The sequence below is a fragment of the Ruditapes philippinarum genome, unplaced genomic scaffold (assembly GCF_026571515.1).
Source record: "Ruditapes philippinarum isolate M1 unplaced genomic scaffold, ASM2657151v2 ctg1258_1_1_1_1, whole genome shotgun sequence".
Lineage (NCBI taxonomy): Eukaryota > Metazoa > Mollusca > Bivalvia > Venerida > Veneridae > Ruditapes > Ruditapes philippinarum.
The window spans coordinates 3,228-133,901 of NW_026851695.1; the positions used below are offsets into that span (position 1 = coordinate 3,228).

A 130,674-nucleotide genomic window follows, 5' to 3' on the forward strand; every position below is an offset into this window, starting at 1 on the left:
CAAAATTTCATTATGTTTTAGAAATATTTAACAATCCTTTCAATTTAAATTATGATAGATAAGAAAGATGATTCTTGTTAGATTGAGATGTGTGAGAGTAAAAGATGTGGGTCTTATAATCCCACAAGAGCTATCCTGCTCGATTTCAGCAAAGCATTCGACAAGGTCTCACACACACGACTGCTGATGAAACTAGACAATTATGGGGTCAGAGGCAACACGTTAAAATGGGTCCAAGGATTCCTCTTTGGCAGAACGCAGCGCGTGGTACTGGAAGGCTCACACTCCCACACATCCCCTGTCACATCCGGAGTGCCCCAGGGCAGCGTCTTAGGTCCTCTGCTCTTCCTCGCTTTCATCAACGACCTACCCTCTAGGGTTAAGTCGAGGGCTGGCATGTTTTCTGATGACTGTCTCCTCGACAGGACGATCAAGAGCCAGGAGGATGCCCGTGCCCTACAAGACGACCTTGACAGTCTCCAAGTCTGGGAGAAGGAATGGCAAATGGAGTTCAATGCTGCCAAATGTGAGGTCATCCAAATTACCACCAAGAGGAACCCCATTATCTTCCCATACACAATACACCAGACAACCCTCAACGTAACCAACCAGGCCAAGTATCTTGGAGTCACCATCACACCAGACCTTTCTTGGAAATGCCACATCGACAATATAACGAAAAAAGCCAACTCAACCCTAGCTTTCCTGCGCCGAAACATCCGGTCAAGCCCACCAGACGCCAAAGCCAAAGCCTACAACACCTACGTACGGCCAAGCGTTGAGTATGCCTCCTCTGTATGGTCACCTGCTGCTGACAGCCACATCAACCAACTAGAGATGGTACAAAGAAGAGCAGCACGGTTTGTCAAGAACGACTACTCACGCCAGAGCAGTGTCACAGAGATGGTAAATTCACTACACTGGACCACTCTACAGAAGAGAAGAGACATGGCAAGAGTCACCATGCTCTACAAGATCAAACATGACCTTGTAGATGTCACACCAGATCCCCCACTACGTAATGCAAGAACATCAAGAGGCAACCAACAACAACTCAGCCAGCTCACTTGTAAGAAATCTGTGTACCAGAACAGCTTCTTTCCGGCCACCATCATCCTCTGGAATCGCCTACCCATACAGGTTGTTGAGAAACCAACCTTGGAGGGGTTCAAGTCGGCGCTGACAAAACACACAACCACCAACTAACACATTGCCAGTTTTTACTAGATTTTAAAAAGATGTAAATTTTTAACTGTAAAGAGGAAACCAATTGCTGCGCATGTACATAGTTATAATTTCATCGCGATTATGCTCTATGAAGAGTGAGGCGATGGTGATAAAACATGTACTGCAAAATCCTGTATGTTGTAATTATACCCCGGTCATATATTCACGGAATACGACCACGGAAGAGCCACGGATTAATTCAGGCATCGTCCGTAGCTGCCCGTACTGGTCAGTAGCTCTCCGTAGTGTAGCCGTAATCAATCGTAGTAGTCCTTGTATATCCGTAGCGATCCTTGAGAATTTTTGAACATGCACAAAAATTTGCTACGGAAAAATCAATCGTAACGTATCACTACTAGTCCGTATTAAACCGTACTGATACGTACTGGTCCGTACGAAAACCGAACTAGTCCGTACTGATTCGTAGGCCCCAACTTGTCAAGGATTTCTACGGTTTAATACGGAGAACTACGTATTTGTACGGTTAACCTACGTATAAGCTACGGTTTTAATACGGATTAATACGGCATTGTCACGGAATGGCACGATTGTAATACGTTGTACTACGGAGAGGCAGGTATTAGCACGGTCTTATACGGTTTATTGCGTTGCAACACGAAACGGCACGTAATGGTACGGTCCACCACTGTTTAGTACGGATAAATAAAGTATCATGTACTTTTTCAAGGGTATAGATACTATCTTCTTGTTGAAAACAGACATTTTTGCGTTTTCATGTTGCGAACATAATCATGAACATTCAAAAGAAGATATTTGCCATTAACTGGCTGTAACTGTATATTGATATGGCGCAGAATGCGCAGGCAGTAATCGAGCTGCTTGATGTATAAAATATATTAATATTGTACTACAATGCATTAGTAATAGAATAACATTTAAGGTTTCATATTGTACAAAACATTTGATCGTGAAATTGGAGTATATATGTACATGAAACGTAGTGACTCCTGAGCCTCGGACGCTGGCCCTTAAAGCAGCACGCCTCCAGATTAATGCTAATTTTCATGATAATTTTGAAAATGTATTTGAATGTGAAATATTGTGAAGTAACCAAAAGGAAGCAATTTACACATCATCAATGGCATTTACAAACCGAGTAAATTACCAGAAAGTGGTCAAAATATGCATAGCTTTTACTGCGTTAGTAACGCAGTAGAAATATAGTTGTAAATACTGAAAAATCAGTCAGTTATCTCACATAATATGTAAAATATTACTTGAATCTTAAAACGTTTTACGTTTCCTTACATTTTAGTACATTTTTTTAAAGTTTGATTTTATTGAAATATTTTGACTCATCTGGAGGCATGTAGCTTTAAGTGATAATAAGATTACATATTCTTAAAACACAAACATTCATGATAATTAATGTAATTAATCAACATTTTTCAATACTGTAATGATTATTATATTTAACCAGGTACGAGAAGACAGAGGAGATGGTGGACTAGAGATTGGCTTTTACGAAGACACCTTCATGGCCAATATGAGACTCTCATGGCCGAACTTGTTGTCGAGGATCCGGCGTCCTACAAGAAATTCACTAGAATCGGACCTGATATGTCTCGGGGGTCTGACGCGATGAAGCCGAATCCTCTCCGCCAGAATCATTGAACTCTGCTATTCGTTTTCTAGATGCTATTTTCTTGTGAGGCATTTTGAAAATGAGCATGCAAGTGTGGACGAATATTATTGGTCCGTATAGATCCGTGGCGATTCGTTCTTCTCCGTATCAAACCGTGCTTATTCGTACTAACCCGTGCTTATACCGTAGCAGACCGTAGTGTATCTGAGTGCATCGGTCCTGATTCGTGTCGCTCCGTATCAAACCGTGTCGGTCCGTAACAATCCGTGTCTCTCCCGGGGCTTTTACCTACATTTTGGCGGTATATCCGTCGAACTCCGTACTCATACCGTTGTGTTTCCGTACCGGAACCGTAGCGGACAACGGAATTTTAAATTTCCGTAGTAATCCGTGAACGATTAGACCGTAGCTCTTCCGTGGCGTTATCCGTGAATATGTGACCGGGGCATTAAGGATGTAATTTATATATGTATATATAATTATACTTTTAAAATAATTTTCAAATATCGAAGAATATGTAAAATATGTACTGCAAATATTTGTGCACATGATATGTAATCATTGAAATATATGCATTCATTTCTTATTGAATATTTTTGACCCTGACTTTATATGAAAATGTAAATTCGGTAATATCTTTACAAATAATGCTTTTTGCAACTTACAATATTGATAAATCTTCATTTGAACACTATACCTGGGACGTACCTTGGCTTATTTTGAGTATACGCCGAGTTCAGGTCTTTGGTCGAGACTTATATCAAAGATAGCTCTTTGCTATTACCAGGGATTGTACTACTTAAAATTGTCTTTATCTATATTTATGAAAGTAACATCAAGTACATGTATTGAATGTAATAGAAATTGCACAGTCTAGCTTTTACACTGGCTTAAATGAGTCATAAAAAAAGATATTTAATACCGTGTATCAGAAAAAAAATAAACATAGCCAGGTGTCTCTATTGTTATGGAGATGGGTCTAAGAAGTCTTTTTCCTTTTTAATTTTACTTTAGTTTCACCATATCGTAACATGAGATATAATCAAGGGAACTATTATTTAAAATGATCTGTATAACGATAATACAAACACAATAGCTTAAATGTTTTTGTGTAAAATAATTTTTATCTTTAACAATGTTTTTTTTTCAATTTTCATCCGAAATGTTTAAATTAGTTCAGTACATTGTTAAATGACTAACGCACATAAAAGCATGTTGGTATATAATCAGAAGTCGGTGAAAATAAAAGAATCTGGACTTGACGTGTCTTATTATCTCTTATATTGGTATACGTTGTTCTCATTGTATATTTATCTATGTTTTATATGTATAGATGAGACTCTGTACGGGGTGTTATCCAATAATTCGTGGACTTTCATTGTTGCGTAAAATGCATTTGTACGGAAGCGTATCAGTGCCTACAGTTGGTGAGACGTTTTGCGCTAAGTCGACTTATTTTTATTCGCATTGATAAGATGTTTTTGCATTTCTCGATAAAATTTAATGACAAAGATCAGAAGCTTTTAGGCATTGCAACTGAATTTTTCTCGATATGCTTGAAGCTTTTGTCTCTTCGACAAAAATCCTGTCGAAACTTCTTGATTTCACAACTTTTATGAAATATTTAGTAAGACGCAAAGACGTTACTCGCATTGATAAATAGCTCACATAATTCAACAAAGTCTTTTTGCAATGATTAAAAACTTCTACGTATTACGTATTAATCATAACGAGAAAAACAAGTTGACATGACATGAAACTTTAAGATAAGTGGAGGCCCTGATAAGCTTCCGTACATTTGAGATTCTTACATTGCTTAGAAGAATAAATAACAAATAAACACAGAAAAACTCATGTTAGTAGCTTCTTATGTGACAACAATATTTAACTCTACATCAACAGCGGCGGACTCCAAAACGTCATAATAACTCTGTAGAAAGGCCGAACATTTTTGTTTTCGGAGTCCTTAATAGAATCCGCATACAGTAGGATGTTATAAATTAAAATCTTAAGATAATTTAAGCGATACCTCCATAAAAACTTTTATTACAGGGATTCCAGACTGAAACAACGATAGTTCAATTCTTACTAAAATTGTGTATACACATTATCAAAATAGGAAACACATATTTGAATTAGGAAACATCCTCAGCATACCTGAAGAATCAATTAGGAGCTACAAATATGTTGATCGATCTATGCCCGATTTGAAATTTTCTTCTTTTTTTTTCTTTTCATACGCCCGTGCGTATTTGGCGTATCGGTAGGTACGCCACTGTTATAATAATAATAATAATACTATTATGCGCTGATTTAAGGTAGATTGAATCACAAGACAATGTTCCGTTTTATCATTGACACAAACCCTTTAGTCAGATGGGGAGTTATTAAAAGTACAATACGAAATGAAACTATAAGATTTTCAAAATATAAAAAGAAAACAGAAACAAAACAAATTCAAAAACTTACGACAGAAATCGAAAAAATTGAAACTGAGATAGCCTGCAATTTTGACGAAAATTTAAATAAAAATTTAGAATTGAAGAAATCAGAATAAGAACAGTTTCATAATGAAAATATCAATGGAATTATAACAAGAATAAAAAGTTTTAAATTAGACAACATTGAAAAAAACATTAAATTGCTAAAAAACTTAGAGACTAGAAATGCTGAAAGAAAACTTATTAATAATCTAAATGTCAATGACAATGGTAATCATACGTCAAACCAAAATGAAATTTTGAATGAGCAAAAAAATATTATGAAAGGCTGTACAGTGAAAAGATACAAAGAGACTCAACATATGACTTTTATGGTGAAAATAAAATCCCTAAACTAAACGACAACGAGCAAATATTATGTGAAGGAATTATTACAGAAGGAGAGTGTATCAAAGCAATTAAAACCATGAAAAATGGGAAAAGTCCTGGATCAGATGATATTAACGTTGAATTTTATAAAATGTTTTGGAATGAAATTAAAAATGATCTAATAAATTCTCTTAATTATTCATTCGAAACTGAATCTTTAAGTCAGTTGCAGGCACAGAGTTTAATTACCTTAATCCCAAAACCAAAAAAAAGATTAATCACTTCTTTCAAACTGGCGGCCAATAAGTTTATTAAACGTTGACTATAAAATACTGAGTAAAGTTATTGCTTATAGAATTAAACGTGTACTAAATAACTTGATCGACAATAGCCAAACTGGATTTATTAAAGGCAGATACATTGGTGAAAATATAAGATTGATATATGATGTAATCGAGTACGCAGAACAAAACGAAAAACCTGGAATATTATTTTTTGCTGATTTTGAAAAAGGTTTTGATAGTTTCAATCATAATTTTATTTCAAAAACACTCGATCTATTTAACTTTGGACCAAATTTAAAAATGTGAGTAAAATTGTTATACAAAAATCCAACAAGTTGTATTCGTTACAATGGTTTCTTGTCGGACTCATTTAATATCAGACAAGGAGTCCGACAAGGCTGTCCATTATCTCCTTACATTTTAATGTTAGCAATTGAACTCCTCTCCATAGCAATAAGAGAGAATACAAATATTAAAGGATTTAAAATATTTGATATAGAAGTGAAAAACAGCATGTTTGCTGATGATGCAACAATATTATTAGATGGTACAAATAACAGTTTCAAAGAAATGTTAAATATATTTGAACAATTTTCATTCATCTCAGGTCTAAATCTTAATTATAGTAAATGTACAGCTCTAAGAATAGGCCACTGCGAAACAATTTTATTTTAAAATGTCTACAACAACATATACATGTATATTAGTTTGTAACGTATGTTATGTAAAATAATTAATTGAAAAATGTAAAATGAATGTATTATGTAAAAAGGTAAATGTAAATAAACGGGCCTTAAACGTGGTTCCAAAAAAAAAAAAAAAAAAAAAAAAAAAAGTCATTTATTTTCTTAAATTCTATTATGAGTTTGTCCATTTTTTTCTAGTTTTGACGATGACATATTTCTGATTTCTTGAGGGAAATCTCATTCTGCAGGTTTTCGTTAAAGTCCTTGAGTCTTTGATTTTTTCAAATTGAGAGCCACATTTTCTGATTTCAAACCGTTAATTGTGTTATTCATTGAATGAGTTAAAGATTTCAACTTTTGAAATTCTGCTATTGAAACATGACTTTCAGAGTTGTTTGTTTGGTTGTTCTGAAAGAAAGCATCGTTTTCATTGTAGAATGATAATGTGCATTCTGCTGTCTTGCGTCTAATAAAAGTTGTCATTCGTTCTTGATCCCGTTGATTAGATAGACTTGACGTAACTGCTTGATGTCGGCAAACTCGTGCAAAGTGTCCAATTCTCTTGCATTTGTTGCATCTTGCTATTTTCGCACACCACTTCTCCTGTCTGTGATAATGATAAAGTCCAAGTTACAGTTATTATGTTCGGTTATAATATTATGCTGTTTGGTGCTCTTCTCATCACGTTCAATCATGAAAATAAACAGTTGAGTGGTACTATCATTTTGTTTGGCTGAGGCAGTGTATTATTAAGTGATACTTTTATTATTTTCTGTTGCAATGACATGCTGTTGGGTACTTAATTCCTTCTGTTCAGTCGTGAAATAGAACTGTTGAATAGTACTATCATTATGTTCAGTTAAGATGATATACTGTTCGGTGCAGAGGTCATTCTGTTCAGTAGTGAACACAAACTGTTGTGTGATACCGTCATTATGTTCAGTTCAGATGATAGATTGTTCGGTGCAGAAGTCATTATGTTCAGTAGTGAACACAAACTGTTGTGTGATGCCGTCATTATGTTCAGTTCAGATGATATCCTGTTTGGTGCAGAGGTCATTATGTTCAGTTCAGATGATATACTGTTCGGTGCAGAGGTCATTATATTCAGTTCAGATGATATCCTGTTTGGTGCAGAGGTCATTATGTTCAGTTCAGATGATGTACTGTTCGGTGCAGAGGTCATTATGTTCAGTAGTGAACACAAACTGTTGTGTGATGCCGTCATTATGTTCAGTTCAGATGATATCCTGTTTGGTGCAGAGGTCATAATGTTCAGTTCAGATGATGTACTGTTCGGTGCAGAAGCCATTATGTTCAGTAGTGAACACAAACTGTTTGTGTGATGCCGTCATTATGTTCAGTTCAGATGATATCCTGTTTGGTGCAGAGGTCATTATGTTCAGTTCAGATGATGTACTGTTCGGTGCAGAGGTCATTATGTTCAGTAGTGAACACAAACTGTTGTGTGATACCGTCATTATGTTCAGTTCAGATGATAGATTGCTCGGTGCAGAAGTCATTATGTTCAGTAGTGAACACAAACTGTTGTGTGATGCCGTCATTATGTTCAGTTCAGATGATATCCTGTTTGGTGCAGAGGTCATTATGTTCAGTTCAGATGATATACTGTTCGGTGCAGAGGTCATTATATTCAGTAGTGAACACAAACTGTTGTGTGATGCCGTCATTATGTTCAGTTCAGATGATATCCTGTTTGGTGCAGAAGTCATTATGTTCAGTTCAGATGATGTACTGTTCGGTGCAGAAGTCAATATGTTCAGTAGTGAACACAAACTGTTGTGTGATGCCGTCATTATGTTCAGTTCAGATGATATCCTGTTTGGTGCAGAGGTCATTATGTTCAGTTCAGATGATGTACTGTTCGGTGCAGAAGTCATTATGTTCAGTAGTGAACACAAACTGTTGTATGATGCCGTCATTATGTTCAGTTCAGATGATATCCTGTTTGGTGCAGAGGTCATTATGTTCAGTTCAGATGATATACTGTTCGGTGCAGAGGTCATTCTGTTCAGTAGTGAACACAAACTGTTGTGTGATACCGTCATTATGTTCAGTTCAGATGATATACTGTTCGGTGCAGAGGTCATTATGTTCAGTTCAGATGATATACTGTTCGGTGCAGAAGTCATTATGTTCAGTAGTGAACATAAACTGTTGTGTGATACCGTCATTATGTTCAGTTCAGATGATATATTGTTCGGTGCAGAAGTCATAATGTTCAGTAGTGAACACAAACTGTTGTGTGATACCGTCATTATGTTCAGTTCAGATGATATACTGTTCGGTGCAGAAGTCATTATGTTCAGTAGTGAACATAAACTGTTGTGTGATACCGTCATTATGTTCAGTTCAGATGATATATTGTTCGGTGCAGAAGTCATTATGTTCAGTAGTGAACACAAATTGTTGTGTGATACCGTCATATTGTTCAGTTCAGATGATATCCTGTTTGGTGCAGAGGTCATTATGTTCAGTAGTGAACACAAACTGTGGTGTGATACAAAAAATGTACTATCATTATGTTCAGTTCAGATGATATCCTGTTTGGTGCAGAGGTCATTATGTTCAGTAGTGAAGACAAACTGTGGTGTGATACAGTCATTATGTTCAGTTCAGATGATATCCTGTTTGGTGCAGAGGTTATTATGTTCAGTAGTGAACACAAACTGTGGTGTGATACAGTCATTATGTTCAGTTCAGATGATGTACTGTTCGGTGCAGAGGTCATTATGTTCAGTAGTGAACACAAACTGTTGTGTGATACTATCATTATGTTCAGTTCAGATGATATCCTGTTTGGTGCAGAGGTTATTATGTTCAGTAGTGAAGACAAACTGGTGGTATACAGTCATTATGTTCAGTTCAGATGATTGGTGAGTGGTCATACAATTATGTTGGGTTCATTCGGATATCTTCGCGTCAAACAATATGGCGGGCGGGAGCAACTAATTTCCATAGGTCACGTCGAGGCTAATGACCACTAAATTGCCAAAACAATTTTCTTCCCCGTAAATACCATCGGGAGCTTAAAAACGTCATTTGCATAAATTGGACTTTTAAATACCAAATGGGTATTTTATTTAGTTAATTCATGACTATACTATACTGTTACAGTCATAATGGGTACAGTATATAAAACTTAAAGTATGGGTAAGGGTAGCCTGTTAAAGTCACACATGACCACCGTAAATAAAACTTAAAATTGATCTGTTTGGTAACCTATAAGAGTCACAAATGGACACAGCAAACAGAATTTAAAATATAAAACATCATATACAAGTAAGGGAACCCTTTTTGAGTCACACATGGCCACAGTATATGGAGCATATAAGTAAGGGTAGCCTATTAAAGTCACATATGGCCACAGCATATGCAACTTAAAATATATGTGTTGGTAACCCATTTGAGTCACACATAACCACAATAAATGGAACATAATATCTTAGTAAGGGAAACCTATTTGAGTCACACATGGTCACAGTATATGGAACATTAAATATAAGTAAGGGTAGCGCAATAAAGTCACACATACCCACATTATGAAGAACATTCTATATAAGTAAGGGTAATCTAATTGAGTCACACTAGGCCAAAATATATGGAACATTATGTTTAAGTAAGGGAAATCTATATGAGTCACACATGACTAAAGTATATGGAACATTATATATAAATAAGGGTAGCCTAATAAAATTAGACTCAAATACATTTCCCTGACTTAAACATTATGTCTAAAATATTAAGGCCATGTGTGACTCAATAAGGTTTCACTTACTTATATAGAATTTTCTTTATAGTTGGCCATGTTTGACTTTATTAGAATACCCTTACTTATATATAATGTTCCATTTACTGTGGTCATGTATGTCTCAAATGGGGTTTCCATACTTATATTTAACGTTCCATATACTGTGGCCATGTGTGACTCAAATAGGTTTGCCTTACTTGTATATTATGTTTCATATTTTAAATTTCGTTTGCTGTGTCCACTTGTGAGTCTAAAAAGTTACCAACACATATATTTTAAGTTTTATTTACGGTGGTCATGTGTGACTTGAACAGGCTACCCTTACCCATATTTTGAGTTTTATATACTGTGCCCATTATGATTGTAACAGTATAGAATAGTCATAAATTAACTTGATAAAATACCCATTGGGTATTAAATATGCCATACGATCTGTCCAATTTTCCGGCTCGAATAGTCACGTGATTAGTTATTTAGTTTAGCATCCGTTGTGTAAAGTTATAGTTAAATTACAGGCAGACTTCAAACATTACGGTTTTATCACTCATGAAATACTGAAGTCCGTCGGGATTAAAATAAAACAGAAATATGAGGGCGGTCATTGTGTATTTTATTTTTCTGACCACAATTTGTGCTGCAAGGGAAACACTACGAGATGAAATAAATCAGAATAAATCAGTCGAAGAGAAATGTAAGTAACAAGTGTTAATACTGTATCACACCGTATAACCGGCGCTAGTGATGACAGATTGTTAAAGTGATGGCAGAAATCTAAGATTTACTGATTAATTAAGGTAGGTTATAAACTTGGTTGGTATATTTATATTTACGCAAAGAAAGACAATTTCATTGTTATATACTTACTGACCATTGACGGTAATTTTTGGACTCTTTTCCCCATTTTATAAAAATGCTTTGATTGGGTCAAAAATGAAAACTTCGGAAAAATCATTTCTGAAAATGATTGTTTTATGTTCAAAATATCTCAAGTTTTAAACAAATAAATGTATTTCTGGTTATATACATAAACATTAATCACTAAGAGTCACGCATGCCAAATTATAACCCAGTGCGTCTTTTCTTGAGAATGTTGCAGGAGTCCAAGTTAGCTCGATCAGAAAGAAAATGCTGCCGTCGATGGCAGAAATGTATATATATATATTGCATAATGTAGATATACCAACCAAGTTTATAACCATCCTGTAGTAATCTGTATATTTTAGATTCATGTCATCAATGCAGCAGTCTGTTTTTACTGACACCGGTTATACGGTGTGGGTATAAGAATAAGAAAATGTACGAACATCGTAATTATAATGCCTGTACATGTATATAAAGTAAATGTTTTCTCTGATTGAAATTTTCAATGAATGTTTGATCAAATAAGTAAAATATGAATTTCGTTCTGGATAAATTGGAAACAAATCTAAAGAAAAAATTGGGAAGACATTGTCAGACGATTTATGAGGTAAAATTTTGTCACATTTTCTGCTGTCTTTTGTAGTCATGGAAACAGTGAGCGTTGAAGAAGGTTTGGATTTCGCACCAGGAATGGTATCTCAAAAATGCCTCCTCTGTATGTGTAAGGTTAGTTCTTGTAAACAAAGTAGTTTTTCGACTTCCATACTAAATACTCATTCAATATAAATATAAGCATTGTCAACAGAGTAAAATATAAAATATTGTTCTTCTATATGACAAATGAGTATTTTTGGAAATTGTGAAAATGAGACCAAATATTGAAAGTTTTTGACAAATAAAATTATAGCATTTTGAAGGCATAATGGGCCTTTAATAAGAATTAACATATCCTAATCATATAAATATTTATGAAAAAATTAAAATCAAATCATATTTAGTGTATCACCTCAGTTTTATATACAGTTATTGTTATTCAATGTAAACAACAGTAGATAAAATCACAAAATGTTTGTTTACGTAGCAGTTTGAAGAAGTTTACAGGGCGTTTAACTTATTCATATAACCCTCTATCCTATCGATCTATTGTTTACATAGGGTTTACAATTACATAAATATTTTTGATCAATTTTGTGAAATGTATCGTAAAATCAACAATATACAAAATTTTATCGTAGGATCGGGTTTTAAGTCGCACAAACAAGTTAAAGGTCATATGGCGACTTTCCAGCTTTTATTGGTGGAGCAAGACCTCAGGTGTCCCTCCATCTATTATTTCATGCACCAACGGGTACCTTAGAAGAACCACCGACGTTCCGTAAGCTAGCTGGATAACTTCCTCACATGAAATAATACAAGGTCCCCGGCGGGATTCGTGGCGCAAATGATTTGAAAGCAGCAACCTTAAGCTTATCCATTCGGCCATGGACGCCCCTACAATACACACATGTGTATGATTGATTATCAATCTTCAATGAATGTCTTCTATTATAATTTAGAACTTGTTTTATTTTTGTTATAGTTGGAGTCCGGAGGATGTAAGCCAATAGGTTGTCAAATGGATGTAAGATCTCTGGCGTGTGGTTACTTCCAGATTAAGCAACGCTATTGGATAGACTGCGGTAAACCAGGTATAGGTATGTAAAACCTTCACACAATCTTATTTATTTATTTGTTTATCTATTTATGTATTTGGTTGGTTGCTTAATTGATTGATTAATTGATTGAATGAATGAATGAAGAAATGATTGATTGATTGATTGATTGAATGAATAAATGATTGATTGATTGATTGATTGATTGATTGAAGGCTGGGGGAATCTCGGATAGTCAGCAAAGTTTTCAGACAGTCCTCCTCGAAAATTTACATACTTACAAAGATACTGATGTTTTAGACGTTAAAAATGGTCAATACGTTAGTGTATATATAGGACTGGCTTATAAATATGGGTTGTTTTTACAATGCCAGTTGTTTAAGGATGCCCTTGTTCTGAAGCTTATAGAAACGAGAAATATAGAAATTGTTCTTGTAAAATAAATCGTTTCTACTGGATAAATTGTAAAATACATATTCTTAAATGTGACCCAGAGAGGCTGGTTTTTAATAGGACATTTTCTTATCTTGAGGTGCTACTAAGTATACATTAAAATGAATATAAATAATGTAAATCTTTCAATTTTTAAGTTATTATGTTTCAGACTGGAAATCCTGCTCGAACGACATAAACTGCTCATCCAAGTGTGTCCAGCAATACATGAAAAGATACGCCACCCACTACCGTTGCCCCCTTAATTGTGAGGGCTTCGCTCGAGAACACAATGGTGGACCTAATGGCTGTCATAGCAGTAGTACCTTGAATTACTGGCAACAACTACAGACAATCCCCGGATGTAAAGGGGTGAATTAATCGTAATTGCTTACAACTATAATGAGTTGATAGAGATCATCTATTTGGACACTAAAAGCCTTTATAAGCTGTACTAAATAAAGTTTTATGCATTTATATATCTATTTCTTTCAAATGTCCGTCCATGTGCATTCGATGTTTATAGAAAATAAAATGTCATATTTCAGACGTTGTTCAGTTTTAAATAGTACGAACTTCTCTTCATGACGTGGCGATATTCTCTTGTTTAAATACAAATTTGCCCATGTTACACTTTAATTCATCTGTTTTCTTCCGAAAACCTGAAAACTTGGGGCTAATGCATCACAGCAATAGGGATTGATATGTCTTGTTTATTTGATATAGCGTCCTTTCAGTTACCGGTCGGACTGAGTTAGTCACTTATTGACATCTAATAAGATAATGCCCTCCTGAAATAATTTACTACATGAGATTGCGTTGATACTTTTTGAAGTAATTTGGAAAGTACGTTGTTACTTCATGCTCATTTTTACTTAAGGTTTTTGCCATTATAGTTTGTTCACCAGTTGGTGATATTATCTAATATTTCAGTTTAATGTTACCGATATGTTACCACCAGGTGTTCAACGATATCAAAATGTTCTAAAAAATTAACTTTATTCAAAATAATCATCGGACCTTGACATATTAGCAAAAATAACTTACAAATAACTTGCTACAAATTATGCAACTTTACAGAAGCACATTAAGACTTAACGCTCTTTATTTTTCGTAGTTTTCCTAAATGCATTTACGTAAGCTGATGGTCATGAAACCGTGGAAATGAGCCGCGTCATGACAAAACAAACATAATGGGTTTGCGACCAGCATGTATCCAGACCAGCCTGCGCATCCGCGCAGTCTGATCAGGATCCATGCTGTTCGCTATCAGTTTCTTTACTTGTTATAGGGTATTTAAGCGAACAGCATGGATCCTGATCAGACTGCGCGAATGCACAGGCTGGTCTGGATCCATGCTTGTCGCAAACCCATTATGTTTGTTTGACTGCGCGGATGATCAGTCTGATCAGGATCCATGATGTTCGCCATCAGTTTCTCTACTTGTTATAGGGTTTGTAAGCGAACAGCATGGATCCTGATCTGGAACCATGCTGGTCGCAAACCCATTATGTTGGTTTTGTCGTGATGCGGTAGCCTCGGTTCCAGTCTGTCGATTTTTTTATGTGCTTCTGTTCGGCAAATCGACATTTTGATACTATCAAAACCAGAAATGTTGTGTTATCTATGACGATCGAGTATGAAATAGCGCGTAAGTTATGAATAAGCAAAAAAAATATCAACGCCTGAGTCCCAGGCTAGTGATGCGGCTCAAATATGTTTAAACCAAAGCCGGTCAGTATCCGAGTAGTTGCTGCAAGATTGCTTTGTTTCGATTTCTTCCGAAGGACGTTTTCTATATTTGGATACTACTTTGTATTATCAAACGAAACTCATCATTGTTTATTATTATATACCGGATACATTTAAGTGAAACTTCCTGTAAACAACTTTGAGAAAATTTCAAATGTTAACAAAGGCCGCAGACATGTTATCATGTAATACAATGTATTTATTTCATTATACCATTTTCAGACAACATATGCCCCTGAAACCAACCAAGTCAAGTACTTTGAAAATTAACAGTATTGTTTATAACGTGTGACATGACATTAACCATGCAGAGATCGACCGATGAAGGTCAAATTTTAGCCTGTATATTTTATAAAGAAAAATTGCAAACCATGTACTTTTAATTGCAAAATAGTTCAGTCTGATTTAATATATATTTGATGATTAAGATATTTACATTCTCGGTCTTTGAGACGACTTGACCAAAGTTGAATAGATCTAGTGATCTTAAACCTCATTTTAAAGTCTATATCTAGTGAAATAATTGCATAACTTCACATTTTTACTTTTCCAGACTAAATGATGGGTCAAATATATTTAATGTTGGATCTGCTAACACGCACGTGACATTTGGAAAAAAAAAACAACTATGAACAACTTTTTGAGGTGCTTGTCCATTTTATTTTCACGGTAGCTTATCAGATATTTGTAATACATGAATTAACTACAACTTTAACATTTAAAGGGTATGCAAAATCGTGAAAAACTTTAAAAAGCCATAATAAAAAAGTGGTTATAAGAAATTTCAACTATTAAATAGACGAATGGGAGATATATCCATTAAACAAATTACAATTCTGTTACAAGGATGGTTTACAAACGGTGTCAAAATTTACCATAATAACTGGAAATTAATGAAAATTTAATACATTAACCTAAAGCACTCATTTTAAAGTCTAAGATAAGGAAGAATTTTCTATATAATATATTTCCTTAACAATACGACGTCATTTCCGCAGCTTCTATTGATTATTCCCATCATTATATAATAAATAAATATGAGCCGCGTCACGACAAAACCACCATAGTGCGTTTGCGACCAGGATGGATTCAGACCAGCCTGCGCATCCACGCTGTGTGATCAGGATCCATGTTGTTCGCTATCAGTTTCTCTACTTGTTTTAGGGTTTGTAAGCCCTGATCACACTGCGCGGATGCGAAGGCTGGTCTGGATCCATGCTGGTCGCAAACGCATTACGTTGGTTTTGTCATGACGTGGCTCAATTATAATTGAATGTATTTAGCTGTATCTCCTTCACCGGGTTGTAACCAACACAGAGATGTTCAGGGTATCGGCAGAATATTTCAATATCTGGAAAAACTAATCCCTCGAAAACATCAAATCCGCAAAATTACATGAAAATTGCAGACTTGGTTTGATTGAGTCTGTACATAAGGGATAATGAAATAGTGCAACATCCCTCAAGCTCCTAGCACCGGTTTGAGCCGTACTCAATTCTCAACACTTAAAAGTTCCCGAATGACCAGAAAAGCATAACAATACTGACAACATTCGACTTTGCCCTGTTCTAGCAAAATCCAACCGAATCAACTTCCAGATCATAAAGTTTATGATATGATATGCAGAACAAGATCAACAAGGAAGGGCGGCGTTCAATGAACGCAATGACTATATTTTAAAAGTGATATTTACAAACTATTCGGCTTAAAATAAAAAAAATAAACATTGTTGTTTTAACTTAAGTAAGCTTGCAAACGTAGGATTATTCTTTATACGACAAGAATATATTTTTTTGTTATTTGTAAACTTACGAAATGCCGTTGTTAGAATCTCAACATCTACTTGACATTGCCAAATAAAATAAGCTGGTCAGATTGCTTCAGATACTTTTTCTTACTAAATAATTAACAATAAAGCATTAGAAATGTACTATATTTGCTTTCAAACATGTCATGACATCAAAAACAATATGAGCCGCGTGACGACAAAACCAACATAATGGGTTTGCGACCAGCATGGATCCAGACCAGCCTGCGCATCCGCGCAGTCTGATCAGGATCCATGCTGTTCGCTTACCAACCCTATTACAAGTAGAGAAACTGATAGCAAACAGCATGGATCCTGATCAGACTGCGCGGATGCGCAGGCTGGTCTGGATCCATGCTGGTCGCAAACCCATTACGTTGGTTTTGTCGTGACGTGGCTCATATGGTTTCATATGGATAGTTATAGTCGCCGGTTGAGGCAGACGTGTTAATTTCGCTCTGTGTTTAAATTGTGATATTCGATTATTAAAGCTTGGATTTTGATAAGAAGTGATATCTGGAATAATGAATATATTGTGCATCTTTCTGTGTTTTTATTTCTTTACAATATCAGTTGTGGAATGGGTAAAATCAAGAGAAAATTTTGGAAATATTCAAAACTTTTATCATAAAAATCAAACAGAAAGTCAAAAATTGGATTACTCCTATTCAAATCGGATATACCCTCGAGAAAAATTATTGGATATCGGTAAATATGTATCAAACAATAGAAGCAGTTTTAAAATTGATCCCTCCGTTGCACATACAATAAACGAACTTAACATCGCTCAACATCGAAAACGTCGTGGTAAAAGGGGTGGTCAAAAAAAGGTCATCGATCATCCCAGAGGCGTCGATTATTCAAATCTAATCCATCCAAAGATCACCAATACACTAAAGCGGCACGATGAAAAGATCAAGTGCATGACTTTAAATTGCCATTCCGTTGTTACGAAAGATGTCATTGTTGGACAATATCTTCGAGAGGAGAAAATTGACTTTGCAATATTGACTGAAACATGGTATTCCGACGATAAGCAACATCATATCGATACTTCTGACTTGAATCAAAGTGGTTATACTTTAAGTCTAGTAAATCGTCCAAAACGAATCGGTGGCGGGGTCGGTCTCGTATCTCGGACTGGGGTTAACGTTCGTAAAATCAATAGCCGCACCAGAAATTCGTTCGAACATGGCATATGGAAGGTAGTTTTACGAAACATTTCAATGACTATTGTGGGTGTTTACCGACCACCAAACCTATGTACAGTCACTAACTTTGTGTCAGAATTTTGTGAATTTTTGGAAGATGTAATACCGCAAAACTCTAACCTGATGTTAATGGGCGATTTCAACTTACATTTAAACGACGGTACACACGCAACATCAGAATTCAAAAACTGTTTATTTTCGCTTGGGCTTCATCAGCATGTCGACTTCAGTACACACATTGGGGGCAACGTACTAGACCTTGTAATAACTGAACAAGAAAATGGGGTTAAAATAAAATCATGTGAACAGGGTCCATTTTTATCAGATCATTGTGTTGTCAAAATTGTGACTGAAATAAAAAAGGAAAATATCAAAAGTGAAACAGTCTCGTTTAGGAACTATAAAAATATTGATAAAGACGCTTTCTCAGAAGATCTGAAAAGTCTAGAAATTGAACAAATAGACATAAACGAATATGTATGTGATTTTGAGAATAAAATTCAAGTTATTTTGGACAAACATGCCCCAGTCACAGAGAAAACTCGTATTACTCGTGCTCCCAAAGCCATGGTTCAGTGATTCAATTCTTGAAAAGAAACAATCATTTCGGAAAGCAGAAAAAACATGGAAACGATACAAAAAACCCGAGGACTATCATTCATTTCAAAATGCCCGGAATAAATACTTTATGGAAATTAAAAAAGTGAAAAAGCAAACATTCAGCGAAAAAGTTTCGGAGTTTAAAGGCGATTCAAAGAAATTATATAAATTTGTGACAGAAATTACCGGAAGTAAAGTACAAAATCCTATGCCGAGCGGCGAGAGTGACAATGCTATTGCGGATTCGTTTGCGGACCATTTTATGAACAAAATTTCTAAAATCAGAGAATCTTTGAAAACTTACCCGAACTACGAACCTTCGGTCAAAAATGTGGAAAATCTACCAAAATTTGACGAACTTTCCGAAGTTGATGTGAAGAAAATCATAAACAATATGCAATCGAAATCGTGTGAACTCGACGTACTACCAACTGTCGTCTTGAAAATGTTTTTGACTGAATTACTTCCGTTGATAACTAAATTAGTGAACCTATCGCTCAGTCAAGGCATCTTTCCTGAGAAATGGAAACAGGCTGTAGTTCGACCATTGCTTAAAAAAGTTGGACTTGATCTGATCTATTCGAATTATCGCCCAGTCAGTAATCTTCCGTTTCTTTCAAAAGTTATTGAAAAAAGCAGCCCTATTAGTGTTAAATTCACATGCTGAAAAACATAAACTTCTACCCACAAATCAAAGTGCTTATAGAAAAAATCATTCCTGTGAGTCTGCGCTTCTGCGTCTTGTGAATGACCTTCTCGGCGCAATGGAAAAACAGGAAGTGACTGCTTTAATCGCCATTGACCTGAGCGCCGCGTTTGACACGGTCGACCACAGCATTTTGATCGACGTGCTCAACAAGCAATACGGACTTACCTCTACCGCATTAAGCTGGGTTGACTCCTACCTTCACCCACGCAGTTGTCGGGTTAATGTAAACTCGGCATATTCGACGTCACGTGCACTGGAGTGTTCTGTTCCTCAAGGATCCTGTCTCGGGCCCTGGTTGTATCTCGCCTATGCAGGCACACTTTTCGATGACATTCCGCCGACGGTCACACTTCGTGGCTTCGCAGACGACCATACTATGGACAAATCGTTTTCTCCAAATATACAAAACAGTGAAAAGAATACAATAAGTGATTTAGAAAACGCTGGCGAAACAACGAACAACTGGATGAATTCTAATAAGTTGAAAATGAACACCTCAAAAACCGAATTCATTATGTTTGGGAGTAAGCAACAACTTACCAAATGTGAAACTAAATCTATCAAAATTGTAAACGATACCATCAACAAAGAAAACTGCATTCGATATCTTGGTGCTTTCCTCGACGAAAATTTGAACCTCAAAGAACACGTAAAGCGGAAATGTAGAACTGCCATGATAAATTTTATGCGGATCAAAAACATAAGACAATACCTCACAAAGGAAGCGACAGAGACTCTTGTGTTATCTTTAGTAATGTCTCACTTAGACTACTGTAACTCCATCTTATACGGTATCGCAAACTGTGATTTACAAAAGATGCAAAGGATTCAAAATATGTGCGCAAAGTTAGTTCTTTCAAGAAGTAAATATGATAGCTCTAAGCAAGCTTTGTTCGATCTTCACTGGCTGCCAGTAAAGGCAAGAATAAGTTTTAAAATCTTAACTTACATGTTCAATTGTTCGAAGGGAAACGCACCAGATTATCTTACTGAACTTTTAGAAAGCAAATCTGCAAAACGAGTTCTCAGATCATCAGAATGTGTTGACAATTGTTACAATGTTCCTTTCAATAAGAGAAAATCTTTCGCAGACCGTAGCTTTAGTTACATTGGACCTAAACTGTATAATCAATTACCGACAGAAATCAGAAACAGTAACACTATAGAAGCATTCAAGAGAAATCTTAAGACCCACATGTTCAGGGACTATTTCAACTTGTTTTAATTCAAAAGTGAAAAAGCGCAAATGACGTTTGAAATTTTAAAATTCATAGCTGTGATATGTAGTATATTCTAAAAGTGATTTTTCAATGTGATATTAGTAATCTTTTATCAATTTTTTATTATTCTTGATGCATGATATGTTCTTAACTTGAATTGATACCATTTTACTCATTTTCATTTAAAATCATTCAATAATTTCTTAATATCTGCTCATAACACTGTAACCATTTCTTAATAGTATTTTATTAGAAGTATTTTATTATCATTATTATTGCTGTACAACGCCATTGAATATGAATGTTTTGTAAAAATAGGCGTTTAAGTAAATAAAAAGTTTCAAGTTTCAAGTTTCAAACTTCATTAAAAGGATCTCGAAAACTGTTCTGTAAAGGGCAACTCTTTTGCAAATTACTTTATATGATTAACTGATAGGCTGAAATGTTTGTGTGAAGTTCATAATATTGCCATCGGTATAAAACCTTTGGTATATGGCGATTTAAAAATGTTAGCATATTCCTCAGTGAAAAAAATTAGGAGGCAATCATCTCAAAATTAGTGTAAAATTCGATGAACTAGACAGAAATTGATACCAAAACGTATTGTTTTGCACTGAATATTATATACCTCGATGTCCCAAAACGTAGAAAGTATAGGTTAGAGTGCATATTGGGTGTTCTTCGTAAATAAGAAAGCTAAAAAGGAGCGGAGCTTGCGAAGCGACTGTAGCTTTCTTATTTACGAAGAACATCCAATATGCACTCTAACCGGCCTAGTGCTCCGCCCACTTGCGTTTTATAATATAAAACGTCCAGTTTATATAAAATCTGTTCTATTAAGATTTGTAACCTGAAAATTTGAAAAATCCTCGTCGGAGATTGGCTTAAAAAAATTCCCCCCCCCCCCGTGAAAATTCTTTGATATTTCAAAACAAAGGTGATGAATAATTCTTGGTTGAAGCAGACTGTGAACTTTTGTTATATAATCACTATAATGAAATTAGTGCTAGCCAATTTTTTTAAGCCAATCACCGACGAGGATTTTTCAAATTATACTTGATTAGTAGGCCCCAACTTGTCAAGGATTTCTACGGTTTAATACGAAGAACTACGTATTTGTACGGTTAACCTACGTATAAGCTACGGTTTTAATACGGATTAATACGGCATTGTCACGGAATGGCACGATTGTAATACGTTGTACTATGGAGAGGCAGGGATTAGCACGGTCTTATACGGTTTATTGCGTTGCAACACGAGACGGTACGTAATGGTACGGTCCACCACTGTTTAGTACGGATAAATAAAGTATCATGTACTTTTTCAAGGGTACTATCTTCTTGTTGAAAACAGACTTTTTTGCGTTTTCATGTTGCGAACATAATCATGAACATTCAAAAAAAGATATTTGCCATTAACTGGCTGTAACTGTATATTGATATGGTGCTGCTGGGTGGGCGCAAAATGCGTAGGCAGTAATCGAGCTGCTTGATGACATGTATAGAGGTATAAAATATATTAATATTGTACTACAATGCATTAGTAATAGAATAACATTTAAGGTTTCATATTTTACAAAACATTGGATCGTGAAATTGGAGTATATATGTACATGAAACGTAGTGACTCCTAAGCCTCGGACGCTGGCCCTTAAAGCAGCACGCCTCCAGATTAATGCTAATTTTCATGAAAATTTTGAAAATGTATTTGAATGTGAAATATTGTTCAAGTAACCAAAAGGAAGCAATTTACACATTATCAATGGCATTTACAAACCGAGTAAATTACCAGAAAGTGGTCAAAATATGCATAGCTTTTACTGCGTTAGTAACGCAGTAGAAATATAGTTGTAAATACTGAAAAATCAGTCATTTATCACACATAATATGTAAAATATTACTTGAATCTTGAAACGTTTTACGTTTCCTTACATTTTAGTACATTTTTTTAAAGTTTGATTTTATTGAAATATTTTGACTCATCTGGAGGCATGTAGCTTTAAGCGATAATAAGATTAGTTAACAAGCTTTTTTAAAACACAAACATTCATGATAATTAATGTAATTAATCAACATTTTTCAATACTGTAATGATTATTATATTTAACCAGGTACGAGAAGACAGAGGAGATGGTGGACTAGAGATTGGCTTTTACGAAGACACCTTCATGGCCAATATGAGACTCTCATGGCCGAACTTGTTGTCGAGGATCCGGCGTCCTACAAGAAATTCACTAGAATCGGACCTGATATGTCTCGGGGGTCTGACGCGATGAAGCCGAATCCTCTCCGCCAGAATCATTGAACTCTGCTATTCGTTTTCTAGATGCTATTTTCTTGTGAGGCATTTTGAAAATGAGCATGCAAGTGTGGACGAATATTATTGGTCCGTATAGATCCGTGGCGATTCGTTCTTCTCCATATCAAACCGTGCTTATTCGTACTAACCCGTGCTTATACCGTAGCAGACCGTAGTGTATCCGTAGTGCATCCGTCCTGATTCGTGTCGCTCCGTATCAAACCGTGTCGGTCCGTAACAATCCGTGTCTCTCCCGGGGCTTTTACCTACATTTTGGCGGTATATCCGTCGAACTCCGTACTCATACCGTTGTGTTTCCGTACCGGAACCGTAGCGGACAACGGAATTTCAAATTTCCGTAGTAATCCGTGAACGATTAGACCGTAGCTCTTCCGTGGCGTTATCCGTGAATATGTGACCGGGGCATTAAGGATGTAACCACACTTAAGTGAAATTTTATATATGTATATATAATTATACTTTTAAAACAATTTTCAAATATCGAATAATAATAATAATAATAATAATAATAATAATAATAATAATAATAATACTATTATGCGCTGATTTGAGGTAGATTGAATCACAAGACAATGTTCCGTTTTATCATTGACACAAACCCTTTAGTCAGATGGGAAGTTATTAAAAGTACAATACGAAATGAAACTATAAGATTTTCAAAATATAAAAAGAAAGCAGAAACAAAACAAATTCAAAAACTTACGACAGAAATCGAAAAAATTGAAACTGAGGTAGCCTGCAATTTTGACGAAAATTTAAATAGAAATTTAGAATTGAAGAAATCAGAATTAGAACAGTTTCATAATGAAAATATCAATGTAATTATAACAAGAATAAAAAGTTTTAAATTAGACAACATTGAAAAAAACATTAAATTGCTAAAAAACTAAGAGACTAGAAATGCTGAAAGAAAACCTATTAATAATCTAAATGTCAATGGTAATCATACGTCAAACCAAAATGAAATTTTGAATGAGCAAAACAATATTATGAAAGGCTGTACAGTGAAAAGATACAAAGAAACTCAACATATGACTTTTATGGTGAAAATAAAATCCCTAAACTAAACGACAACGAGCAAATATTATGTGAAGGAATTATTACAGAAGGAGAGTGTATCGAAGCAATTAAAACCATGAAAAATGGGAAAAGTCCTGGATCAGATGGTATAAACGTTGAATTTTATAAAATGTTTTGGAATGAAATTAAAAATGATCTAATAAATTCACTTAATTATTCATTCGAAACTGAATCTTTAAGTCAGTTGCAGGCACAGAGTTTAATTACCTTAATCCCAAAACCAAAAAAAGATTTATCACTTCTTTCAAACTGGCGGCCAATAAGTTTATTAAACGTTGACTATAAAATACTGAGTAAAGTTATTGCTTATAGAATTAAACGTGTACTAAATAACTTGATCGACAATAGCCAAACTGGATTTATTAAAGGCAGATACATTGGTGAAAATATAAGATTGATATATGATGTAATCGAGTACGCAGAACAAAACGAAAAACCTGGAATATTATTTTTTGCTGATTTTGAAAAAGCTTTCGATAGTTTGAATCATAATTTTATTTCAAAAACACTCGATCTATTTAACTTTGGACCAAATTAAAAAATGTGGGTAAAATTGTTATACAAAAATCCAACAAGTTGTATTCTTTACAATGTTTTCTTGTCGGACTCATTTAATATCAGACAAGGAGTCCGACAAGGCTGACCATTATCTCCTTACATTTTTATTTTAGCAATTGAACTCCTCTCCATAGCAATAAGAGAGAATACAAATATTAAAGGATTTAAAATATTTGATATAGAAGTGTAAAACAGCATGTTTGCTGATGATGCAACAATATTATTAGATGGTACAAATAACAGTTTCAAAGAAATGTTAAATATATTTGAACAATTTTCATTCATCTCAGGTCTAAATCTTAATTGTAGTAAATGTACAGCTCTAAGAATAGGCCCACTGCGAAACCAGCACGACCTTATATATTGTAGAAAAAAATATAGTAATATTTCATGGACATCAGAAAGTGTAAAAACACTAGGAATAACATTTCATTCCAAAACTGACCATATCCTCAAATTAAATTATGATAACAGATTATCTCAATTCCAAATAGACATAAACAGATGGAAAGCTAGACATCTCACAACAATTGGTAATATCTCAGTATTGAAATCATTAATAATTCCAAAATTAACTTTCCTGTTTTCTGTTCTACCTAATCCTCCAAATAATACTGTAAATACAATTAAACAACAATGTTATGAATTTATATGGAGCTCAAAAAGGGATAAAGTCAAACGGGATGTGATAATACAGGAGTACAAAAACGGAGGTCTAAATATGATTGACATTCCTATATTTTTGAGCATTTTTCCAACTGACTCAAGGAAATTTTTAAAATTGATTTACAAAACTTTATCTTGTTTAAAATATAATATCCTTTTTCTTAACTTTTTCTAAAAAGAGATTCACGTTTAAGCTCTTTGAAATTATTTTAAAATGTCTACAACAACATATACATGTATATTAGTTTGTAACGTATGTTATGTAAAATAATTAATTGAAAAATGTAAAATGAATGTATTATGTAAAAAGGTAAATGTAAATAAACGGGCCTTAAACGTGGTTCCAAAAAAAAAAAAAAGTCATTTATTTTCTTAAATTCTAATATGAGTTTGTCCATTTTTTCTAGTTTTGACGAGTCAGCCCTAAATTTTTCTTCTAGCGAGTTTCTTTGTTGTATCAATGTTTCTTGAAGATGACATATTTCTGATTTCTTGAGGGAAATTTCATTCTGCAGGTTTTCGTTAAAGTCCTTGAGTCTTTGATTTTTCAAATTGAGAGCCACATTTTCTGATTTCAAACCGTTAATTGTGTTATTCATTGAATGAGTTAAAGATTTCAACTTTTGAAATTCTGCTATTGAAACATGACTTACAGAGTTGTTTGTTTGGTTGTTCTGAAAGAAAGCATCGTTTTCATTGTAGAATGGTAATGTGCAGTCGCTGTCTTGCGTCTAATAAAAGTTGTCATTCGTTCTTGATCCCGTTGATTAGATAGACTTGACGTAACTGCTTGATGTTGGCAAACTCGTGCAAAGTGTTCAATTCTCTTGCATTTGTTGCATCTTGCTATTTTCGCACACCACTTCTCCTGTCTGTGATAATGATTAAGTCCACATTGTCCACATGATTTTTCACTTCTAAATGGTATTCCATTTATGAAACTCATTGTTGTTTTTCTTGGGGAAGTTGAATTCGTAGTCTCGCTTGCTAAATTGAGAGGTTGGGAAAGACACTGATTCCCACCAAGTATTATGTCCTGATTTGAGGTAGATTGAATCACAAGACAATGTTCCGTTTTATCATTTATTGTTTCTTTCTCAGTGGAATACCACAAACATTTATTATATATCAAATATACACAGGTTATCCTGACGTTAACAAATATAATGTAGATATTAAGAAGCAGTAACAAATATTTCTAGTGGAAAGCCACAATGTTATTAATTGGAAATCCAAAATCTAACTGTTCGATTTTTCTACCTTTACAATATTTCAAAAAATGGTTTCGTTTTAAACTGACCAAAAAATTTTAACATCTTTGTTTCTTAAATAACAAAATAACCAATCAGGTTTCAATACAAAATAATGTAACATATCAGCATATAATTAATAACAACAATCATCACCTGGACATTTTATCAGTAATAAGGTTTAACAACTTATTAAGTACAGACGTATGGAACGCCTGGACTGTCTTATGTTAAGAATGAATGATATACCTGCTTAAATGTCTTTCTGTTGAGTCCGAGATACAAAATGCTGGGTGGAAATCCTAATGTGCTCAGTTATTGAAGTGCTATGTTGTGTGCTGACTGTATTTTATTCAGTCAAGTCAATGTATTGTCGGGTGCATAAGTCGTTATGTTCACTTCTTAAAACAAACAGGCCTGTGGTAACACAATTATGTTGAGTTAAAATGATATGTTGTAGGGTGTTACAGTTATTATGTTCGGTTATAATAATATGCTGTTTGGTGCTCTTCTCATCATGTTCAACCATGAAAATAATCAGTTGAGTGGTACTATCATTTTGTTTGGCTGAGGCAGTGTATTATTGTGCGATACTTTTATTATTTTCAGTTGCAATGACATGCTGTTTGGTGCTTTATTCCTTCTGTTCAGTCGTGAAATAGAACTGTTAAATGGTACAATCATTATCTTAAATGGTACTATCATTATCTTGTGTGCTGATAATATCTTCTTCAGTCAAGTCAATGTGGTGTTCGGTGCAAAGGTCGTTATGTTCAGTGGTTTTTTGGTACTATCATTATGTTCAGATCAGATGATATACTGTTCGGTGCAGAGGTCATTATGTTTAATAGTGAAAACAAACTGTTGTGTGATACCACAATTATGTTGTGTTCATTCGGATATTTTCGGGCAACAAGATGGCAGCCACTAATTTCCATAGGTCACGTCGAGGCTAATGACCACTAAATTGCCAAAACAATTTTCTTCCCTGTAAATATCATCGGGGGCATAAGAACGTTATTTTCATAAATTGGACTTTTAAACACCCAATGGGTATTTTATTTAGTTAATTCATGACTATACTATTGACTGTTACTGTTACAGTCATAATGGGTACAGTATATAAAACTTAAAATGTGGGTAAGGGTAGCCTGTTAAAGTCACACATGACCACCGTAAATAAAACTTAAAATTTATCTGTTTGGTAACTTATAAGAGTCACAAATTGACACAGCAAACGAAATTTAAAATATAAAACATCATATTCAAGTAAGGGAACCCTATTTGAGTCACACATGGCCACAGTATATGGAGCATATAAGTAAGGGTAGCCTATTAAAGTCACATATGGCCACAGCATATGCAACTTAAAATATATGTGTTGGTAACCCATTTGAGTCACACATAACCACAATAAATGGAACATAATATTTTAGTAAGGGAAACCTATTTGAGTCACACATGGCCACAGTATATGGAACATTAGATATAAGTAAGGGTAGCGCAATAAAGTCACACATACCCACATTATGAAGAACATTCTATATAAGTAAGGGAAACCTAATTGAGTCACACTAGGCCAAAATATATGGAACAGTATGTTTAAGTAAGGGAAATCTATTTGAGTCACACATGACTAAAGTATATGGAACATTATATATAAGTAAGGGTAGCCTAATAAAATTAGACTCAAATACATTTCCCTGACTTAAACATTATGCCATATATATTGTGGTTTCACTTACTTATATAGAATTTTCTTTGTACTTTGGCCATGTTTGACTTTATTAGGCTACCCTTGCTTATATATAATGTTCCATTTTCTGTGGTCATGTGTGTCCCAAATGAGGTTTCCATACTTATATTTAATGTTCCATATACTGTGGCCATGTGTGACTGAAATAGGTTTGCCTTACTTGTATATTATGTTTTATATTTTAAATTTCGTTTGATGTGTCCACTTGAGAGTCTAAAAAGTTACCAACACATATATTTTAAGTTTTATTTACGGTGGTCATGTGTGACTTGAACAGGCTACCCTTACCCATATTTTGAGTTTTATATACTGTACCCATTATGACTGTAACAGTATAGTATAGTCATGAATTAACTAAATAAAATACCCATTTGGTTTTTAAAAGTCCAATTTATGCAAATGACGTTTTCAAGCTCCCGATGGTAATTACGGGGAAGAAAATTGTTTTTGCAATTAAGTGGTCATTAGCCTCGACGTGACCTATGGAAATTAGTTGCTCCCGCCCGCCACATTGTTTGACGCGAAGATATCCGAATGAACCCAACATAATTGTATGACCACTCAGCGCATTGTCTAATGACTTGTGCACCGAACAGTATATCATCTGAACTGAACATAATGACTGTATCACACCAGTTTGTCTTCACTACTGAACATAATAACCTCTGCACCAAACAGGATATCATCTGAACTGAACATAATGTCTGTATCACACCACAGTTTGTGTTCACTACTGAACATAATAACCTCTGCACCAAACAGGTTATCATCTGAACTGAACATAATGACTGTATCACACCACAGTTTGTCTTCACTACTGAACATAATAACTTCTGCACTAAACAGGATATCATCTGAACTGAACATAATGACGGTATCACACAACAGTTTGTGTTCACTACTGAACATAATAACCTCTGCACCAAACAGGATATCATCTGAACTGAACATAATGATAGTATCACACAACAGTTTGTGTTCACTACTGAACATAATGACCTCTGCACCAAACAGTATATCTGTTCGGTGCAGAGGTCATTCTGTTCAGTAAGGAAAACACAAACTGTTGTATGATACCGTCATTATGTTCAGTTCAGATGATATACTGTTCGGTGCAGAGGTCATTATATTTAGTAGTGAACACAAACTGTTGTGTGATACCGTCATTATGTTCAGTTCAGATGATATCCTGTTTGGTGCAGAGGTCATTATGTTCAGTTCAGATGATGTACTGTTCGGTGCAGAGGTCATTATATTCAGAAGTGAACACAAACTGTTGTGTGATACCGTCATTATGTTCAGTTCAGATGATATACTGTTCGGTACAGAGGTCATTATATTCAGTAGTGAACACAAAGTTTCAAAGTTTCAAAGTTTTATTTCCGAAAATATCCTGAAGGCCAAAAGCCCATGAGGACAACATTTTAAACAGTGTACATGTTGAAAATTATTACTACATACTAACATATTGTTATAATCGTGTATGCTTCTAAATCTCTAAGTAAAAGTATAGTTATAAACATGATCTAATTTTTTGAATACTGATTATGACATACTCTATCTATTCGCATTACTTCATCTTACAAAGTGTGCTATTGATTGCACAAATTAATAACACCAGTGACTACAACTTCATGACCTAATAAGAATATCCATATGCTTCGCAAAGACCAAAAAAGAAAATTATACCTGACATATCACAATGTCATATATCATTTATATTTTTCATTATGCCTGATGACAAACTGTTGTGTGATACCGTCATTATGTTCAGTTTAGATGATATCCTGTTTGGTGCAGAGGTCATTATGTTCAGTTCACATGATGTACTGTTCGGTGCAGAGGTCATTATGTTCAGTAGTGAATACAAACTGTTGTGTGATGCCGTCATTATGTTCAGTTCAGATGATATCCTGTTTGGTGCAGAGGTCATTATGTTCAGTTCAGATGATGTACTGATCGGTGCAGATGTCATTATGTTCAGTAGTGAACACAAACTGTTGTGTGATACCGTCATTATGTTCAGTTCAGATGATATACTGTTCGGTGCAGAAGTCATTATGTTCAGTAGTGAACACAAACTGTTGTGTGATACCGTCATTATGTTCAATTCAGATGATATACTGTTCGGTGCAGAAGTCATTATATTCAGTACAGAGGATATACTGTTCGGTGCAGAAGTCATTATGTTAAGTAGTGAACACAAACTGTTGTGTGATACCGTCATTATGTTCAGTTCAGAGGATAAACTGTTCGGTGCAGAAGTCATTATGTTAAGTAGTGAACACAAACTGTTGTGTGATACCGTCATTATGTTCAGTTCAGATGATATACTGTTCGGTGCAGAAGTCATTATGTTCAGTAGTGAACACAAACTGTTGTGTGATACTATCATTATGTTCAGTTCAGATGATATACTGTTCGGTGCAGATGTCATTATATTCAGTAGTGAACACAAACTGTTGTGTGATAACGTCATTATGTTCAGTTCAGATGATATCCTGTTTGGTTGAGAGGTCATTATGTTCAGTTCAGATGATGTACTGTTCGGTGCAGATGTCATTATGTTCAGTAGTGAACACAAACTGTTGTGTGATAACGTCATTATGTTCAGTTCAGATGATATCCTGTTTGGTTGAGAGGTCATTATGTTCAGTTCAGATGATGTACTGTTCGGTGCAGATGTCATTATGTTCAGTAGTGACACAAACTGTTGTGTGATACCGTCATTATGTTCAGTTCAGATGATATACTGTTCGGTTCAGAGGTCATTATGTTCAGTTCAGATGATGTACTGTTCGGTGCAGAGGTCATTATATTCAGTAGTGAACACAAACTGTTGTGTGATACCATCATTCTGTTCAGTTCAGATGATATACTGTTCGGTGCAGAGGTCATTATATTCAGTAGTGAACACAAACTGTTGTGTGATACCGTCATCATGGTCAGTTCAGATGATATACTGTTCGGTGCAGATATCATTATGTTCAGTAGTGAACACAAACTGTTGTGTGATACCGTCATTATGTTCAGTTCAGATGATATCCTGTTTGGTGCAGAGGTCATTATGTTCAGTTCAGATGATGTACTGTTCGGTGCAGATGTCATTATGTTCAGTAGTGAACACAAACTGTTTTGTGATACCGTCATTATGTTCAGTTCAGATGATATACTGTTCGGTGCAGAAGTCATTATGTTCAGTAGTGAACACAAACTGTTGTGTGATACCGTCATTATGTTCAGTTCAGATGAAATCCTGTTTGGTGCAGAGGTCATTATGTTCAGTAGTGAACACAAACTGTGGTGTGATACTATCATTATGTTCAGTTCAGATGATATCTTGTTTGGTGCAGAGGTTATTATGTTCAGTAGTGAACACAAACTGTGGTGTGATACAGTCATTATGTTCTGTTCAGATGATATCCTGTCTGGTGCAGAGGTTATTATATTCAGTAGTGAAGACAAACTGGTGTGATACAGTCATTATGTCAGTTCAGATGATATACTGTTCGGTGCACAAGTCATTAGACAATGTGCTGAATGGTCAAACAATTATGTTGGGTTCATTCGGATATCTTCGCGTCAAACAATGTGGCGGGCGGGAGCAACTAATTTCCATAGGTCACGTCGAGGCTAATGACCACAAAATTGCCAAAACAATTTTCTTCCCCATAAATACCATCGGGAGCTTAAAAACGTCATTTGCATAAATTGGACTTTTAAAAACCAAATGGGTATTTTATTTAGTAAATTCATGACTATACTATACTGTTACAGTCATAATGGGTACAGTATATAAAACTTAAAGTATGGGTAAGGGTAGCCTGTTAAAGTCACACATGACCACCGTAAATAAAACTTAAAATTGATATGTTTGGTTACCTTTAAGAGTCACAAATGGACACAGCAAACGAAATTTAAAATATAAAACATCATATACAAGTAAGGGAACCCTTTTTGAGTCACACATGGCCACAGTATATGGAGCATATAAGTAAGGGTAGCCTATTAAAGTCACATATGGCCACAGCATATGCAACTTAAAATATATGTGTTGGTAACCCATTTGAGTCACACATAACCACAATAAATGGAACATAATATCTTTGTAAGGGAAACCTATTTGAGTCACACATGGTCACAGTATATGGAACATTAAATATAAGTAAGGGTAGCGCAATAAAGTCACACATACCCACATTATGAAGAACATTCTATATAAGTAAGGGTAATCTAATTGAGTCACACTAGGCCAAAATATATGGAACATTATGTTTAAGTAAGGGAAATCTATATGAGTCACACATGACTAAAGTATATGGAACATTATATATAAATAAGGGTAGCCTAATAAAATTAGACTCAAATACATTTCCCTGACTTAAACATTATGTCTAAAATATTAAGGCCATGTGTGACTCAATAAGGTTTCACTTACTTATATAGAATTTTCTTTATAGTTGGCCATGTTTGACTTTATTAGAATACCCTTACTTATATATAATGTTCCATTTACTGTGGTCATGTGTGTCTCAAATGGGGTTTCCATACTTATATTTAACGTTCCATATACTGTGGCCATGTGTGACTCAAATAGGTTTCCCTTACTAAGATATTATGTTTCATATTTTAAATTTCGTTTGATGTGTCCACTTGTGAGTCTAAAAAGTTACCAACACATATATTTTAAGTTTTATTTACGGTGGTCATGTGTGACTTGAACAGGCTACCCTTACCCATATTTTGAGTTTTATATACTGTGCCCATTATGACTGTAACAGTATAGAATAGTCATAAATTAACTTGATAAAATACCCATTGGGTATTAAATATGCCATACGATCTGTCCAATTTTCCGGCTCGAATAGTCACGTGATTAGTTATTTAGTTTAGCATCCGTTGTGTAAAGTTATAGTTAAATTACAGACAGACTTCAAACATTACGGTTGTATCACTCATGAAATACTGAAGTCCGTCGGGATTAAAATAAAACAGAAATATGAGGGCGGTCATTGTGTATTTTATTTTTCTGACCACAATTTGTGCTGCAATGGAAACACTACGAGATGAAATAAATCAGAATAAATCAGTCGAAGAGAAATGTAAGTAACAAGTGTTAATACTGTATCACACCGTATAATCGCCGCTAGTGGTGACAGGTTGTTGCAGTGATGGCAGAAATCTAAGATTTACTGATTATTTAAGGTAAGTTATAAACTTGGTTGGTATATTCATATTTACGCAAAGAAAAACAATTTCATTGTTATATACTTACTGACCATTGACGGTAATTTTTGGACTCTTTTCCCCATTTTTTATAAAATACTTTGATTGGGTCAAAAATGAAAACTACGGAAAAAAATCATTCCTGAAAATGATTGTTTTATGTTCAAAATATCTCAAGTTTGAAACAAATAAACGTATTTTTGGTTATATACATAAACATTTATCACTTAGAGTCACGCATGCTAAATTTCAACCCAGTGTGTCTTGAGAATGTTACAAGCGTCAAAGCTATATAGATCGGAAAGAAAATGCTGCCGTCGAAGACAGAAATGTATAAACCAATCAAGTTTATAACCTTCCTGTAGTAATCTGTAAATTTTAGATTCATGTCATCAATGTAGCATTCTGTCTTTACTGACACCGGTTATACGGTGTGGGTATAAGAATAAGAAAAGGTACGAAAGTCGTAATTATAATGCCTGTACATGTATATAAAGTAAATGTTTTCTCTGATTGAAATTTTCAATGAATGTTTGATCAAATAAGCAAAATATGAATTTCGTTCTGGTTAAATTGGAAACAAATCTAAAGAAGAAATTGGGAAGACATTGTCAGACGATTTATAAAGGTAACAATTCTCACATTTTCTGCTGTCTTTTGTAGTCGTGGAAACAAGGAGCGCTGAAGAAGGTTTGGTGTTCGCACTAGGATTGGTATCTCAACAATGCCTCCTCTGTATGTGTAAGGTTAGTTCTTGTAAACAAAGTAGTTTTTTCGACTTCCATACTAAATACTCATTCAATATAAATATTAGCATTGTCAACAGAGTAAAATATAAAATATTGTTCTTCTATATGACAAATGAGTATTTTTGGAAATTGTGAAAATGAGACCAAATATTGAAAGTTTTTGACAAATAAAATTATAGCATTTCTAAGGCATAATGGGCCTTTAATAAGAATGAACATATCCTAATCATAAAAATACAATCGTTATGAAAAAATTAAAGTCAAATAATATTTAGTGTATCACCTCAGTTTTATATTATTGTTATTCAATGTAAACAACAGTAGATAAAATCACAAAATGTTTGTTTACGTAGCAGTTTGAAGAAGTTTACAGGGCGTTTAACTTATTCATATAACTCTCTATCCTATCGATCTATTATTTACATATGGTTTACTATTACATAAATATTTTTTTTTGATCAATTTTGTGAAATGTATCGTAAAATCAACAATATATATACAAAATTTTAACGTAGGATCGGGTTTTAAGTCGCACAAACAAGTTAAAGGTCATATGGCGACTTTCCAGCTTTTATTGGTGGAGCAAGACCTCAGGTGTCCCTCCATCTATTATTTCATGCACCAACGGGTACCTTAGAAGAACCACCGACGTTCCGTAAGCTAGCTGGATAACTTCCTCACATGAAAATAATACAAGGTCCCCGGCGGGATTCGTGGCGCAAGTGGTTTGAAGGCAGCAACCTTAAGCTTATCCATTCGGCCATGGACGATCCTAACAATACACACATGTGTATGATTGATTATCAATCTTCAATGAATGTCTTCTATTATATTTAGAACTTGTTTTATTTTTGTTATAGTTGGAGTCGTCTGGATGTAAGCCAATAGGTTGTCAAATGGATGTAAGATCTCTGGCGTGTGGGTTACTTCCAGATTAAGCAACGCTATTGGATAGACTGCGGTAAACCAGGTAATAGGTATGTAAAACCTTCACACAATCTTATTTATTTATTTGTTTATCTATTTATGTATTTGGTTGGTTGCTTAATTGATTGATTAATTGATTGAATGAATGAATGAAGAAATGATTGATTGATTGATTGATTGAATGAATAAATGATTGATTGATTGATTGATTGATTTGATTGAAGGCTGGGGAATCTCGGATAGTCAGCAAAGTTTTCAGACAGTCCTCCTCGAAAGTTTACATACTTACAAAGATACTGATGTTTTAGACGTTAAAAATGGTCAATACGTTAGTGTATATATAGGACTGGCTTATAAATATGGGTTTTTTTTACAATGCCAGTTGTTTAAGGATGCCCTTGTTCTGAAGCTTATAGAAACGAGAAATATAGAAATTGTTCTTGTAAAATAAATCGTTTCTACTGGATAAATTGTAAAATACATATTCTTAAATGTGACCCAGAGAGGCTGGTTTTTTAATAGGACATTTTCTTATCTTGAGGTGCTACTAAGTATACATTAAAATGAATATAAATAATGTAAATCTTTCAATTTTTAAGCTGTTATGTTTCAGACTGGAAATCCTGCTCGAACGACATAAACTGCTCATCCAAGTGTGTCCAGCAATACATGAAAAGATACGCCACCCACTACCGTTGCCCCCTTAATTGTGAGGGCTTCGCTCGAGAACACAATGGTGGACCTAATGGCTGTCATAGCAGTAGTACCTTGAATTACTGGCAACAACTACAGACAATCCCCGGATGTAAAGGGGTGAATTAATCGTAATTGCTAACAACTATAATGAGTTGATAGAGATCATCTATTTGGACACCGGAAGCCTTTATAAGCTGTACTAAATAAAGTTTTATGCATTTATATATCTATTTCTTTCAAATGTCCGTCCATGTGCATTCGATGTTTATAGAAAATAAAATGTCATATTTCAGACGTTGTTCAGTTTTAAATAGTACGAAACTTCTCTTCATGACGTGGCGATATTCTCTTGTTTAAATACAAATTTGCCCATGTTACACTTTAATTCATCTGTTTTCTTCCGAAAACCTGAAAACTTGGGGCTAATGCATCACAGCAATAGGGGTTGATATGTCTTGTTTATTTGATATAGCGTCCTTTCAGTTACCGGTCGGTCTGAGTTAGTCACTTATTGACATCTAATAAGATAATGCCCTCCTGAAATAATTTACTACATGAGATTGCGTTGATACTTTTTGAAGTAATTTGGAAAGTACGTTGTTACTTCATGCTCATTTTTACTTAAGGTTTTTGCCATTATAGTTTGTTCACCAGTTGGTGATATTATCTAATATTTCAGTTTAATGTTACCGATATGTTACCACCAGGTGTTCAACGATATCAAAATGTTCTAAAAAATTAACTTTATTCAAAATAATCATCGGACCTTGACATATTAGCCAAAAAAAACTTGCAAATAACTTGCTACAAATTATGCAACTTTACAGAAGCACATTAAGACTTAACGCTCTTTATTTTTCATAGTTTTCCTAAATGCATTTACGTAAGCTGATGGTCATGAAACCGTGGAAATGAGCCGCGTCATGACAAAACAAACATAATGGGTTTGCGACCAGCATGGATCCAGACCAACCTGCGCATCCGCGCAGTCTGATCAGGATCCATGCTGTTCGTTATCAGTTTCTTTACTTGTTATAGGGTCTGTAAGCGAACAGCATGGATCCTGATCAGACTGCGCGGATGCGCAGGGTGGTCTGGATCCATGCTGGTCGCAAACCCATTATGTTGCTTTTGTCGTGACGCGGCTCAAATATTTCGTTATCGGCGAGGTCTTCTCTTTGGTTTATACAGAAATTATTTTAGTTCGATTGTGTAGGAAGCTATAAGCTTATAGACACACTTTTGAATCCGTTCCTGGAACCAACCAGTACTGAGCAATGAGTATAAAGTTCCTTGCGCAAGGAAACAACGACTTGCCCTTGACGGGGTTTGAACCCTTTTTTGTACAGTATTTTTTTTTAAAGTAAAGTCTATTTCATGGTTGAAATTTCATATGATAACTTCGTTGTTATGGATTTTAACGTTTTGATGCAGTGCCCCAGTTTCCAGGTTTTCGAAAGGGTATAATGAATGGTGCTATATATCAATTATATTTGTAAATGACATACATACAAATTAATTATATAAACAACTCATTAGTTAAATTTACTGAAAGCTGAAGGAGTCTAAAATAAAGCCGTCTTGCACATGCGCGTACTCTAAAGTCAATCTGTGATATATAAAATATACTAGAACTTTCATATCCATTCTCTGGGGAAAAAAATGTGTAGAAAGCTATAAGCTATAGTTATAGTGGTTTCAACAGTCTTTGGTTTGTTACACAAGTTGTTAGTAACATCAAAGCAGATCAGTATCAGTATTGTTTGCTGCAATGTTGCTTTATTTCGAATTTTATAGCATCAAAGCCGGCCAGAGAAGATACTCTTTGGCTTTCATAGCTTTCTGCCCAATCCCAAAATATATTGTGTAAATATTTAAGAAGGCGGTTCAGCCGAAACGTTGGTATATTAAAGGGAATTATAGAATTTGCAGTTGACTATTTTTTCTATCTAATTTAAATATATCGAATAAATATGAGCTGCGTCACGACAAAACAAACATAATGGGTTTGCGACCAGCATGGATCCAGACCAGCCTGCGCCTCCGCGCAGTCTGATCAGGATCCATGCTGTTCGCTTACCAACCCTATTACAAGTAGAGAAACTGATAGCGAACAGCATGGATCCTGATCAGACTGCGCGGATGCGCAGGCTGGTCTGGATCCATGCTGGTCGCAAAAGCACTATGTTGGTTTTGTCGTGACGCGGCTCATATTTATTTTTTATATAATGATGGGAATAATCAATAGAAGCTGCGGAAATGACGTCGTATTTGTAAGCGAACAGCATGGATCCTGATCAGACTTTGCGGATGCGCAGGCTGGTCTGGATCCATGCTGGTCGCAAACGCATTACGTTGGTTTTGTCATGACGTGGCTCAATTATAATTGTGGTCTATCTCCTCCACCTCTGCGTAATTTTGGTCTATCTCCTCCACCGGGTGTAACCGCCACAGAGAGGTTCAGGGTATCGGCAGAATATTTCAATATCTGGAAAAAGTAATCCCTCGGGTCAATCAAATCCGCAAAATTACATGAAAATTGCAGACTTGGTTTGATTGAGTCTGTACATATGGGATAATGAAATAGTGCAACATCCCTCAAGCTTCCTAGCACCAGTTTCAGCGGTACTCAATTCTCAACACTTAAAAGTTCCCGAATGACCAGAAAAGCATAACAATACTGACAACATTCGATTCTGCCCCTCATTAGATCCTGTTCTTGCAAAATCTAACCGAATCAAGTTCCAGATCATAAACTTTATGATGTATGAAAAACAAGATCAACAAGGAAGGGCGGCGTTCAATGAACGCAATTGCCATATTTTAAAAGTGATACTTACAAACTATTCGGCTTAAAATAAAAAAATAAATATTGTTGTTAGCTTGCAAACGTAGGATTATTTTTTATACGACAAGAATATATTTTTGTTATTTGTATAGTTTATGAAATTCCGTTGTTAAAATCTCAACATCTACTTGTCATTGCCAAATAAAATTAGCTGGTCAGATTGCTTCAGATACTTTTTTCTTACTAAATTATTAACAATAAAGCATTAGAAATGTACTATATTTGCTTTCAAACAAGTCATGACATCAAAATAAATATGAGCCGTGCCATGACATAACCAACATAATGGGTTTGCGACCAGCATGGATCCAGACCAGCCTGCGCATCCACGCAGTCTGATCAGGATCCATGCTGTTCGCTTACCGACCCTATTACAAGTAGAGAAACTGATAGCGAACAGCATGGATACTGATCAGACTGCGCGGATGCGCAGGCTGGTCTGGATAAACCCATTACGTTGGTTTTGTCGTGACGCGGCTCATATATTATTTCAAACTTCACTAATAGGATCTCGAAAACTGTTCTGTAAAGGGCAACTCTTTTGCAAATTACTTTATATGATTAACTGATAGGCTGAAATGTTTATGTGAAGTTCATAATATTGCCATCGGTATAAAACCTTTGATATATGGCAATTTAAAAATGTTAGCATATTCCTCAGTGAAAAAAATTAGGCGGCAATTATCTCAAAATAAGTGTAAATTTCGACGAACTAGACAGAAATTGATACCAAAACGTATTGTTTCGCACTTAATATTATATACCTCGATGTCCCAAAACGCAGCAATTGCATTATAGTGATTATATAACAAAAGTTCACAGTCTGCTTAAACTAAGAATTATTCATCACCTTTGTTTTAAAATATCAAAGAGGGCTGTCAATTATATAATTGCTAAATTTTGATGATTGAAAAATATTTGAGCGACTGCTTTGGCTGATAAATGGTGCACACTAACGCGGCCTATTTTACTTTCATGTTTCACGCAAACATCGAAAGGCTTAGACCCATATCTTTGACGCGGACTCGTTAACCGGAAGGAAAGTTTTCTTTTATTGTTGCTACTTTTTGCTACTTTAATATTTTAACAATGGATTCTACGAAGGAAAAAAGAACCCTAAAGGAGGTTTTAAAGGAACTGGCCGAATCGAGCGCCTTGCATGGCATTCCAAAAATTGCTTCGTCACGGCAACTTTCGGTGAAGATATTATGGTGCATTGTTGTACTTGCTGGGACGGGAGTGATGACATACCAACTCGTGGAATTATTTCAGTAAGTATTTAATAGTTTTGTTTATTTTCTAACTAAATATGATTAATTTTGTATGAAAAATGTTGCCGTTTCCTTCGTTAATCCATCGCCGGTTACCCATGGTTGATTTACATGTAATCAATGATAAATATTAATGGTTCGGCCGTGATTATCCAACGATGTCGTTAATCTTAACTTACAATAAATTTAAGGAAGTGTTTTGATTAACTTTCCTTCATCAAACTAATCAGGATAGGCGAAAAATCCCAGAATGATTTATAAACATTATGCGGTTTTTAAACTGACAAAATTTCCTTACAACGGGTTCGTATGTTGTTTGACTTCTTGTAAGCATTTTAGCTAGAATTATACACCATGAAAGTCCCCGAAATATCTTCTGTTCACTGAGAGAAAATAATGATATGGCCTTTCTTCAGAGAGCTATCTGTTCTTTAACATTTTTTCTATAGATAATTGATGATCATTCATCAAACAGCACTTAGATTGGGGTCCTTCGTAAATCATATGAATATATTACTTTTATTCTATGCTGATATATTACAAGACACGCCATCCTTTAAAAAATCATGACATGAATGCCAACTTTGTGGTTGTTGTTTTTTGCAGGACATTTTATTCAAACCCTATACAGACGACCGTTTCACTGGATTTCAGCACGCTTCAGTTTCCCGCCATTTCTATATGTAACATGAATCCAGTCAGAAAATCAAAGATAGGAATGTCTATCGCGTTGGTAGAGGAACTATTTCCAAAGGTACAACAAGTTTGATGTACAGTAAGGGCCGGCTCGAATCTAAATTGAACACAAGCATTGTCGCTTCATTTGAATAAAATTTTGCACCGTTCTTTCTTTAATTAAGCTACCAGTAAAATTGAAAACAACGATAAAATTGATGAAATATATAAAATTCGACTATAAATTTTTCGTAAGCGGCAATATTTCTCGTCAGTAAGAGAGAACACCATTTTCCTTAAATAAATAATACTTTATATTTTCAGAAAGAAAAGCGTACAGATTCACTAGTAGCAAAAAAGGAACGCCGTAAACGGGACACTTCAGAAAACATCGATAAAAACTCAACGTGTGTACTTTTATATAAATTAGTCATGATTGGCTTTTTATCTGACTGATTACACGGCACTTATTGTATACTATAACTATATTAAAGTTATATAAAAGAATGGGACTATAGTAAAGTTATATAAAAGAATGGGACGTTAAAGCATTGCATGCCTAATTCTAAATTAAACATCATTTAAAAAAAAATATTTTTGAGGGGACGTGCATGTGCAGAAGCTATCGTTTACCACTACTGCCCATGAACAGTCCAAATTCAACCCAGTCTTCTATATCTTTAACTTTGCCGTGTTGGGCGTTATTTAGGTTTTTCATTGATTTGATCTGTTTTATTGGTTCGATTGAACATTACAATTGAACGTTACACTTGTCCGTCCTTTTAGAAACTTGACATCATATTATATTATAATGGCATAATACATTTAATAATAATATATATCAAATATAAAAATTTACAGAATAGAGCAAAGCAAACTTTGTATTTTATTAAATAAATATGATGACAAAGGGAACAATATAAAATGAGCCGCGTCAAGACAAAACCAACATAATGGGTTTGCGACCAGCATGTATCCAGACCAGCCTGCGCATCCACGCAGTCTGATCAGGATCCATGCTGTTCGTTATAAGTTTTTCTACTTGTAACATGGTTTGTAAGCGAACAACATGGATCCTGAGCAGACTGCGCGGATGCAACTATGTTGGTTTTGTCATGACGCCGCTCAAATGTTACTTTTTCATCTCTGTTTTGCCGCATGTTTCATCATATCGGCATCTACAGGAGAAACTTATTTTCAGATTGATCTACAGTGGTATGGGTTTACCAGATGATACTAAAATAATCGATGCAACTTTAGCTTCCTGGGGTGTTGCAAGTGTGGACATACTGATATCGAGGCTGGGAGGAGATCCTTATAAAGTAGATGACACCTATATCGAAATACGTCGGGAATATAAAAACTCTTACCCAATGTATTCTTGGTCGATCAGTTATCCTCCTAAGAAGGATAATGCAAATGAAATACCTGTGACTGAGGAAACGGATTATATTGACACAACGCCAGAACATGAAAATGTCTCCGATAGTAATATAACAGTCGACCCGTTCATTAATGACACCACAACGCTAGAGCCAGATCTGTTAGATAATGCAGGTAAAAGTGCAACAGCAAGTTGGGCCGACCTTTATGAATGGGATAGTGATATTGGTTGGGATATATTTGATTCTGATGAAGTTGACGACTATTTCGAATCAGAAAACTTCACGTCGGGCAAGGAAACTTTACTGAGCAAGCCGATTGCAAAGTTCCTGAAAGATCCAAAGGACAAATGGGATCTTGTGATAACAGAATTCAGGACTGCATTCCGAGATATTCCACAGTAAGTGGGACTTTCTGTTTTTGATACTTTTTGATAAAGACGTTTCACAAAAGACACGTTAAGACATTTAAGACACACATGTACAAAGAATAAACTGACCGTCTTTTGCTGTTTGACATTTGGTCAGATCGTTTTGTTTCCGATGATTCGTGTATTGTGTCTACAAACTATTGTAAACATTATTGAAGCATCTCAGTCTTTTGTCAAGTAGTAATCTTGACTTTAAGCATGTCTCAGTTATTATCTCAGAAATTTCCTTCGTGTTGAACTTATAATCGAAAGATTTGTAAAACTAGTGTTTATTCTTCCGATCACGAGTGGTAAAATAATGAAAATAAATTGTAAAATATTTAGATAAATGCGCTGTTTTATAATAGAGTAAGCATGAACAATCATAATATTCATCAAGAACGATGATACCGTCATTTGCAGATATAATGTTACGTGTATAAAGTGAAGGTTATGTTTTCCAGGAAAAAGCGCAAGATTATGGGGCATCAGATCAAGGATTTTATCCAGTATGTGTCGTTTGCAAAAAGGGAGCAGAATATAAAGTAAACTATTTTATAATTTATCTTTTATTTATATCTTATATAAAATTATATTCCATAAAACAAGACTGAAATAATTCACGCCAATTTACTATTGAACTATTCAGGTAGAATTTTATTATAAAAATTTGATGAATTTAATGAAGTTACAAAAACAAAATCCGAAAATATAGTAATGGTGAAATAGATCTGGCCGCTAGACAAATCTAAGACGTGAAGACGCGCAGTCTGATCAGGATCCATGCTGTTCGCTATCAGTTTCTCTACTTGTAATAGGGTTTGTAAGCGAACAGTATGGATCCTGATCAGACTGCGCGGATGCGCAGGCTGGTCTGGATCCATGCTGGTCGCAAACCCATTATGTTGGTTTTGTCGTGACGCGGCTCATATATAAAAACAGGACAGATAGGAGGGAACTTGGGAAATAAAAGTCTTGTTCACAAGATGTTTAGATATGAGCACCTTCTCTCCTGTCACTAGCACTGAGGGCTCCAGAATTTACTATTTTATATTAAATGTTGAATTCTGCTTAAGTCGGTGCTAGAGGACATGGACGGTAGCTTGCAATTACCACTACTGCCAAAGAACAGGCTCAAACAAACTTAGTCGGCAACATTTTCAATTTCGCAGTGTTGATCTCCCTGCAGGGATTCTGCTTTTCTCTATTTCTTTGTTTATGAGATTATCAGAAGAAATTTTCTGATGTAGTCAATTTGCTTTAAGAATTATTCTAATTTAGATAGGCATATAGCAAATATTATTTAATAACTAATAATAAAATTATATTTGTTTAGATTTTGATGATCGATTCTTAAAAAATATTTACTGATTATCTGATTTATTACAATTTATAAAAAATACATACAGAGAATACGTCAAACAATTCACAACATCGGCGTATGGAAATTGTTACACACTGGATGACAAAAAGTTTCAGTCATGGAGGAGCGGACCTGAAAGTGGTAAAATGTTATATATCAATAAAAAATTGCGTGTAAAATTCCAGACCATTCGTTCCCTCCGTCCGTTATTTCAGAATTATCATTTCATTTGCGCAAAATGACGTAAACGCTTAACAAACGTTTTATCTAAAATCGTGCTAGATATCAATTTTCAGTTGTTTTTTTTTTTATACATTTCTCTATTTGTTTTTCATATTTCTCCATTTTACTCGTAAGTATCCCGTTTATCTATGTAAGATTTTAAAATTTTGTTTGTTTTTAGGCTTTTGCACTTTTCTTAGTGGAGACCCTGTAATGATTATATGGCATTACACAAAAAAATAAACCAGTGATCACATTATGTACAACACTAATTTATGTAATGATCATAATTTATTTACTCCTGTTTCAATATATCTAATTATAATTTTCTTCTGGTCATACACAATGTTTCTAAAATCTGATTTCAGGAATAAAACTGACATTGAACCTTGAAATCGATGAATACGTTGAAAGATTTTCCTCGGGGTATGGAGTCCGAATCGTGTTCCACGAACCAGGTACATACCCTATGCCAGTTGAAGAAGGTCTTACGATCAGTGCAGGATTTGAAACAAGCATTGGTCTGAGGGCAGTGAGTATGACTAAATGTTTTACATTTTATTATTTCAATAATTCGATTAGAAGTTGGATAGTCTGGCAAGACGCATATTTATATCAAATCTTAAGAATAAATTTGCACATTAAATAAAGAATGTTTTGTTTGCAGTAAGCAGAATTATAGTTCATTAGAGGTTAATAAGATGATCTAACGTATTCGATCTCATCAAAATATAATTTTCAGCTAATGCTATGGACGATGTTATATTTTAAGATACATGTATAATATGCTCAAATTTGGTGTTTGAAAATACTGATAAATTCTGTATACTCTTTTTTAATGTAAAATAAACATCTTTTGAATAGAGAAGATATGTTACATTTTAAACACTACACTATTTGTAAACACATTATGAATACATAGTGTCACTGGAAAAAAAACCTGACAGTCTTTCAAGAAAGGGTCCAATTATCTTGACCAGTAATAAGGAATGCAGCTTCCAAAATATAGTTTCTGCAATCTCTTATTCCCATTAGGTATATTCTGCAAGAATTTCCTAGATTTCAATAATTTTTTGCAAGATAAGCTTTGTTTGTATATCTTTTAACTCCCAACATTCCTATTTTCTGATCTAGATTAACGTAACACGTCTAGGGGAGCCTTATGGTCATTGTACAGTTCAAGGTGGTGAAATGTTCCGGAAGAAATATAATCTCACTTACAGTAAAACGGTAATCAGTTTCACAAGATACATTTAAAGTGTTAACAGAATTGGATGAGGAATCTTTTTTAGATATTCGAAGTCAGCCGCTTTCTCCCGAGCTAAAGAGAAAATGAAAGAGGTTTTATTAAAGTACATGTACTAGATATTCTGCGTTCGCGCAGTCTGGTCTGGATCCATGCTGTTCGCTTACCAACCCTATTACAAGTAGCAAAACTGATAGCGAACAGCATGGATCCTGATCAGACTGCGCGAACGCGCAGGCTGGTCTGGATCCATGCTGGTCGCAAACCCATTATGTTGGTTTTGTCGTGACGCGGCTCATATATTTTACTTGAAGACAAAAAGAGAATGTATAAGACTAATTATCATAACAAAGAGGTTAAAGTTTTTCCTATTCAGTGCTTTCATAATCAGAGTTTTCTTCATGAACGGAATATAAATTAGAAATAAATTGTCCGTGGTAAAATAGAGTAAAACGAAATCCATGAAGAACAACGCACTAACTGTCAAAATTGAAAATGTTGTAGGCCCGGTTTGACTGATCCAGTTCATGGACAGTGTAGCAACTGCACCCCTAGCACCGGTTTAAGCAGAATTCATCAGTTAAACATGTAAATGGTGTAAAAGTTAAAGTCAGGAACAAAGTGCAGTAGAAATTACTATTTATAATCTAAGTTTGTCATGGACATCTAAATAAAACAAACAAAATGTCACTATAATTTTATTGAGTACTGTTTTTTTCCAACAGGCTTGTCTGGAGTTTTGTCGAATAGAAAACGTTATAAAGACGTGCAATTGTTTACCCATTGATGCACCTGATCTGAACTTTGGGAAATATCTAGATGTATGCAGACATCAAGGTAATATTATTCGGAATTCTCCATTGTTTTATTATTATTATTATTATTATTATTATTATTATTATTATTAATTAATTAATTAATTAAAGCTACTTAAATACGTATGTATACTAGCTTTTACAAAACATTGTAATAAGAGACCTTTATTCCATTTACAGATGAGGTGTGTACGTTTGAAGTAGAATTGATGTTCGAAAATGGAAGTCTAAACTGTGACTGCATCAACCCATGCTCGTAAGTTAAAACATTCTATTCTTTTTTTCTATTCTAAATTCTATTCTATTCTTATTCTATACTTTTTCATGATTCCACATATACAGACTCTATCAAACAGAGTATTCAATTTTCATGTAATTTTGCTATATTTGATGATTCCGAGGGATCATTTTTTTTCCAGATATTTAAACACGTTGCCTTCTTCAGATATAAGAAAGGTATTTTAAAATTATTGAAAAATATTTAGATCTCTATTCATACTATGTATAACCGCATCCTCAATGTTAGCTGCAATACTGGTATCATCCGTAATATGATCCGCACTGGCGAATAAATTAATCTTTTTATTCTATACGTTAATATCTTTGATTATTAGATTTTAGATTTTATGGCATTTTCAAAGTTAAGGTTTCAGATGTCGATGGATCATATAGATCGAATATTGAATTTAGTTTTTGATTTTCCATGCCTATATTTGTATTGTACTATTAGAATCTATTAATATAATAAATGGTTTCAGAGAGTTTGTGTACGGGAAGACAATCTCTGGACGACTATGGCCTCACAAAGACTATTTGGTAGAATTCTTTTGATATTATACTTTCAATATAAACTTTAAAAATTGGAATGCAAAACTTGCAATTATGTACATTGTATTCATGTTATATTTTTATTTCTTGATTTTTATTTTTTTTGTGTGTGTTTTTTTTCTTTATAATCAAAATATACAGAAGATATTACAATGTTTAGCACTGATTCTAACATAAGAACATATAAATTTTGTCATTAATCATTAAGTCATTTATTAGTTCGAAAATCGAAAACTATTGTGCATGAAAATATTTAAATTTCAGGAAAAGATTCTGATGAAGGACATATGTTCGAAGAAGCTAACATCGTTAGAAACACCGTGTAGACAGATTAACAATGACTCTGAGAAATTTCATTATGACAGGTGAGCGTACAATTAATTCATTTTGTCTGACACTGAATATATTTGTTTCGTTTACATCAGAAGATACTTTATAAATGAGCCGCGTCACGACAAAACCAACATAATGCGTTTGCGACCAGCATGGATCCAGACCAGCCTGCGCCTCCGCGCAGTCTGATCAGGATCCATGCTGTTCGCTATCAGTTTCTCTACTTGCTATAGGGTTTGTAAGCGAACAGCATGGATCCTGATCAGACTGCGCGAATGCGCAGGCTGGTCTGGATCCATGCTGGTCGCAAACCCATTATGTTGGTTTTGTCATGACACGGCTCAAATATAATCATTAAAAGTGGCTTCTGGAAATTGTTGGATGTAACGTTGTATAAAAAAAGAACACTATATTAGTATGAGTATCCATTTCAATGTGTGCTATTTTAATTTGCTCATTGCTTTCATAATGTAGAGGGAAATAAAAAAATATTTTAAAAAATGTTTTGTTTTTTATACTATAAGATACATAATTGCACTAAGTTCTATAAACTTTTGAATCAACATTTCCTTTAATTCATGGTGTAGAATAAAATCGAAGCATTGTTGTTAAAACATGAAAGTAATTAAAATAGTTGTTTTAATCATTGCGCATTTCTTGTTTTCCTATTACAGGTATAGAAACAACTTTGTGAAGGTGGTGATTTATTTCGAGGATCTCAATTATCAAAAGATAACAGAGGAGCCATTTTATACAGTAAGTAGTCTTGTATCCTTTTTTTAATTCATTAACTTGAATTTCATTTATATTTCATACTGGTTATAATTGGTTTGATAAAAACAATGCAAATGTTAATGCCTATATTGACGTAATGATGGTTTCTACAAAAACCGGGCTACACTGTACAATATTGAATATTGCAGCTTTAAAACACACACCTGTATGCAGTAAAATTAATTGTTGTGGTACGACATCAAGGGGAGTCCAACCATAATAAAATATTATTTAATGTAAAGTCATTGTGAATTTTCTACTCGCAGTCACTATTGACGAACATTTATTTTAAAAGTATTTGACTTTTCCCCATGTTTGTAGAATATATTTATCAATTATTTTGTTATATTTGTAGACAGTACGGTTCATCTGTGACATCGGGGGAGCAATGGGTCTGTTCATAGGAGTATCTGTACTTAGCATGTTTGAAATTCTACAGCTGATATTTGAAGTCATCATTTACTTTCAAGACAGGAAAAAAGATGATACAGAAACAGAAGAGCTAAATAACGAAAAACAAAATCTCGAAATGAACTGCTGAAAATTAAACGGAAAGAATTCAGTCAGATCATCCAACAAAAATAGGAATTCATTATAGACCTTTTTACAATACGATTTTTTTTTCAATAGTAACAAATGTTGTATTTCGCGCATACGCATTCTGCATGGGGCAAAACGCAATAACGATGACTACAATTTATCATATTTAAAGGTTTTATTAGACGTGATTTCAATTTATGACTCCAAGAGAACAATTTTTGTATGACTTAAAGCAGTAAGTTACTTAAAACGTGAATTGCATATGTAGCAGATATATACGAAACTATGAGGGACTAATTAATAATTCAATGAAAAAAAAGCGCATAAACAATTAAAAGTCCTCATTTTTCAGATATCATTTGAGGTCTCTTCCATCAGACATTTAAATTGATATAGCAGGGTGTTAAAGATTAAAGTTTATAACCCCTGTATTACATAATATTGCACAGTTTGTATAGTACACTTCCTTTGACAAAGTGGACTGGCACGTGACCGGTTGTTTATTTCCAGCTAGTTTACAATATATCATTCAATCGGGAGTTTAAGCGCTGTTACACCGCACTTTGGGGTCAAACGCACTTTGGGGTTTGAACCCAAAGTACGTAACACTGGTGCATATGCATTTTTTCAATATCAGGCAGACGACAACACTTTGGGGTCATAAAATTATAGATATTTTAAAATGATAGTTCAATTGTGAGCTAACGATAACAGACGATAGGTTATTGTTATACCTAAGTTATGCAGTTTGCAATTTTACAATGCATTATTAATGTGTTTTATATTCAATTATTTATCTCATGGAATGGTGGCGTCCCAGTATAAATATGTATGATGCGTATTGATTGAAATAAAACATTAGATAACATATTGTTTCATGAACTAGCGGTATGTGACATTAATTTTATAGATTGCATGTCACGCATATTTCCATATAATAAGAAACAAGTTCCTTACACGATAGGAATTAATGTTGTGGACCCATTAAAAATCTGGATTTACCTTATTTCCAGTTATCTGAAAGGAAGATAACATGTCTGAATTAATTAGTTATACATGTAGTTCTTTCTATGTTGAATATTGTAGATTGTAAAAAAATTAGGCTGGGTCAAATTAAGCATTTAAGATGACTTCCAAGATGAATGCCATATCATAAGAATTTAATTTCATACTCAATAAGATCATAAGTGCATATTTAGATGAAATACACGTTAAGGCAGGAATATTTTTCAAACACTTTTATAGTAATTTTAGGAAAATACGAAGGTCATCTCGTCTCGGTAGCTCGCTACTTTCCGACCGAAATTTGACAACATCTCAGATCTTGATGATTTTTGGTATACAGACATGTAGATATGTAAGCTTTACTTCTGCAGCATTATTTTATAAATAAACAGTGTAACTATGACGTCAAAGCGCCCTCTATCGGTGACGGCGAAATTGCGTTTTTTATCAATAATCAAGTCTGTTCAGATCAATTTTCATCAAATTTTCTTCGTTTTCATTTTAAAATGTTCAGTAAATGTATGTCTTTGTAATGATGTATTTCTTTAACATTTGCATAATAGTTTTCTAAGTTATTTTCCCCCACGTTCTGACGTCCATATATGATGCAAATATCGCGCGATATCGCAATAAAGATTGTGAAATAACAGAAAATCAACACGGTGAATTTTGCTATAATTTTTTAAACATGTAGTGAAGTCATGAAAGAAAATATTTATGCAATAAAAATATAGGGTCAACGCGTAAGATATTTTGCTATTACTATTTGAATATAAAATAAAGGGTGAGTAAAACGTTATGATTTTGGTGACGTCAAATATTTTTCTCAAGGAAATTTTCACGACTTTTTCAATAAATATCATACTGTCAGGAATAAAAATGTTTGAAAACCATCAACAACAATAGTATTTAGATATGCTCCGTAAAAAATGTTCTTTTAAAAGTCTTGTCAGGTGTCTGCATTTCGAAGAATAACTTCAATTATAAACATGTACAACAACTTAGGGTATGACTGTCTGCAAAAGTTGGTATCAATCTCTGAAAACTACAACGAATGGTTATAAATACCTCGAGGACTGAAGGACACTTGAGAATATTGAAAGATATAATTAAAATGCCACCTAAGTGGAAATAATAAAAACATAAATTTTGCAAAGAATGTCAGAAAAAAAAGAATGAAAAGGCTGGTGCAGTGTATCTCGGTACTACATAAACTTCCATGTTATCATATGTAACAATTTTGAATTAACAATTTTGAATTGTATAATTATATTAGTTAGTAGGAAATGAATCAAATTTACGTTTCAAAAATGTATGATCAACTGGAAGTAACAACAGTTTGTACGTAAGTGATGATTCACTGGTAGTCTTAATTATATTATAAAATCTAGCAGACATTTAATATAAAAATTTATTTATTAACAGCCATCAGTTATTCTATTTTCTCACGCAGCTAAATACTAGTAATTTATATTCCTGCACTAAGCGTGAGACTCAGATTTAAGTATAGGTTAGTGTTTAATAATATGTATTAACAAAAATAATTGGTCAAGCCTGTCTGCCGTATTTCACATAATTACAGATACCTTATTTATTTTAAACTCGGTGACTCGCGGTATGCGTTTACTAGCGACCTGAAGCCGCGATTCGAGGCGAAAGTTCCGTTGATTTATTTTGTATGTCATAGTTCATAAGCGGAGAATTTTGCATATTAAATACAGTTTCCCTTGTATTGAAGACGTACATGTAGGATCCTCAATTTGTGAGAATATGGTTGTGAGAGAAGCTCGTTTTTTTGTCTGCACATAATGCGGTGCTATGTAGAGCGTATGAAAATAATGAACTATGCATTTTATGTTTTATATCTTCTTATTTTTTTAATATTGGGTTTAACGCCGCTCAATTATAGCGGAGAGAATTTAACAAAACCAGTGTTTCTCACAGTATCAACTTCTCTTTGGAAATGAATGACAGGAGTCCGAGATGGACATTTCATACACAGTAACCAATTCTAAAGGATAATCTATTAGTACAATACGCAATCGTGTCTCGAATCCATGCCATCCGAATTGGGCGTAAGACCACTTTACCGACTACACCGTGGCAACAGAAGAATAATACATTAATCGTATTCAGTGGTAACAAAAGTTGCACAAGTTATTTAATAATTATATTTTGTATTAAATTAAAACATACAGTATAGCCTCTACAGAGAAATGCCCTTTGTTGCCTAAAGTGGTTGCTCTACAGAGGTAAAATGTAGTGGAACTCTTTAGAAATAAACAATAATTTGAGGGCGGCTATGTTATACTGTAATGAAAAAGCGGTAAGTATATAGGTATACGTAAATCCGAGTTGAGTAATGGTTATATTGGGTGTTCGAGTCTGCAGTTGCGAATATGCTAATATATTTTTTTTATTCAGTATGATTTTTGCTTCCAAAGTGTTTTATAGTTTGTCACATAAGTGCTCATTTTCTTATTATAAGACATTTTAATTACATTATAATTATATAATCTATGTATTGCACATACATTTGTTTGTTTGTTTGTTTTATTTTACGCCCTTTTCCAACAGTATTTCAGTCATATAGGCGGGTAGTTTCCTAACCATCGTTCCTGGAGAGTTACACCAGTACTAGACTACCTTCCTCCGCGCTAAACTACCAAAGCATCTCCCGGGGATCGAACCCACGCCAGAGAGGTACCTGGATTAGAAGTCATCGACAGACATAAAAATGGTAAGCAAAAATAAAAATAAAATAAATGATTTTATTTCTTGTACAGTTTGTTTTTAAATTTTCTTAACATATTTGAATATTATTTCTGAATTTTATTTATCATTTATTTCGGCACATTTGTATGCATATCTATTTTAATTGCATTTTTACGATGTGTTTTGACACCGAGGCTCGTCTGCCTGTATGTGATTTTATGAAAGTGTTTAAAAGCTGAATGTTACGTAAAATAAATATTCTAACGGATATAAGCTAAGTACGGAGCCCCTAAGGTGACATTTTCCACACTTTTTTCCCCGGAATTTAATTCGTTTTTACGAAATAATAATTCGTAATTACGAAATAATAATTCGTTTTTACGAAATATTAATTCGTAAATACGAAATATTAATTCATTTTTACGAAATATTGATTCGTTTTTACGAAATATTAATTCGTTTTTACGAAATATTAATTCGTAATTACGAAATGTTTATTTCGTAATTACGAAATATTAATTCGTTTTTACGAAATATTATTTCGTATTTACGACATATTATTTCGTAATTACGATATATTTATTCGTAATTACGAAATATTAATTCGTTTTTACGAAATATTAATTCGTTTTTACGAAATATAAATTCGTAATTACGAAATGTTTATTTCGTAATTACGAAATATTAATTCGTTTTTACGAAATATTATTTCGTATTTACGACATATTATTTCGTAATTACGATATATTTATTCGTAATTACGAAATATTAATTCGTTTTTACGAAATATTATTTCGTAATTACGAAATATTATTTCGTAATTACGAAATATTAATTCGTAAAAACGAAATGTTATTTCGTAATAACGAAATAATAATTCGTAAATACGAAATAATATTTGGTAAAAACGAATTAAATTTTTTCTAGCGTTTCAAAGAGTTTTTGTAATAGTTATAAATAAGGCCTCAAAACTAAATTCCTGACTTAATATAAGGCATGTACATAGAATATAAAGAGTGATTTTTGTTCTCCCCAAGTTTTTTAACTTTACACTATTGTACATACATGTAAATTAAAATAATCGCATGTCAATAGCGTTGAGCCACAGCCGTGATAGTACACGCGCTAGGAAAATTTAGTTAAAATGGGGGTCCTGTGCTTCAAATCCAAACACGGACATTTCTACTAATAAATTGTCAGGAAATGTTCATTTTAAATTGATTAGATTAGTGAAAGTCTGCACCAACCCCCCATCCCCCTCGTCCCATTAGTTTTACTTATGTATATGATAAAAGAACAGAATTATATAGCATGTTTCTGTTTTAAAGATACATTACGTAAAAGATTGCCTCAAACATTAAAGCATTGCTGATAGGAACATGTATTTGACAATGGGGAAATAAAGACCATTTTGGATAGAGAATGACTTCTCACTAAAAAACCCTGTTCACTTAAATATAATAACTTGAGAACCATTCGGCTTATAATCGCAAAGTTGATCAAGGCATGTAAATGACCCATTTGTGAGATTGATAGGTTCTTTATCAAGCTCAAAATGACCTTAAATAAGATTTCGTAAAAACGAATTAATATTTCGTAATTACGAAATAAAATTTCGTTTTTACGAATTAATATTTCGTAATAACGAAATAATATTCCGTAATTACGAAATAACATTTCGTAAAAACGAATTAATATTTCGTAAATACGAATTAATATTTCGTAAAAACGAATTAATATTTCGTAATTACGAAATAATATTTCGTTTTTACGAATTAATATTTCGTAATTACGAAATAATATTTCGTAAAAACGAATTAATATTTCGTAAAAACGAATTGATATTTCGTAATTACGAATTAATATTTCGTAAAAACGAATTAAATGCCGGGGGGGGGGGATGTGTCGAGAATGTCACCTTAGGGGCTCCGTAGCTAAGCGACCTAATATTCTTACTCCATTCATACAATATGTGAATCTTATTTTTTGCGCTGAAACTATTTAATTCATATAATAATATAACACTTTTCACTCTTTCATTACAAACATCAAATTATAAAATTAAAATTAAAAGATGTATGAGACTGTGTCCTGCAAATTAGAAAAGTATTTAAAAAGGCATTGTCGGATTAAACATTGTAAATGTGCTCATCTAGCGCATGCTTTCAATGAGAAAATAATCAACAATTTAAAAAATATACATTTCATCAAGTCCCTGTGTTGTTTATACTTACTATCGTAATGTTTGACGTAAGAAAATTGTTATTAAAATTTTGGTATTATTCTTTGAACTCCAACATCTATTAACGTCACCAAAACCATTACGTTTCACTCACCCTTTATCTTATTTTAAAACAGTAATAGCAAAATATCTTACGCGTTGACCCTATATTTTTATTGCATAAATATTTTCCTCCACTATCTCACTACACGCTCGAAAAATTATAGCAAAATTCACCGTGTTGATTTGTTTTTATTACACAATCTTCATTGCGATATCGCGCGATATTTGCATGAAATATGGACGTCAGAACGTAGAGAAAAATGACGTAGAATCGGAGACTGTTAAGTAAATATTAAAGAAAGACATCATTACAAAGACATACATTTACTGAACATTATAAAATTAAAACGAAGAAAATCGGATGAAAATTGATAAGAATAGACTGGTTTACTGATAAAAAGACGCAATTTCGCCGCCACCGATAGAGGGCGCTTTGACGTCATAGTTACGCTGTTTATTTATAAAATAATGCTGCAGAAGTAAAGCTCACATATCTATATGTTTGCATACCAAAAATCATCAAGATCTGAGATGTTGTCAAATTTCGGTCGGAAAGTAGCGAGCTACCTTAATGGCAGCTATTTTGCTGAAAGAGTTACGTCGTTTTGCAAAACCTGAAATGTTACCTAAAATAACCAGTAAGTTTTCATTGATTATAAACTGTCTTTTGCTGTAAATTAACGTTTACATTAAATTTTACTCCTGTCAGTTTATTTTTTAGTCTCAGGACGGCATCCAAAATGGCCACAAATTAAAATTAAGTCGTTGTGGACATTTTAAAGCACACGTAAGAAAATTTAAATTTTTACTTATAGGCATAAGTTTTTTTTCATGAAATAACATGACGGAAATTACCGGAAATTGTAAAAAAAGGGTTTGAAATGAAGTGCAACTGTAGCCGTCATGCAACTTCATTATGATAAATTTTATTTCTAACATGTTACAAGTAATTTAAACAGAAAATGAAATGCACTGAAATATAAACTGCATTTAATTACATTTACATCATATCAGAAATGAGGTTCAATATGGCATAACAAGTGATGATAAAACAGGATATTTTTCGAAACATCTTTTATTTCTTAGTATACAGTCACAATTTAAGTACAAACCATGCCATTACATGAGGTTCTGCTGGATTGAACCTGGGGCTCACGGACCAGTAGGAAATGATGTTTTGGGCTGAAATGAACATTTACAGTTCGACTTTCGGCTTAACGTCGGCAAAATACCAGAGTATTACCGACGGAGAAACACTGATACCAGGGAACATATCGAATGAAATTTATCGTGATTTGTTTTCTTAAATTGAGGTAATAACTCTTGAAGTATAGGTAGTACAATTATGACGGGATAAAAATATCATAGGCAAAACACTGTAGTATTTTATATATAACTCTTTAATAATATGGTGTATTTGAAGGCAAGTAAGTAAATATTTTCCACTCACATTGTTTATGTTAAGAGAACAATTACATAAACTATGAACTTCATTTCTCCCCCTCTGCTTTTATCATGGCTTGGGACATGCTAGTTACTAGAACTAGGCAGCATTGGAAGAAGTGTAGTTTTATAGTTAGTCCAATCACAAACACCATGTTTCACTTTAATATACTGGATAGTTTGAGTCCACACACACTCGCTACACTTCTCCCCAATCCAGTGGCCAGATAGTTTCTTTAGTAAATGTAACTTAGTCTTTTGTGTCTATGCACGTGTAATTCCGGAATTAAATGTTTAGCATCGATTATAATTCTCGCCCGTCATCAAGAATTAGTCCTGTAAAAATATAAACAGATTCATATCATTCATTGTAAAAAAAATACTGAGAAAAAATACTTATTTCGTTAAATAAAGTTTTTTGCTTAAACATAATGATTTATGCAACTTATATTTATCACTTTCGATTCCGCTTCCTGGGACTCGTCAGTACTGGTGTCATATGAGAAATCATGGTCGTGGCCCGAGTTGGGCTCGAATCCATGATTCTTGTCTTGAGAGGCAGATTGCCTTAAAAGTTTTGCAAAAGATGTTATAAATATTTCTTACTTCTACATTTATTTCTCTTTCAACTCAAAAGTAAACAGCTTATGAAAGAGAAAACGGAAAATGTCCCCATAAACTATTGTCAACAAAATTATTTCTTCTTTCATCCTATCACTGTATCCAATCATAAAATGGTGAGAACTTGTCCTTTCAAAATGTTTTCAAGATAAACATTTAAACTAAATACATCACTGGAAAGACATATAAAAGTAATTTTACCTCCACTGAGGTCCAAAGGCCTTAAAACATAAAATTTGAAAATCTACAAAATATCTAGTGAAGCACTTAAAATGGGAAACTCTTGTAAGGATAACAAAGAAATATACTCAAAATTAAATTGAAAATCGATTTTTTTTTGTGCGACTTTTAGCCAAATTTTGGTTGAATATATTCATTTTTGGTCATTAGCAAAAAAATGATAATGGTGGGAAAACGAAGTGATGGAATTACATGAAAGTTTGCACACACGTTATTGGTCCAGACCTGCATCGATATGTACACAAGTCTCGTGAAAATATTTCAAGTCCCGACACGTCAAAAACCTCAGTGGAGTCTGTTAAAACATGACAAATCCTTGATATAAAGGTAATGGAAATACATTTTGCAATCGAGATTACTGAAATTACTTATGACCATTAAAAATGATCAACAGTTATCTAAATTAAACATATGAAATTACCTGCATAGATTGATTCTTGCTACCATAAGTGTGGAAATTCTATAATGCTAAATTAAGCAAGCAACACCACCTGTTAATTCCTGTTGTGCTTTGTTGGGATAATAAAATTTCATAATTAGCTTTTAGATAATACCAATTGCAACTCCAATGAAATGGCTTTTTATCAATTTTTATTGCAATCTACGGTAAAATTTATCGTAAATTTAGGTTAAAATCCAACTTATAAACTCTTGCAGGATATTTCTGTGAGATATTTGAAGGGCGCATTGCGCCTCAAATTAATGCAATGATTTTTTGATTTCCTTCTGTAGGTAGGGCAAATATGTTTTTGATTATACTTTAATAATGACGATGCTTATCATCTGACACATAGTATTAAAAGATGTCATCCCATAACAAAAGATAGTTCAGGTATTTGGCCAATGAGTAACGTTTTGAAACTGAAAATTAAAAGCTTTTAAAATAAAAAGGTACCATTTTAAAGGCTAAAAAAAACCTTAAATTTCTTAAATACCATTTTCTGAGTATCTAATGGGGAGGGGAAGGGGATATGCAACAAACATTACAACAACGTTAGTTTCATGTTTGTTTTTTTTTTTAATGTTAAAATCGCCCCATATTACTTTAAAGCTTAGAAGCTTGGAGTAAAGAGAAAATAAAAACTGTTACACAAAGAATGATATAAATGCTTTTTCATTCCTTATAAAGATGTACATATATGTTGTCATATTTGTTAAGTTGGGATTTATTTACCTATATTTTATGGTATTTCAACACAAAAGTCATACATATGATACGAGAATGCAAGATGTTGTTTTCCCCCGAAGTCAACAGCTCCTTAAATGAATTTTTTTAAAGTAAATATACAACAATGAGACAATAAATCTTTAATTCTTGAAAATATTAGATGTAACAAGTTTTGACAGAGGTTTAAAAAGGTAATCTTAATGTAAGTATATCAGTGATGAAAAAAAACAACAACAAAAAACAACTGTTTATCATAGTCTTTCCATTTCGGACCAATTCACTTTCATAAATCATTTTCTTGATTTGACCTGCATGTAATTCCTGATTAAAGTGGAAATATTTTCTAACAATACACCATATCCATCTCTCTCAACAATGAAACAACTTCCACTCTTACAAATCTGCCGGTACAGAGGTGTAGAATGCTGCCTAAAACACGAAACCTTCTTGCGAGTAAATAAGTGACCACATAGGGCATTATACTTCTGTTTAAATTATAATTTAGATTTGAGAAAAGCCTTGGTAATTATGAATCATAGAAAACTTAACCAAAATCTCCTTATTCTGTTTTTCATTTACATTCTCATTTGTTTAAAGTAAAATTTCGTCCAAACTTTTACCTCCATAAAAAATGAAGTATTTTCGATGGATCAAAGCTATCTTTTTCGTTTAGTAGTAAGCAACCTCATGGGGATGAATCCAAGCATCCGCGTTCTCATATAGCAATATAACAAAGATTCTATGGAATGGGTAATAATTAACAACCTTTACGTCAAAATATAGTTTCTTAAAACATATCACATATTGGACATAAAATCGTACAAAGGAAATATTCATAGGAAGCAGTTGGCAGTAAAAACATAAGAAAGTACATGTAATTTTATTAAGACATAGAGGTCATAAGCATATAACAAAAAGTATGACACATATTGGACAATTGACTTGGATAGGAGAACTTTGGAGTTAGATATACGTGTTAGTAACATTACAACTATATTTCAACAAATATCAGTCAACAGACTTTACTAACAACACAAGTACAATATGTTTACATTTAAAGCGAAATCAAATGACACGCGGCTAGAACATCGGAATGGAAAGTAGTATGACACATATACATGTTTTGTATTGGTCAATAAAATACCCGCAAAATAGAAAGAAAGGATTAAAGTAGTATTTTATTTTGACGGGAGAAATTCTTGATTTAAACGTACAAATAAGTTACATTGGAAATACATTTTAACAAATATTAGACAGCAAATTTTATTTGCAACAAAAGTACAATATTTTGACATTTAAAGCAAAAATAACACAGCGACCCACGTGCAACGGAAGATGGTACGACACATTTTTGACAATTGGAAAACATTTAGGATACAAAAAGTTCTTTATTTCGAGGGGAGGGTTTTGGATTTAAACATACAAATAGGTAACAGAAGAAATACATTTTAACAAATATTAGACAACAAACTATAATTTCAACACAAGTACATGGCAACCCGCATAGCCAGGATATTTCAACGGAAAATAATTTGTCATATTTTGGACGATTCGAAAACTGCAATATAAAGGACAAACAATTATATTTTATTCAGATGAGAGAAATTTTGTTATATATACAAATAAGTTACATAAGAAATAATTTTGACACAATATTACAATATTAGACAACAGACTATGATTACAACAAAAGTACAATATGTTTACATTTTAGCGAAATTAATCAGGCGGCCCGCGTGGCCAAGACGTCGCAACGGAAAATATTGACACATATTGGACAGATGGTAAACAACAATATAGAAATAAAGGCACAAATGCATTTTTATTTGGATAGGAGAAACTTTTATTTAAACATTGAAAACAGTTACATTAGAAATACATTTAGTATTAGGCAACAACCTTTAATTACAGCCAAGAACAATATGTAGACATTTTAGCGGAAATAACACGGCATCCTGCGTTGCCTGGACACGCAACGGAAAATATTATGACGCATATTGGACAATTTGAAACCAGAACTTTAATAGAATTAAAGAACACATACAGTCATACAGTATTTTATTCAGATGAGAGCAATTGAAATTAACATTTACATGTAAGTAACACAGTAAACTACTTTTTAAACAAATATTTGAAAACAAATCTTAATTACAACACAAGTACAATGTGGTTACTTTTTTGCGAAGATAACCGACGACACGCGTGGCAAGGACATCGTAACTGAAATTATTATGACACATATCTGACAATTGGAAAACAGCAAAATAGAAATAAAAAGGCTCATACATTATTTTATTTGGGAGAAATTGTAATTTAAATATGCATTTTAATAACATTTGATAAACATTTTTAACAAGTATTAGACAACAGATTTTAATGACAACAAAAGTAAATATGTTAACATTTAGAGAACCAAAAAGCAGAGTGGCTCACGTGACCAGGACTTCGGAACGTAATAAAGTACAGCACATTTTGGACATTTGTAAAAATGCAAACAAGGAATAAAGGATACAAATAACTGCTTTGTTGAAAAACTTTTGATTAAACATATGAATCAGTAGAATAAAAAATGCATTTTAACAATTATTAGACAATATACCTTAATAAAAACACATTAAATACATTTCGCATGACGGCCCGCATGTCTGCGAAGCCCTTCAATGCTCCAGTAGTCACAGCTCTTATGCCACAAGGCAACTCTTTAGCTTTATTTGCAGATGTGTCACTAAGTACAATTATGTTATAGACAAGGGCCGGTGACAATTATTTCAAAATACAAATATTAACTTATTCTAATATACATTTTAAACTCAACGGATTACAATTAATTTGTACCTTTCAAAGTCATATGGCGACACTACAACCCCTATTGGTAATAAAGATGGGCGTCTAAATGCAATGTTTCAGGCAAGTGGTTATTCGGAGTAGAACCATTAAACTTCCATCTGTTTACTTACTAGACAAACTATATTTGACAATTCCTATCATCTTTAAAATATACCTAATTGAAATTATTATTTATTGAATAAACCTTTCAAATATATTTTTACCTATTGAAATATTCAATACGATAAAATACTTAATTCTCCCTGGATGCTTGCCTGTCTCCAGAATAACAATGCCATTTACATAATACACAATTTACCAGTGCTCCATCATGCAACTTCCCAACACAAACTTTTCACCAATGTTACACAACCATCCGCATTCCGACATTATCCACCATCACAACGTTGGACACCAATCTAGCATTCATTGTTCAAGGGTTTACTGAAAGGTCACTAGGGTTAACAGAAAGACAATCAAATCGCATAATGTGAACATTTACCATGTTTACTATAAACAGATCTTTTTAAAATTTAACAAGACATAATATATATTGTTTCTACAAATTTAGGCGTAACGTTTTCTTGATAAAACGAGTGGTTTTGCTTTTTGTCCTTATCAATGATCACTATCAATTGTTGTTGTTGTTTTTTTATGAAGCCCAACAGGTAACTTCGTCCCCGTCAACAACATTGTTCGTATAGAGAGGCCTGTATGTACGTTTCTCATTTAGGTTGTCTGATTATATTTTAAAAATCTTTTATGTTGTTATAATTTCTTTATCAGTATTCTGATATAAAATAACAATAAGGTTACTCATTATCAAGGGATAATTTTTGAATAAAATTTTGCCACAAATTATGAAAAGAAATTACATCTCCATTTAAAAAAGCTATATATTCTTGATTTTTTAATTTTATTTTAAAGTATATTAAAAAAATATTTATGTTTAAGTAATTTTAAATTTCAAAATAGAATGTTTTCCATAATACGAGAACAGTATGCCTTTCATGTCTGAAATATCAAATTCGACAAAACACTTATCTCTAAGCCAGTCTTTCAGTTCTAAAACAAAAGTATTGGTATATAGGCATTGACAGAATAAATGTTCAATCGTTTCTCTATCAATGTTACAATATGAGCATAAATCATAATCTCTTATATCTATTCGATGTAAAAATGTATTTGTCACAAGAATTTTTTTATTTATCTTATACTGAAAATCTTTCAACTTTATTTCCTTCACAGTATTTAAGCTTGTACAGTAATTTAAAAACTCCTTCTGTGATATAGGTCCTACAGAATTTACCTATTTGTTAGGAACAACTAAATTGTCAGCGTCAATAAGGATATCATAAAAGAATCTGCAACCCTTACTTTTATGTATAACACATTTAAGATAGGGATTTAATGAAATGTTTTGCTTGTATAAAAATACTTTATCTTTACTGTTCCTAATCTTTTCTCTCCATAAAAAAGGGAATGACTTGTTGAATATCTAAAAATGTGCCTTTTATCTTATATATATCTTTCAATTTTTGAATACTGTAAATATTACCGTCATTGTCATATAAATTAATAATAGGTATTATATTGTGATGTATCCAATTGTTAAAAAATAAATTAGTGTTACGGAATCTAGTGTTAAACCATAATGGTGAATATAATATATCTTCGATACTTTCTATGTTCACTTTTTTCAAAAGTTAGTCCATGTTTTCAACACTTGTTTACAGAAAATATTTGAAAGTTCTTCAGATATAACTGATGCATAACCAGGACCAAGTTTTACCACTTTGGTTATATTCAAACGAGAGAGGGTAACCCAAGTTCAATAGACGTTTGATCCAACTTAACTTTAAACTGTTCATAAAGGCTCTAACATTTAACATTTTAATATCACCTGCCTCTATATTTTTATCTATTACTGATCTTTTAATTTTATCTGGACCTTTTTTACATAAAAACCGGTATAATAATCTTTCTATTTGTTTAATGAAATCTTCTGAAGGATTTAGCAATGACATAAACAAATGTACAAATTTTGAAATAATCAAAGATTTTATAATAGTGACTCTTCCAAAAAGAGTTAAATTACGTTACCATACATTTATCAATTTTTCACATTTATTAAGAATTTCATGTCCGTTTAAGTCCCAAATGTCCTCAACGTCTGCGGAAAATATTACTCCTAATATTTTTATTGGAGATTTAGACCAGTCTAATTCAATCTTTTGACATAATTTAATATTTGAATTTCTTCTCGACCCTATCCAAAATGCTCTTGTTTTTTCAGTATTTATATTTAAACCAGAAATAGCATAAAATTTATCAGTTCCATCTAAAAACAACTGTGTGTCATCTGCATACTGACTTAACTGTAAATCGATATTCCAGTAATATTATTATTTTTCCTAATCATTGAACCCAAAACTTCCGCACATAAGATAAAGATATAAGGTGAAATTGTCTACAACCACGCTTAACTTTAAAGTAATCTGATAAATGACCATTTTGTATGATACAGGTTTCTGACCCATTTTGGAATAGATTTATCCATTTTTTGAAAGAGGGACCAACATTTAAATAATCTAAAGTTTTGTGAATAAATTTCCAAGAAACTGAATCGAAAGCTTGCTGAAAATCTATAGATAGTAAAAGACCTGGTATATCGTTTTGTTTAGTTTCAAAAAGAATGTCATATATCAATTTGATATTTTCACTAATACACCTTCCTGAGATAAAACCTTTTTGATCTTGGCAAATAATGTTGTTTAAAACTCTTTTCAGTCTGTTTGCTATAGCAGCAGAAGCCATTTTATAAATTACATTTAAAAGTGTTATTGGGCGCCAATTCTTCATAAAAAATCTACTTTTATTCGGTTTAGGCAGACACGTTATAACTCCTTGTTTCTGAGTGACAGATAAACTATCATTAAAGTAGCCAAAGTTAAGAGCTTTTAAAACAAAAATTGAGAGATCTTTCTAGAAAATTTTTTTAAAAATTCAACTGTATATCCGTCTAAACCTGGACTTTTACCATTTTTCATGTTGCTTAAAGCAATATTTAACTCATCAATTGTCAATTCGCCCTCTAACATTTGAGAATCAAGTTCACTTAATTTATTTTCATTTTCCCCTAAAATGTCTTTTATAGGAGTTTTATCTATATTTGAATTTATATATAGATAATTTTTCGTAATAATCTTTTTGAAAATTGAGTATATCTTTCGTATTTCTTATTTCTTCATTGTTTTCCCTAATCAGTTTTGTTATTAATTTATTTGTAAATTTTCTATTTTCAAGATTTAAAAAATAACTACTAGGTTTTTCTCCTAAATTTTCATAACGGCATTTCGATCTTAACATCACTCCTTTTAACTTTGATTTCCGTAACGCTTCTAACTGAGATTTCTTTTCATTAAGTGCCGCCCAAGTTTCCTCACTCGAAGAATTGAGATTTTCGGATATTTGTTTTTCTAATGCTTGAATATTTATTTCTAAATCTTTTTCTAGTTTTTCTAATCGTCTTTTTTCTTTCTGCACTATATTTTATTGTTTCGCCTCTAAGAACGACCAAAAATGTTTCAAGAAAAAGTTTGGGGTTAATATCTAAATCTGGATCTGTATAATTATCTTCAGTGTTATTTTCTGTTTTATGTAAATCCACTAAATTATGTAATGTATTCTTAATTAAATTTCCAATAGCCTTTTCCCCTTTCATTTTCAAATAATTTAATTGTTAACAAAACACCTGAATAGTCTGTTCTATAACCTGTAGTTATTTTACAATTAGTTACATAATTCATCATATCCTCATTTACAAGAAAAAAATCTAACCGTGCTTGCTTTCTTGTCGGATTTTTTCTTTTCCAAGTATATTCTCTTTTATTGCCATTTAAAACACGCCAGACGTCTACATAATTGTAATTGTTCATTAGCTCTAAAATACTTTGTCTTGCTCGAGGGTTATTAATATTTGTGTAATTTTCATAATCCACTGAAGGATTAATAACAAGATTCCAATCTCCGCAAATTATCACGTTATCGTTACCTATGGTGGCATATTTCTGCCACCAGATAACCTGATAACTAACTAGTTAATTAAGAGGTTAACTAGTTACGTAACTAGTTAACCTGATACCTAACTAGTTAATTAAGAGGTTAACTAGTTACGTAACTAGTTAACCTGATACCTAACTAGTTAATTAAGAGGTTAACTAGTTACGTAACTAGTTAACCTGATAACTAACTAGTTAATTAAGAGGTTAACTAGTTACGTAACTAGTTAACCTGATAACTAACTAGTTAATTAAGAGGTTAACTAGTTACGTAACTAGTTAACCTCTTAATTAACTAGTTAGGTATCAGGTTATCTGGTGGCAGAAATATGCCACCATAGTTACCAATTTCAAATATTTTTTGTTTAATATTTTCATAAAAAGCCGGTTTATCATCATTTGGACCATATAAATTAACGAGAGTAAGTCTTAAGTTCGGCTTTAACATATCGAGAATAAGATAATTTCCATTTTTGTCACTGTATACATTTTCTACTTTTTGCTCAAAACTATTTCTAAACAAAATCATTACCCCTCTACGATTACGTTTATATGGGCTAAAATAGGCATCATATCCCCATTCATTTTTAACAAAGGAACATAACTTTTCTTCAACGTGAACATCCTGCAGACGTATAATATTATAATCTTTTTTCCTAAGATAATGAAAAATATCGCGACATTTTGAGTATTTCCCAGCCCATGACAATTCTGAGAGTATATGGTTAAATCATCATCTATTGGGTAAAAGAAAACATAATTTTCTTTTAAACCACCTAAATAAAATAAATAACTTAAAATTTTACGGCCATTATATAAACTATTACTAGGCGGCATTTCTTATTATATTATTGAGATGACGGAGAACATAGTTTCAAGTTTCATTTAAAGAAAATCTTTATACAAAATTACAAACAAACAAACGAACGGACATAACAAATAAAACTACACATATCTTTTTACATACCTGTACAAAAATCAAAACAAAAAAAACCCCAACAAAAATCACTATCAATTGTTGGCGAATGACTATTATAATAGTCTATCTTTTGAAATGTAAAGGTGACCCGGGTTCGATTTCCGGGCGGTGCAAGTCACTCTCATTGTGATTGATCATGAAATCATTTCTACGGTTATCGCACTGTACCTCTGCTCTGGAATAAACAGAAAATATGAGTTAGTGAACTGGTACTAGTGAACTGCTTGATAGTCTGTCAATGAACGTTTCGGTGGCTGAACTGTGCTCTGGAAAATCAGGAGGGTAAACTTCCATCACCACTACCAAACTTAATTTTTAAATGAAAACAAAGCAAATTAACATGTATAGAATGCCATTTCAGTACATGAATATCAATTTCATTTTTACTTCAGCCTGACCAGGGTCATGTTTGACATTTGGTATTTTGTAAGTGATAGAAAATAATGCAATAATAGACAAATGTATAATAAAATATTTGCATAATTATTTATATTCATACTGATATTACATTGGGATAACTATCGCGGAACTCCAATGGGGGGAATGATCAAATGCCAGGACTTTATTACTGGTAATATGCCGATATATTATTCATTAAAGTAGCTTTTATCTACTCAGTTCTAGACGCAATTAAACAAATGTTGAAAACTGATACTAGTTAGTATCTACATGCATGATATATGAGGAATATCATCAGATCGTTTGATATTTATGAATTTATTTTGATAAGAAAGACAAACATTGAAAACAGGCTATAGTCTTAATCTAAAGATTTTTCTCTTTATTTATAATACAGTGATATAAACATTAAGACAATGTGAAGGAGGTTAATCATTTTGTATGGATGTAGATCTCAAATTGCGTTGGTTGTCGGTTTTGCCGTGTTTGAGCTTTTGTCAAGAAAGAATCAGGTATACAGTTACATCTTAAAAAAACAACCAAGATTTTACAAAACTTGTTGTCATCGAAGAATAAAAAATAAGGATGGAGTCGGAAAACAAGAAAATGTCGTTTTCACAAGTTATTAAGGAGTTGATGGAGTCGAGTACTGTCCACGGAATTCCCAAAATTGCGTCCTCTCGCCAGGTGGCGGTCAAGGTCATGTGGTGTATTCTTATGCTGGCTGGATTTTGTGTCTTGACCATACAGCTTGTTTTCTTATTCAGGTAAATACATAAAGACAAGTTACTTTATCTAAAATAATACAAAATTTGATTCCCTTAAAACTCCCATTCAATAAACATTTAATTTATTAAAACAATATGCAGGAACTTCTTTTATTTTTTATTTATATTTATTTTTGTACATAATTGTAGGCATAACATTTAAAAGTTACAAATAGCACGACTTGATCCACTTTATTATGCAAGAGCCAAAGCATCAAAGCGAACTTACTTACAAAAGAGTAACATATCCATCAAAATGCCCACGCACGGCAAAGAGTGAGACTTTAAAAAGGTGTTGGAGTACCACACTAAATACCGTATATCGGAATATTACGTATAAGGCATATGAATGATTAAATTCTTAAATCTCGTCTTTTTACCCGCCGAAATGCACTTCAAGACGTCAAATTATCTCTTCGCATCGATTTATACATGATAATAAATGAAATATGTAAGAATAAGCGAAAAAAGGCGATAATTTTTCTACTTTGTGATCATGAATTATGCAGGCGTCTTGAGGTACATGTACTGCTCCAACACCCAAGTGAGTTCATCCCCATGGCAAACGGTTTATGTTAAACCGAGCTGGGCTCTTAGTGATCAGTGTATATGTCCTATTTATTAATTTCTTGAAAAAAATATAAAAACAAAATACATTGATTTTACAAAGATGATGTTTTACATTTTTTTGCAGGTTCATTAGCAAATAAACCTCTTGAAATATATCAATTTAAGGCGTATGCTTACATTCGGGCAGTCTGATCAGGATCCACAAACTCTATAGCAAGTAGAGAAACTGATAGCGAACAGCATGGATCCTGATCAGACTGCGCGGATGCGCAGGCTGGTCTGGATACATGCTAGTTGCAACCCCATTATGTTGGTTTTGTCATGACACGGTTCAAATCAAGGAAAAAAGAGGTCCCCAAGTTCCTTTTCGATGCATTTGTCCCTGAATTTTAAAATTTTGTTCATTTTAAGGGCATATATTTAATAATAAAGGTAAGCAATGTATTTTCCCGATTTAAAAGTTGCCAACTTCCTTTTGAGCGTGATTGCTGGATATACCAAGATTTGAAAAGCTTATTTCTTGATCTTTATCTTAACGGTACTAGTGATATGACGATATATTATGCATAAAAGTAGCTTTATTAACTTAAGTTACTCCGTCAATGCTTTGCTTTATGCCCTGTCCTGATTTTGTATGGTGTTCTGAGTGACTCCGTGCCGGTGGTCCTGTGTTGCTTGGTCGTGTGTTGTCTCGGTTGATTGAACTTGTGATGAGAACAAATGGATGAAAGAAGCACCAATGGTAAGAAACAAAATCCAATCTAAGAATTTCAATGTTTATTGCACAATTGATTCAATTGATTGTTTTAAATCGATTTTCTTCATAGGATGACTGTATTTCAGGACTTTTCGCTCACATCCAGTGCAGACGACAGTATCGTTAGAATTTAGTACCCTTCAATTTCCCGCCATTTCTTTTTGCAACATGAACCCGGTGCGAAAGTCTAAAATAGGAATGTCTGCGCAACTCAGAGATACATTATTTCCTAAGGTATAATATATGCACCTATGTCTTTTCTTGAATTCTGGTCTTCTGACATTTGATATGTGGATGTTTCTAGATTCAAAATGTCACTATTTGCATGTTTAAATGTTGAATTCTGCTTGTACTTGACAGTAACGCCCATGAGCAGGTTCAATCAATCCGAACCTGCACTATTTTCAATTTTACCGTTTTTGGACTTTCTTAAGGGATTCAAATTTTATCTGTTATATATATCTTTTTCATGAATTCTATATTACTTAAAAACATCTTCTCGATTTTCTTTCTTATTATTAGCCAATTCCATTTTACATCCATTTTATTAAAAACAATACAAAAATATATTTTATATCATATATGGTCAAAGCTTGGTTACAGCTTTATGGTCATGATTCTTATCGAGCTTGCTGGTCATAATTTATATTTCAGAAAAAGAAATACTCTTTGAATACGGATGAAAACCCTACTGTGGAAATAGAAAAGAATTCACGACGAAAAAGAGAAGATTTTGACCTCATTGGAGATTACAATGTCCTTCCAGACGAAACATTCAAGAACATTACGAATGAAAACATTGAGGAAACGCTTGATAATGCGGTAGAAGTTTTTCCAAACGATACTGCATATGACACTGTCGATATTGCAGACGACAATATCACTAGTTCTTTATCAGAAAGTACAGTTGCTCCAGAAAGTACGACTTCTTATTACTTTGAGTATGACGATGATAATAATTATGTTTGGGACGTATTTGATTATCATCGCTTTGAAGAGGATGAGTTCAATTTGACAGCATTTAATGACACGACAAACACCATACAACTGACACTTTCTGAACATTACCAGGATCCTAAAGACAAATGGGAGGCGCTGATAACAAAATTCAAGACAACATATAGGAATATTTCTGTGTATGTCCTCTTCTGACTGATATATATAGAGGAAATTGAATGTTTTTGGGTTCAAAACTATTGTATATTTATTGAACGATTTTAATAAAAGCATATTATGCGAGCCTTATGCGAGCATTATATGGTTTTATTCAACGAGTTCAATAATTTTAGTATTGAATCTTCTACGAATATAATATTCAGTTTAAGCGCTTGAGTTTAAACTCTTTATTTTTACACTATACGTCACAGTATTTTTGCAATGACCTGTATATTTGGCTCCTCCTCCTAACAAGTCATTCAATCTGGTTCGCGCATGCTTAGTAGACTGGGTATATAAACCGAGCACGCTTCTGCAAATTCCTTTTCGATCCAGTCTCCGAGCTCCAGAAGCTGCCGTGAACTAACACGGAAAAATATTGGAGAACAAATTATGTAGCCGTTCTGAACAAACATGGCAAAAAGACTTCATTTTTGTGTTTTTTTTAAGTAGCCGAAGGTAGAGTTGCTTTTCTTTATTATCTTTAATATTGTGCTAAATTTATCTAACATACCAATTTTTCAAATTTTATTACGACCACGAGATAAGACAATCTAGATCTATTACCGATACTGTAGGCTTAAGGGCAGAGAAATGTCTGAGAAAAAGTGATCCTACTAAAGACATTGTTGATACTATTTTGCAATACTGCAGTACTTAGGTTTATTTAGCCTAATAAAAACAAAAATTATTTGATCACGTCATCACTAGACTTTATGACGTAACAAATACCTTGTGACTAGTGGAGTATACAGTGTAATAAATGCCCTGACAGTATGTTATTGTGTTAATGTTTATAAAGTATTGATAAAGAAACTTTATCTACCCATAAATTAGGTTGAATGATTTGTCCAGGTAGATCTATCCTTAAATATATTAAACTTTTCAGGTAGGGATGCTTCATAATGGTTAGTAATGTCATTCGTAGACATTATTTATAAGTCGTGATAACGTAATGCGTTAACCTTGTATTTGTTGTAAACTCAGCATTTTAATTCTGATTTTATTCTACTTTCTTTTACAAATTGCTGGGGCCATGCCAAACGACAACCTAACTTGTCACAAGTTTTCTGGCTGTCAAGGTTTCTTTGAAGAGACTGGTCAACATTATGTTCTAGACAATGGCACCGGAACAGAACACAGAAGTCGGTAGAACCAGCAGAAGTTGTGATGCCTAAATCAAGCTAATTGTTGATACAGAGTAACCGATAGACAGGTGACGTCACTGTTTTTTAAATACAAATTATAGTTAAAATTTAATCTATGCTGTTTGGACAAAAATGACATTATCAATTAAATACACATATATTCCTTATTTCAGAAGAGTTCTTCAAAAATGCAGAATATTAACAAAATGTCGATTTTAACATAAAATATTCTTAAAAGCAACTGTCACAACTGTAAGAAAATGTTTTAAACTTGGGCGGATACCTTGGAGTGATGGAATTTTTGTAATTTTGCACATTTTAGTAATTATCTATTACTGTATCAAATAATACGATAATTTAAAAAAAAAAAAAAAAAAAAAAATATTTCCAGTATTTCCAGTACTGTCATGTCAAAAATCTCTTCAGTCGAGTACTTTTAAGTTATAAGACATCAAGGACCTTTAATTCATAAAATGACAATAATAATAAAATATTGGGGGGAGACAGGAAAAAGAAAAGTCAATTAATGATTTAAAATGGACATGTGACTATTGATACAATTACATCTAGTCATCACAATATTATTCTTTAACTTTTTGAACATTTCCCCTGTCTTCCAGAGATGTAAAATTATGTCTATATTACAATACATTCGAGTTAACATGAACTAGATCTACGCTCTTGGTTTTGCTCTTAAATAAAATTTTAAATCTAGGGAATCTGCCTATTTGGATATTAAATCTGCATTCATCCTTTGCGGGAACATTAATTGTAAATAAACATTTGCCATTTAAAGGGTCGGGTTGCACAATTTTCATTTTCAAAGTCAAGCAATAATTTCTAAAATTTTATAGATATCGTTCAAATCGCAGTAGTTTAAACCTATGACTTTCTGTCATTAGGTTAGGATTTTGGTTTTCTTACATTATAACATGTGACGTTTAGTTAAGTATTTACATATTAAGTGACTGAAATCGACGCCGAAAACTAAGCCATCCGAATTCCTCAGCATAATTTGCACAAATTCATGGTCTTGAGTTTTATTACTAAATGCAAAAAAAAAGTAATAATAATTATTATAATAATAATAAGAATGACAATAATGATGCAATTGTATGGATGCTATTGCTCAACGGTTTCGTCGTATCAATTTTAATGAGTTAAGGTTAAATAAGTTTTTGAATTTTATATTAAAGGCGATCATTGGTAATTAACAACGGCATGGCTTATGGGGAGAATAGCATTTCTTGAGAAATTTTCTTTTATGAATTCGTACCAAGTGGAATTGTTGCATGTATACATCTGTTAGGAAACGATGTGAAAAATAAAAATAATATAATTAATACTGCTGAGAAATATGAAATTGTCAAATAGACAAAATATATGGATCCATGAAGAATAAATGAACGTGTGATGAAATTTGCTTTCATCTAATATTGTTTATCTTAGAAATAAACACTAAAATAAAAAAAGAATTAAAAAATAAAAATAAAAAATAAAATAATAATAAATATATGTTCAATACAGAATACTATTGCTGATTCAATGGCACGTTTTCAATGATCAAGGTTATTCCGGGAATAGCCATTATGGCTATTCCCGGATTAACCACAACAGGCATCTAGGCTTCCCTCCAATACCATTAAAGATCCTGTTTCATATTTTTTCATGGTTTTATTTCATAAATATGATGCTCAAATTAAGATCTGTCAATATTGTAAGTTCCAATAAGTATTATTTATAACGATATTACCTAATTTAACATTTCATGTAAATAAAGGGAGGTAATTAGAAATGTATTTCCTATAATAAAGTCAAATTTTTCCAATAAGAAATGAATGCATATAATTTATTGATGAAATATAATATGCACAAATGTTTGCAGTACACATTTTACATATTCTTCGATGTTTGAAAATTGTTTTATTTGCATAATTATATAGTATATATAATACATATATAAATTTTTGCAAGGGTGGTATACACTCAGTAACAATATCAATTACAAAACATACAGGATCTTTAAGCATTTCTTCAGATATTCAACCGGAAGTAGAAAGATTAGTTAGTTATCAATTAGTTCGTCATCCTCGGCATACAGAAAACTGGAATTGAGTGATATGTTTATTTTCGGTTCTGTTTTAATATAGCCACCCACAGTCTTACATAAACTGATATAAATGGCATACCTGCTTTTGCAACAATACGCACGTCACTAACGTTGTTGCATTTGCCTCAATTACCTAATGTAAACTATAAAGCCTTGTTTATAATACAAAGCAATTCATTGTGTGACAGTAGCATATCGAGGTTGAAGAATACTAGTTTGGACTAGAAATTAAACGTAAACTTACTTAGAAAATCTAAAAAAATTACTTAAGAAATATTTATGCCTTCAGTTTGAAGAAATTCTCTACTTTTCGTCACGTGTTACTGACAATATCCAAATTTCCATCTTGAAACAACTTACTAAAAAGTACATGTTTAACTATAATGATATATTTATTAATTAACTATAGGCAAAATGTCCGTTTTTTAACCGCACACGAATGATCTAGATTCTAGAGTGTATTGTTGGTACGTTTAATAGCATCGCTTAAACGACAAAATAGAAAAGGAAACGTATTGATGATATACAATTGTATCTTTAATAGATATCCCAATACAAATGATAAAGCTTCAATGGCTGTACTTTCATGCCATTTAATTTAAAACAGCATGCCTCTAGATTCATGCAAATTTTCATGAAAATTTAAAAAAAAAAAAAAAAAAAAATTCATGTTGGATACAGCACTTACAACCTATGTAATTCAGCAAAATAAAAGAAGTCAAAATATGCAAAATAACCCTCATTGCGTTAGTAACGCAGTAGAAATATGGTGGAAAATACTGCAAAACATATTGCATATTATAAAGATATTACTTCAGTTTTGAATCTTTTATTGTTCTTATAAATCAAGTACTTTTCTTTTGTTTGATTTTCTTGAAATATTTTGATTTCATCTGGGGGAGTGCAGCTTTAATGTAAATTGCATTAAATTTATAAGCATATGTTTTTCCCAACTCATTCAGAATAGGCTATGTATCCAGTTGTACATGTAGTTAAGTAAAAATGAGATAGCCGTCAAATATTCGTTCAACTCGTATGATTCTTGTACAATATATGTTTATAGTAGTATTTTAAGTGAACTTGATAACAGGGTGTTTCTAACTAAGGAAGACACTGCTTTCAAAATTATAAAGAGAAACAAAAGGTTCTGCCAATTGCCCGTAATGATATATTGGGCCGGCAGTCCGCCTTTGGGTTTAAATTTGCAGTGTCTATAATAAATATAATTACGGGTGCAGTTTACCCACAATTAAATGTATTTGTGATACCGTCGACGGATTACAATGCAGTAATTTAACTTCACTTAATAATTAATATATCACCCTGGAAAAAGAAAGGAAAAAAAAAAAAAAAAAAAAAAAAAAAAAATCATAATGGGTGCAGTTTACCCAGATATATTTTATAATGGGTGCAGTTGACCCAGATATATTTCTATCAGATTATCATATTGAACATGGGTGCAGTTTACCCAGATATATTTTATTATGGGTGCAGTTTACCCAGATATATTTTATTATGGGTGTAGTTTACCCAGATTTATTTCTATTATCATATGGGTGCAGTTTACCCAGATATATTTCTATCAGATTGAACATGGGTGCAGTTTACCCAGACTTATTGCACTTTTGGGTGCAGTTTACCCAGATATATTTTTATTATGGGTGCAGTTTACCCAGCTATATTTCCTAATTTTAAACATATATGAGTGCAAATTACACAAGGATATTCATGGAATTTTGAACATTTATAGCTGCATTTCCCCAAATACAATAATGTAATTTTGTACATTTATTGGTGAATTGTGGCCAAGTATTGGTACATTTTTTCATTGCAGATAATTCACGTAAAAATTACCAATTAAAAATAATATGTTATAAAATTGTATCGTTGTGAAGAACAAATTCTTTATAACAATAACATGTTTAAAAATAGGTTTTCCGGTGACCCAATTCCTTGCATGGTTGGTTGGCTCATCTCTAGTAAAGACACTTTTCATTAGTTTTTCGTTTTGTGTGGCATGTGCTCTTGTATGTGAAGTTTTTGTGTGACATGTGCATTTCATTTCATAGAGCCTACAATTTAGTATCTTCTTATTTAAATCTACCTGCATATTTGCTTGAACATTACGGTGTGATTCAAATGGGTTCTTCTTCGTCAGCGACTGCTGATGAAGAAGAAACTTTCTTTTAAGCCTAGATAAATCTAAATTTTCCTATGGTTGTGCAACATCTTTCCAAGCACTTAATTAATTCAGTCTCAGATTTGTTTGCGACATTCTTATAGATATATGGCTGTTCTCTGTGGTGGAACGTATCTATAGTGACATACAAAATAGTACAAACTTTATTAGAAATAGGGATTGTTGATAAAGTCTTAAAACCCCATGATCTTTTTGAGTAGATGGTGCCATTAACTCCTGTCTGGTCACAATACTACGTTAATTAATTAAATTTCGTTCGTGGTGTATGCTTAAACACACCAGTATCTGCAATTAAATCGTCATGACTGAGTCATTTATTTTGGTTTATGTTAGCCCGCTGTTGGCGGAAGGCTCTCTCAATTCTTCGAGACCCTTTTGGCGAAAATCTAACATAAAATTACAGGTTTTTGCAATCGATGACGAAGCAAAACCTATTTTATAATATTCTATTTTATATAAAGGTTCAAACTCTATTAACTTTATGTTACTTAATGACCAGTCATGACGGAAATTTTATGCCAACCATAAATAAAATAAGTTAAACATATATGTTGCATTTATTATCATTTGTTCCTTTAAAGTGACTATGTTGAAAAAATAATATTCAGTTTAAGCGCTTGAGTTTAAACTCTTTATTTTTACACTATACGTCACAGTATTTTTGCAATGACCTGTATATTTGGCTCCTCCTCCTAACAAGTCATTCAATCTGGTTCGCGCATGCTTAGTAGACTGGGTATATAAACCGAGCACGCTTCTGCAAATTCCTTTTCGATCCAGTCTCCGAGCTCCAGAAGCTGCCGTGAACTAACACGGAAAAATACCCACCCGCCCTTCCCATTTGCTTTGCTGTTGTCTCTTTTTTCTGTTTTCAGGTAATAATGACCGCCGCGATACTTAGCCCTTCTTCGTCATGGCTGGAATTATCATTTCAACAGTCAATATTTGTTTTGCGACATCCGGAAATTTACCAACGTCGACTGCCAGACCCCTATCATTTGAATCCGACGTCGGTTCAAAATTTACATTTAACTGGCCTGTACATAACCATAAACATTTCGAACACCTGTGGGATGCAACTGACTTTCGGATATTTGTAGAATAGTCATAAGATAACCTGTAACCGATGTCGGTACAAAACAAAACACTGTTAATTAACTTAACCCATGTGTAAATAAAACACATATTGTCTTTAAAAAAGTATTGATAATGGTTATTATCATATCATTACATTGTCATACATGGTTTCAAGCAAGTTTACTTACATTATATATCACACTACTATTTATTTAAAATAATAATTTTTCTTATAAAGAACGTTTCTCTTTATTGAGCTGTATGTATTTTGTATTTTATATGTTTACTGGCATATCTGAGCAGGTCCGTTGTTCTATATTCCGAGGAATAGTCTGAGGAGGTTTCCTCCGTGCATGCCAACGGATGCTACGGTTCCTCTTACAAAAGGGGTTTTACGTAGGCGGCCAGTATTCCTAAGACGAATATACGATCAAACCTGTTGAGTAATTGTTCTGGTTTGGAATGTCCTAGACATTCTATGGCAGTTTTGATCGTGATATGCTTGATAAATGTATTTATATATACAAATGGCTGTATCAGTCTTTTCAAAATTTAACTAATTTTTATTGATAATATTTATAAAACATATTTTCGGATATCAAGTGTTTATCATATCTGGCATTGTCAGCACATTGTCTCTTTTTCGAAACATAATTTTAATTGATTATATCTGAATGAACATATTAAGCTACCGAAGCATATATAAGCAATATATAAAATGTCACTTCCGACTGTTAGGATATGAGCATTAGTCAATAGTCATATAATATTATAATTGATATACATGTAATTGTTAATATTATTCTATAACAGATTGTCTGGAATATTTAATGATCTTATTTAGCCGTCGATATGGCGAAAATCTAACATAAAATTACAGGTTTTTGCAATCGATGACGAAGCAAAACCTATTTTATAATATTCTATTTTATATAAAGGTTCAAACTCTATTAACTTTGTGTTACTTAATGACCAGTCATGACGGAAATTTTATGCCAACCATAAATAAAATAAGTTAAACATATATGTTGCATTTATTATCATTTGTTCCTTTAAAGTGACTATGTTGGAAAAATAACATTCTGTTTATCACATACCCAAGTACAGTAAAAAAAAATTGCATTGAAGCACGGTTGTGTGATAAAATGAAGTATTTGTAGATAACCCGACCAAAACAAAATAAATTAAAAGTATTTTAAAATATTCGTAAAAAATGCATTCTTAGATTATCTTTTATTAATTAATTAATTATGTGAGTTTCATGAAAAAAAAATGATTTTTTTAAGTAACTAATATTCAGTACAAATAGTCTATATAATAAATATTACATGAAGTTACGCATTCAGAGAATTGATAACTACTTGATTGTTTGCAAAAATGCAATTGTTGAAAATTGCAAAAAAATATCGAAATCATACTGTTTTAATAAAAACTAGTTCTTATTAATAAATATGGGTAATACTTTTCCAGAGAAAAACGGAAGCGTATGGGCCACCAAAGTCAAGATTTTATACAATATGCATCATTTGCTCGACGCGAGCAAAATATATCGTAAGTTTTTTTGTTGTATACCACGTACTATTTTCTTGATTAAGTTCAACCGGTGCTATGGAGTGTGTACGGTAGCTTGGATTTACCGAGTCTTCAGCATTTTAATTGAACAAACAAAATAAAGCCAGTTATGTTTTGAAATACAAGACAACATTACAATATTCGATGAAAGGAATGTTGGTATTATTTATGTTAACATTACAAGTTTAACAAATACTAGAAAAGCAAGTAATGCTTTGGTTAATATAATGCTTGATACACATATTTCAGTGTTTTTATATTTTCTGGTCCTTCGGCATAATTGATTCCAACACTTTAATGTGTTGAAAAACGTGTTGAAAATTGTTGAGTATCGCTGAAGCCGGTGCTAGGGAGCTTGAGGGATGTTGCACCTTTTTATAATACCTCATGTACAGACTTCATCAAACCGAGTCTGCAATTTTCATGCAATTTTGTTGTTATTAATTCTTCCGAGGGATCACTTTTCTCTAGATCTTTCAATAAATATATTTTACCCTTGAAGTTTTATTTAAGATTTTGTTATTTGTTCCTGAATTAAAACTATCATATTATGATATCACGTCATAAAATATGTTGTCATTTTGACATTGTGTAGTCTGGACTATAAACCCTTTGACTTATAACATAGATATTTTTTTTTTTGAAAAAAAAAAACAAGAAAAAAAAACTGTATATACTTTACTTACACTTACAGGAAATACTTTCAAATGTTCACAACATCTGATTACGGGAACTGTTATACGATGGACCACACAAAGTACAAAGCTTGGGGGAGTGGACCTGACAGTGGTATAATGCTCATTTACATCTGTCTTAATATCATTGCTTTTATTAATCAAGCCTATATTGTCTGTAACAACTGAGTCAATACTTTCTACTACTTTACCTTGACCATATTTAGATATACACGTTGTTTCGGGGAACTGCTTTTGTAATCATGGATTTTTGTTTGTTTTGGGTTTTACATCACATTGACACAGTATAGGTCATATCGCGACTTTCCTGCTTTACTGGTGAAAGAAGACCTCAGATGTCCTTCCGTGCATTATTTCAGGCACGAACGGGCACCTGAGTAGAGTAAGCTAGCTGGATAGCTTCCTCAAATGAAAGAATCCAAAGTCCCTGTCGGGATTCGAACCCACAGAGGTGAGGGGCAAGTGGTTTGAAGTCACCGACCTTAACCACTCCGCCACGGACGCCCAATTTGTAAGCATGGAAGTTTATATTGGAGAGTTACGTTTTAAATTTGTTAAGTGATTAATCTGTTCGTTTTATCGCTATACTTGCTGGTATTTTGATGTTTTATAGGAAGTAGGTTATGTCTTGTTAAAATTATATATGTATGAATGTAAGGGACGTTTGGTAGAAATGTCATAAAAACAATATTGTAATTGTTTTCCTTTTTAGGTTACATTATCTGTTTATCCGTAACATTAATAATGCATAAGAAATCACAGTGTTTCATAGCAAAATACCATGGAATTTGGCCTTTACTCAGAAAATATGACAGTGGAATATCAGTACAAAAAAGTCAAATATGTTTGTCTTTCCCTAATTCTATACTTTTCTACCAGATACATGTACGAAATCCTTTAATAATGCATAAGAAATCACAGTGTTCCATAGCAAAATACCATGGAATTTGGCCTTTACTCAGAAAATATGACAGTGGAATATCAGTACAAAAAAGTCAAATATGTTTGTCTTTCCCTAATTCTATACTTTTCTACCAGATACATGTACGAAATCCTTTGGTATGCGGTGGGTGGGGTAATGCGATATTTTCGCTATAATTACACAATGAGCGTTATAAAAAGTTACTCGTTACAACGCTGTCTTGAGATCATGGACCCCAACATGAGCGCTATATCGCGGCTCCAGTGTACTAGTAAAAATTGTTGCTTCAAAATTAGTATGGAATGTTGTGTAAATGATAATTTTGTGATGATATAATTCTTACATGTAAAATTATTTGATAATAAAAAATGTGACAAGAGTTTAGGTGATCAATACCAAACACATATTAACAATTTAATATTATCTTATTCCGTTTCAAATAAAAAATACATGTACCATTATCAGACATTTTGTAATAATGTATTAAAAAGAGTCTTAATTGCGTTTTGCATCAGAATTACTCTTAGACCACTATGCAATTAGCATAATTAAAATGTATGCTTTTATGTTTAATGATATAATAACCAAAATAAACAGTATTTGCATATGGTTATTGGAATCAGTTATAAATTCTGGAAAACAAATTGCAAGAACCGCAAAAAGTAAAAATACAGACTGGTGAATGAATAATGTGTTTTGAAAGAAAACAAAAGTATCTCTTTGTTACAGGTATAAAGCTCACATTGTATCTAGAAGTAGATGAATATATAGAGAGTGTCACTTTGTTACAGGTATAAAGCTCACATTATATCTAGAAGTAGATGAATATATAGAGAGTGTCACTTTGTTACAGGTATAAAGCTCACATTATATCTAGAAGTAGATGAATATATAGAGAGTGTCACTTTGTTACAGGTATAAAGCTCACATTATATCTAGAAGTAGATGAATATATAGAGAATGTCACTTTGTTACAGGTATAAAGCTCACATTATATCTAGAAGTAGATGAATATATAGAGAGTGTCATTGTGTTACAGGTATAAAGCTCACATTCTATCTAGAAGTAGATGAATATATAGAGAATGTCACTTTGTTACAGGTATAAAGCTCACATTATATCTAGAAGTAGATGAATATATAGAGAGTGTCATTGTGTTACAGGTATAAAGCTCACATTCTTTCTAGAAGTAGATGAATATATAGAGAATGTCACTTTGTTACAGGTATAAAGCTCACATTATATCTAGAAGTAGATGAATATATAGAGAATTATTCGTCTGGTTATGGTGTCCGTATTGTATTTCATGAGCCTGGGACATTTCCTATGCCCGCTGAAGAAGGGTTGACGCTGAGCCCAGGTTACGAGACAAGTATTGGTTTGAGGGCTGTAAGTGTTCAATTTTATAATTATATATGCTCCAAGTGTTGCTAACTGATATAACTAAAGTAATGCTACATGAAAATTGCATCTAGTGTTTCTAATTGAAAATATATCTAGTGTTTCTAACTAAAAATGCATCTATGGTTGCTAACTGAAAATGCTTCTATTGTTTCTAATTGAAAAAGCATCTATGGTTTCTAATTGAAAATGTATCTAGTGTTTCTAACTGAAAATGCATCTATGGTTGCTAACTGAAAATATATCTAGTGTTTCTAATTGAAATAGCATCTATGGTTTCTAATTGAAAATGCATCTAGTGTTTCTAATTGAAAATGTATCTAGTGTTTCTAATTGAATATGTATCTAGTGTTGCTAACTGAAAATGCATTTATGGTTGCTAACTGAAAATATATCTAGTGTTTCTAATTGAAAAAGCATCTATGGTTTCAACTTGAAAATGCTTCCAGTGTTTTTAATTGAAAATGCTTCCAGTGTTTCTAACTGAAAATGCATCTATGGTTGCTAACTGAAAATGCTTCTATTGTTTCTAATTGAAAAAGCATCTATGGTTTCTAATTGAAAATATATCTAGTGTTTCTCATTGAAAATGCATCTAGTGTGTCTCATTGAAAATGCATCTATGGTTGCTAACTGAAAATATATCTAGTGTTTCTAATTGAAATAGCATCTATGGTTTCTAATTGAAAATGCATCTAGTGTTTCTAATTGAATATGTATCTAGTGTTGCTAACTGAAAATGCATTTATGGTTGCTAACTGAAAATATATCTAGTGTTTCTAATTGAAAAAGCATCTATGGTTTCAACTTGAAAATGCATCTAGTGTTTCTAACTGAAAATATATCTATGGTTGCAAACTGAAAATGCTTCTATTGTTTCTTATTGAAAAAACCTCTATGGTTTCTAATTGAAAATGTATCTAGTGTTTCTAACTGAAAATGCATCTATGGTTGCTAACTGAAAATATATATAGTGTTTCCAATTGAAATAGCATCTATGGTTTCTAATTGAAAATGCATCTAGTGTTTCTAATTGAAAATGTATCTAGTGTTGCTAACTGAAAATGCATCTATGGTTGCAAACTGAAAATGCTTATATTGTTTCTTATTGAAAAAAAAAAACCTCTATGGTTTCTAATTGAAAATGTTTCTAGTGTTTCTAATTGAAAATATATCTATGGTTGCAAACTGAAAATGCTTCTATTGTTTCTTATTGAAAAAAAACCTCTATGGTTTCTGATTGAAAATGTTTCTAGTGTTTCTAATTGAAAATATATCTATGGTTGCTAACTGAAAATGCTTCTATTGTTTCTTATTGAAAAAGCATCTATGGTTGCTGACTGAAAGTACATCTGGTGTTCTAATTGAAAATGCATCTAGTGTTTCTGATTAAAAATGCATCGGGTGCTTCTAATTGAAAATTCATCTAGTGTTTCTAAGTGAAAATGCATTTAATGTTTCTAATTAAAAATGCATCTAGTGTTACTTATTGGAAAAAAGCATCTATGGTTTCTAATTGAAAATGTATCTACTGTTTCAATTAAAAATGCATCTAGTGTTTCTTAATGAAAATGCATCTAGTGTTTTTAATTGAAAATGCTTCTAGTGTTTCTTATTGGAAATGCATCTAGTATTGCTTATTGAAAAGGCATCTTGTGTTTTTAATTAAAAAAAACCGGAAAAATCTGCAAAGGATAATTAAGAAATATACTCCGGATTTATTTGAAAATCGATATGAGCCGTGCCACGACAAAACCAACATAAGGATCCATGCTGTTCGCTTACAAACCCTATTACAAGTAGAGAAACTGATAGCGAACAGCATGGATCCTGATCAGACTGCGCGGATGCGCAGGCTGGTCTTGATCCATGCTGGTCGCAAATGCACTACGTTGGTTTTGTCGTGACGCGGCTCATATTGTGTGCGATTCTTAGTCCGATTTGAGTAAATAAAAAGCGTTGCAAGGCTTTTCATTTTTTTTAGTGATATTGAACAATTAAAATGATGATTTTGGAAAAACGGGGAGTGAATGGTCTGAAAAATTGTACAAAAGTTATTGGTCTAGACCTTCATCAAAGGGTACACAATTATTGAAAAAATATTTCCAGTCCCGTGAAGTCATATAACCTCAGTGGAGTCCCTTTAATGTAACTCTATATTTCTTGTCAGATAAACGTCACCCGTCTAGATGAACCTTATGGGGATTGTACTCCGGACGGAAATAAATTCCGAAAGAAGTATAACATTACTTACAGTAAAACGGTAAGGTTAAACAAAATTACGCTTTGTGTGCAAGAAACTAAAGTTACTTTGTCGAGATACGATAGTATCGTTTTGGAGTTCACATTTTATTTTCTGACTTTCTGTTCAAGGACTTTCTGTTCAGAGTCTTCACGTGAGTATTATGTTAATTTAAAAGCAAAACCCTTTCTAAATGTCTTTTGTGATATTTTATGTGAAAAACAAACAAACAACACCGTAAAGGTCATATGGCGACTTTCCAGCTTTACTGGTGGGATGGGGGAGATACCTCAGATGCCGCTTCGTGCATTATTTCAGTCACGAACGGACACCTGAGTAGAACCATGGACATTCTGTAAGCTAGTTAGATAGTTTCCTCACATGAAAGAATCAAAAGTCCCTGGCAGGATTTGAACCCATTGCGGTAGGAGACAAGTGATTTAAAGTCAATGGCCTTACACACTCGACCGTGAAGCCCCATTATCTTGCATCTTAATACGATAAAAGCAATTTAAACATTATGCATTATGCATGATGATTCTTTAAATGAATTTACATAAAAAGATATGTGTAAATACATGTAATAGATTTTGTATATATATATGTAGGCGTGCCTGGCGTTTTGTCGTGTAGAAAGCGTTATAAGAGAATGTGGGTGTATACCATTTGATGCACCAGATATAGACTTTGGCAAGAAACACCCAATATGTGGCAGTCGTTACTTTGGTAAGTCACAAATTGAAGTAGTATATGTAGAGTTAAATGCTGCTGATAGGTTAGAAAGTCTTTGTTTTATTCTAAAAGTTAATAATTTAAATCAGTAAAAACAAAAAGAAATAAGGAATGGAAATAAAAGAAATTTGTGAAATGTATAAAACTATTTTTTTTCTTTTGTGTTTGTTTTGTGTGAGTTTGTATTTTTGTTTGTTTGTATTTATTGTTTGTTTGTTTGTGTTGGAGTTGTTGTTGTTGATTTTTACTGCGGGGTGTTTTTTTCTATTTTATGAGTGATTCTTATTTTGTGTAAGAATTACGTGAGTATTTTTTTTATACTTTTAAAGTTAGTTCATCAAGATGAAATTCATCACATTTTTGAAAGATGAAAACGTTTTGTTCGTCTGTTTATTGTATCCATACATTACACTTTTGCTGATGATTCTTGTTTGCGATAAAGATCTATTTAAGCATTTACTCAAGTAATAATTAATTTATTTTGCAGACGAATATTGTGTAGACGATGTAGATAATAGGTTTGAACATGGTGCACTTGATTGTGACTGCATTAGTCCATGCTCGTAAGTTATACTTACCTTACATTTCTTTTTACCAGTTGTAAATGAAAATGACAAATTTATGTAAATCAAGTAAAAGTTCTATATGTAAATTTCCTTTTAATTCCAATTTCAATTAGAACAGTATTTGAGCCGCGTCATGACAAAACCAACATAGTGGGTTTGCGACTAGCATGGATCCAGACCAGCCTGCGCATCCGCGCGGTCTGATCAGGATCCATGCTGTTCGCTTGCAAACCCTATAGCAAGTAGAGAAACTGATAGCGAACAGCATGGATCCTGATCAGACTGCGCGGATGCGCAGGCTGGTCTGGATCCATGCTGGTCGCAAACCCATTATGTTACCTTTTAATTAAATTTGTGCCCTTAAAATTAACAAATTTTGAAATTCAGGGACAAATTCATCGAAAAGGAACTGGGGGACCTCTATTTTCCTTGATTTGAGCCGTGTCACGACAAAACCAACATAATGGGTTTGCGACCAGCATGGATCCAGACCAGCCTGCGCATCCGCGCAGTCTGATCAGGATCCATGCTGTTCGCTATCAGTTTCTCTACTTGCTATAGGGTTTGTAAGCGAACAGCATGGATCCTGATCAGACTATATGGTATATGAGTAACGTTTTGGAGAATGTAAAATGGTACCAAATATAAAAAAAAGGTTTTTGAGAAAATAAAATGACCGAATTTCGATCACTTAATGGTCCTTTATTTTCTTTTTCTTTTAGTGAGTTCGTATACAGCAAGACAATGTCAGGGCGTGTTTGGCCACACAAAGACTACCTGGTAAGTTTTTAAAATCTAGATCGTGTATAATTTCAAGAACTAGTTTCTGTCATACGCTATTCTTTCATACGCCATTATCTGAAGTAGTTGGAACGTCCGTGGCCGAGTGTTTAAGGTCGTTTCAAACCCCTTGCTTCTCACCGCTGTGGGTTCGAGTCCCGACAGGGAATTTAGATTTTTTCATGTGAGGAAGCTATCCAGTTAGCCCACGGAACGCTGGTAGTTTTACTCAGGTGCCCGTTCGTGCCTGAAATAATGCACGGAAGGGCACCTGAGGTCTTTCTCCACCAGTAAAGCTGGAACGCCGCCATATGACCTATACTGTGTCGGTGTGACGTAAAACCCAATCAAACAAACAAACAAAATCTGAAGTAGTTAAATATCTATCGAGGTTATACAAAATGGTCACGGCGTATAAGTCGTCAACATATTTGTTATTCATTTCTTTTTACTAGATTAAAAAATTCATTTATTTTTATTTAGGAGAAAGTGTTAATGAAGGATATATGTGCAAAGAATCTGACGTCATTAAAAAGCGCATGCGCACAAATTCAAAATGAAACTACAGACTTCAATTATGTCAGGTATTGAAACAATAGATATTTACAATTTATTATCAAAAAAAAAATACCATTCATGCTATATAATATACAGAAATGGTTACTGAGAAAAAAATGAAAACAAAAGCAAATATACATGTAATTATATATCATAAAGTGTACATAACAAATAGTTGATCAAGTTTTAACTTTAATTTCACTCTCCACACATATATTTTGAGATGCTAATACTGTACTAGTGTTGATAGTTACACATTAATCAGTTACATATTGCATGTTTGCTGTATATTCAGTGTTTGTAGGCAATATACTACAGAACAGAACAAGCTCTTTAATAAAAGTATGTTCTGTTCTGTTCTATAACAATACTTCAATGCAATAAACAAAATATTGACCTCTGAAAGAGCGTTGCTCTGTAGAATACGTATGCAACTTAAAGCTGTTTGTTAATTCATTTTGTCCCTAGATACAAGAATAACTTCGTTCGAGTATTGATTTATTTTGAAGACCTGAACTATGAAAAGATAACAGAAGAACCGTTTTATACGGTAAGTTTTTACATGTAATTAATCATTTTTTAATAATAATTCTTATTATTTTTTTTAATCTTTTGGTTTATGACTCAAAGTTTGTTTTTTATTTGAATTTTTTCTATCGTTTCTGATGATTATGATTATTATAGTAAATTGTAGGATTTTTTTCCGTTTGTTCGTGTAGAAAATCTATGCATTGACATTAAAATGGAAAACAGTATCTTTGGAAGACACCCGTGACCTAGTCCATTATATCATTGGCGTCCGCGCCGAAGCGCGACGCCCCTTATGGAATGAAATCAGATTTTGTGAAAGGGCAATTGCAGCTTCTCGGGCCTTTTCGTCAATCATAATAGCCGATCATTCCGATTGGTAAGAGGGTGCTTGATTATCAAAAAATGAAAAGTCGCGATATGAACAATGAATAGCTAACTGAAGTATTTCGTAATGCAAACATATTCAAATGAAATTATCTTATTTTTATTAGTACACAGTGGGTAATAAATAGAATGATGGCTTTAACATTGTGAAAGCCATCTATTTATAGAAGTAGTTTTAGTTTAACGAAACGGTCATTCGTGTCACGCTATGGTAATAAATAACGAACTAGAGAATTTTGCTGGAAATGAAATGCAAACATATTATGTCTTTCGTCCGGCCATTCATAAATATTAAATATTATACAATTGAATTCTGGTAAAAACCAATTAACCATTGAAAAGTTTATAAGAATATCTTGTCATCAGATGTCTTCTAGTTCATCTTCGCCTGATGCATTTCTTGCTTGGACGCCCTTTGATGCTTTGCATCATTGCTTTTCTTGTTATCTATGCATAATGGGAACATCGCGTAAAACCGGGGGTGGGGGAATTAATAAGATAACTTTAGGTTAAATATATTCAATGCATTAGATAAATAATGTGTGTGAATTAAAATTTTATTACTTTTATATAAATAAACTTTTCTTGTATTAAAGAAGGAAAAAAAATATTTTTAATTCGTTTCATTTGAAATACAGTACTTTCAAAATATCCTGTTATGCTGGAAAGTCAATTGAAACTTTTTACTTTTCTTTACTTTCAGCCAGTTAGGTTCGTATCGGATATAGGCGGTGCTGCCGGGCTGTTTATGGGCATTTCACTTCTCAGTTTCTTTGAAATTCTACAACTTATTCTAGAAGTAGTCCTGCACATGTTCAACAGAAAAACTAAGATAGACGAAGTACCTGAGAAAAAGGGCGTACCATGTTAATACTTATATAACGAATTCAATGTGTTTCTTCCAAATCAATGTTGTTGTGCGTGTGCGTGTGCATGTGCGTGTTTTTCTATTTGGAAAGTCAGTTATTAAAAAACTGAAGCTCAGACGGAATACAGTGCTGACATCTCCTGTCGCACAGCATGTCATGTCATGATTTGGAAGAAGAAAATCATTACGTTGTGTTGGACAGGACAAAGCTTTGCATCATGTGTTGCAAAAACTAACAAAACACAAACTTTCTCTTAACTTTAGATAATATTCCGTATTTAGAATTGTCATTAGAAAGTGAATTAACAACAATACTGTCAACGATACACCTTGAATAAAATATGAGAAAAAAGTACAAATAAAATACTCATGTGAAGTTAAGTGAAGAAATTGAGCTGATTCACTAAAATGCTTGAAAAGTCAGAACAACTTAGCAAATGCAATGCGATGCTTGTGTATAAGGAAGGTGGCAATTATATGCTCAACGTCTTGCTTGTTGTGTAAAATAATAAATATTGATAATATTACTTTGAAAAAAAAAAGACTTTATGAGCAGAATGTAACTGATTGTAGAATTAGATTATTTATACGGAATGGTTAAGATAAAAAAAATTCAACAAAAAAGATTACATATATCATGTTAAATTAATTTTTAAAAATTGAAATTACTATGATCATTTATTACCTAGTAGTTAAAGAATGTATATCATAAAAAACATTATCTCCACTTTCTCTAAAAATCCAAATATGTAGACATAGTAGCAATATATTACAAATCATATTGTCAAACCTGTGATACTCATGATATCGAAGATGAATATCATTTTATTCTTTATATCCTTGTAATAGAAACATTGGTAAGATATACATGTATACACTATAAACAAGTAAAGCTGGAAAGTCACTATATACATATTTATGACTTTTAAAGTGTCGGTGTTGCTCAAACCAAATAACAACAAACAAGTAATTATATTTGTTCGAAAATCAATATTTAATAAAGGTTTAAACAAATCTTTATTGATAACATTAGCAATGTATTTCAAAGAAAGCTTGGTAATTAGAAATACTCGTATATATTTGTAAATTTCTAAAACTCTTTGATCATCCTCTTCCAAGACAGTAAGAAAAGTATCTTCACTTATCAGTATGTTGTTGTTTTTTATGTGATCATGACCACGTGACATATAGAAATTGTTTTGCATATCTAATTGCATCACGATGTGCAAGTACAAAATAATGTATTTTCTTTAATCGTATGATTGACTTTTAAGGGTATAGGTGCAATATGACTAGTTAGGAAAATATAAAAAATATTTTGATAGTGAATAAATAATCTTTGAAAGGTATTTTATTGAACATATTGTAATGTGAGATAGTATACTGTTTGAATACAGACAAACCTGTGAATTAAGGTCATCCAAAGGAGAGACCATACATGACCTTTATAGACATGTGGTCTTTATCCGGTGTTAACTCTGTTGGCGTTTTTCTATCAATGAAGGTGTATCAAAGAGGAGTCTCTTTTACTGGGTGGTCTATATCGGGAGGTGACCTTTAACATAGGTTTGATTGTTGTGTCAAATCAAAGAATGGTCTTTTTACCCCGGGTGGCCTTAATTCTGAGGTAACCTTTAAAACAGGTCTGATTGTGGTAGCAAATTGTATGAGAATTTACATTATGGTCATTACCTCTTGCCACATTGTCACCGTTGCACTGCAATTTGTAACCCGCATTTTGTAAAAGTTGTCTTGTTACTTAATAAATGTCATAAAATTTCAGTGCTGAAAGGAATTAACGTATTATCATTTTTGTTATATTTCTTTAAAACCGTGTTCTTACTCTACAACAGTCAGACCAATACGATATCTTATTTTTATGAGCGATATCTAATTTCTAAATGAAAAATGAATTCGATGATCATTAAAACATTATCAAAGATAAATGATGTGCAGTTTTATAACGTATGAACTGCGCAAATGCTTCTTAGTTGTTGATTTGTTCAGTTTTTTCTTTTTCTTCTTGACCACACGCTGCCTTCCATGTAACGGCACAAAAGCATACGATTCTCGACGAACACGTAAATACACACATCATAGGGATGTTTAGACATTATTTACTTGATAAAAATACCCAATCAAGCTGAGCCGGTATATTTCGTTTGTTTCTTCTTTTATGTTTGAAACAGATATACGGTTATTCTTTGATATTTGAAACAGATATACGGTTATTCTTTGATATTTGAAACAGATATACGGTTATTCTTTGATATTTGAAAACAGATCGGTTATTTTTGATATTTGAAAACAGATCGGTTATTTTTTGATATTTGAAACAGATATACGGTTATTCTTTGATATTTGAAACAGATATACGGTTAGTCTTTGATATTTGAAAACAGATCGGTTATTTTTTGATATTTGAAACAGATATACGTTATTCTTTGATATTTGAAACAGATATACGGTTATTCTTTGATATTTAAAATATATATATAAAAAAAAGATATACGGTTATTCTTTGATATTTAAAACAGGTATATATGGTTATATGTCAGGTAAAACATTTTAACCCTTACAACGCTAAGTATCTTAAATGCACTTGTCCATCTTTCAATTTGGACAATACATTCATCGTGTCAGATGTACCAGCTGATCCTGGTTGCATGAATAGAATCTGTCTCCTCCAATGCCGAAATACAGGCATAACAGATTTAAATGCACTTCAAATTAAAGTGACATTATGCCCATCCAAGTGTATAAATGAGTGAACAGGTGAAAGTCAAAATAAGTTTTCATTTTGCCATAATTCCTTTTAATAAAAACAATTATTTCACATTAACAATAAACAACGCATGGATCCAAACGATTTTTTCTTAAATATCCATTAGAATTTACCTGTAACGTTCAGTTCATAAAAAGAGTGGGGCAGTCTTTTTATATTTTAGGCAGATTTTAAATTTTATCCAAAACATTTTCCAATATGAACTGTTGGTCAATCACCATTTTAACAGTCAATATTTTGAAATATATAGTCAGTTCAGCTCAACTTGACTATGAAAATATGAACATAATGCCACTTTAAACTATATTAGAGTGCACTGTCACACCCATAAGAGATCCTCTCAGATAGGATACCAAATAGAGCTATATTCGGTGAAATCCACATCATTAATTTGGGTGCGTTATATTGCGGAAAACATGCGTAATGTCGAACTGAGTTCTTATGATAAACTGAAAATATAAAAGGTAATAATAGAAACTGATGTTGACGAGGGAAGTAAAGCAAAACAAGAACCGGTTGAACCGGGTGATGCTCCCCGAATAGGTTTTGGACACAGGAAAGTAAACCTCTTGTAGTGTCAGATGTTATGCCATAGACAAAGTTCAAAGTGTCCCCTTCTTCTTTTTTTTGGTTTATGACTCCAAGTGTTTGTTTTTTATTTGAATTATTTGATAATGATTATTATAGTAAATTGTAGGATTTTTTCCGTTTGTTCGTGTAGAAAATCTATGCATTGACATTAAAATGGAAAAAGACACCCTGGCCTAGTCCATTATATCATTATCTATGTATAATGTGAACATCGCTAAAGACTAAAAGAGATGATTAGATAACTTTAGGTTAAATATATTCAATGAAATAGATGAATACTGTGTGTGATCAGGGAGGAAACTGAAAGAAACTAAAAGGGCACTAAATTTTACTTTTTTGTTGTAATATAATAATAAGAAAGTAAGGAGATATATTTAACTTAAAGCGTTTCGTTTAAAACACATGAAACTTTTTTTTAAAAAACAGTGAACAGCTAGGATAGAAAGTCAATTGAAACTTTTTTTCTTTTCTTTACTTTCAGCCAGTTAGGTTCGTATCGGATATAGGCGGTGCTGCCGGACTGTTTATGGGTATTTCACTTCTCAGTTTCTTTGAAATTCTACAACTTATTCTAGAAGTAGTCCTGCACATGTTCGACAGAAAAACTAAGTCAGATGAAGTACCTGAGAAAAAGGGCGTACCATGTTAATACTTATATAATGCATTCAGTGTGTTTCTGCCAAATCAATGTTGTTGTTTTGTGTGTGTGGGTCTTTTTTTCTTTTTGGAAAGTCAGTTATTAATAGACTGAAGCGCAGACGGAATACAGTGCTGACATCTCCTGAATCACAGCATTTTATGTCATAATTTGGAAGAAGTAAATCATCACGTTGTGTTGGACAGGACAAAGCATCATGTGTTGCAAAAACTAACAAAACACAAAATTTCTCTTTAGACAATTCTCAGTATATATATAAATGAACAACAATACTGTCAACGATACACATAAAATATGAGAAAAAAGTACTAATAATATACTCATGTGAAGTTAAGTGTCATTCTAAATCTGAAGAAATTGAGCGGATTCACTTTAGGTTTTGTTAAAATGTTTGAAATATCAGACCAACTAAGCACATGCAATGCAATGTTTGTGTGTTTAACTGTTTATGGAGAATAAGGAAGGTGGCAATTATATACTTTTCGTTTTGCTAGTTGTGTAAAATGATAAATATTGATAATATAACTTTGAAAAAAATATTTTATGAACAGAATGTATCTGATTTTAGAATTAGACTATTTATGAGTGATGGTTAAGATAAAAAGTTATGCAACAAAAAGGTTTACGTACATCATAACATTCTGTGTATATGAAATGATGGCATGACATTAATGTTCTGGTCAGGATTTTCACAGATACTGTTAAATTAATTTTCAAAATTAATTTTTACTATGATCATTTATTACCTAGTAGTTAAAGAATGTGTATCTAAAAATATTTGCACACTCTCTAAGAATCCAAATATGTAGACATAATAACAATTTATTACAAATCATATTGTCTAGTCTGTGATGCTCATGATATCGAAGATGAATATTATTTTATTCTCGTATGTCTTTGTGATAGAAACTTTCGTAAGATATATATACTATAGACAAGTAAAGCTGGGAAGTCACTATACGTGACAGTTATAGTGTCGGTATTGCTCAAACCAAGTAACAACAAGCAAGTAATTATATATGTTCGAAAATCCAAGGTTTAAACAAATCTTTATTGATAACATTAGCAATGTATTTCAAAGAAAGCTTGGTAATTAGAAATACTCGTATATATTTGTAAATTTCTAAAACTCATACTTTGATCATCCTCTTCCAAGACACTAAGAAAAGTATCTTCACTTATCAGTATGTTGTTGTTTTTTATGTGATCATGACCACGTGACATATAAAAATTGTTTTGCATATCTAATTGCATGACGATGTGCGAGTAAAAAATATTTGTATTTTCTTTAATCGTATGATTGACTTTTAAGGGTATAGGTGCAATATGACTAGTTAGGAAAATATAAAAAATATTTTGATAGTGAATAAATAATCATTGAAAGGTATTTTATTGAACATATTGTAATGTGAGATAGTATACTGTTTGAATACAGACAAACCTGTGAATTAAGGTCATCCAAAGGAGAGACCATACATGACCTTTATAGACATGTGGTCTTTATCCGGAGTTAACTCTGTTGGCGTTTTTCTATCAATGAAGGTGTATCAAAGAAGAGTCTCTTTTACAGGGTGGTCTATATCGGGAGGTGACCTTTAACATAGGTTTGATTGTTGTGTCAAATCAAGGAATGGTCTTTTTACCCCGGTGGCCTTTATTCTGAGGTAACCTTTAAAACAGGTCTGATTGTGGTAGCAAATTGTATAAGAATTTACATTATGGTCATTACTACTTGCCACATTGTCACCGTTGCACTGCAATTTGTTACCTGTATTTTGTAAAAGTTGTCTTGTTACTTAATAAATGTCATAAAATATCAGTGCTGAAAGGAATTAACGTATTATCATTTTTTGTTATATTTCTTTAAAACCGTGTTCTTACTCTACAACCTTCAGACCAATACGATATCTTATTTCTATGAGCGATATCTAATTTCTTAATGAAAAATGAATTCGATGATCATTAAAACATTATCAAAGATAAGTGATGTGCAGTTTTATAACGCATGAACTGCACAAATGCTTCTTAGTTGTTGATTTGTTCAGTTTTTTCTTTTTCTTCTTGACCACACGCTGCCTTCCATGTAACGGCACAAAAGCATTACGATTCTCGACGAACACGTAAATACACACATCATAGGGATGTTTAGACATAATTTACTTGATAAAAATACCCAATCAAGCCGAGCCGGTATATTTCGTTTGTTTCTTCTTTTATGTTTGAAACAGATATACGGTTATTCTTTGATATTTGAAACAGATATACGGTTATTCTTTGATATTTGAAACAGATATACGGTTATTCTTTGATATTTGAAAACAGATCGGTTATTTTTTGATATTTGAAAACAGATCGGTTATTTTTTGATATTTGAAACAGATATACGGTTATTCTTTGATATTTGAAACAGATATACGGTTATTCTTTGATATTTAAAATATATATATAAAAAAAAGATATACGGTTATTCTTTGATATTTAAAACAGGTATATATGGTTATATGTCAGGTAAAACATTTTAACCCTTACAACGCTAAGTATCTTAAATGCACTTGTCCATCTTTCAATTTGGACAAAACATTCATCGTGTCAGATGTACCAGCTGATCCTCGTGTCAGATGTACCAGCTGATCCTGGTTGCATGAATAGAATCTGTCTCCTCCAATGCCGAAATACAGACATAACAGATTTAAATGCACTTCAAATTAAAGTGACATTATGCCCATCCAAGTGTATAAATGAGTGAACAGGTGAAAGTCAAAATAAGTTTTCATTTTGCCGTAATTCCTTTTAATAAAAACAATTATTTCACATTAACAATAAACAACGCATTAATCCAAACGATTTTTTTCTTAAATATCCATTATAATTTACCTGTAACGTTCAGTTCATAAAAATAGTGGAGCAGTCTTTTTATAGTTTAGGCAGATTTTAAATTTTATCCAAAACATTTTCCAATATGAACTGTTGGCCAATCACCATTTTAACAGTCATATTTTGAAATAGGTAGTCAGTTCAGCTCAACTTGACTATGAAAATATGAACATAATGCCACTTTAAACTATATTAGAGTGCACTGTCACACCCATAAGAGATCCTCTCAGATAGGATACCAAATAGAGCTATATTCGGTGAAATCCACATTATTAATTTGGGTGTGTTATATTGCGGAAAACATGCGTAATGTCGAACTGAGTTCTTATGATAAACTGAAGATATAAAAGGTAATAATAGAAACTGATGTTGACGAGGGAAATAAAGCAAAACAAGAACCGGTTGAACCGGGTGATGCTCCCCGAATAGGTTTTGGACACAGGAAAGTATACCTCTTGTAGTGTCAGATGTTATGCCATAGACAAAGTTCAAAGTGTAAAAATAAACAAAGGGCAATAACTGAAAAAATTAAGCAAGGCAGAGTTAAGGTTCTTTTGCACTACACTTCTATTTAATGAGATATATCTAAAAAGTTTCATGTTGATACCTCTTATGGTTTCAGAGTTATTTCCCGGACAAGGTTCAAAATGTAAAAATAAACAAAGGTCAATATCTCAAAAATTAGGCAAGACAAAGTTATGGTTCTTTTGCACTTCTACCCAATGAAATCTATCTACCTACAAAGTTTCATGTTGATACCTCTTGTTGTTTCAAAGTTATGTTCCGGACAAGAATAGCGGGCGGACGGACAAAGCGGCGACTATATGCTCACCCTTCGGGGAGCATAAAAATAAGTCTGCAATTACTCGTGGGCTGTATGGTCAGATGATTCTTGGTATAGTATAATCTCGAACAGGAGGTTCACTTTTGGCTAATTTTAAACAAAGTACCTTAGAGAGGTTTAGGCCAACGATTGTTATAAGATTCATATAAAATATATCCTAATTTCCGTTACATTTACTTAGGACAAACGGACAGTAAACAGTGTGGCGCCGTTATATGTCGCACTTACCGCTAAATGTCGCACCATTGCCGCTAAATGTCGCAACCACCGCTAAATGTCCCAAAATCATTTGCCGCTAAATGTCGCAATGTTAACGTTAAATGTCGTACGAATTTCCCCTACCGTTAAATGTCGCAACACTGCCGTTAAATGTCGCAAGATGTAAATTCATGTTAAAATCATGATTAAAAGTAGTATTATTTTACTTTTTAACGCTCTCATAGTTATTTTTTACTGTAATTGCCATTTAACAAAAAGTATCTTTGTTTTAATTGTTTTCTTTTATGAACCTAAATATCGAGGTTTTGAGCTGCTATATAATGTAATCTTGACGCTAGAAAGCGTATTCTAGAAAGATACAATTGAAATTCAATTCTCAATAGATAAGTATTTTTCTTTTGTCTCCCTTTTTCATTTATAACCCTGATTGGCAACATCTTAAAGGTATTATGATATTGTCGCTATCAGAATTCGGTTTAAGTCATTTCATTGATTTGAAGACCTTTTTTGTTGCTAGTGCTAATAGTTATACAGTCGTAAACGGGCGGTTTAAGCCCCATTTACACAGTCCCGGTTTGGTGTCCCGGTTTGCCACGGTTTAGTCAACCGGGATCAACCGTGGTAAACCGGCGTTGGGCCGTTGCGATTCCGTGAAGTAAAGGGACAATCCATGGTGAACCGGAACAAACTGAGAGATCGCCACGGTTGTATTTAAATGTTTAATACACCCGGGGCTCACCGGCATTCACCGGGAGGAAGCCCAAAACCGTGTTCTATCGGCTTGGAACAGGGAATTGCCGGGAAACCACCGTATCTATACCGCATCCATACCGTGACAAATCGTAGTAAACCGGGATTCGTGTCAATCAATGTCCAAACGGCAAAGTCCCGGTGATGACACGATGTTGCCACGGTAAAACAGGCAGAGCTACGGTAGAGCCAGGGTACATTGAGGTCATAGGCAACAACGCTCCGGTTGGAGCCGGTAATGTCCCGGATATTGCCGACAAGTATGGTTATACAACGGTGATAGACGGTGGTGTAACGACCTCATGCCGATAACAGGAAATTTAAAGAACAGGAATATATAAACTTGAAGTGTATGGCATGTTAAACGTTGCAATAGTCAATAAATTTAATTTTTGGTCTATATCCAATATTTATATTGTATAACTCTAATTTTATATGCTTTACCATTATATTTATTCTATCCTACTAAAAATATTTGTTCATCCAAAAATATTTGTGTGCGATAATTTTCTATATATATGTTCTATATTTGAAAATATATATTGTATAATTTAAAATATTGATTGGATACAGTACTGAAAAATATTTATTCGATAATTTGAATCATAGGATAGAACGCTTAGCTTATTAAGCCCCGCCTATAAAGTAAGCACGAATGTCTGATAAAGCGTTATCATCCTGATTGACTATAGTGTAGTGGAAATGATCAGTGTCCCTGTGAATGTCAATGTAAATAGTGCATATGCTTAATCCTCCTTATAAATATATATGTATGTCTAAAAATGGAAAAATATTTTAAAGTCTTCAGGACATACGAAAGGTGATAAAAAATAAACCGGACTGGGGCTGTCAATTGAAGAATTTTCAAACTATCACTTATTGCTATATATCACAATGAATCGGAAAACTATTTACCTAGTAAATCACTTACCGATCGCTTAACAGGTCTGCAAATATATACCGGCTGTAAAGACCCTCATAACATATATTCCAGATTATTTGTGAGAAAAAGGAACTGGCTACTGTTCTAGCGTTGAAGTTTGTGTTTCGCCGATATAAATGAGTACAATAACGCACATTTAGCCCTTTTTTATAGTTTGCTTTGCGGTATACCTAACACATTTGCCGAACTATATACCTTCATAAGATACTAGTTTTCGGCATTTATTTCCACAACTATGTCTGATTTTGCACAATCCTGCATAATTTTAACAATTCTGCATTACGGGATATACACGCCGATTATATTATTGGTGCATATCGAATCAAAGTCAACTTCTGTATATATTACTTTCAGTGAGAGTATAGTTCATCTTAAGTATAAGACCGTTTTTTTGCTCATTTTCCCTCCAGCTTTTTTACATTACAATTTGGATTTTGTATACCAGTACTCGCCTGTTCTTCGCAAGAATACGACTTGCGCTTCTATTCTAGACTGCTTGCTAACATGCGGTCTTAATCAAACATATGAATAACGGATGATGCTAATTAAGAATACACCGAAAGAAAATTCTTCCAAATATGAATGAAATTCTTAGAATAATTAAAATCAGCCATCATGAAAAACAACAACAACAACAACAAAAACCAAATTACATGACGGTATATCTACACGTATTACTAATATTTATTCATAGAACCCTGTCTTTTACTTTCCTTTGAAAAAATCGTATATATTTAGTTATCTAGAAATAGCCGGATCATTTATTTATCGTGAAATTTATTACATATAAAGATAAAGTGTTCCGTTTTTATGATTAGAAAATTTTATGATTAGAAAACATTTTTTATCTTCCTCAATATTAATATATATTATTAATATGTTATGTATTCATATATCAAAAAGATGATCTTACCTTTGCCTTCTCGACAAGTTCTGTCAACTTAACAAGTACATTACCTGAACTTATAACATAATGAAACCCCAAGAAAAACACGAGAACATTCAAATAACACCTGATTTGTGAACGAATGAATTACAAGAGCGTAGCGGATGGTATCTTTGCATGACTTTAAAATGCTTTCTTAAACATGATATAGTACATAAATAATATGTTTCTTGTGAGTAATATATTAATAAATACTGAGTTAAAAACTGATGTATGGATAGAAAAACAAAAGAGCACGTAGGTAAGATAGTTACCGCACTCGGAATAGGTCTGCATAGTATTTACAGACCCTGTGGCCTTTTAAAAACCTCGATCGCTACGCTCTCTCGGTCTTCAAATCGCCACCGGGTCAGTAAATACTATGCAGACCTATTCCTCGTACGGTAACTATTACATACCATATCTAATTTGATATTGTACGTAACAGCGATTTAAAAAAACATGGCAACGCACACCCGCGCAGTATAAATTTGCACTGACAATAGGCGCTTTATGAAGCGTATATTTTTACAATATGACACAATAAGATTTCAAAATACGCCGAAACGTCATGAGCCATATTTGACGTTGTCAGAAAAATGACTTTAGTTATATCACATTTATCTTTGCAATCACAATTCATATGTCACTTGTAAAAGAAAAACTCGCGTTAAGGTTAAGGTTAAGGTAGCCACAGCACAGTTTTTGATTAAAATAACTGATTAAGAAAGGGTAATTGAGAAATTGAAAAAAAGAAAAATAAGGGAGAGGCAGAAAGAAGAAATTTTCAAGGACGTTGGTGACGTCAATCGCCGAGAGAGACGTTGAAAAGTGACAGGCGATTGACTGAGGACATTATAAACTATGTTCGACAGTAGCTACGGGACTGTGTAATCAATTCTTACTAAGGAATTTAAAAAATAAATATTAATGCAATTATTATCACACTGGCCATAGCTTTTGCAGAATCGGTCGCGATGGAGATTTCGTCGCTGAAGCGGTGGATAAAATATGGTCGTTTGCTGCTGTCATAGATGTATATGGTCTACGACAAAGACTACTAATCAAGGGATAATTAGCCTAGAACATTTTTGGCATACTTTTAAAGATAAAGCATAGTGTTTTATGTGACATAAATCAATTCAACTTAAAAGACAAAATGTTCTAAGTCACATTGAACACTTTGATTTTAACAATTTTTGAAAAAAAAGTTACAAAGACTGTTCTTTCTCCAAATGTTTTCTTAGGTTTTAAGCAAGGAAATATTAAAATCCACATATCTTTAACGATATTGAGTTGTTCTCCCGACACCACGTTTAGTAGATTTTAAATTTTCAAAATCCGACAATAAATTAAAAAAATATGCAATTCTAAATCTTTACATGCTTTTTTCTCAAAAACAACAAAATGGCACTTAGAACAAAACGTTTTTCAAGCGACGATATAAATAATATATAAATATATCTTCTTGTTGGTATCTTTCGTTTCATATAGGGGATATGTTCCGATTTATGTTCCATGTATTTTTATGTAAATGCATCTTACATGATATCCTCACATAGGTTCATATCGTGGTTAAATTATTAGGCATATGAAAAACCATTATTATACGAAGACTTTAAAATCTATTTCCATTTTTACATATACATTTATAAGGAGGATTAAGCATATGCACTATTTACAAGGGACGCTGATCATTTCCACTACACTATAGTCTAGTTTAATCGTGCTTACTTTATAGGCGGGGCTTAGTCTGCTAAGTGTTCTATCCCATGATTCAAATTATCGAATAAATATTTTTCAGTAGATCTATACAATAAATATTTTAATTATACAATATATTTTCAAATATAGAACATACATATAGAAAATTATCGCACACAAATATTTTAATGATGAATAAATATTATGGTATAGAATATAAAATAAGAGTTATACAATATAGATATTGGATATAGGACAAAAATTTAATTTATTGAATATTGCAACGTTTAACATGCCATATTACGTAAACAGAATAAAATGTTCCAGAACAAAATATTAGTTTGCTATTTTAAGTAGGGTTTTATCCTTTTAGCAATTTAGCAATTTTTGTGCATGCGCCACTCTCTTTATGGCAATTTATTGTCAGTTTTATTTCATACAAGCATTTTGGAAGTATTCTTTTTTTTTTAAATCCAAACAATACTTTTTGCATTGGATATATAGCTTTATACACTTTAAGGACCCGAATGATTTGGTGTATATCGAATATTTTTATGGTTTCGAAGCCCGAGGGTAACTACTAGTGCCCTTCGGTCCGACTTTACTGATCGTTGGCCTATCATTGGACTATATGCTTTCAATTCTTTCATTTACGACAACATAAGACACATGCCCTGGGCCTAGAAACACATATGCATTTTGTTTAACAATAAAAAACAGGGATAGAACCCCATATGTATCTCAAAAAATGAGCATCGTTAAAAAGTATCTGTGAATTTCCGCTGCTTCAGATGTGAACCTTAACTTTTTAAACAGTTATATAAAATTCAATCATTTTTTTAAGAAAATCGAAATGTGATTCTCGCTCCTGACTCTCCTCTATATTACTCATTTTTGTTTTGATTTCTATGTAGTCTTCATTGAGATATTCTTTCCGTGTGTCCAAAACATGCAATGTGTATCACTAAACGGACTAAAAAATCCAGAGATTTTACGAAATCTCAATACAGAGCGATGCTTAACATTCAGACAAATCCTGATTTAAACATTTATTGAGATTTGGCTACAAACGAAGGAATCGCTGCTCAAAATTGCATTTGAGCTCCATATGTGTTGAGGAGATCCATATGCATATATAAAAATCGCACTATAATTACGGATCACTTTCATAAAGTGTAATCTCATTGTGTAATAAAAACTATTATCCAAAATAGACACATTTTCAGGGACGAGCTTGAATAACATAGTGTCCATATAGAAAGAGATAAAAGACATTCTGCATATGAAAGGCATTGAAAATACGTGATATGGTGGGAAGGCCTTATTTATTTTGATTTAATACACTTGTTACTATATATAGTAACAAAATTGCCTATGATTTCAACTAATTATGAATGTCACGTGACCTATTATGAGTTTGCGGCCCGGGGCCGAGAACTAGTTATCAGCCCGCAGAACATATGCACGTGCACAAACTGAAACAATGACGTCATATTTTACGTCATGAAACAGTTAACTGTAAAAGTGAAAGTAGGTTGACAGCACATCGTATTTAGTACAGACACATTTTTGTTACTGTTGAAATTTGAACAAATAATACGACAAGTTCAATCCGAAAAAAAAATGAAAATAAAACTTGCCTCTTTGAACACACAAACAGTAAACATCTCCGTACAGAACTCAAGAATTTCAACCAAAGAACTTCAAAGTAGATTTCTATTTGTTATTGTCGTTTTTTTCTTCTTTTTTAAAAATGCTACTATTAGATCTACCAAGTGTATTAAAGACATTAATACACGTCAGAGTAGGGCCGGAAGGTGATAATCGGCCCTGAATGAATAATGGCCCTCGGGCTAAAGCCCTCGGCGTTCCATTATTCATTTGCGGGGGCCCGGATTTTATTCAAAACCCCTTTTTCCCCGGGGGCCCCTTTTTCTTTTTCCCCCCTTTTTTTTTTTGGGCCCGTGTAATTAAAACCCTCCTTATTTTTAATTTTTGGACGTCGTGTGTACTGCATTCATTCCCTTTTACGCCGTCATGCATTAATTAATTAACTAATTATTCACTCGACTGCACTGTCTGCTTAATAGGGGAGTAATGTGAAGCGTGTTTGAATTTGGTATGATGCAGTAAGAAAGTTAGTGATAAAAGATCAAAGAAACTTTGCATATTTATTTACCACATCAAGGCACGTCCTTGTATAATATCTATATGGTTCACTTCATGCCCATAGTCGCAATTATGGGTCAATGCCTATTTGACTTATTTTATGCCTGCTCTGTAACTCTTTGAATAGTTTTAAAGAATTTTTAACAAATCTTAACCGCATTGAGCGGACATGCATCCTTTTTCCTAAATGTTATTTTGCGCTAGGAGGCACTGCCTCTATTAATCTTTTCATAAGTAGCATAACTTGCAATATTATCCATTTCAAGTCCCCGAGAAAATAACAATAACCGTTAATAATCGACTTATTGATAAAAATTCAAAAATCAATCTTTTGGCATGTCATTAAAAATGCTGATGAAACGGCGGTTAGCGTAATACTGGCGCGTCCAAAGTATTTACAGTGTCTTTGGTTATCCAAACTAATCAGAAACACCCAACATACTTCTGATTGGCTCATATGGTGTGGGGTTTACAAGAACGGTCTTTGACACATTACATAAAAAGTAACCGAGGTTCCGAGTGGGGAATTTAATTTATGAAGAGAAGCAAAATATAAATTGAAATTTTATGTTTATTGAATTCTCATTTCTGTTTATCATGCGAAAAAAACAGTTATAATGTATCGAACCTGTTATGTAGAAAGATCATTTACTGGGGCGGCATCTCGGGTTTTCCCTTCACAATGTTCTCGGCCAATATTCTGTAAAGAAAAACTTTCGATGTCGCACCAGGCCATGATATTTCCACATAACAGTCTCGTCGCTATAACTATAACTTGTGAAAGGTAAGAGTGATTTCCCTTTGGTTTATTACGCAATTTTTAGGGGAGATTACTCTATCTGACTTAATAATGAAAGGTAAGAGTTGTTTCCCTTTGGCCGTAACGCCATTTATAATTGTCAGGAGTGGTTACTCTGACTGAAAGGTATGAGTGATTCACCTTTGATTCTTGAGCCATTTGTAATTTCCAGGGGAGGTTAGTCAATCTGAATTAATTATGAAAGGTAAAAGTGATTACCCTTTGGTTTCTTATGACATTTTCAATTTTCAAGGGAGGTTTCTCTATCTAACTTAATAATGAAAGGTTAGAATGAGTTCCCTTCATTTTCCTCAAGGGAGGTTACTCTATCTGGATTAAACATGAAAGGTAGGATTGATTTCCCTTTGGTTTCTTACGCCATTTGCAATTTTCAGGGGAGGTAAATCTATCTGGATTAATAATTTAAAGTTTGAGTGATTTCCCTTTTTTTCTACAGGGGAGGTTACTCTGTCTGACTATATGGAAGGAAAGAGTGATTATCCTTTGTTTTCTTCCGGGGAGGTTACTCTATCTGACTTAATAATGAACGGTTATAGTGATTTCCCTTTGTTTTTTCCCGGGGAGGTTACTCTATCTGACTTAATAATGAAAGGTTAGAGTGATTTCCCTTTGTTTTCTTCAGGGGAGGTTACTCAATCTGACTTAAAAAAGAAAGGTTAGAGTGATTTCCCTTTGTTTTCTTCAGTGGAGGTTACTCTATCTGACTTAATAATGAAAGGTTTGAGCGATTTCCCTTTGTTTTTTCAGGGGAGGTTGCTCTTTCTGACTTAAAAATGGAAGGTTAGAGTGATTTCCCTTTATTTTTAGGGGAGGTTACTCTTTCGGGATTAATAATTTAAGGATAGAGTGATTCCCCTTTTTTCTACAGGGGAGTTACCCTGTCTGACCTAATGGAAGGAAAGAGTCATTTCCCTTTGTTTTCTTCAGGGGAGATTACTCTATCTGACTAAATAATGAAAGGTTAGAGTAATTTCCCTTTTTTCTACAGGGGGAGGTTACTCTTTCTGACTTACTTAAGAAAGGTTTGAGTGATTTCCCTTTGTTTTCAGGGGAGGTTACTCTTTCGGGATTAATAATTTAAGGTTAGAGTGATTTCCCTTTTTTTCTACAGGGGAGGTTACTCCATTTGGCTTACTAAAGAAAGGTTAGAGTGATTTCCCTTTGTTTTCTTCAGGGGTGGTTACTCTATCTGACTTAAAACTGAAAGGTTAGAGTGATTTCCCTTTGTTTTCAGGGGAGGTTACTTTATCGGGATTAATAATTTAAGGTTAGAGTGATTTCCCTTTTTTTCTACAGGGGAGGTTACTCCATCTGACTTAATAATGAAAGGTTAGAGTGATTTCCCTTTGTTTTCAGGGGAGGTTACTCTATCGGGATTAATAATTTAAGGTTAGAGTGATTTCCCTTTTTTTCTACAGGGGAGGTTACTCTATCTGACTTAAAACTGAAAGGTTAGAGTGATTTCCCTTTTTTTCTACAGGGGAGGTTACTCCATCTGGTTTAATATAGAAAGGTTAGAGTGATTTCCCTTTGTTTTCTTCAGGGGAGGTTACTCTATCTGACTTAATAATGAAAGGTTAGAGTGATTTCCCTTTGTATCTTCAGGGGAGGTTACTCTATCCGACTTAATAATGAAAGGTTAGAGTGATTTCCCTTTGTTTTCTTCAGGGGAGGTTACTCTATCTGACTTAATAATGAAAGGTTAGAGTGATTTCCCTTTGTTTTCAGGGGAGGTTACTCTATCGGGATTAATAATTTAAGGTTAGAGTAATTTCCCTTTTTTTCTACAGGGGAGGTTACTCTTTCTGACTTAATAATGAAAGGTTAGAGTGATTTCCCTTTGTTTTCAGGGGAGGTTACTCTATCGGGATTAATAATTTAAGGTTAGAGTGATTTCCCTTTTTTCGACAGGGGAGGTTACTCTTTCTGACTAAATAATGAAAGGTAAGAGTGATTTCCCTTTGTTTTCAGGGGAGGTTACTCTATCGAGATTAATAATTTAAGGTTAGAGTGATTTCCCTTTTTTCTACAGGGGAGGTTACTCTGTCTGACTTAATAATGAAAGGTAAGAGTGATTTCCCTTTGTTTTCTTCAGGGGAGGTTACTCCATCTGGTTTAATATAGAAAGGTTAGAGTGATTTCCCTTTGTTTCTTCAGGGGAGGTTACTCTATCTGACTTAATAATGAAAGGTTAGAGTGATTTCCCTTTGTTTTCTTCAGGGGAGGTTACTCTATCTGACTTAAAAATGAAAGGTTAGAGTGATTTCCCTTTGTTTTCAGGGGAGGTTACTCTATCGGGATTAATAATTTAAGGTTAGAGTGATTTCCCTTTTTTCTACAGGGGAGGTTACTCTGTCTGACTTAATGGAAGGTAAGAGTGATTTCCCTTTGTTTTCTTCAGGGGAAATTACTTTATCTGACTTAATAATAAAAGATTAGAGTAATGTCCCTTTTTTTCTTCAGGGGAGGTTACTCTATCTGACTTAAAAATGAAAGGTTAGAGTGATTTCCCTTTGTTTTCAGGGGAGGTTACTCTATCATGATTAATAATTTAAGGTTAGAGTGATTTCCCTTTTTTCTACAGGGGAGGTTACTCTATCTGACTTAATAATGAAAAGTGAGAGTAATTTCCCTTTTTTTCTACAGGGGAGGTTACTCTTTCTGACTTAATAATTTAAGGTTAGAGTGATTTCCCTTTGTTTTCAGGGGAGGTTACTCTATCGGGATTAATAATTTAAGGTTAGAGTTATTTCCCTTTGTTTTCTACAGGGGAGGTTACTCTGTCTGGATTAATAATTTACGCTTAGAGTGATTTCCCTTTGTTTTCTTCAGGGGAGGTTACTCCATCTGACTAAAAATGAAAGGTTAGAGTGATTTCCCTTTTTTCTTCAGGAGAGGTTACTCTGACTTAATAATGAAAGGTTAGAGTGGTTTCCCTTTGATTTCTCACTCCATTTGCAATTTTCAGTGGAGGGTACACTATCATATAGATTTAATCATGAAAGATGTGTGTTTACCAGCCCCTAACAGAATTTGTATTTTTCGGGGGAGGTTACTCTATCTGACAAATATTATATCATATAATATCTTATTAATAAAGATTGAGGAAAGATAACTTAACACGTTCAGAAAAATCCTTTTTAATTCCAGTACTATTTTATCGTTTTTCAAAATAATTTGCATACAAAAATACATGTAATTGTTTTTGTTTACAAAATCAATGATATCAATCAACTGCATACAATCTTTAATATGAAGTTAGGTGCTACCTATGGCGCGGAAAGCTCTTATGAATTATGATTTTAGCATAGCATGTTTAAAGTACATGTAAACCAGATCTTTCTTGCACTTCATTAGTAAATGCAGGTATTCAAAACTTAAACTAAGTTAAGATGTTTCAAGTATTGTTCCAGACTCAAACTGAGGTATGATGTTTCAACTATTCTTCAAGATTCAAACTAAGTAAAGATATTTCAAGTATTGTTCCAGACTCAAACTCAGTTATGATATTTCAAGTATTGTTCCAGACTCAAACTAAGATATATAAATTATTGTTCAAAAATCAAACTAAGTAAAGTTATGATATTTCAAGTATTCTCAAAGACTCAAACTAAGATAAGATGTTTCAAGTATTATTCAAGACTCAAACCAAGTTAAGATATTTCAAGTGTGGTTCCAGACTCAAACTAAGTTAAGATACTTCAAGTGTTTTTCAAGACTCAAATTAGGTTAAGCTAGTTCAATTAATGTTCCAGACTGAAACTAGGGTAAGATATTTTAAGTATTGTTCCAGACACAAACTAAGTTAAGCTGTTTCAAGTATTGTCCCAGACTCAAAATAAGTTTTTGAAATTTGTTTCCAGACTCAAACAAAGTTAAAAAATTTCAAATATTCTTCTAGACTCAAACTACGTTAAGATGTTTCAAGTATTCTTCAAGACTCAAACTAAGTAAAGATATTCCAAGTATGGTTCCAGACTCAGACTTAGTTAAGATATTTCTAGTGTTGTTCCAGACTCAAATTAAGTTTAGATATTTCAATTATTATTCCAGACTCAAACTAAGTTAAAACTCAAATTAAGTAAAGATATTTCAAGTGTTGTTCCAGACACAAGGTTAGTTAAGAAATTTCAAGTGTTGTTCCAGACTCAAACTCAATTAAAATATTTCAAGTATTGTTCAGAGCTAAGTTAAGATATTTCAAGTGTTGTCCCAGACTCAAACTCAGTTAAGATGTTTCAAGTATTCTTCAAGACTCAAATTTAGTTAAGATATTTCAAGTGTTGTTCCAGGCTCAAACTAAGTTTAGATTTTTCAATTATTATTCCAGACTTAAACTAAGTTAAGACTCAAATTAAGTAAAGATATTTCAAGTGTTGTTCCAGACACAAGCTAAGTTAAGTAATTTCAATTGTTGTTCCAGACTCAAACTCAGTTAAAATATTTCAAGTATTGTTCCAGACTCAAGCTTAGTTAAGATATTTCAAGTATTGTTCAAGACTCAAACTAAGTTAAGATAGTTCAAGTGTTCCAGACACAAGCTAAGTTAAAGTATTTCAAATATTGATTCAGACTAAAACTAAGTCAAGATATTTCAAGTATTGTTCCAGGCTCAAACTAAGTGAGGATATTTCAAGTATTTTTCCAGACTCAAACTAAGTTAAGATATTTAAATTATTGTTCAAGACTCAAGCTTTGATAAGATATTTCAAGTATTTTTCCATACTTAAGCTAATTTTAGATATTTCAATTATTGTTTCAGACTCAAACTAAGTTAAGACTCAAATTAAGTAAAGATATTTCAAGTGTTGTTCCAGACACAAGCTAAGTTAAGACATTTCAATTGTTGTTCCAGACTCAAACTCAGTTAAAATATTTCAAGTATTGTTCCAGACTCAAGCTTAGTAAAAATATTTCAAGTTTTGTCCCAGACTTAGACTCAGTTAAGATATTTCAAGTATTGTTCCAAGCTCAAACCCAGTTAAGATGTTTCAAATATTCTTCCAGACACAAGCTAAGTTAAGAAATTTCAAGTATTGTTCAAGACTCAAACTTAGTTAAGATATTTCAAGTATTGTTCAAGACTCAAACTAAGTTAAGATAGTTCAAGTGTTGTTCCAGACACAAGCTAAGTTAAGATATTTCAAATATTGATTCAGACTCAAACTAAGTCAAGATATTTCAAGTATTGTCCCAGACTCAAACTCAGTTAAGATATTTCAAGTATTGTTCAAAGCTCAAAGTCAGTTAAGATGTTTCAAGTATTCTTCAAGACTCAAACTTAGTTAAGATATTTCAAGTATTGTTCAAGACTCAAACTAAGTTAAGATAGTTCAAGTGTTGTTCCAGACACAAGCTAAGTTAAAATATTTCAAATATTGATTCAGACTCAAACTAAGTCAAGATATTTCAAGTTTTGTCCCAGACTCAGACTCAGTTAAGATATTTCAAGTATTGTTCCAAGCTCAAACCCAGTTAAGATGTTTCAAATATTCTTCTAGACACAAGCTAAGTTAAGAAATTCCAAGTGTTGTTTCAAACTCAAACTCAGTAAAGATGTTTCAAGTATTGTTCAAGACTCAAACTTAGTTAAGATATTTCAAGTATTGTTCAAGACTTAAACTAAGTTAAGATAGTTCAAGTGTTGTTCCAGACACAAGCTAAGTTAAAATATTTCAAATATTGATTCAAACTCAAACTAAGTCAAGATATTTCAAGTATTGTTCCAGGCTCAAACTAATTCTGTTTAAAGAAATATTTACAAACGCAAAGAAGTTTCCAAGATACAAGACAGATTTAAAATGTCAAATGTTGTTCTTTAAAATATTCCAGATATATATAAACTAGTATACAAAATTTTGATGGTTTACCCTCTGTTTACCCGTGACACAAATTATAGCCAACTATTTTAAATAATACTTGAAAAAAAACGTGATTCTATAAGTAAAGATACTAGGTCTATAGTATTTTCATATTTTTATATGTACTAAGTGAAAAGATTCTAATCAAAGCATTAAATCTACCCTAAAATTTGTTGAAATATTTCAAGTTTCTGTATACTTGTAAAAAAGGAAGTATCCAATTTTGACTATAGTGTGTTCCTTTAAATTGTTTTTGATGTTAAATTTAATATTGCAGAAGAATTTGTAAAAGCAAGTATGACCAAAGGGAGACCATTCTTAATTAAGTAACGGTGTAACCACCCCTGAAAATTGGACCAAAAGGCGACTTCTCTCCCTATTGATAATTAAACATTATGCCTTTTGCGGCTAAATTTTCACAACCAAATGTTATTACTTTTGATTGATATTTGTTGGAAGTTTTACAGTAGCATTATTAAAGTCATTTTCCCCAAAAGTTAATGTTAGTGCCGAAGATGTGTGAGAGTTATCAGTTAGAAAAAAATAACAAGTGGTAATGGAGTGTAAACTGACGGGAAAACGACTTTTTTTATCATTTTATACTTGTTTTAATGAAGAGAAGTCTCCTTTGGTCCGTTCTTATCATTTGAATTTTCAGGGGAGATCAATCTGTATTTTAAAACAAGTAGCCTCCCTTTTCGCTTGATGTAATTTGCAAAACAATAAATAAATAAATAAATAAATAAAGATAAGTAAATAAATAAATAAATAAATTAATTAATTAATTAATTAATTAAAAAAAAAAACTTTAAAAAATTAAAACAGGCAAGTAAAGTTAAAAAATTGATAGAATAACGTATCAACGGCGAACAAAAAAAGCTAAATGATGCTAGCCCCACCATCTTTTTTAACTTTTTGTCAGATCATATAAAAACTGAAAACAACAATAAAAAAATCAACAACAAAACAAAACAAAAAACAAGCATAAACGCATGCATCGTCGGATACTCACGGTTGATTAACATGTAATCAAGATAGGCAGTGTTTATCAGTGGCTATCCGGCGATGAAACGCACGAGGATATGCTTGGAAATGAAAATGATAAAGTAACCCTTTGTGACTCCTTATTTAAAGCATTTAAAAGATAAAAAATGAAACAAATGATACTTCAAAATATAAAGGAACACATTATATCATGTATATGGTTGATAATATTATCGGAAGCGGACTTGTCCAGCTTCCGTTTCTGAATACGTTCATTCTCAATTTAGGGAATAAAACTTGAATAAAATCAAATTTGAAATTGGTCAGCCAACGGTTTAGAGCCTGGTCAATCTGCATGGACGTACAGGTTGGCCTGGCTGCATACTGGTGGCAAAGGCTGGTCACTTTAAGGTCAAGCATGTTATAGGTAAACAACTAAATGGTCACTTATGACAATAATATTCTTTCATTCCATTTCTTGTTACCTTATTTCAATTTTTTATTTTCATTTTTTGTTTGCTTTTATTTTATTGTTTTTATTTTATCTTATTTCATTATTTTTGTTTTCATTTTATTTCATTATTGTTCATTTCATTTCATTTTATTGTTTTTATTTTATTTCACTCATATTGTTATTTCATTACTTTATTTCATTATTGTTCTTCTGGTCGTGATTACAATTATTTTAATATTTTATTTAATTTTTTCATCATTGCATGTTTTTAAATGATGAAATATTTCATCGTTGGAGTTTTCATTATGTTTCATTAATGTTGTTTTTGGTGGTAGTGGTGATATTCTTGGTGGTGTTATTATTATCTAAATCTTAAGAAATTTCAAATGGATGTTTCTATCATGACGTTGTTAAATTATCATTATTTCTCATTGTACGGCCTAGTATGTCTTTATTAACTATTAAATGTTAGTTATTACACTTCTTGAAATATACATTGTAAAAAATGCGCATCATTCATTTCTGCAATTTTACTATTGCCATTATGTTAACGGTACAGTATGTTTGCATATATATTAAGTCTTGATAAATGTACATTCCTGATCAAATTTTACTTATTACACCACTTGAAATATACATTGCGAAAAAGTGCATCATTCATTATTGCAATTATACTCATTATTGCCATTTCAATTTATTGACGGTACAGTATGTTAAATAGAAGATGTACAATGTAAAAAGCAAATAAAATATCCCTTCTATTCTGTTCACATCAAGGCATTTATGAAGGTGTTATTATTTCAAGCTCATGTAGAAAATCCAATCGAGCTAACACCTTCTATGGTTTTTATTACTACGCCAAAAACTCACTATTACTTCATAATTGCCATAAATATTAGACAGTTACATGGTAATATATTTCTTAAACTTGGCAGAAAAAACACCATTCAGAAGTTGAACATGACATTTTCAGAAAGATACCAAATCGTTTCAGGTGGATTAAAATCTCTTTGTCACATAAGTTGTAACCGCATGCAGTAGTTCCAAACCGTAACAAAGCATAGTTATTTTGCTGACTGTAAAGGGGGTGGTGTTTTCTTCATTCCTTCACCTGCTCAATTTACCATGTTCCGTATTTCTGAAATGTAAAGATCACCGATACACCTGCATTGTAAAAATTATATTCAACTTAGAATCAACTGTTTTTCCTTAAAGGCACATTATGCCTCAGAAATTAATCATTTTTTCCTACATTAGGCAGTGCAAACATAAGTATTATAACGTTCAAATAATGCTTTAAAGCATGTTAGATGCTTATTAGCAAAATAAAGTATGGTTGAATGTGAAAATATTTGTTTTAAAGGTCGCAAACTGTAAACACAGTAGTATTTTAACTTCCACACAAAATACTAAATCATTAAAACTGTTTTCAACAAGAACCGGTTGAACCGGGTGATGCTCCCCGAGAAGGTTTTGGACACAGGAAAGTATAAAAAAATGAACAAAGGGCAAAACCCCCAAAATTAGGCAAGGCGGAGTTATGTTTTTTTGCACTGCACTTCTATTCAGTGAGATCTATCTATCTATAAATTTTCTGATGATATCTCTTATAGTTTCAGAGTTATGTCCCAGGTAAAATTCAAAGTGTAAAAATGAACAAAGGGCAATAACTCCAAAATTAGACAAGGCTTTGTTTAGGTTCTTTAAGCATTGCAGTTCTATCCAATGATATCTATCTACCTACAAAGTTTCATGTTGGTATCTCTTATAGTTTTAGAGTTATGTCCCGAACAAAAGTCAAAAAGTAAAAATAAACAAAGGGCAATTACTTCAAAATAAGGCAAGGAAGGGTTATGATTCTTTAGCACTGCACTTCTACCCAATGAGACCTATCTACCTACAAAGTTTCATGTTGATATCCTTTATAATTTTAGAGTAATGTCCAGGACAAAATTCAAAGTGTCAAAATTAACAAAGGGCAATAACTCCAAAATTAGGCAAGACAGAGTAACGGTTCTTGTGCACTGCAAACCCACTTAATGAGATCTATCTACCTACAAAGTTTCATGTTGATAACACTTATAGTTTTAGAGTTATGTCCATGATAAAGTTCAAAAAGTAAAACTAAACAGAGGGGAATAATTCAAAAATAAGGCAAGGCAGAGTTACAATTCTTGTGCACTGCACATCTACTCAATGAGATCTATCTACCTACAAAGTTTCATGTTGATACCTCTTATACTTTTAGAGTTATGTCCCGGACAAAGTTCAAAGTGTAAAAATAAACAAATGGGAATAATTCAAAAATTAGACAAGGCAGAGTTACGGTTCTTAAGCACTGCACACCTACTCAATGAGATCTATCTACCTATAAAGTTTTATGTTGATACCTCTTATACGTTTAGAGTTATGTCCCGGACAAAGTTCAAAGTGTAAAAATAAACAAAGGGGAATAATTCAAAAATTAGGCAAGGCAGAGTTACGGTTCTTGTGCACTGCACACCTACTCAATGACATCTATCTACCTACAAAGTTTCATGTTGATACCTCTTGTTGTTTCAAAGTTATGTCCCGGACAAGAAAAGCGGACGGACGGACGGACGGACAAGGCGGCGAATATATGCTCCTCCGAAATTTTTCGGGGAGCATAAAAAAGCAAAAGATTATTCAGATAAATGACCAATGAATATCTGTTTTGAAACTATAATAGGATACCAAAAATAAAAACCTTTTCAGATATAAAAATAAAAATATTTTTTGGGGCATAATGGGCCTTCCTTTAAAGCTGCACACCTTAATACCAGCAAACAAACTGTTTAGGAAATAAGTCTTCAGAAAAAAAATGAACAAAGATTTATTTTGCTTTGACCAGACGTTTCAATCTTTGTTGCAACAGACAAACATTTCAGAATTTCAGACATGGCATTACCTTGTGAATTTATGCATTAGGTTCTACTTTTTCACAAAAATATGCAACTTACGAGCACATACCAAGAACATGGAGAAAAAAATGATTTGTGCCTCGGATATTCAACTGTAATAGAGAACGATTTTCAATGCTGATTGACTGTTCACATCATTTGGCGGCGTCTTTGATGTGCAGCATCAACATTTAACTTGTATAATGTATAAAATATTCATATCACTTGTAACACTTTGCGTTTCACTTGCAAAAGATAGCAGACGCACGGGTTGAACCACCAAATTAAAAAAACAACAATGTTATCAATACTCTTATTAAAAAATGCACATAATAGAATTCAGGAATACAATAAACCAATAATTATTTCTTACTCAAATAGTGGTCATAAAGCTTTTATTCACTTGATGTCATTAAACGATTCTCTTATTATTTCTAGTATATTCTTAACTGCAATGGTTCAATTATTCTGGTTGGGTTTAACCCTTTACCTATTGGTACGTGCACTCCGTGCCCAGGCTATATATTATCGTTTGCTCAAATTGAAATCCCATAAACTTCAAATGGACTGTTCCAAATTCTATGCAGGGCAGATCCATTACACTAATTTAGTAGGTGAATGGTTTCGACGGTACAATAATAATTTTTCAGCTTTACTGGCGGAAGAAGGTCCAAAATAGCCCTCTATAAATTATTTTAGACACGGTGGGGCACTCGAGTAGAACCACCAATTTTCTCTGCCAATTAAGCTAGCTGTGGATAACCTCTGTGGATCATCTCTGCACATGAAACTATTCATGAATTCAAAGTCGCTGCCCATAATAGTGAAAGAAAGGGGGGGGGGTGAAAATGATTTGAAGTCAATGAATTCATTCAACCACTCGGTAACGGACGCCCTTTATTATAACTAAAACTTACAAAAGTTTTATCAAATTTGAATAATGAAGAAAAATGTTCGATACCATTGTAGGTGTATATGTATTTACTTAGCCAAAGCAATTCATGACTAATAACAACAACAACGGTAACTGCTTCTGTGTTAAGCAAAGAATTTTTTTTATCAAACCCAAACATGAAACAATTTTCACAATGCCGTACTGTTTCAGAACCAAATGAATACACGTCTCATTCAAGAGCTATAAACAAGCCTTAAAGCTGCACGCCTCCAGATGAACCAAAAATATTTCAAGAAAAACAAACTTAAGAAAAATGTACTCAGATTTTAAGAGAAGTAAAAAGATTTAAGATTCAAGTAATTATTTATGTGCTAAATGTCTTTAACGACCGAAGTCGCAGTTCTCATTACCATATTTCTACTGCGTGACTAACGCAATGGCTATTATTGTATATTTTGGCCTTTTTGACTGTAAATGCTGTTTGTAATGTGTAAATTACTTTCCTTGTTCACTGCACTATATTTTTCTTTTTTCGATACATTTTCAAAATTTACATGAAGAATGGGCATGAATCTGGAGGCATGCTGTTTTAACCTGCGGAAATTATTAAATGGACCTTTCAACATTTTATTTAAGGAACAGTCCATTATAAATTATTATAACTAATTATCACATGAAAATGAAAATTGGAAGTTAGCAAACAGTAAAGAGGCTGGTCAAACTGCACAAATGTGCAGGCTGGCCGGGCTCTATTCTGGAGGCAAAGACTAATGACTTTCGCTTTCAGCAGGCTAAGAAACAAATCTATACATATATTCATAAAATATACTTTTACCTCATCATAATCAGTAGGTTCCAGATCTGTGACAAGGATGTAACATGCCAAGATCAGTTTGCCGGTGCTCATTTCATATCTTTCGTTCTTTTTTAATTTCAAATCCTGAAACTGAAATATAGGTTAAATTTTTTTTATCTATTTATAGATTGAAAATTAAGATGTTATCGGAGTGTCACAATCAAAGTCACCAGATCATTACAAAATACACATTATGCATTAGAAATAATTATGATATTTTATATTATAATTATAATAAGAGATATTTTTATCTCCCTTATTTGTAATACATTCATAATTATCTCCCTTCCTTCGGCACAATCACTAATGTAGTGCCGATATCTTTTACCTATTCGTGAATTTAGTTATTGAATGTATATTATTTTGTATTTAGATTGTAATACTTTAAGGAAGCGAGTGATCTCTGAAAGAATAGTTCAGTTCATTTTTTTCTAGAAAAGCAACAATAATTACAAAAAGTCATGGTCCATCTGAAATTAACATACTTTCAAAATACAAACGTTGTACCAAATTAAAGTTGTTATTATTAATGAACTGTAATCAGTACTTTCTGATTATTTTGTGTGGTACAATATGTTGATTAACTCTCAGCCTTCTAGTGCCAGCATAATAATACATGTACCCGTGCGACCAGTGCAGACCAAAACCAGTCGGCATATCCTTGACATCTGCTCATGATCTGCACTATTCGATATTAAGTCAGTACATATTTTGAAATTTTCCCTTAAAATGAGTAATGGTTTTGTCCAGATTTGAAGATGGGCAAGTCCATTTAAAATATTTTGCAGAGTTAAAGGTGTAATCAGCGACTCACAAACCCTTATCTGTAAAATGTATTGTTCTATGTTTAGCTAAATTTTGTATTTCTTCAAAATATCTTTACTTACCTCGACCCTCATTTCATATACTGAACGTCAGGGGAAGAAACTGAGATCACAACATCGAGTAGCAGACACACCGGAAGTCGCAAATTTCCACTTTAAAATTTATTGTCGTCTGCTACCTGTGGATACACTATTGGTAACATGGTCAAACAAATGTTACATTTTTTTAGCATTTTAAAAATAATTGTAAGTTATTTGTTTAAATTACTGAAATGTTCTTAATGACCCATAACTCAGCATTATTATGCTCATTTGATAAGAATATATTGTAAACTTAAATTATTATTTTAAACATGACTGCTTTAAATCAAGTTGACTAAGTGGCATACATGAACTTATATAAATCAAAATCTAGTTTAAAGTTAAAGGTGTTTAGATTATGTTCCCCGTTACACAATCATAATGAATTCTGAGGTAGGAAGTTACACACGAAACATATGCAAAACGAAGTGTTTTACGAGAACAGACGACCAAGTGATTAAAATAGCCCTTACTCGTTTTTCAAACAGTTGGGCTAAAAATGGTTCGTCAACATAATTATTACATTGACACGAAAGTTTATTTTTCAAAAAGTAGACAAGACATACGTTACAAAGTAATGATTTCCTTTTTCAAAACCCTAACATGCTGAAAGCGTGTCGGCCAGCCTGTAATTTCGGGCAGTCTGATATGGTGCATGATTGCATCTGCGCGACAACTGTCGTCTGCTAGGATTCTTCCCGCCATTTCCTGCTTTACGTCTGCTAAATGATCAATAAACGTTTTTTTTTTCAATAGTATGAATTATATAGTGGTAATATTTAGAAATATACAATTTTATCTAGTTTTGTCTTTCAAAAGTAATCCAGTGATGTTTTCTTACGTCATCTGAAAACAAACGAAAAACCAAAGAACAATAATATTATACTAGTCTAAAATGTCGTATTCTGCATCTAAAATAATCAGTATATATAATTGTTAAAAATGTCGCATTCAACACCCGAATATCATTATTAGAAATGTCACGTTCTAAATCTAAAAGAATCAATGTTATCTTTAATATATTGTCGCATTCTCCACCTATGTATTTATATAATTATCAAAAATATCACATTACTATTAAATATCAATATAATTATACAAAATTGGGTATTGTACAGCTAAAAATTCAATATAACTATAAATGTGTCTCCCATTTCTAACGAAATTGATATAACTATTTGAAATGATGAATAATAATAATTCGACTGGAACATGTACAGGTTTAACAAAATCCAAAATTTTCAAATCAATCACAATGTATCAGCAAAGAATCAACTGTCTTATCGACCACTAATTCCCAAACTATTCAGAAATAAGGCCAGAATTTTCGACAAAGAAAAACAACCATAACACACAAATGACATTAACAACTCCAACAAAGACAAAGAAAATCTACCATAACACACATAAACAACTCACACAAAGAGACAAACTAATACACCGAAACAAAATCGAATAACCCCAATCACACACCAACTCCAAAAAATTGAGAAAGAAACCAAAACAACCAAAATCGATATAAAGAAGAAGAAGAAGAAGAAAATTTTATTTAACTTATACATTTACATGTATCTCGTTATACATCAATACATATAAAACATTTTGTCACGGTTGGTATTCAAATGAAAGAGAATAATTAATGTTTCAGTTTATACAATATGGAGAATAAGCTCTAATTAACATGAATTAGATATTGAATAACAGCAATTGTTCACTAATAAAGTGTCTAACAGTGAATATAATGAATATAGTTATAGTCTTAAAGTCTAGGATATGAATTCAATAAATCATTTCTTTTCTTATTGGCTAAATAAATAAATTTGCTAAGATTGTTAAACAATGCACACAAAATATCGTCAATATACTATCTATCTATCTATCTCTGGATACTGCCAACCCCTCTTACGAGTGTTAAAGGCAGGAATTTAGTGCACGTCGGATTGTTAGTAAAAGGTGAAGAGAAAAGCTAAAAAGAAAAGTCCAAACATTGACATGCTTGGATATAAACATAAACATAAAACATAGTTTTCAATTTTGACAAAGAATCTTCATTTCTAAAATAAAATTTTGTAATTCTACGCAATTTCAGTTACTGACATAATACCATTTACATGTATATATGTATATCAAATTTCTTATAATGTCAAATTTTCCAAATGTAAATTGAATAATAAGTATGCTGTTTTAATGTTGCATAATGTGTGCTGTCCTTGTTCCACAAGCATGGCCCGATATAGTATGATTACTTGCAAGTTCATTGGTTCCGTTTGAAATTTCATCTTCTGAAACTGATAAAACTTACGAAGAAAAGTTAAAACTCATTTGTCTAATAATAACTAGTTTCTAAAAAAAGCTCGTTCCTATAAATAACTAAATTTACCTGATGCTCACTTGAACAACGTCATTCCATCATCACTGTAACACCCATGGACGTCCTCATCAAAACAACATTGTCATCAACATGGCCATCATTTTTACATATCACACGTCAATCATCCGTGTCAATACTTTGTTAGACCTCATATGCCAACTATCAATTATTCATATCTGTATTTTGTTTTATATCATAAGCCAATTATCATAATGGTCAAAAATAACTATGATCGAAACGTCACATGAAAAATTAAAAGTTTAACATGTATAATCCTTATGATTAATGCTAATTTATAATTAAAGTCCATATTCATGGAAAATTTAACTTTGTGTCAAACAAATTGTACCTACGAAAAATATTTGATAATTTACAAATTTTATGTGATACAATATAACATTTCCCGAATTTTCTGTGAAATATTTACATTTTTTCCTAAAAAAAAAACAGTAACGCTTTCCCGATTTTCATGTGTAATAATATTACGTTTCGGCTATATAGTTTTTATTAATAAAATATAAAATAACTTACATTTTTGATTGATACTAAGTTCTTCGACGTCCTAAAATAAAAGAAACAATTCCAAATCTGCCATACTTTTGTTTCCGTCACGTCCCTCTCACAAACTTCACGCAAATGTAGCTAACAGTAAAGTGCATGGAAAATCACTCGACCATGAATCTTGAGCGCTCGGGGACAATCTTGTATGTTTAACCACTGATTGATTCTCACCAAAAAACTTTACTAAACAAATCCGTTAAAGACGCCAGCAAAACATTTTCCGACCTCTTTTCAGTCACACGATTTAATTTGCTATGTATTTATATGAAACTATTGTTCCCCGCCTGGATAATTCGGAAGGACCAAAAAGTTAACGTGGTTGGCACACCATCACGTGACATGCGCGAAACAGTTTTTATTCTTCATTCGGGCATTAAGACGCAAGAACAATTGGAAGTGGTATCAAAATGAAATATTGAAAGAAGCTGGGACTTTAAAGTTAAACGGTTTATAATATATAAGTTTGTTAAGGTATTTAATTAAAGGATCTCCACTGAGGTCCTAAAACCTAAACACATAAAAAATAAATTCGTACATAGATAAACTGCAGGACAAATATACAAAAGATGTTAAAATGTATAGGGGATATTCAAGTTTTTTCTGTAAATACACGATTTATTTTCATCAAGTGGTATGAGAATAAATATTTCATGAGTGGCGGTATCCACGAGTGAAATGTGATAATTTTCATGCCACAATATGAAAATAAATCATGTATTTATAGAAAAAACTTGAATTTTCTGTTTATTATATACATTTGTCTCTATTCTTAAATTACAATTTAGAAGACTATTCCTTAAATTTGTGTACTAGCAGAATTTAAAAAAAGAGAGAAGTCCGGCAAGACACCAGTGAATACACAGAAAATATGTTTCACTAAAATACTTTTTTACAGTGAAGTACGAAAATGAAAATAAGCGTTTTATTTCATCAATATTTCTCAATATTTCATTTATAGGTATATAATAAATATATGTACTCTGATTTGATTTCGATATAAATTCTATTTTGTCAAGGATCTTAATTACAATGTAATATATAAATCCGCGATTATGTGTAATTCTTGTCCGATTTGGGTTTTAAAAGCGTTTATACTGCCCTCACACATACCTCGCGACCTTACTGCGTCCTTACTGCGACCTTGCTACGACACAGGACGCAGCACAGTCGCCATGGACGCAGCAGGGACGCAGCGAGGTCGTAGCGAGGAACCCAAGGATGCACAGGGTCGCAGACCGTCGGCGACTATTTTGAACATGCACAAAACAGTCGCAGAAACGCAGAGCCCCGGACCGTCTGCGAGAGAAATTTTCTACGAGAGAAATTTGGAAATTTGAAAGAAAACCAACGATTTTCGAAAGAAAAATGCTATTTTACTAGTTTTCAGGTCGCAGTAAGGTCGTGGTTTATGTGTGAGGGCAGCATTAACCACTTTTCATTTTTGGGTCATTTTGCACTTATACTGGAAAAATAGAGTGAGCGAATAATCTGAAATCTTGCACACAAGTTAACGTGCATCCAATAGTATATAAATTTAGAAAAAGATAATACCAGTTTCGTCATAGCAATAACGTTTATTAGAGATGAAGATTTATCTATATCTCTGCGTTAGTTTTAAAAAATTCATACCCTGGTTGGTATATTTTAACTGGAACAATAATAAAATTTTGGTCCCAGATTTTAATTAGAATAGGAAACAAATTTGTGACATTGTAACAAATGTGAACAAAAAAGTAAATTACATGAACACTGACTTATTTTTAAAAAAATCAGCATCAGACTAAAATAACAAAATTGAAAAAAAAAAAAAAAAAAAAAAAAAAAAAAAAAAACAGATTGCAAAAGTAGAAAAAAAATATTCATAAGATTGTTCAAAATGCAGCGCGTATATATCACATCTACACTAATTTATTTCTGTTGCTCTGGCTATTAAAACGTTCAACGGCGCCTAGCTAGAACTGACACTGACAATTTCATTGATAGGTATAGAATTCTATATTTTTTTTGTTTTTTATTTGATTTTCACGTGTAGTCTATAGCCGGGCAAGCCACTTATTTGGGGTAATCTCAGGGGCGGGTAACTTATACATACGTCTGAAATATCTTTTTTCCTTTTGTAATGTTTTTCAGTATATTTTTCCATATTTTCAACCAAAAAAATCCATGAAATATTTCTGTTACCTTTTTCATAAGAGGTAATTTTAATTCTTCTAAGTTTTGCCTTAAAAGCGTTTTAATTTCGCCGCCGCCGCCAACACGACCACCACCAATAACAACATAGTATGAGTAAGAAAAAGTTTTGTAAAATGCCTAAAAATACAACACTCGCTGTATCTGTAAAATCCACAGATCCGCTGATTTATATAAAACTCGAGTTCAACATCCTGCGACATTTAACGATAGTGTTGCGACATTTAACGGTAGGGGAAATCCGTGCGACATTTAACGTTAACATTGCGACATTTAACGGCAAATGATTTTTGCGACATTTAGCGGCGGTTGCGACATTTAGCGGCAATGGTGCGACATTTAGCGGTAAATGCGACATTTAGCGGTGTTGCGACATATAACGGCGCCACACTGCAAAATTAGTAATGAAATTTGATCGCCTATGAATTAAAATTATAAGGATAAAACATACTTGAATTAAATTTGTTTGAATCTGAGCGTACATAATCACATTTTCGGAGAAGACAACGATTGATCATTGAAACTTCTTTTCAAAACTAACAAACCCTCTAGCAAAAAAACAAAACAAAATATTTTATAGTGTCAGTAACGAAAGCCTGTTTGAAGAATGATTTTTAATGATAAAAGAAATTGATATAACAAATATTGTTCCAAAATGCTCAAGACTCGTGATGTATAAAGGAATGAAATACAACATACACATTATATTTTGAGAGCTGATTAAAACAAGTTGCGGATTTGCTTACATTAAATTCAATATCAATACTGCAGACTGCAGTTATAAGGGGAACACCACTTGATTCTGTCTTCTGGCGGCTTCAACAAAAAGACTTTAAAAGGTAAAAACTGTAGAAAGTGCAGATATTCATTTTTATGATTTGCAGAATACTTTGTATGCTGTGGTCTGGTTATAAAAATAGAGCACTGTATGAATCTCTCCATATTCCTGCAACCCAAGGGTTAAATCCTTTTATAAAACATTATTTAACGTCGTATTTGTTCATTGTTTCAGAGTCGGAAACATTGTATTTTGGTTGTTTATCTTATGTGTGTTTAGCGGCACACCAGTATATTACAGGTTATACCGCGCGGAAAGATAAATTAATTAAATGAACATACAAGTATTTTACTCTCACGGGTACATTTCTTTATTTCTGCATGTCACTGCTTCATCATTTAGATACAATTCTTAAAGAGTGAAATGGTTTTCTTTATTTTCTTAAGATCTATGTCAAAACGTAATTGTTTTAACATTTGGCGATGTAACAACATTATACATGTATTTGCCACGGAAATGTAGTCAACATTATATATAATGCAGTTGAATGTATATATTCTATTCCATGAATAATTATGGTTATCTTATTGTATTTTTATTACATGTTCATGTATTCTTATTGTATTCTATTGTATTTTGGTCCTGAGTTGTTTGCTAACATGTTTTTTTTCTGTATGTATGTTGTCTGTCTGTTACTAGGAAACTGGGTCTTTCTTTTACAAATGCATTTTCCGTATATTTTAAATCTCTTTTAACTATATAAAGATTGCGCCTTTGTAACATTGTCTCCTCGGTCAATTATTTTCTTATGTTAAAGCGATTTTGTTAATCTTTTATCAATACTGTTTATGATCAAGTCTTTATTTCATTCAATAAAACGCCCGAGGGAGTTGATCTTTTTAACTAAAAGAACTATAACTCACTTACGAGGATTTGTCTTCTTTTTAGGGCTTACAAAATACATCTTACCATGCCATTAAGAGGCATAATCATTTGAGCCGCGTCACGACAAAACCAACATAGTGCGTTTGTGACCAACATGGATCCAGACCAGCCTGCGCATCCGCGCAGTCTGATCAGGATCCATGCTGTTTGCTTACCAAGCCTTTTACAAGTCTGGATCCATGCTGGTCGCAAACGCACTATGTTGGTTTGTCATGAAGCAGCTCGTTTTATCAATAATTTGTCTGATAATAAAGACGCAGTTACGTCAAACCTTGTTGTAATGTTAGGTGAATGTTAAGAAAGTTTGACATAGTTGCTTTAAGAAAATAGCTACAATCTAAATGAAATAATAAATATTTCTTTTTATCAAGGAGTTTCTGTTTATTTTTATAAATCAAAATTTTTATCTTCTTGACTTACACAATGTTTTCTATACAGGAAAAAAACAAGAAGATAAAAATGTGTTTTATAAATATAACCAGAAACTCCTTGATAAAGAGGGGGTTTTTCCCTCAAAACGTTGGAGGTTAAAACTTTGTGAAGTTGATAAATATAATTTAAATGTCTCCAGATTGATTTTATACAGAAAATAATACAGAAAACGTCAATATATAACAACACATGGGACTACTACAAGTGTGAATAGTAACGCACTTTTTAAAGTTTTTTGATAAGTTACACTCTTGAAGTTTGCAAAGAATACATTATATGTATGTAAAAACAAAACAAATTGCCATTACCATTGATATCAGAATAATGCATCGCAATCTAATCGCTAAAGTTAAGCAGATTTCTGTCAAATTTAATCCTACAGTTAACAGCCATTGCATGATAAATTGAGCAAAACTAAAAGATTAGCATATAAACTAGTGGATTAACTATTCATCACTTTCCATTTTATTTAAAATAGCATAATATATAAAACTGTACACCATTTATGAAGCAAATGAAGGTCAAATAAAATAAATATGATGTGCAAAGAAGTGTCGTCATTAAGATATAATTATTATACAACCTGTTTAGAGCAACACCTGTTGGGATACAAAGAATTCGGTTTTTATGAGAGATTTTGCTCTAGAGCGATAAATAGAGAATATCATGTTAGTGTCTGATATTATAAAATTTATCAGGTAAGGCTAAGAATAAAGAACAGCGAGGCTCTGCTCTGCAATTTTAATATGCGTTTATTTCTTTAAATTTCAAATGAAACAAAAACCTGTCAAGAACCTTTCGAGTTCATGCCGCTTGCAGTAATATATCAAGGGTCACATCTATAAGAAATAGTCCCAAATGTTTTTAGTCAAATGTAAGAGCTACTTTAATATTCAAAACATCTATTCAGTTTGTATCAGTATAATATTTTCAAACTAGTAAGAGGTAAAAATATTCCGTTCTCTTCATTTTGTTTCAGGTGTGTGATAAAACTAAAGGTGACTGATAATTTAAAAGCTAAATTTACCAGACATGTGCTTTATCAACAGAAATCAATGTAATTGTATGCTAAATTTAATGATTGGGCATTCTTAGGAAAACAATGATACTGTCGTTGTTAGGGGGATATTGCTCTACAGAGGGTCGCTCTACATTACATTACATTACATTACATCAGCCGCTATACAGAGGCTTTACTGTATTTCCTATGCTATATCTACATGTACATACAGTTATATCTTCTGATTTTCACAGTGTTTAAACAGTGTTTAAATGAGTAGTAATGTGCAAGGTATTACAAATACCGAGAAAACTATGTTACCAAACCATGTTTGAGAACTCTGACAACTTTTGACATATAACCCAGTATAGTTAATCTCAGTATCGCATTTTATTTATCTATAAATTGACAATCAACATCAATATTTGTTGCGTTATTCATATAGATTTGTATATATAGTTTTAGTCTTTTTTATTTAAATGCCATTTAAAAAAAAAAGAAAAAAATAAGGGAGAGAAAGAGAATGAACTCGTATATGCACAAAAAGTCTTTCTGACGACACATTTCTTTTAAAGTACATGTATGATTAATCAATTATAATAAATGGAAAATTAACAAGATAATTTACTTTAAGATACATTTACAATTTGTATCGTATACAAATGCCTCTCCCTTTTTGCAACGACATTTGTATCAGTATACATACTAATCAAGTTTATTCCAAATGTAAATAACAATTTGATATTCGATCGTATTTACATTTCGCCTTATCTAATTTTTGAATGACTTAAACTGTAGTTCAACTGATATAATGTTTAGATATCATTGCAACATGCACTTTGTTGGCATTAACTTTCATGACGATTGATTTAAAATTAAATTGAATTTTGTTATCGGCAATATTCATTCTTTATTGATATGTATCATCAAAGGATTATGTTTTATTAGCTTAAAGGTAATGTATTATTTTCAGTTTGATTTGCAAACCATCAGTGATAATTTTGTGACGCTAGTAGTATAAAAGTGGGGAGGGGATCTGCTTTTATACTATTGATGCTGAAACGTTGTTAATTTTGGTCTGTGAGTGTTCATTTTCGTATAATTTTCTTCATTTATGATTTTTGTTACCTTTATGTACATTTGCGTATTATGTTTGCGTTATCTTCTTATTTGAAAATAAACTGTCATCTTTGATTTAACATATTGACATGTTTTTTACTACACATATCGTGAATATAATGAAAGAAGTTGACTTTTTAAAAACAAATTTTAACACAAAATTGTCAATTTTAATCCTATTTTCTTATAACAAGTAACCATTTTTTTTTATATAAATTTAGAATAACTTGAAATATTTGTATCTTTCTAATGTAAGAATAAACGGTCATGTTTGATGAAACTTTGAACATCTTTATTATTACACTTATTGTGAATAGAATAAAGGAAGTTGCCTTTTTAAAAAAATGTTACAGTTGTCAATTAGTTTATCTTATTTTACTTATAACAGTAAACCTTTTCTATATAGAATTTAGAACAATTTGAACCACTTTAGAATAAATAAATGCTTCATTTTACCTGGTTTTAGAAACATGCGTCATCAATACTGAAATTAATTGACCTGTAGGTAATGTTTTTTTTTCGGTGATTTTCAAAGCTTCAGTGTTTTTACCTACACTTATATTTTTGATGCAGCGTAGTTCTAAGCGTCTAACTTTTTGCCTGTCGGTTTTAATGTATGTTAAATGACAATGACATACAAAATTTTATTATCTGTATGTACAATTCTAAATGCTTTTATATCGTTCAAAAATCATATGAGTTTGTCTATGATATGGACAACTCAATTTCTTGATTAGTTAAGAAGATAACGTTGCAACTGACGTTAACCATTCCATCATATATTCTCACTTTTAAACAAGGAAAACTTACTATCTAAAAAACCTTTGAAGCGTTTTTCGTTTTTGTTCTGTATTCATCTGGTATACGTACACTTATTTTCATTCATTTACGCGCATGTTTAAATTTTTCAGTTTACATGACTTATTTACTTCAAAAGGGAGTGTTTGTTTGATTTGACAAATTAATATTCTTTTGATCTGACCTATCTTTATTTACTGAAAATTTCAAAGGAGGCTTCTATTTGCACTAAGAAATACAAAGTATAATTTTACTATTACTATGAATATCTTGATACTTCTTGTAACTGTCTTTTAACTTGCTTGCAGTAGTACAATTCGTTATCAATTTATTTTATTTTCAATGTACTTGTTAAAATGGTTACCATGGTAAACATGAGCAGATATTATTGTCTTAAAGTTTTCTTTTGGAATTTTAGTTATTTCCAAATATCATTTTTTTCTGTTATTTAACAACAGTAATTCCACGAAATCTTCTTACAGTAACGATGGGAGGCTTGCTTTAACATTAATCTAACACCACCACATGCAATGACGTAACTGTTTCTTCTCTTTTAATATCATATATTTGATATCAAGGCTCGAAGAAGTTTATGGAAAAGCAGTAAGAAAGCAAGAAAAACCCCACAACAAATAAAAACAACAACAGGAAGAAACAACAACAAAAAAAGAAACGCTTTTGGAAGATGAAGCAAAAGAAATAAAGCAAACAAATATTCAAAAGAGGGTTATGGCTTTTGTCAGTAACAATGAAAAGCTCTGTTGTGCGTTTTAAAACTACATTTTACTACATTTTGTGGAATGAATTTAAATTTTTATCTTAAGTAAATTTGGTAAAGAAATAATAACTCTGTCCAAAAATAAAGATTATCCAATGATTTACAATTAAAGATTTATATTTAAACTGTTTGGCAGTTATTTACAAATCAGTAAAATGATTTTTGTACCAGTATATTCTTAATTGCGTACGAAAATAATATACGATCACCTTATCTAGTTTTGAATTGCTTAAACTAATGTTGAACTGATATAATAGTAAGATATCATTGTAATTTGCCTTTTGATTGACCATCGATTAGGAAACTAGTTGTATTTTATCAGTTAAACCCGTACAAGAAAATCATACGTCATTGGAATAAAATACATCTTTTTCAGCTAGTAGGTAACATTTCTCTCAGTATCGTATAATGTGAAGTAGTCAGTCTATAAATATATTACAAATAGTTTTCAGATAAATTCTAGCTTTCTTTAATCTGTCTGAATTTCTGTTCTGGTTGTTACATAGTTTACAACGTGGATTGTTATAAAACACCCGTGATGCCTGTCAAAGATGCAATGAAATACATGCAATGTCAGTCAAAGATGGTTATGATTTAAATGCGATGCAATTTAATACATGCGTCCCTAGCCAAAAATGATAAGGAAATGTAATGTGATTCCAGTTAAAGATGGTTATGAAATGTATGCGATGTCATTCAAACATGGGTATGAAATACATAAGACGCCAAGCAAAGATTGTTATGAAATACAAGCCATACGTGATATAATTTGATGCCAACAAAATGGTTATTGAATACATGCCACGCCAGCCAAAATGGCTATGAAACACGTGCGATGCCAGCCAAAAATGGTAACGAAATTCATGCAATGCCAGTCAAAGATAGCTATGACATACACGAGATGCTAGCCAAAGACGATTATGAAATACATGCGTTGCAAGCCAAAGATGGTTATGAGAACATGCGATGACAGCCAAAGATAGCTATGACATACATGAGATGCTAGCCAAAAAAGGGTATGAAATATATGCGATGCAAGCCAAAGATGGTTATGAAATATATGCGATGTCTGCCAAAGATGGTAATGAAAACATGCGATGCCAGCCAAAGATAGCTATGACATACATGAGATGCTAGCCAAAGATGGTTATGAAATACATGCGTTGCAAGCCAAATATGGTTATGAGAACATGCGATGACAGCCAAAGATAGCTATGACATACATGAGATGCTAGCCAAAAAAGGGTATGAAATATATGCGATGCAAGCCAAAGATGGTTATGAAATATATGCGATGTCTGCAAAAGATGGTTATGAAAACATGCGATGCCAGCCAAAGATAGCTATGACATACATGAGATGCTAGCCAAAGATGGTTATGAAATATATGCGATGTCTGCCAAAGATGGTTATGAAAACATGCGATGCCAGCCAAAGATAGCTATGACATACATGAGATGCTAGCCATAGATGGGTATGAAATATATGCGATGTCTGCCAAAGATGGTTATGAAATATATGCGATGGATGCCAAAGATGGTAATGAAAACATGCGATGCCAGTCAAAGATAGCTTTGACATACACGAGATGCTAGCCAAAGATGGTTATGAAAACATGCGATACCAGCCAAAGATAGCTATGACATACATTAGAATCTAGCCAAAGATGGTTATGAAATACATGCGATGTCTGCAAAAGATGGTTATGAAAACATGCTATGTCTGCCAAAGATAGCTATGACATACATAAGATGCTAGCCAAAGAAGGGTATGAAACATATGCGATGCAAGCCAAAGATAGTTATAAAATATATACGATGTCTGCCAAAGATGGGTATGAAAACATGCGATGCCAGCCAAAGATAGCTATGACATACATGAGATGCTAGCCAACGATGGTTATGAAATACATGCGTTGCAAGCCAAAAAAAAATGGTTATGAAATATATGCGATGCCAGCCAAATATAGCTATGACATACATGAAATGCTAGCCAAAGATGGTTAAGAAATATATGCGATGTCTGCAAAAGATGGTTATGAAAACATGCTATGTCTGCCAAAGATAGCTATGACATACATGAGATGCTAGCCAAAAATGGTTATGATATATATGCGATGCAAGCCAAAGATAGTTATAAAATATATACGATGTCTGCCAAAGATGGGTATGAAAACATGCGATGCCAGCCAAAGATAGCTATGACATACATGAGATGCTAGCCAACGATGGTTATGAAATACATGCGTTGCAAGCCAAATATGGTTACAAACGCATACAACGACATCGAACGATGCTTAAGAAACACCTGCGATGCCAGCCAAAGATGTTTACTAAATACTAGTAAATGCAAAGCTAAGAAATGATAGGAATAAACTTAATTATGTTCTGCAAATATATAGTTACATTAAAACAATCTTCAACATTTACTTAGTAATATAGCATAACATAACGTAACATATATTTCATTATACATACAATTTATAGACATACATTTCAAATATTCTATAATGTAATATATCACTTACATTTGTTATCTTGTTGATTTAGTTTGATATACTGTAAGGTGAACATCTATTATTCATATAATTATGTTATATTGTTTATATCAAAGAAGATCTTTATTGCACTTTGTAAGCAATAACTATAGTTGTTTGAAGAGAGAAAATTATGTCAAAAGCCAGTGATGATTAAGCATCGGTGCATTATTATATATTTGTAATTTAGTAAACAAATCGTTTTTATTATGTCATAGAGAATTCCCGGTACTTCATGATCATTACAAATTGGCAACAGTTTCAGGATATTGTTTTTGTGATAACAGGTTGTACACTTGTGTTACATGTTTAATCATTACATTCCCTTTATATTGAGTAGGCCTACACTATAACAGATAGTTAAAACACGTGCGTACGTAAAACAATATTTACTCATCATATTATCATACCATAGCATGTTTACAAACCTAGGGCCATTAAAAAAGAACAACATAAACTTTATTTCACATTGCATTGCATTGTATTTACCGCACTTAACAAGTAATTTTGCTTAATGTTCACTGCATACGAAGAATATTTGTTGTTTAATATTTACATATTTGCGAGTCGGTGAAATGTAAGCGGTATTCATACGCCTTCTAAATAATTGTCGAATGCAATTTGTTGTAAAATAATTTATCATTTTATGAGATAAGGTAAATAAGAAAAAACACCACAAGTGAAAACATTCTTATCTAAAAGGATATATTTATCATGTTACACGGGAAGAAAGAATGATATAAGAGCATTATTTATTTCATCCTGATTACTGATTTAAATGCTTGTTTTATAAGTAGTTATGTAAGAAGTTAAGTCAGGAAAACCAGCTATGAGGAAGCGTTATTTGTTTGACAGGGATTGATGTTTCATGATGTTACATTCTCTTAACATTATATTCTCTGATCATTTATATAGCTGGATATAAATACGGATGAAGACGGATGGATTTGGCTACTGAAAACGGTCTATGGACGAAGAATTAGGGAAGCTATTTTTGTGTACCTTAGAAAAATATGGACTTCCTGCAAAATGGAGTAAGAACTCTGAAAAGGTAAGTTTCTAAATTTTTATTTTTTAAACATGACCGACCAGCTCATACGTGTTTTCTTAGATCTATACGGGAAAATAATATTCAAACATTTATGTCAAAGCCCCAATGAGTTAAAGTCCTAGTTTTATTGCGGTGTTATATTTGCCAACCTACCTTTGACCTTAGGTTTCAATGTTTACATTTTCGCGTTGCATTCTTATCTAGTTAGTGGTTAAGTTGTTTTGTTTGTTTTCTACAGTAAATATCCATATATCTTTTAAAGCTGCACGCCTCCAGATGAGCAAAAATATTTCAAGGAAATTAATATTAAGAAAAATGTACTAAAAAAATTTAAGAAAGGTAACAGCATTCAAGTGTCAAGTTATTTTTTACATGTTATGTGCAGTTTAAGAAGATTTTACGGTATTTTAATACCATATTTCTACTGCGTTACTAACGCAGTAAGGGCTGTTTTGGCATTTGCCGACCACTGTTTTGGTAATTTTCGTGGATTGTAAGTGCTGATTGCAATATGAAATTACTTTATTTGTTCACCTCACAATATTTTACTTTTAAAAACATTTTCAAAATATTTATGAAAATTAACATGAATCTGGAGGCGTGCTGCTTTAAGACGTC

General features: G+C 32.7%; 3 protein-coding genes, 1 long non-coding RNA gene and 1 pseudogene across 9 annotated transcripts; 4 read left to right on the forward strand and 1 right to left on the reverse strand.

Moving 5' to 3' along the window:
* The first annotated feature begins 10,895 nt into the window (after positions 1 to 10,895).
* LOC132737130 (invertebrate-type lysozyme-like) lies at positions 10,896 to 13,877 on the forward strand. Its single transcript, XM_060724388.1, has 4 exons — positions 10,896 to 11,076; positions 11,890 to 11,972; positions 12,826 to 12,940; positions 13,503 to 13,877. The coding sequence occupies exons 1-4, from the start codon at positions 10,974 to 10,976 to the stop codon at positions 13,709 to 13,711; spliced, it is 510 nt and encodes a 169-aa protein (XP_060580371.1). The 5' UTR covers positions 10,896 to 10,973; the 3' UTR covers positions 13,712 to 13,877.
* A 19,268-nt stretch (positions 13,878 to 33,145) lies between these two features.
* Positions 33,146 to 36,148, forward strand: LOC132737140 (invertebrate-type lysozyme-like; annotated as a pseudogene).
* A 3,349-nt stretch (positions 36,149 to 39,497) lies between these two features.
* On the forward strand, positions 39,498 to 49,547 carry LOC132737151 (FMRFamide-activated amiloride-sensitive sodium channel-like). Its single transcript, XM_060724406.1, has 14 exons — positions 39,498 to 39,975; positions 40,582 to 40,729; positions 40,975 to 41,057; positions 41,852 to 42,433; positions 42,907 to 42,987; positions 43,852 to 43,946; positions 44,396 to 44,559; positions 45,162 to 45,257; positions 45,999 to 46,110; positions 46,269 to 46,344; positions 46,847 to 46,904; positions 47,181 to 47,281; positions 47,924 to 48,005; positions 48,379 to 49,547. The coding sequence occupies exons 1-14, from the start codon at positions 39,794 to 39,796 to the stop codon at positions 48,562 to 48,564; spliced, it is 2,046 nt and encodes a 681-aa protein (XP_060580389.1). The 5' UTR covers positions 39,498 to 39,793; the 3' UTR covers positions 48,565 to 49,547.
* Positions 49,548 to 66,595: 17,048 nt separating this feature from the next.
* LOC132737124 (FMRFamide-activated amiloride-sensitive sodium channel-like) lies at positions 66,596 to 88,592 on the forward strand. Its single transcript, XM_060724376.1, has 13 exons — positions 66,596 to 67,071; positions 68,485 to 68,632; positions 69,053 to 69,534; positions 77,559 to 77,639; positions 78,355 to 78,449; positions 80,503 to 80,666; positions 82,849 to 82,941; positions 83,529 to 83,646; positions 84,140 to 84,215; positions 84,941 to 84,998; positions 85,482 to 85,582; positions 86,025 to 86,106; positions 87,175 to 88,592. The coding sequence occupies exons 1-13, from the start codon at positions 66,890 to 66,892 to the stop codon at positions 87,340 to 87,342; spliced, it is 1,848 nt and encodes a 615-aa protein (XP_060580359.1). The 5' UTR covers positions 66,596 to 66,889; the 3' UTR covers positions 87,343 to 88,592.
* Positions 88,593 to 105,634: 17,042 nt separating this feature from the next.
* Positions 105,635 to 118,800, reverse strand: LOC132737161 (uncharacterized). 6 transcript variants are annotated; one of them, XR_009626693.1, is made up of 5 exons: positions 118,400 to 118,797; positions 117,878 to 118,027; positions 115,480 to 116,219; positions 114,572 to 114,682; positions 107,988 to 111,058 (listed from the first exon to the last, which is right to left on the reverse strand). It is a non-coding gene; the product is annotated as an uncharacterized LOC132737161 (long non-coding RNA). The 6 variants fall into 6 exon arrangements; XR_009626692.1 differs by having other exon boundaries at positions 117,878 to 118,044; XR_009626696.1 differs by having other exon boundaries at positions 115,480 to 115,595; positions 116,064 to 116,219; positions 117,878 to 118,795.
* Between the last annotated feature and the right edge of the window lie 11,874 nt (positions 118,801 to 130,674).

What these genes read in the sequence shown, in the direction of transcription:
- LOC132737130 (XM_060724388.1), top strand. Translation starts at nt 10,974, where the DNA reads ATGAGGGCGGTCATTGTGTATTTTATTTTTCTGACCACAATTTGTGCT. An exon ending in GCCTCCTCTGTATGTGTAAG is followed by an intron (nt 11,973 to 12,825) that starts GTTAGTTCTTGT and finishes TTTTTGTTATAG; the next exon opens with TTGGAGTCCGGAGGATGTAA. An exon ending in CTGCGGTAAACCAGGTATAG is followed by an intron (nt 12,941 to 13,502) that starts GTATGTAAAACC and finishes ATTATGTTTCAG; the next exon opens with ACTGGAAATCCTGCTCGAAC.
- LOC132737151 (XM_060724406.1), top strand. Translation starts at nt 39,794, where the DNA reads ATGGATTCTACGAAGGAAAAAAGAACCCTAAAGGAGGTTTTAAAGGAA. An exon ending in CAACTCGTGGAATTATTTCA is followed by an intron (nt 39,976 to 40,581) that starts GTAAGTATTTAA and finishes TGTTTTTTGCAG; the next exon opens with GACATTTTATTCAAACCCTA. An exon ending in CAAGCATTGGTCTGAGGGCA is followed by an intron (nt 44,560 to 45,161) that starts GTGAGTATGACT and finishes TTTCTGATCTAG; the next exon opens with ATTAACGTAACACGTCTAGG.
- LOC132737124 (XM_060724376.1), top strand. Translation starts at nt 66,890, where the DNA reads ATGGAGTCGGAAAACAAGAAAATGTCGTTTTCACAAGTTATTAAGGAG. An exon ending in ACATATAGGAATATTTCTGT is followed by an intron (nt 69,535 to 77,558) that starts GTATGTCCTCTT and finishes ATACTTTTCCAG; the next exon opens with AGAAAAACGGAAGCGTATGG. An exon ending in ACATTACTTACAGTAAAACG is followed by an intron (nt 82,942 to 83,528) that starts GTAAGGTTAAAC and finishes ATATATATGTAG; the next exon opens with GCGTGCCTGGCGTTTTGTCG.